Source organism: Synchiropus splendidus, chromosome 10, assembly GCF_027744825.2.
Source record: "Synchiropus splendidus isolate RoL2022-P1 chromosome 10, RoL_Sspl_1.0, whole genome shotgun sequence".
Classification (NCBI taxonomy): Eukaryota; Metazoa; Chordata; class Actinopteri; order Syngnathiformes; family Callionymidae; genus Synchiropus; species Synchiropus splendidus.
This window is the reverse complement of record NC_071343.1, coordinates 9,810,345-9,954,523: the sequence shown is the minus strand read 5'-3', so window position 1 is coordinate 9,954,523 and position 144,179 is coordinate 9,810,345. Positions and strand designations below refer to the sequence as shown.

Genomic DNA, 144,179 nt, shown 5'->3' with positions numbered 1-144,179 from the left:
ATTGAGCCACTTTATTGGTATCCCATTTTTGACAACAGACCACTCAAATTCTAAAACAAATTATTTGTGACTTAATGCAAAAGATGGTCAAGTTTCCGAACACATCTACAGCAGTACGTAGGAATGAAGTCGGGTAGCTTCTTTGATACTACTCAACTCTGATGCTGCTGATTGCTGCCTAGAAATCCAGGGCTACTCAACGTGGGTGTCGCTGAGCCCAGCACATCTGAGTGAGAGCCTGTGATGTGACGTGGTACAGTGGCAGGTTGAGTTGCTCAAACTGTTGGCCAGGTTTAACTGCCTTAGTGTTGTTCATTGGTCGGAACAGACCAATGGCTCCACACTCACCTTGACTTTCTCCTCGTACTCTCGTCTAGACTCGGACAGCAGCTCCTCCAGCTCCATCAATGAGTCCTTGAGCGTGTCCACGTGGTACATGAGGTTGTTTTTCTCATTATCCAGCTGAGCGTTGGACACCATGGCCTTCCGGTACTTCTCCTCCACCTCAGCCAAGGCATCCTGGTATGTACACACAAGACCAGAGTCACTGCATTCATAATTTGTAGATAGAACATCAGAGAGACTGTAAAGGAAGTAGAAGGCAAAACAGGCGAAAACGATACTTTGACTATGCCTGTGAAGCTTTATAAAATACTGGAAAAACTACTAGGCAGCTTCTTTTAACCTCAAACCATTCAACACAGTGTGGTCACTGTGGTCCAGAGGACATCATGCTTGTCTGGCTAATATACCTTCACTTCTTTTAGGTTCTGTGTGTATTTGGTTTCCACATCCTGAATCTGATCCTTCAGCTCATGAATCTCCTGGTGAGCGGCAGCAGAGAAGCAGCAAGATGAGAGGAGGGAGGGAAATTTGGAGAAATAAAGAAGAGTGATTATAGACTCAGACACTTCAGAAGAAAGTGAACTGATGGTGAGTACATGCTGCGTTGGCAGGACAATGGTAAGAAGTGGATTTAGAGTCAGGTTATTTGCTTAGCTCAGCAAACAAGCAACTCAGATGAGAAGGAAAAGAGTTAATCCAACTCACAAATCTGTGTACACACACAGACACGCGCACACACACAAAGGAACGTGGAATTAAACAAACAAAAGAAGACGCACACATAGTGACTCACACGCAGAAAGACTCACAGGTATACACACACCTTAATTTCTCTGATTGACGTCTCTGCGTCCACAGTGATCGCCGTCTCTCCACTTCCTCTGCGAGAGGAAGTCCCGCCCAGTGAAATGAGGGTCCCTGCTGTCAGTGCCGAAGCTGCCCGAGATCCCTGAGCACAGACAGCACTCCCTTTATAATCTCACCGCTGCAGCAGGCCTCCATGCTCTGGTGTCAGAGACTGAGAAACTCACCTTCTCCAGGTAGTCCCGGTCATCCACCTGTGGAGATGGACAACAACAGTGAGGAGAAACGTCAAGCTTGCACGGACGGAGAGGAAAACATGAAACGTTTAAAGTCATTGCAGTTCAAGTCACTTCAACAGGCTGAAATAGAAAGACGACAACGGTGACCAATATCAAACCAAACATTTCTAAAATATGTCCCGATCGAGCAGCTGAGGTCACAGCAGGTCACACTGTTGTATCTCGCTTCAAGTTGCCATAGTCAACACACTCTGACGGACAGCATACAGTTCCACCTCACTCACGTCGGGGAAGTCAGGAATAGTGACGTCATCTAGGTCTCTGCTGCTTGCTGCACTTCTCAGGTAACTGGCGACTGAACCGCAGTTGTCCTGTAATGACCACCAGGGGGCGAACGACGACAAACAATCCAGTCAGAAACACCAGTCAATGAAAGCGTTTCTAAAGCGTTCCATTCACTTTTAATTACTTGTACGCCATATATGTGCCCATTATAATATTTTTTTAGGTTGACTGCCCAAACACAAAGCTCAAGATACTGTGAGAAGGTAAACAAAGGCAGATCGAATAGGATCACAGTGCAAATGTTTTTTTTTTTTTTTTTTTTTTTTTTTTACAAAATTTGTTTCAGTTTCAGTCATTTCCACGAATTTTCCAGCTTTTCATGAGTATATAACCCATGTGGAGCAGCAACTGCTGGGTTCATGGTCATTGGTAAGGACATTGATATTACGAAATTGAAGGTGACGATATGACACAAAACCGAACCAGAGCCATTTGTCTTCAACAGTTGTTGTCATAACAAAGCAGGAGTAACAACTACAGAAAAATACTACCACAACATTTTGCCTATAGAATGGTCATCATCACCCGGTACTGGCTCAACAAGCCTCCATCACAACAATAGCATAGAAACTCCTGAGACTGCTTCCGATAAGAAAGGACAGCAAAACTTGGAGACCATTCTTAAACATCAGCTTCTCACCACTGGGCTGGCACGGGCTGAACTGGCCCTACTGGAGGCTCTGGAGCTGGTCCCACGGTAGCTACTGTATTCTAGAGGCTGCAAGGAAACGACACCATCAGCTAAGAGGGATGCACTAAAATATGTATTGCATGCTTATAGGCCATCGGCTACACCTGAAACCAACAACAGCACAAACACAACCATATTAAAACCACCACTAGTGCAGGCAGACAAACTCAATCCAATAATACTAAGAGACAATTCCATAGTGTGTTAGTGTTTGCTTTTTATTTACATAACATAAAGTTAGGAATGACTAAATGTATGTTATTTGCAAATGTTTTACTCAATATCTGCTAGCAAGGTTAAACTTAAGATCAGCCGTGCAGACTCTTTCAATAAATTGCCAAAAATCTTTGTAACAAAACAAAGTTCCATGACGACAGACCATGTTGTCTAGTTTCAATAATTAAAATCCGACACAAACCTTCTTCTGGTGGGAAAAAAGTATTTAATAAGATCTGAATATCAAGAAAATTACAGAAGACATGACGCATTCCAGCAGGACCCTTTGCCATACAAAAGTTGTCATTTGCAAATATACGTAAGACTTTCCTAAAATGACATTTTATAGGTTTTCAAAGATGTTCAACAGATTTTTCACTGCATCTGTAAAAAATATTCCAATTATATTCCAAATATCCAATTATATGCTTAGATATTCTTAGAGAGATCAGTAAAATGAAATTGGTAGACAACAGTATATGATACAAGTATTACTAGTACTGTTATAATTTATTGTTATCATTACATACATCATTTTATCATGGCTAATATTTCTTATTATTGTTATACTTGTAAGTATATGACTAAATATAAGCAATAAGAATTTAAAACACCTCTCAAATCGTGTTAATAAAGTAGCCTGTCTTTTTGTCTTCCATATACAAGAAGCTAATTGTACGGAAAAAAAAAAAAGGGATTGTCAACATTGTACGATAACTTGTTTATTAGACATCTTTTGTTAGCTTAACAAGCCGGAACTTTGACTAGGATCATGCTGCTAATTACCCAAAACACACAACAACAAGTACTTAACAGAAACTGATGTTGTGTGAGTGAGTGAGTCATTAAAAATATCAAACCATGCTATTATCTTAAACACACACTGGTCAAATAACTTGACGGCACACCCAAAGGCGACAACACACTCTGTAACAGCCTTACGTGAGAAGTGGAACCAATGACACGGCGAGACCCACTACAGAGGCTCTCTTCATACAGTGAATTCTGGACAGTCAAGACAAGTCACATTACTCGAAGAATTATGCTCAAAAAGCCATGGCCATAAAAAGTTCTGGAAGACTCTAGTGGAAAAAAGTTGGTGTTCAACAAATGTGATCCGAGTCCGGTGTATTTCACATCATGAACCGCAGATGTGCACAAGATATCACTTACACTCTCCAGCAAGTGAGATTACATGGGGTAAAGTCTCTCAACAATAGCCACAATCATGACAAGAACATGGAGGTTGACCCAAAGCTGCAGCGTTGTATGTTAACAGTTAGGCTCATCCATCAGGAAGTGGGGTATTGAACAGAGTAATGTACGAAGCCTGTCGGCGAAAACCAACACTGACAGAGATATGTGGGGGCAAGTTGTAGCCCCAAAGTGTTGCCAAGTTGTGAGTGTTCAACAAGTTGTAAAAGAGTGCATGAGTTCATCACAAGACCTGCGTTTCATGAGCGCCATTGGATTCCTGCAACAATCATAGCCCCCAACTGCTTATTATAATAATGATATCTGGGTGCAACATTCACTCTAGATTAGATTTCTGTGATTGAGTATTTGAAGTAACCCTCCTGAAGTTCGAGCCAACATGCGTTCCCTGGGGACAGACGAGCCTGGTAGTATCAGGTGCCCAGAAGAACACTGCGGTGATAATTACGGGTGTCAGTTACTGCTGAGTGGAGGCTAAAGAGGTGAAGGGTCAGTATGAAAGAAAAATGGAGCAACCCCTGCTGCTGGCTGAGCTGACTTAGTGACTTGTAGAACTGCAACAAAGGACCTGATGCTGAAACTGTGATGCAGAAACGGCCAGTTTCACATACAGACCTGGTAACCATTGAAAGATGAACCTGGGTTTCTGGAAGAAGAAAGACCATTGAGGCTGTACAAGTCAGAGGACGCATACGATGCCTGCAGGGAGTGAGATGAACCAGAAGAAAAAAGAGAGATGCATAAAAATATAATCCTTCACTTTTTTACTATTGATGTGAGACCCAAAAGTATATGATATTGCATCAAAAAAAGTTATTTTATTACACACAGATAATATGTACTCTGTTATCTGAGCACTAGAAATGATAGAAATGGCCGTAAGGTATTTTAATCGAAGAAAAAACATGGATAGTTTCCCAGAACTAGCAATTACAATAGCTGGGCCCTGTTGGGCCAACGCTTGTGGTATCAGCAGCCAGTGATTACAATATCATCCCTCCTTACATCGTAACGGTATCTTCATGTGTAATACCTGCAATCACCATGCCAAACCCTGAGGCAGTTTTTTCAGTAACCTTAACAGCAGACTTGTGAGCTTGAACACTGATCTTTGATAAGAATGTGTCACAACCACACAGGAAAGTAAGCAGAATCCAAAATGAGAGTTAGTCCATTTCCACTCAGGGGTACTGACCTCAATTCATTGATACTGCAAACAAACTACACAAAACTATACTACAGCAAAAAAAAAAAAACTATAGAAACTAAGCACAACAAATTCAGTGACTTTTGAAATTCGAATCCTATTTCTTGACATTTCTTGGCACAAAAATCAAACCACAGGCTGGTTGTCAGCTTTCAATCCATGAGCATAAGTTTCACACCACAGCAAGTTGTTAGACAAACTTTTACCAGAGCAGCAGCACCCATTGACGGCAGGTCTAATTTGGAGGAACGGTATGACCGGCTTTCGTCACTCAGTCTGGAGCTCTGAGAGATGAGGAACAGAGGAAGGACCATAATACGAACCCATGTTTAGTTATCACACCAAACTAGCCAGAAAAACTGTTATCTGCTTCAACCGAAAGGATTTTTTATGTGTACAAGTTCGGCCAATTGTTTCCAGTCAGATATATATGCACTACTCTTCAGCCTGTAACACAGGCTACTGTAGTTGCTTGCAACCTTCAAAGATAGAATCATTCCACACTCTAAAAGGAAAACAAGCAGAGACTGACCCTGCTGGAAAGAACACTGTACCCATCATCATAGCCGTTCTTCTGTTTGGAAGAAAAAAGGAGTGAGAGGAATGCTCTGATGGAATCTTGTTTCTGTTTGCGATAAGCTCAGATACATACGTCTCTGTCTTTGTGTTTGTGTTTCTTCTTTTTCTTTGACTTCTTGTGAGAGTGAGTGGATGAGGCCTTGTTGGAGAGGAAGACAGAGAGGAGGGAGGGCTGGATGTTGGTTCTGTTACATGAAGTGGCCAAAGAAACTGCATGCTCTTCACATGAAGCTTGAAAAAGATCACACTTTCAGGTGTTGATAGGTGCGGCTTAGGATCATTTTTGCTACACAAACTCACAGATGCATGCAAGGGATCATCTTGTTAGTTTATCAAATGGAACACTGTGTCACATTATACACAATCGATCCACTTTTATTTTACACAAGTGGTGAGACAGGTGGACAATGGATGTCTCCTTGAGAATGACGGTGGAATGATCCTCCTACAACTGACTAAAGCTCCTAACATGTTGACTGACTGACTCTTTCATTCACATTCACAGATGATGTGGCGCAAAGTGCTTTTCAAATATAGAGAAGCCAAAAGAGGCAGGAAGCAAGCAAAACACCAGTGGGTTCCCAACATCTCTTCAAGTCCTGCAAAAACGAGCGCATGTTGCTCTCGACTGCTGAACTTTCAGAGCATGAAAAACTGCTTCTAAAACAAGGAGAAGTATCAAGCAAGGAGGACATGAAAGACAGAGAAAATGATTAAGGACCTGTTAAAGAAACAGGAAGTGCTGTCTGCTTTTGGTGGTGCTAGTAAATATCATATTGAAGTCAATGAGAGATCATTTAAACTTCACTCATAAAAGTGATGACAATTGCAACACTGAAGACATTCGTAACCGCCTAAAAAAGTTCCAGTGGCTTCTAACTCAGGATCAAATATCAAAAATAAGAGACTTTGTCACTGTTATGGTTATTACCAGCAAACCACTACTTATAAAAGCCAACAAATTCAGACGCATTACTCAACACACAACATGCTGTGAAGTTAATTCACACAACAAATGCATTCGGCGTCACTCTCACCCCTCCATAGAGAGAGTCAAGATCCGACTGTCAACAGAGACACACCGAGAACACCTTTTTCAAAATGATTTTCATCACACCAGTGTCAGACAAGCGCATGGCATAAACCAACCACGTGAAAAGGGGGAAAAAAAAGTCGACGCCGTTTGATACTGACCCTGACGCTTCCTCGGCTCCCTACGGACATCCGCTCATCTTCATCGGAGAGCTGTGTGAGAGACAGGCAGTTAGGACGGAAATCTGAAGGTTACATCATCAGCGAAGGTGGACAGCAGGGCTGCGGGCGTCCTGGAGGAACTGAATCATGAGTACAAGTTTTAATAAAATACATAATCCTCTTATATATATATTGCAGCAGACGAGACATGACTGATTAAAAAAATGACAACACTACAAAACCTCAATTTTGATCGCTATTTTTGGGATTCAGTCGAATTTAAGCTCTGTGTTGTGATGCTATTGAGTTGTCCACTGGGGCTATGAAAAATGGTCCCTGAACAGCAAGCAGTCATATGACCTGCTCAACCACTGACAAGGTGCTATGTCACTAGGTGTGACTCCAACTACAGGAAAATACTGCAATAAACAAGGGGCTAACTGGCTTAAAATCCCTCCCACCTTGCTTGCATCTGACAATAATTGAATTCTTCCGACTGTTTGGAAGTAAACAACATCAATATTTACAGTATTTGAGAGAAGCAAAATGCAGACTATAGAGTCTAAAGATGTGTTATGAATGAAGCTACTAACGTGATAATTGTTAGCTGTTGCAACATCTAGTTGACGCTGAAGTCACAAACATCCTTTTTAAAAATGTTTTCATACAGTTATTAAAAATAGATCAAGTAAAACATGCATTGAACCTCAAACAATGATTGAATGAAAATTTTTTTCAAACCATGAAGTGAATTAAAGAGGCAAGAAGGAGATATGGCAGATGAAGAATGAACAGAGGGAGGACTACGAACCGTGTGCATCTGTGAGGGGCGTGAGTATCGCTCACTGTCCTCCTGGATGGATAGGAAGGGGAAGGAGGATGACAATGAGAGAGGAGATGAAGATCAGCAGAGATCATGGAGACAGACGATGGGTGAAGCAGAAGTTTCACGGGAAAGAGCCGAGCATAATCTTGTCCTCAACAGATGTCTTCAAAAACCTCTGCGGAACTATTCGTGCTGCAGTTCGAACAACAGGTATTGACCAGATGTCACCACCGAATCCCAGTACCCGTATGAATCTCCGTCCAACTCACGGTGTCTCATCAAAATAAACATTTGATTTCTGCGCTCAAAATGAGGCTTTCATCTTGTCATTGAAGTACTTTAAAACACCAACTTCTCACTTTAATAGGCAATGGCTTTAATCCTCTTTTCAACATAAACTTCAACCTGTTCAGAGATTAACCAAAACTGATAAAATGTAGATTTTTTTGTTTCATGATATTACAGCTATCTCAAGACAAGATTTGTGTTAACAAATTTTAAACTGGAGGAGACATTTTAAACCCTTAAGAATGATAGTGTGTGCAGAGCATCGGATCAGATACTTATAGACAGGACGAAGATCCATCTGACAGACTGATCGGTCACTGGTGCCTCTGGGGCATTGGTGAATAAAAAGAGTGCAACACACACATGCCATGGTCATAACTGGAAATTTAGCATTCTGTGTTACTACAAAAGATAAGTAATGTTCATGCGATTTTCACTCAATAGCTCCAAACACGTCCAAGTGTTAGGAAGGGTCAAAGTCTGTGATACTGGTGAGATTGGACCTCTTATATAATTCTGCTGCAGGGCAAAATGTCATGCAGTTGTGCACCAGCAGGGCAGATGGTCACACTGGCCGTGTGCCAAGTTGGCAAACAGTTCCTCCGTATAAGTGGATTATCATTAATAGAGCAGCTTTAATTCAGCAAAATCCCACATATAGTAAAGGTTTACAGGGAATTAACTGATATTCTTAAAGGCGCTGCAGCAGAATCTCACAAACCGAGCCAAACCCGAACATGCGATTATTGTCACTATACCATCCATTGCTCAATATCTCCCCATTTGCCGTCCGATCTGTCGTCTACTTTGGTGTTCAAGCCGTAGTACTTCTAATGAGAGAGGGGAAATAGAAGCTCAGGGGGAAACACAAGCACATGATTCCAAAAATGAAGTCATGTGCCACATGGAGAGAATGAAAAAGAAAGATGAAGCCTACCTTCTGCACCTGAAAGATCTGTAGAGCCGAGAGGCAGAGGAAGAGAGCGAAGAAAGGAAAACAGATTAGAATTAACAGTCGAACAAACAGATTACAAGATGAATACTCACACAGAGGAGGCTGATAACAAGTCAAGAAAACTCTTGACATCGACAAGTGAGCACAAATATAAACCATAGAGTTAACACACAAGGAAACTGGAAAGGAACGGGGACAGTGCACACCTCCGCCAAACCACTGAATTCCAGTCACACATTTTTTTAACCCATCATTATGACATTACATAGTTCACCGATAAAATATGCGCAGTGCAAGTAGCTCAACTGAATGTAAGCAACAAGCTGAGCTTCAACAACATGCGAAAGAAGAGCCCGTGCAGCAGGGAATAAATGAGAAAACCTCATTAACGTCAACACAAGAGTCACCTTAAAACACTGCAACAATACACAAAAAAACCTGAACTGATTCAAACCTTTGCTGCGTGATGATCGCAAACAATCCACAAAAAAAACAGAAAACAACTCAGGAAACAATGACAAAATAATGAAATAGGAAGAAACACAAGAAATGCCAACAAATTACCATAACAACCGAAAAGGCTTTTGTCACTGTGGATTAGAAAAACTGCTTTTAAAAACAGCTTAATACTGAAAATCCACCACCACATTTACATGTCACAACAAGAAAAAAAATAAAAAATAAATATATATATATATATATATATATCACAAAAGTGAAAGTATGAAAAACCCAAAAGCAAAAAAAAACAAGAACACAACAAATGTGGTGGGTTGATCAACTGTCCCACAAATTACTGCCGATAAACTACAGGTACACAGATTACAATGATACACTTTTTTTTTTGGCCGATACCAATTACTGATTTTTTCCCAACAGGCCGATTCCGATTTTTTCAGATGTTTTTTCTTCTTTTCTCCTCAACATCACACAAAAACGTCACACCAAATTAATTAACCATTAACATGATGATAAAGTATATAGAAAGAAAAAGAAAGAAAGAAAGAAAAATAGATGAAACCAATCTTGTGCTTGCTAGACCTCTGACTCTGAGGTGACAGACAAGAGGGTTCACGCTGTCCATTCCGCTGTTGAACAAATGTGTCCGGAGAGGTGACACAAGACAGGGGGAACTCAAGCAAGCAAACATACGTGGCACTCCATCGAGTCAGCAAGTTCATTTTTAATTAGGTAGTTGTTAAACACCAAACATCTCTAGTGATACTTCATTCATAAAAACTGCCAGGTGATTACTTGAATTGTTCATCAATTGTGACAAATACAACATAGCAATCCATCATCTGCTCGAGTTGCATACAACAGACCCAGTTGAGGTGGAGTTTGGTACAGCTGTAAGGATACCGCCAGATGGCTAACTTTCTTAGGTGCATCTACAGGCAGCTGGGAGGAGAGGAGGACCAAGTCTCACAGTAAGGCTTCACTGAATCATTCAAAAGTTGGCCTGCAACACTTTTTGCCTTTGTGGGTTCTTTCAAGGAGCTCATCCAAAAACTGCCAGCAGACACACCCACACTCTCTTCCCAAAGCATCAGTCTAAGACTTAAATCCAGATTTACTGCTGCTCTCTCTTGTGTGTTTGCCCAAAACATGGATTTGCCATTTTATCTACTGCAGACAGCTCATTTTCACTCCACACTCTTGGTTTCAAAACCATGACGCCGAAAACTGGAGAAGCCAGGAAAAACACATTTCACCTGGCAGACTCTGGTATTCACAAGTGCTTTCCGGACCAACTCACTGGTTCCTTCTCTTTCACAACAGAAGTGCATAAGTCATCAGACACAAACCAGAAAAGAATTTGTGAAACTACAGAACATCAGTGATGACTGCCAGTTTAGGACGGAGAGATGATTGTGACACTTATCCGAGACGTCAGAGGAGAGTGTTGTTTATCGTGTATAATAATGTATATTTTTGCCGGCTTTGTTACCTATAGATCAGTACAATGAAAGAGCCGACTGATGAACGTGGCTGAGGGGCAGGACCCTTTCAAATTAGAGATAAAATAAAGAGCCTACAAAACAGTGCAACAAGTACTCCAATGTCTTTTCCTAACATACATTTGGTATATGCATCAACAACACATCACAAAACCCTCCTATCTATAACACACTGAATAAACGTGGTCAAAGACAAACAAGCCAACAGACATACAAACAAACAAAATCAAGGCTAGGCAACAGACATAAACACACACCAACACATTTACACAAATAAGTAAGAGGAAAAATGAACAACCAGAAGAGGAAGTAAATCAAGACCAGACTAAAACCCCAAACTATTTTCACATCTATGGCGGTCATGAAAACACCTGAACATAGTAAGGAAAATGAATGGAAGGACAAGACCTCTGCCTACTGAAACTTTTTTGACTATGATTGTAAAGTAAACATAATAAATAGATGAACGATCATCATAGCTGCTCTTTCACTCTGATTCCATGTCTGGACGAGCAATTAGCGAGCTAGCCAGGTCGCGTCATAAACCCATTCATCCAAACCAGTTACACAATCCCCCGAGGAAATCTTCAACTTACCATGCTCCATCTCTTAGCTGGGGGGGTTGCAGGGCGCCTGGTGAGAGTGGCCCGCAGCCCCCTCCCTGGCAACTGGTGCCCAGCCGTGGTGCTGTTGTCAGGACAGCAGGTTGGACGGCATTCTTCACAAGTGAGCAGGTAAGACCATGGAAGCGCTTGTCAATCACGATCGGAGAAATAAAACCAATATTCCAGCTTAACTCCAGAGTTCGGTGGCAAGGAAGATGCAAAATCGGAGGCTACAAAGAGGTACCACTCCCGCGGAGCACATGTCTCATGTCAACATCTGCGACTACGATGGAGTCTGGACAGAGCAGTCAACCTGCTAAGCCACTTTGAAACCCGGTTAAGGGATTTAAAAGACCCACACACACACAAACACACACACATACACACTGGCTGGCCTCAGCTTAACAATGAGACATAATCCACTGTGTGTGACCGTGGTTGGTTGGAGGAAGAAAAAAAACAGTGTAGACCTGTGGGAAAGTCACTTGCTGGACTTTAATGTTCATCAATAGTTCATTAAAGTCACAACACTCTGAGGTGCCCAAATTCCAAATCAGATCATCAAACATTTTGTTACACAGATTCCTTAATCTTAAGGAAGTGTGAGCAGGAACATGAACATTTCAACAGGTTATCTGTCTACTACATACCGCAAATGTGTCCCAACTCCCAATTAAATCCGAGCTGTCTGAAGGGAAACTTGATTTGATTTCAATTTAGAGTTGGTCAACAGAACAACTATTAAGTAGGTATGACAAGTGTGTGTTTCTTTGTAACTTTGGAAACAAAAATGTGATCAAGAACTGAAAAAACACTGTCTCAAGTCATGTAGACGGGGCCAAACTTGCTGCTATAACCAACTGGGAATTGGGACCTTAAGAAGACTGAGGAATGAAGTCAGAGTTGTGACTAGACAAGGTCCTAATTGTGAACAAAGGCACTAATGTGTACCGAGAAAGGTCTCATTGCTCAGCAACGCTATGAATTAAATGTGTTAGAAACAGAACAACCAATGAGCTAATACTTCCGGAAATACATACAGAAACTCCTGATTCAACACTCAACACTGAACTGGGACCTCGGTCTCCATTACAGATAAGCAGCAAGACAGACCTCGGCCTCAAGCAATATTTGGACCGACTGTTCTGGGACTGATATATCTACACAACAAGTTGACGTACAAGATCTCATGAATGTCTGTGGTGCCTGTCCATCTTTAACCGGTGCTGCTCAGGAGGACTGCAGGTGATGAACTCTTCACTCTACTGACCCTTGACCCACAAGATCAGAGTCTGAGCTTAACAGCGATCACAGATTCAAAACAAACACAACCCAGACTGTCACCCTCCCTTTAAAAACACCTGAGAGGTTTTCGGAATCCACAAACTGAGCACAACTAGAACTAAAAAATTCAAATCCACAAAACTGTTATACTGCTTTGCTTTTTTAGGAACAGCAGTGGTGAAGCATTTAGAAATAGAATGGGTATCAGCCTGCAAATATTCCACATCTAATCCAATCAGCTTAAACCTCTGTGTCATAGAGCAAAGAGCTTTGGCAGTGCAGCCTAAACTTCAGTTCCACTAAAGCAGCAAGTGGCAACCTCATCATCAAAAAAGTCCGACACCGGTGAGCTATGACACCAAAGTCAGCTTATGACGGAGCCAAGTTGGAACTTCAGCAACTCCACAATACCATCCACAAACAAATAGTACAAGTACACAAAAGGTGATAAAAAAATCTGAAGTGACTGCAAAAACTTTAGTGAATCAGGAAAATCCATCAGACTTTAGATTGGGATCCGGGACCTTCAGGAACTCAATTCTACTGAATTGATAAGAGGAATCAGTGTGTCAGGGATCTTAGTGTATCAAGGAACTAGACATAAAAGCATAAAAGATGAAGAAATACAGTAAAGCTCCAAGACCAGTAATAGTGCATAGATGTTTAGGTAGTCCTTGATACTGGCCCAGGTACGCTGCCAAACAGACCTGTAGTTGCTGTCACTATTAGGTGTCGTCAAAAAATTAATATTACCAAGTCGAGTGAATCCAATTTTACCAGTGAATCCACTGAACACCAGTTAAAAGTGATCGCAAGAAGAGAAGCATTACCTCTTTCTGTTGCCTTTCCAGCTCCTTCATGCGGATCTCTCGGGCCTCTGCCCTTGCTGCCCTCTTGGCTGCGAGCCTGGCCTCGGCCTGAGGGGGAAATAAAGAATAAATAAACAAAACAGCAGTTGTGCGGGTTTAAAACTGTGACACATCCTAATAACAGACAGTTCAGTTCCTTGACATGGGAAATGACGTGTGACACACAGCTGAGATATAAATATAGGACTGTGGGAATCAACTTTTGTGGATTTTATTTTTTTAGACTTCAATGTGTGCACTAAATATGAGCATGTATTTTTGTGTTTGTATTTGAAGGCTTTGCCTTTGCCACACTCAGCATTCACAGTCAAGCCTTCTCCTTAAAAGGATCCTTCAGAGCACTAAGTGTGTGTGTGTGAGTGTGTGTGTGCACATGTGTGTGTAAGCATTTCCTTCCTCTAACTTGTGGTGGACACTGCACCCTCCCCCCCAATTGCGCTAATGTTTCCCTTCAGTCACTATGACCACATCAGAAGCAGGAAGTAGAGAGACACGCCTGCTGAATCAAACTGCAGGCCTGTAAACAAATGACCGTTATTGCTAACAACCATCTCACCCAGATGTCTGCTACCATCTCCAGTCAGAGTGACTTTATTCCCACACGTGCATATTTTATTTGTGGCCACAGTGAATTTGGTGAGCCAGTTATCTCTACCATCTTATCCTGAGCAACAGCACATGTTTTGACTTTTCAACTTTGTTTTATGTTTGTTCGTTGAGAAATACTTTTGGAGGGAGTCAGTTATTTTTATTGCTCTGTCGACACAACATGTTGCTACCCAATGCCCTCATCTTAGCACCTCCAACCACACAGTCTGATCTTTATTGTCATGTCATGACAGACTTCAGGTCGAGCCAAAACAAATCAACAAACTCAAAGCTGCAGAAATGTGTCATTATCGCCAATATCTTCATGTCAACTTCGCTCTGCCCACTTGGTTGTTGAATAAGCCTAAGCCTACCTTGATCCATTGTTTCCCAAAATGGGCATGTTGATATGATGGGAAGGTGAATAACTAGAGCATGATACAGAGGGGGAGGGGGGGCACACCAAGAGCTTGGTGATAGTTAACAGCACCACCACACAGAAACCAGGAAGAAAAGCTGTTTTTCCAAGTCAAGTTGAGGAAAAAAAATGACTCAGAGTACAATCATGCAAAACACTTTCATGGACCGATTGTTATATTAACTTGAAATCAGAGTAGCAAATGCTGATTAAAATATGACTCAGGTTGAGCGGAGTCATGAACGTCTCAAGTAAGTATGAGTTTTCACATAACATGTGACAGATATTTACAGCAGCTGTTTAATATCTGCTCAGTGTCAGTTTTAACTGAATACATTTGCAAAATGTTGAATTTCACTGATTGAATACTGAATATAAAAGAAATACTAGCTATAAGAATGAAAAGCATAAAGGGTCCCCAAAGCCTGTTAAAAAAAGCCAAGTCCTGAATCATGTTTTTCATACTTCTGTTTGCCAGGAGCGGCAGCAGAGAACACAAATTCAGAACAGATTCAGAACAGCAGGCAAGTTAACACATCAGTCGATAATGCTCTTTTGCCCCTGCAGTGACTTGTGAGGAAAATTAGTTTTCTTCCTCCACCACCACTATAACCTATGACAGCAAAACCAATCGCTGTTAATAAAAATTGATTATTATGATCACTGTTCTCCTATCTTACAGTATATTATTAAGACAAGCAATGAGTTCGAAAAATGATCTTACACGACTCCAAATGTTTCAAAATAATAAATAAATAAATACAGTTTTTTCCTTGTTGTCTTTTTCCTCAATTGAAATTTCTTGCCCATATATTTGTGCATACTTATGCATCCCAAAAAAATCTTCCCATTACAGAAATATTGCTGATATTTTGAATTAGTCTTTTTGAAATGTTATGTTACATCTTTTCATACATATGATGAAAGTACTGCACGTTGCAGCACTTTTTGGCATAATTTGTTATGTTTTAAAGTTTTAAAGCTTTCATTGGTTTCTTTTTTTTGCCAGTATATTTGAAAATGTTCATGTCCTTAATACAATCACATACAGGGGTTGACAAAATAATGGAAACACCTTAAGGCTAAAAAAGCTTTAAGGTGTTTACATTATTTTGTCCAACCCCTGTACTTAACAATAATAGATTTGTTTTACAATTGTCTTCTCCTGAAATATATCTCCATTTATGGAATATAGGAGTACAAAGACACATCATCATCATAATACTATTAAAAACATTTACTAATAGAAATGCACAGTTTTCTACGTAGTGTCGCTAAAGTTCACCCATGTGATTTGTCAATATTGTCTATAAGTGCTTGAGTGTGATAAGAGTAAGAGTGTGATAAGAGTAACTCCTTCTCTTCATATTGAGCCAATAGTGGCAGCAGCTAGTCGGGTTGGATGTTTCCTTCAATTGTGAATTGAACAAGAGATAAAGTCATAGTGTGACTGTATTTACGACACTAGTCAACACGGTTCACAATAGCTGCAACACTTGATTTATTATACATTTCAGCCTTTTTTTTACCGTGAATGGCAACTGCAGATGTGAAAATAGGAATTGTACATACAAACAAATTTAATTACAGTGTGATCCTCACACATGTATCAGATAAAAAACATTGCATATAAATATGGAAACATATCTATCTATCTATCTATCTATCTATCTATCTATCTATCTATCTATCTATCTATCTATCTATATATATATATATATATATATATATATATATATATATATATATATATATATATATATATATATATATATATATGCTGATTATATATACGCCACATTTCTGAATAATAATAATAATAATAATAATAATAATAATAATGCAGAGTGAGTAGTGGAACATGAATAGTGAACAAAGTAAGTTGTACTCGATGTAAAGAGAAACCTATCCCCAAGTACATAGGAGAAATGGGCCGAGATAATGACCTGCACATCATTTCTTCCTCTATTTATAATGACCTACATCCAGATGCTCTAGTTCATGCCATTTTTACCCTCTGTGATGTCACAAGCCCATCGGCAGCTTACAGCAGAAAAATGTATGTTTTTGTGTGGGCACCTATATATAATGTCAGGGATATCTTACCATCATGGTGGTAAAAATAATATGACATCTTCAGTGATTTTATTTTTTAAATCTTAGTTTGTAGTGACAGGTAACAATCAGTCAAAGGCACTCTTCCTTCTGGCTTATTGGCATACAAAGTAAAAATAACAATTATGAGTATTATTATTGTGTTGTAGCCATGTGCAGTTATGAGTGAAAGCAACATTCCCTTGGGTTATTAGAGGCCAAAGATATTTCAGGAAATATTGCGCACGAGAATTGAGATTGGCTATCTTATCTCCGAAGGTTGGAAAACTTTAGTTGGACCTTTGTCAACATGATGTGACAGAAACCAGGTCTAGGAATGTCATCATCTCTCCGGTGGGCCCGATTCCCACACTCACTACTTACTGACAATGTTTTTTTATTTTTATTTTATTGTGAAGGACAAAGCAAGCTCACAGAAATAACTGCTCTCTTGGCTAGACAAAGGTTTGACTCATCTGAAAATGAAGTGGAGACTGTTTCCAGGCGCAGTTATTGCTCAAGCGCCAGAAAAAAGGCATCAAATGGTTGAATGCTGCATTTCAAGACAAAATCGACTCAATAATGTAGTTATTCATGAGGACTTAAGTGAAAGGAAATGAGAAAATACAAGTCAATTTTGGCCCGGACAAGGGAGAACAGATCTCAACCCACAAGAAAACAATAGACAAGTATCATATTGTTTTTGTATGTATTCATGCAAAAACTCATTACAAGAGCTGCTGTAGAGAATCTGAATTTTCTGAATGTGGCTATGCAGCAGGCAGGGACGGGCCTTCTGCGATTCACTATCAAAACAAGTAGCAGATCGACTTGGGGTCATGTGACTGCAAGCGTTTAACGTTGTTGTTTACTAATGTCTAATCGGTAATCATGCATCAAAGATTTGAGGTAAACCGGTAACATTATTTATTTGACTATTACCAGGTGCAGTCGACTTAACCAAACCTTTGTTGAACCACAAAACCATATGTAATTAATATAAAAATAATAATAATACATTTAAAAAAGACAGCTTCACATTTTTAAGTAAGCATTTGTACGAGCATAACATGACTTGCAGACATCACAAGGTCAGTTTGCTTCCTCAAGGTCTTTCTACAGGCAGCCATAGATAGTGTTTCCACAGCACTGACTTCACTGTGATTTTACGGGTAGCAGACTTTAAAGGCTTTTAACAGTTTCAAGTTTACAGTAGTAGCTTTGCAGGACTGTTGTAAAGGAACGAGCAGACACCTTAACAAACACATCCTCCTGCTGCCCAGAAGCTTCTCAGCTCTCCCGTTCTGCTCTGTCCTGACCCAGCACCAGACAAATCCAGCTCCTGGCCGGAGCACTTAAAGCCCTGTGATCTTCAAATATTGATTGATTATTTTTCTGATTTAGAATGCAACAACAAAACAATTGACTCCTCAATTCAATTTGTTAGTAAGAATAAAAAATAAAAATACATATTTCTTTCAATTTCAAATCCAGAGGTCTCAAAGGGCGTGTTTTGTTGTGCCATTTTCATCAGTTGTGCCATTTTCGTCAGTTTTATTGATTCCATTATACACAAATGAAATCCAACCTCTGCTTCGGTTTTGATACAGTAAATCATTTTGTGTTTAATTTGATGACTCGGACAAGTAGAAAAGTACATTTAAACAGTAGCGCTTCTTTGAAAAAAATAAATAGGCTGTTCATATTCATACTTTTTTAAGTAGAAAGTGGAGGATATTAATTGCAATAGTTACAACTTCAGATGTCTTGCCAGCAAACTGAATGTGTTTATACTGAATTTGGAAAAAGAATTTCGTCAGAAGAAGGCTTATCCTCCAAGCTCAACATGACGGTCACTCGTTATTAGTTTGTAACTGAAGATGGACTGCTGCTGCTCTCCACATGTTTCTAATAGTGAGAGGCTCAGTTTTGTGATGCTGTAAGAGGAACATGCACCAGGAAAATTCAGCTTCAGCTTGAGGCGGTTTGTGTTGCGACCACGCATCACAAGGGCAAGTAAATAATACTATTGAGGAAGTTAGATCATCTAGCTTGCAGGTACAACACAGAAAAAGTTTCGCTTGCAAAGATGATTCAAACAACAGTATTTAACTGGAGGGGATGTATTTTCTGAAGAAGCTGACCAAAACAGTTTGGCAAAGACAACTTAATTTCCTGATACACTTCAAGGCCTAGTTAACGTTGCATTTCCGTGCTCAGGATTCTATTTATTTATTCGGTTTTATTACTGGGACATCAAACTTCACATGGATAGTCCAAGCCAAAGAATGTGGATCAAACAACAAAGGAATCTCAACAGAATGCAATGTATAACAAGGAACTGTTTTGACTGTTGCAGGCTAATATTAGTAAAAAGGAAAAAAATGTCAAATTGCACCATGCAGCAGTTTTGTTTTTCTCTCAACACTTTCCCATGTTTCACTGAATTTCCATTTGACAGTTCTTTAAATCACAATTAGGATTTGATATACTGTACAGAACCTGAGGTAGAAATAGTTTTGCAGGAGGACAACCTGAATCTTCAAAGTGATTGATCTCCAAACCACTATTTTAGAGCAGAAGGCCACATTCCACAGCCGGACCAACACACAGGTTTTACGATCCACTGTAAAGAGATAATGGTCCTATGTGAACGACCCCAGCGGCAGTTAAGGAGCGTCTCCCACGTACAGTTACTTTTATGAGAAGCCAAACACAACCCAAAAATAACAAACTGCTCCCTCATGATCATATGGAGGCATTGAATTTAAACATTAAATTCACAGCAATCTGGTTTGATCATGTCGCCAATCTGTGTAGCTGATGAAGCATCAATGTTCAGTATAGTCAAGTCTCATCTGCAACACAAGCTAGGAACGTAAAACAGGAAATCCTTTGATGCTGACTCAGTAATTTTAAGTGCTCAATGTTTTTTTTAAAATCATGGAATGCAAATGCTACACTATATGTGTAGGTGACATGATGACAAAATCAATTCAAATGAACAGGTCAGCCATGAAGAGCGAATAGCCCCCGACACTCACAGAGATGTTGGTTGGCAGCTGTGAATGGTCAGCCCTATTTAGAGGAACCTTGAGGAAATACACCCCTCTGTGACGTATCTGTCATGAAAACAGTCTGTAAGAGGCCTTTGTCCTGCAGCATGCCACCGAGAAGATGTGGAAGAGATGAATTTGAGAATTTCCGACACTGCTCGTCATAAAGTGCCCAGGTTTGACCTCCCTGGTTGACCTTTCTTCCCCATTTAACTTCTCAAAAACACACTGCTGGTGTGCAAACAGGAAAGGGGGTGTGATAACAATCTGCATTAGCAGTGCGTGTAATGATGTCATCGAGAGGAAGCAGACACACACAGACTTCACTTCCTTCTAAGGAGACGTGAGTCAGCCAGTGAGTTGCACACATACATACACACTCTCTCTCTCCATGGGCAAATAAATGTGAATTTAAGCACTTTGTGGTTGAAAGGGTGTTCACAGGAAACACCGGTCCACACCAGTCAGACGCCGCGTGCCAAGGTTTCATTTCAGAACACCATCAGAACATTTCTGAGAAGTGCGACTGGCTTCATCCTCACACATCGCTTCATCGTCATTATCATGTCGATTTCCCATGACAATGCAAAAGCCGTCTGAACTGAAGATCAACTTCGCCATGACGGCGGGATTTCTGGCCAGACGTGTAAGAATGAAAAGGGGGATTGCGCGGTGGGCTTGTTCTTCTGCGCCAGACTAATCCTCATAAAGCTCTCTTCAACGCCTCACTGAGCTTTTGAGAAGCAACACACAACCTGTCAGTTTAATCTAGAGTGTAAACAGTTTCCTCAGAGCAACAGAACATCAGCAGCTTCCTGAAGATGAAGGCAGACAATCGAGGTGTTGACAACACTAATCCAGTGATGGATCTTAAATCAAGAGGTTCGGTCTCTACGTCATGCCAATCAGATGTAAGATTATGACCAGCTGGCTAATATAGCGGGAGTTTGCTACAAAAAAAAATCCATGCTTTGTAGTTTTCAAGCTCAGTGTGCAGTGATTTGAGGGTTCATACACCTGTAGTTATTTTAAATGACTTCTCCACAACTCTTCTTGACCAATGCGACAATAACAGGCCAAGTTATGTGTGAAGCAACTCAAGACTCGGAAAAAGTACCGTATACCTCATATCTGGTCTGACATTTTACAATCGCAATTTCAATACATAAATCTTAAAAAGAATCTCCTCAAATTTAGAGCTGAAAATCCAAATACTTGTCCCAACACATGATAGTACCAGGGATTTACGTGAAAAAAGCCTCAGCGCTAGATTTAAAATATTGCCTCAAGTTGCCATCCTGACTCCATAACTTAAAATCTGTTTTTCCACATCATTTTAAAAAGCAAAATAAATTCCAACTACAGGCTATAAATGGGTGAACAGTGAAATTGTATTTAGCTATTGAGTCTGCTACATGATGATGTCGGCAAATGTGTACATGAACAAAGTTTCTGAACTATTGAAAACCAAATTTCTACTTGAGAAAACTAAACAAGGATTTAGAAATTGCACAGTTAAAGCATATTTTAGAGTATTTCTACCAGCAGACAGTGGAGCCAAATAGGCTGCAATCAGCCATTATTAAACTTTGAATTTGTGATAATTATTTTATTTATTTAATTTTTAAAGCCTATGTGGATTTCCCATTTTTTCCTGTTGAATCATGAAACAGACACTGCATAACAGAAGCTGTTTATATTAGGAAACAATCAAACACAAAACTAAACACATATGGGTCTCCGCCGTGGATATTCTACAAAAATAAATAATTAATCAAGGTACGTTATTTGGGGAATTTGATGAATCAGTAACAGCCGTTTGCCTTTGTTGGTTAAAAAGTGACCGATTAAAGGGTGGGCGATGGAAACATTGAAGCTACCAGGGCGAACAGGGCAGCAGATTTCACCATACAGAGTCAACAATACTTCCTCACCAGCAGCTAAGATAAATAATTCTATGTTCTAGGGGTATATACCCCTAGAACACGTGTCAAAATCCAATCTTGCTCATATAGTATTTCTATGTGGCCTGTGGGATGGCTGGCCCAAAATATTACTCATGTCAAATGACTAACAAGTAAACAGATAAAATTGATGAAGAAAGACAGGTCAATGCATGTGCTTCAATTACAGTGCATTTTGTGTTACATACGTTCGGTCTAAGCAGACAAACAACGACAAACAAATGGACAATCATGTGAGTTTGAGCCACGTTTAAAGGCAAACTCATCTCACCATCCGAATCCAATTTCTTGTTAGGATATTCTGTCACTAAGGGATCGCATCTAACACCCAGACCTTCAGGTTTTCTATATTCCCTCCACTCTGCCACAGCACATCAATAAGGGAAGAATGAAGCGAGACCTTCATTGTGTTATATATCAGCGTGATAGCTAAACACCTGTAAAAATGTAGAATCATAAGAGAACTCAGCAACTACAATCCCAAGGCGGCTCCATTATTCTCTCCGTAGTTGGTAAAACAATGGCTGTATTCTAAAAGATTAAGTGTGACCTCCAGCTGAAGGTCACTCTCACAGCTGTAGGTAGTGTTTGGATTAAAAGTGATTCCACAGTGGAAAGGCAACAATTCCTTTGAGAGGAGATCAACCAGTACCAACATTCTTTCCTTGTGTGGGGTCCAAAATTGGAACTGAAACAGCTGAATAAGACGCGCTTGACCCAAGATTATTTTGATTTTGACTGAATTTTTTTTACATGCAAAAATTAAAATGAAAAACTAGTCATTTATTGAATGACACGAAGAGATAAAAGGCGGCAACATGGTGGTCTGTGACAGGTATGCTAGTAAATACAACAATCCTTCAGTTAGTGTAAACATGTGAAGGACTTCAGACAAAAAACTCTAAAAATAAACATGGCTTAAAGAAAAGTAGCTGCAGAACTATGTCAGACCTAGGCAAAATGTGGCCTGGGGGAAGATGCAGCCCTCATGAGGGCAGAGTAAAAATATTCTTGTACCTCACCTGTATTGTTTCCATTCATGGTTCAACTCTAAATATGACAATATATAATAATGTTTAATGTGCTGTTTTGAAAATGTTTTGTTCTCTAATGATTTACAGTATGTGTCAATATTACGTATACAAAAACACTTTTGTTCAATCAATATAACTTTGACTTATTTTGACTTTTGTTTCTCGTCATATCATGGCTTTTTTTCATCCTCACTTCTTTCTTTTGACTAGACATCTCCTCACAACAGTCACAGTATGTAACATGGGCCGATCCACGAAAACACAGCCAGGTGGTCATAATGGTATGGCTCTATGAGTAGATGTGAGATTACAAATGACTTATAAGAGGATGAATGATGTAGAAAGTAAAGGTTTGGTTGCTAGCATTTTCATTACTAACCTAACCTGGTGAACTACAACCATTTATTATTTATAAAGGATTAACTTTTTTTTGTCACTGTGGCAACTTGATGCTGTAAATAAAGCCACAATATTTAACCTCACAGATTAAAAATAAAGCTAGCTTTATGATATCGAAAATGAATATGACCTGAAACGGCCCAACCCCTCTTTCACCCAAGTGCTGCCTGGCTAGTGGGGCAAGTTGGTGAGCTCCCATATCCCACCACCCCCTCCTCCAGAGACCCTCTCTCAGTGAGCGCAGCAACAGCTGATCTTTCAGGACGATCTATTTTTAAAGCTCTTTTGCAGAACAGGCCAACTCATCAGGGCTGACATACCATCCTGTCAGGAGAGTGCCAGCAAGGGACTTGACCCTTCTGCCGCTTAAAGGCACAGACTTTCTCCACGCTGCGCAGATGTCTCCCTATAACTGGCCACAATTACTGTGTTTAGACTTGATGGTTTTAAGGCCAGCGGTGCAGTTGTGACGTCTGCTCTGCCGCTGGAAACTGGTGACAGGAATGTGTAGATCAACGAGTGCAGGGTAGCAGGCAGGAGACCATAGTTTTCAGCTGCTTTCGGTTCTGCTGATAAATGATGACTGATCTCTCGCAGGCGGGTCGAATGCAAATTTACTCAAACATCCGGGTTGTATTGCCCCACAGCAAACTCCCAACTGAAGAAACTGCCACAACGATTGTATGCGTTTGTGCAGCAAGAGACAACACAACCATTTTGTCATTTTTGTTGCCACAAAAGCAGAGACAAAACTGTCTGAGTAATGTCACTGTTGTGACTGTAAGTAGGAACACGACAGCTAGCAAGGAGGAGGCATTTTGAGGCAGCAATATCAGACTGTGCACTGCGATACTGAGAAGCTCATTTTACAGAAGAGGTTCAGAGTCAATGTGTTGGATCAAATGAGGTTCTCCCCAGTTCTTTAGCAGCATAAGTGCCTTCTAACACAGGGATTTCACCCCCTATGGTGGGTGTTTTCAGCTTGCTTCGTCAACATGTCCGCGCTCCCTCACCGTTAGGCGAACAGGAATCTGAATTTTAGGGTAGGCTGGAAAGGACTGCACACCCCCAACACTGGGAAAAATCCTGGAGTGAACCCTGGCACTGATCCTATGCCGTGACCATCCTGGAGTGTTTATAACTTTTTTTGATAAAAGTAAGCAAGTAAACTTTCAGATTAAAGTTTAAAGATTTAGTGAGGACACACATCTACCCCCCAAAAAACAATAAATAAATAAATAATAAGGCGACACAATGCATCAGAGAGGAAAGTTCACTGAATTTGAGACAATAATATTTTTGTTTTTAATCAAAAATTCAAAAAAATGCATTCAAGTGTTATTTGTTATCAGCTTGTTCCGGTGTTTCCACTTTGTTTCAATACGTTTATTCACTGCAGATTTCATTGTTCTTCTGATGGCCTGACGGCTCTCATGTAAGTTGAGGCGGTGCGCTTCACTTGTAGCACATGTAGCGGTAACCTTGAGAAGAAGAGGAGATCTGTAAATTTGGTTCCCTCCACCAAAGCGTTAACACCTCTCAGCATAAAAAAAATGTGTACAAAATAACTGAATGTCAAACGTGTTCTAAAAAACTGTTAAAACAGTTCCCTTTCACTGCAAAGAGCTGCCAATCATGGAACGGAACACAGCCAATCGGGAAGCGATCCGACAGAGAAACAAGGAAGCAAAATAAGGTGTTTTGAGATTAAATTGATGGCAATAAAAACACTTTTTTTTTAAATTAAGTCCCTTAATAAGTCCGGGCGGAGCACTTTAGTACTGGATGGAGCAAACACAATCCTGTAATTTAGTTATGATACAACAAAAAAACAATGGATAAAACCACCATCACCCAATGCACTTTCACGTTGTGACTTATGTTATTCGTCTCCATCTTCTTTAACCACGTGTGAGCTTGCAAACTTTCTAGCTAGGAGGAGGTGATTCTCGATCGGCGGTGAGGCAGAATCTTCATGCGTGTGCCGTCAACAATCAATGGAAAACGTTTGTGTTGGATCTGACGGATATAAAAAATGCTTAGAATATGTGTGCCCCTCTTTAGCTTGCATGATGAACCAAAGGATCTAAACCTGGACTACGTTAAGGTGTTGACTTTAGTCACCAGTCTGATATAATTCATGCTAAATGGTAACATACATGCTCAACTGAGCTATGAAATGGAACATCCAGTCAGCACAGAGAAATTCTAATGTCTCTGCTGTAGTCGGACCGAACTGCTTACATTCATTTTAGCAGTCTGGTCCTCACAAAAGCAACAGTTTGATTTTCTGTCGTTTTGTCCTGTTGATGAGGTGGACACACGATTAGCAAGTTTCTGTCACACGAAGTAAACGCAGTAAAGTAGGAAAATAGACTTGGAATTCCTTAAGTCGACTGGATTGTTGGGTGCTAGTTTGAGTGGCCACGTCCCCACCTTCTGTGTACCAGAGAATTCACAATCCTATTCTACTTTATGCCCATTGAAGACACCCAGAACTTTTAAACCAAGTAGCATCAACTTCACTATTACCAAGTTCTAATTCAGTGGTTAAACAATGATCAATTCTTCAAAGTTTATTTACATCTGGTCGCTGCAATAACAGGAACGGGATAATAAAGGACTTGATCAGCACCAAACACAATTGAACTGTGATATTAAGGGATTGTGAATCAGGAAGTGAACCTGTCTCAACTTGAACAACCTGGTTGAATCACAGAATGTCACAGCAGGTTCTCACACGAAACTGAGCTAAATGTTTTCTGCTTACATGACCTAAATATGTGCTTCTTTTCAGAAGTGGCAACACTTTGTGGTAACAGTGGGTTTCATTTCAGTCAAACCTAGTGCTGCATCCAGGTGATTTACAGAAGACTTATGGTTGACTTATGTGTCTCGAACTTACAGTCACAAGCAAAAGAATTTAGGTTACAAAGTACTATACTTAAATGTGTTGTTGGATATGTAGTTGACAAAATATCCATAAAAAATGTTTTTTGATCCTCATGGAGTGAATGGAAAGTTCATATTGTTTCATCAATTCCAACTGAACAGTTTTAATTTCACCACCATAACATTATTTTGACAAAAATATTTGATACTGGCCTTCTCCACAGTAAAAATTCCAAAAAACACTTTGATTTTGTCCTGTCCTGTCTTCACCTAGTAGCGTTAAACCAGACTCTAATTCGATTGGAGGGAAGTTTAGGGATCTCTGTCACCTCAATTCAACTCAGTTGCTCAATAACTGTGAGGAAATACAAACACTATCCTGATAATGTGAATACCAACAGTCATTAAATGTAATGAGACATGAAGATGTCAGTTGAATCTTATTATATCTGATGAACAGGTTTTTCAGACTCAAATACAAAACTGCTGATGATCATAGTTATACAGTTTTAAGGCGATCACAGTTGTTTACTTTATATACATTTGATTAACCAAACAAACTAGTAAAGGACATTGACTTCAATATATTCATATATGATTTACTCCTATGCAACTGCGTAGTTCATTAGAAATGTGGGCATAAATGTGGGAGAATAGTTGAACTATGTGTACCAGGAATCCTGTATTTCTACTTCTTTATGGAGGTAGACTTTTGTTTCAACTGTAAATTAATACCTACTACAATATACTACACAGCTATCCCATTCAGGACTTAAAATAAAATAGGCATAGGATTAACACAGACAAACAACAGCCAGGTATAAGGTTTAAGAGCCAGATATTTCCGAGACTTTTCTACAACTTACAAAGCGTTATCACTTTCGCAAGGCCTGGAATGAAATGTGGATTTCTACACTCCAGTGGTTTCCCAAGTCAGACTCAAGAGTCCTTTACAGTCATTTTATTTCAGGAAAATTGAGTTAAAAATAGCAACAAGACGGACATGTGTCACTGGGTCATATGTTGCGACTATTTTGAGGATACAATGTGGGTCTACGGGGGGTACGAGGTGAGGCCGTCCGGACTTTGTTAACCCGCTTCAGATGAGCGAACTCACCTCTCTCGCGATGAGATTTAAAGCATCGTCCTCCGCCGTAGACCTCTCCTTGTTGGTGGTTCGTTTCCTCCCGGCCCCCTGAGTCCCCATTTCTCAGTCGCCCAGTTCGTGTCTCACATCAGCGGGTAATCCACACTGTGCCCAGCAGCGCTCATGTGTCGTCAAAGTGACCGGTTCTGGTCCAGCATCCGTTCGAGCTTCTTCCTGTGTTTGTGCGACGACCGCAGTTCAAAACCGCACGTGCGTCTCCGTTGCGTTTACGGGCAAATTTCAGACTCTGGAAGAATCGAGGTTTCCGGGCAAATTCCCTCACAAAACTAAAATATTCCACAAAATTGATGAATGAACAATGTTTGGCTTCGGAGGTGAAAACAACGTGAGGCTTCTCTCCGCTGTGCTGTACATGAATGAAACGGCCACCTGACGGATTCTCTGCAACAGACTGTCAAACTTCAAAGTCTGTACTCGATCGTGCTGCCTTCAAATCCCGTCGGAAGTTATGCTTCCAATAAAAGGTATGACACATTAAAGAAGACAGAATACTACTCACGGAAATAATAATAATGATAACAATAAAAGAAAAGTCGACATTTTGCTCTTCACTTTTATAATATTTGTACCGTAACATATATATTGAAAAAATATTTCGAGGTGATACAAACTAATACGGATACACTCGTAGTGATGATATATCGTAGTGTTAAATTCAAAGGCGAAATAAATACAAGCCACATAAAACATTCCAACACAAATAATCCCAGCACATAGCAATATTTTTTTTTTCTGAATTCGGTGTGCAATAAGTTTTCCATACAACCCTTGAATGCAGCATGATCATCCTGGCCAGGTTCGGGTTTCATGAACAGACACAGACAGAAAACACCGCTGGACTCGTTTACACGCAACTATTTTTAATGATGATGAACGGGGTGATCTATAAAGGGACATGGAATTATCCTGGCGTTATTTGTGCATCATCATTAGTTTTCATGTCACATGTGAGTTGAGGCTTAAACCGTGTAATTAAATGAATACAGATGTCTTGTTTACGTCGCTATTTTTGACCCACACTTACTTTCTTATCCCCTTTAACATCAAATCGTATACATTCCAGGATATAAACAGCAGAATGGAGCTGGAGCTCAAAAGGTGGAAGCGGGATGTTGCTATCTAGCGGTTGTTTAGGAAACTGCACTGTAACTAGAGAACAGGACCATTGCCTTCTACATCTTATTTCTTATTGATTCTGTTAACTCTGTGATTAAATATAATATTTAGATAACATTTCCCCGCGACAATGAATAGTAAATCTTTATTGTCATTTGAAAGAGACAAGTGTCGTAAAACAAGACAGAAAACAAATAAATGGAGCTGAGATTTCAATCTTACACTTTTTACATATTATTCACTAGTGTGTTCAATATCCAATATTTTAGATGTCATTGTGTAAGTACAGTAAAATTAAATATGCTTTAATCATTAGAGTTGAAAGGACAGATGTGACAATAAAGCAATTAATTAAGCGTCTCAACTAATAATAATAATATAATTCTGATTTGTTTATTGGGATTTGAAGTTGACTTATTTCATTAAATCTGTTTTGAAACAAAAAAAACAACAAACAAACAAACAAAAAACACCAATTACAAATCACGAGCTAACAGAGCTAACGGCTAACAGGACGTCTCACTTCAAAACTTTTACACTCGTAAACGATCAAAAGTCTGCGACGTTGTTTCAAAGTTGGCTAAAAAGAAACTGCAGAAGCACAATTGCGTTTTGGTCGAGGGTTGCCTTTGGTGGTTTGCCTCAGGATTTTTTTTCAGTGAATGAGGTGAGCCATGGAGAAAAAAAAAGTTGAAAAACATTATTATTGTGTTTGGAGGATGATGTCTAAACCAAGCCATTCTATTTTTAGGATTGGCCTTTATCCACTAGGTGGCAGTAGATGATAATCGCTGATCATTTCTCACCACTTTACAAGGGTGGTTTTGGCGCCGAACAATTCCCAAAGCTCCCATCACCTTCCCTCTCACAAATATGTTCTTTTCTTTGTTTTTATGGGACTCCAAGGGATTCAATTGTCGTGCGTCCTCCACATAAACAAGTCTCCCCTCCAGACGACTGATTGAAAACATCTGTCAGGTCAGAGCAGACAGTTCTTTAAAATGACTTTTTATGGCTCGGATTGAAACCCAAACTGCTGTAAGAGAAATAATCTTGACTCCGGAATCCATCTGCTGAGACGAAAGAAACAATCATACTGGGGCAACATATGGGAGCCGACCAAAGAGTCCTGTTGTGGGAGTAAATCAAAAACACGTCTGTGCAAATCGAATTATTTAAAAGAAACACTTGGGAATGTTAAAGCTCTGCTGAGACCATGCTGGAGTTTATGAGTTATAACTTAGTCTCTTAAGCGCCTTTGACAGATGGAACATCTTGCTTTTATGAATACACGCCATGGAGTCTCATTTGGACATCAAAGTACCTCAAACCAAATCTCCCATGCGATTGTGAAACAGCAGCCATTCACACGATGTAAAGATTTGGCATCTAATGTAATTCTAAATGGATGCCACCAACAACATGCAGTCATAATAGCTCATGATCTTCATGAAGCAGTCTTCTTGTGAGGGCCCAGTGGGTGGAGCAGCGGCGGCAAGAAGGAAACATAGTCACATCTGAACAAAGGAACTCTTGGAAGCACTAGCAGCTGTCAATTAAGTATTAGAATAATGAAAGATTTGTGTGCAAACTTTGACTGAAAATGCGCTTTATTTCTTTTACAGGTGAAAGCGGAAGCAACATGCAGAGCGGGTCTTGGAGATCACCACCAGGGGACGCACTGACAAGACTTGCAAAAAATGTTGTCATTCCAGAGGCACATTCTACACCAGCGGCTGGTCTCTTGTTAGCCCAGAAAAGACCCAGACAGAGGTTCTGCTTCACAAATCTCCGTCCAAACTGGCCCAAAAGTCACGATGCCACGGTTGGAGTACCAGGACAGGTTGATGTGTGAATCTGAAACAAGATGTTTTCGGGAGTGAAATCATGTAAGAGTCAAGACAATGGTGCATGTTCCATACTACTGATGGGTTGGTGAGGCTTCATGAAACAGTGTCTTTATTTTCAGAGGTCAGTAGGTGGCGCTCATGGTTTAAAAATGAAGAGAGGTTTAATTGAAATCGTAGTATAAAGTCAATGATTTTAGAGCAGAGAGTGCCATCTAGTGGGCTCTGAAAATGAGGACACTGTTTCATGAAGCCTCACTGAGGTCGCACAAATCCAACCACCTCTAGTCAAATGAAACTGCTTCACAACGCAAACTTGACCCCCGCATTGACTGCTTTTCACGACCATCAACTTGAACTCAACATCGCCATGACGACACAGAGGACCGTCCAGACTCTCATTCTGGCTCCACCATAACAACAAACACAAGTCAGACTTTTGTGACTACAACTGTCTACGTAGCACAAGAGTTGCAATGGTGAGAGCCCTGGTGAAGAGCTCCATCTCCCACAATAGACTTTGAGTCGCTCTTCTGTGCATAGTTGTCTTTTTTTTTTTCAGTTACAATTCTGTTTTCTCACCAATATACCAAAAACATAATTTGAAAAACATAATAGATCAAATGAATTCCTGTGAACATAATAACAAAAAGAAAAACTGTTTAAAAAAATAATTCCAACATACCTGATCAATGCAGCTGCAACTGTCATATATTCGCTCCATTAAATTCCAGGTCTGTGTTGCAGCTTCACTGAAACTGGGTTTGCAGTGTACCTTCGCATAGAACATGGTGCATAGGTTTCCTCTGGGCACTCCGGTTTCCTCCCACAGTCACGAAACATGACTTGGACAGACTGGTTTTAGCCGAAACAGGCCCCGGACCGGTAACTTGTCTGGGATAAACCATGGAATGGCTGAGTAGAACATCTGTATCGATATTATTTAACTGGTGTAGAAAAGCATTCACATGACCTCAGCCAGGGAAAACCAAACTGAAAATGTGTACAGCCACAAGAGGAAGCTGGGGTTTCTGGGGAAAAAGGTAGAGATGAACTGGCGAGGCGTCTTGAAACACTGACCAAAGCCCACTAGATGGCACTCTTTACTCTAACATCTTTGGCTAGAAACAACTATTTCAATGAAGTGTCACAAATTTTCAGACAGAGCGCCACCTACTGAGCCTTGTGTGTTTCATGAAGTTTCATCAGCCCATCACTAGACAAAGGTGCATGAACCATCTGAAGGGACTCAAATTCAACCCGTTCCTTGCGAAGCAAACTCATTCAGCCGACATGTGCATCTTTATTCTACTGTTCAGGAAACAAACACACAAGCATGGTCTTCCTCCAGAGGACTTCAGTGGAGAGACAACGTAAAAAATATACATCAACAATCTTAATATGTGATATAAAAGATAAATGCTCAGCTACTGTTACAATTCTAAGTTTTGTTAGTACGACACACTTAAATACAGCAAACATTTCTCGCAAAAATTGACAATTCATGGGACAGCGACAGTGAGGTAAATGAATAAATTAATACTGTTGTTTATGGAATGATTTTCCGAGGAATGAAGTGAGAGCATTTAGTAAAATATGAAAATAGAGATTGACTAAAATAAGATTAAAGGCTAAGATTATTTATGAACCTAGATTTCGTTACCGCAGCTCTTATTTATAAATGATTAACACAAAATATATTTTTAAAACTCAACTGACATCTGTATCTGATACATATAACTCAAAAATAATATCAGCCGATGTAAAGTAAAAATGAGATATAAAATGTTTTTGAGTAAAAGTTTAATAGACCTAAAATATATGTATATAAAAGTCAAGAGTAAAAAGATGAATCACTGAACTAAATCCATATTGCTAAAATGTGATTTAATTCTGTTTTTAATAAAGTGGGATGACTTTCAAAAATCCTTTCAATCTTCTTTTGGCAAAACTGTAATTAAATTCATTCATATAAATAAACATCAAAACGTATTGTGTGGAATAAAGTCATCATTCAAATATACATGTTTTTTAAAATATTGTGTTCTCATTTATTTCCCTGTTATACAGTTTCCAGAATTTTTTTTATACTGGAAGCAAAGTAGAAGACCTGAAGAAGATAGTATAGAAGCAAAAGCAGTTCAAGCTAACAAATCAGATCTTTTGATATACTCAGATATATATATTTATTTATTTCTTATTGTGTCAGGCAGGTGATTTAAATGGTAAAACTGTTGTTGGCTGCTTCCTTGCTGTCCTGCTTGCTGTTATATCTTCGCAAGACAGAACAACCTCTGTGTCCAACTCTTCTCTGTCGTTTCTCTATCGTCTGTCATTCTCGACTCTCAGTAGTTTTCTGCAACAGGAGAAGAACACAAATGATATGCTCTTTCAATACATACCTGTACACACAACATTGAAGGCGAACTTTAAAGGCAAACTTTAAAGAGCAAAAATATTTGACATGAATATCTTACAAAAATGAAATAAATAAATAAAACGAAAAGAAAAAGAAACACTTACATTTTTAAATTTAGTGGAATATAATACATTGAAAGCATAAACAGAAGCTCCATTCTGACTCATTCTAAGTACTCTATATAATACACGCACGGATGTTAACTTCCAATGCCCCAGTGTCACTACACTGCCTGGACAGGACCATAAACAACCTTAAATTGTTGTTTACAAGATCATCCACCATCAAATCTGATTAGGTTTGGACCTGAGTCGTTGGGTTGGACTCCTTCGTGCCTCGACCCATAATAGAAGTCAGTGTTCGACTGGTTCCCTGGTGATGAGGTTAAGATGTTTTGGGTCAGACGCCAGGCTCAGGATTAAACTGTGAGGACTTACTTGTGGGAAAGCTCGGAGAAACTCTCCTGGTCTGGACCTTCGTGGCCGACTGGAGAACATGAGAGAAAGAGGACGGAACGTCAACATTTCTTGCTTTTCTCTCGCCAAAAGCTTAAAAAAAACCAAACTGAAATATCATTATTACCCTCCTCATTCTGTCGACTTGCATCCCGGCAGCGTTCAGAGCAGCGATCCTGCTTTCAATCAGAGAAACCTGCAGACGACAAGTGCATTGATTTTAGGGATCAATAATTCAAATGACTAAAATATGATGTCATACTTCTGTGTTGCACGTCACCTGACTCTGCGTGTTCTGGACGTCCGCAGCCGCCTGTGCGATCTTGTCACCCAGCTGCACCAGCAGAGCAGTAGAGCCTCTGAAGGAATTCTTGGCTCCTTCCTCCAGGGGGAGATGTTTATCCAGGCTGTCAGTCGAACGGCTCGACTGCAAACATGATGCATCAGTCTATGATTCTGGAATAACATTTTAAAAAAGCTGAGGCGATTCATTGAGGTTAGCGCCCCCTTATAGTTCAAATACCAACCTTCTGACAGTCGTCCAGTCTGGACACCACGATGGAGGCTCTTGATTCAGGTCTGGAGAAGATCCGGTCCGAATGGACGTCCCCCTCCGGGCTCCTCACCGAGGGGACGTCCTGTGAGGAGACGGACCTGATGAAGACGTCCTCGTCTTCGTCTGAGGACAGACTGTGGTCGCTGATGTTGTCGGTCAGTTGGTGAAGCTTCTGCCGGAGCTGCTGCTCCTCCAGGTCTACATCCTCCCACTGAGGAAGCGGAGACTCGCTGTGAGGAGTCTTCGTCTGCCAGAACCAAGACGTGGACTTCAGACAAATTGATTCAAACATTGTAATTTTAGTCAAGAATTATTCATTCTGTTATCTAAATATTTATGTATCGTGTATAATGTGTATCATACATGTCATACTTTTGATCCAGTTTATAATCTTAAACTTACTTTTTTTTTTTAAATATATAACTTTTTGTCCGGTTTATTTTCTTAAAATAAAATATTTTTCAAGACACTGCACTTGTTGGACGGGACTGACTTGGTCGTAGATGGGGTTCATCTTCTGCTCCAGGCGGTTCAGGAACGTCTCAATAGCCGACATGCGTCTGTCCAACTCGGTGATCTGAAGACAGGGCAAGGCGAATGGTTAGTGACAGCAGTGCACTTCATGTGTGTGTTGGAGGAAATTGCGGGAAGAAAAATGAGTGAAAACAGAGTCGAAAAACAATCTGACTGATAACAATGCTAATTGAATTACATGTTCCCATATGGGACAAGAGAACGGATGATGCTCTCTGTCACCTGATATCAGCGACCTCACACCAAAAACAAATAAAGATCTAAAAATTCAATCTTCTGTGAACAAGCTGAAGTTCAGAAATATACTAATGTTAATAATGATGAAGCCATTGTTCTGTTCTTAGTCTGTTGAATAACTTAAGAAAAACAAACTTCAAATAAATAATCATTTAAAAAAAGAACAATTTCAAATGGATCTCTATAGGAGGAAAGATAACAGGCATTGTGAGGCTTCATGTAACATTGTCCTCATTTCAGAGCACCACCAACTGAGGTCTGAAAACAAAGACTGTTTCATGAAGCCTCACCATCACTAGTTACTATCATCATTTTGTTTGCAGCCCTGTTCATCTAACTGTAGTTTGGATTTGACTCTGGTTTAGCTGTTTGCAGCAGGTTGACGCTAACTTCGGATTCAGATTTCAACAGCCATTTAAATGAAAGTTCACATAATTTTACAACAGCCTCAAGGTTTTTCTTCTCTTGCGTGATGTTTGATTTTTAAAAACGAAAAATGAAATGGAGCTGCGACGCTGTACCGAAGATGATTTCTGCTTCCACTCAAACCGTAAGATGCTAACAGATTGACTGAGACACATAGCAAACAATGTGACTCATGCCGTCACCTGACTTCAATCCATCGCTCACTGTCCACTTGAAACATGAAAAACATTGGTCCTTTGGATCCCACAAACATCTGAGCATGTATTTGTAAATATGAGGAGGTGGATCATGAAGAAAATATATTTGGACGTTTGTCACAGACGTCATGACTCGTTTCTTCTGTTGATGCTTCACTGGTCAAATTCAGCGAGAGGTGAGAAGATAACGCAAAGAGGACAATCTCCTGCCTTTGAAAATAAAGTTTTGATCTCAGATTTATGCAACATTTAGGTTTGTCTGCATCATCTCCACAAGCGAACCAGAGATTCGTGCCAGCTAAACAGAACTGTGAAGACGTCGATGTGGCCACATCCAGCAGCTGCGGTGACATCAGTGACTGGTCTGGTTCCGATCACCAGATGTCTATGGTTATCAACAGAGAGATGCTGAGCTGTCGGGATTTTGGCCGACAAGACGTTTCGGTGTTGGATCCAAGCACTCACTAATCAGCCAAAACATTATGACCAGCTGTTTAATAGTCTGAAACTCTCTGTCCAGGACAATTCTTGTCACACTGTTCCTAGCTTCTCCCCAAATCACATGAGAATCTGAGATGAATGTAATATTTCAAAATACATATACAGCTCTTCACCTCTGTGTATTAATAGCGTGTGTACCATTTGACAGTAGTAGATGCCTTTCATCTGCATGATCAAGAAGATGTTTTGACACTCGGGTTGATGTCATCAATTGTAAATCTAGGCTTTATTCATAATATCCAAGAGACAGTACTGCTGCATTTGTTAAATATTCAACTGCTCCTCAAGTCTTTCTAAAATACAAGACAACTTTAGGTAGATGGTCAGAACCTCACAGTCTTTTCTGGCTTGTGAATGGGTGGTGAAGCTTCATGAAACAGTAAACAATGATATGATATGATCCTTCAGTCATGTGGTTTCATTAAAATTGGAGTTTGAGGTCCAAGATTTCACAGCAAACAGCGCCATCTCGAGGTCTCCAAAAAAAGTGGACACTGTTTCATGAAGCCTCACCAGCCCATCACAATAAGTGGCTCTTCTTTATGCATTTCCAAATCAAAGACTGACCTGCACTGTTTGCACAGGGGAGGTCCGGCTCTCCTGGTTCCAGAAACTAGAGTGAGACTGGTAACTCGGGTACAGCTGTCCGAGGTCGTCCTCATCCTCCTCAGTGTCGTCGGTTCCCGGGATGAAGCTGCTGTAGCCGCCTCTGAGTCCGCTGACACTTCCACTGCCACACGACGAATAGCTGAGCTGCGAGATGGACCGAGACGCGACCGTCCGGTTTTCCAAATACGTGGTGTCATCTAAAACAGCCAGTTAACAAAAACCTCCATCACTGGCATGAAAACCGAAATGATGTACCAGCCTCAGAAACAAACTTCATAGTGATGGGCTGATGAGGCTTCATGAAACCTCATTTTCAGAGCCCACTAGATTGCACTCTCTGCTCTAAAATCTTCAGATTTGAGCAAATATTATTGTGCAAACGCACATCATTTTAACCCGTCAGCGCCACCTACTGAGCGCTGACAATAAGGACAAAGTTTCATGAAGCCTCATCAGCCTCTCAAAGGTTACTATCATATTTTTGTTGTCATGATTATGGCCACCTGCGATCCTTCACGGTTTATGCATCTGCAGCAGGTTTCAGTCCTGACAGTGATGCACATTAAATATGAAGCAACATAATTCCTTTAGGAGGGAAAACAAACTTCCTGAGCTGCTTTTTTATTGAGCAGGATCCAGAGGAAGCAGCGTTCCCAGTTTTCTTCGTGTCTTTCCTCACCTTGTGGAGTCAGTCCAAGTTCAACTCCCACATCTGTGCTGAAGTTCAGGCTCTTGCGTTGCTCCTCGAGCAGCTGATGAAAAACAGACACCAGGTCAGCCTGAGAAACATGGCAGCTGACTCTGAACACTGACGTGTCTTTACTGAACACTAAAGATCTTGGCTTTCTGATAGATTTGGACTGGACAAAGTACGAATCAGGGCCGACAAAACGGTTGGTCATTGTTGATTTGACAACCTGAGAGGCTTGGACTCATGTAGACGTCACCACTTAGATTAGAATGAGGAGCCACAGCAGCACATTGGACACTGGAATGGTATCAATACAACGCCACCAACACCTATTAAAGAGCTTCATACAAAGCCATATTGTTTTGGAACTAAATACATTTTCTCTGATCAGGCAGGTCCTCTAAAACTCAGGTACTAGTTTTGATAACTTAACTCACTCAAAACATCACACTTGTGTTCCGTATCTTTGGCACCAACAGTCTTTGTGTGGTCTTGATATTTCTGTGGGTATAACCTCCGATTTGTCTTTACCGCTTCAGTACAGACTGAAACAGCAAAACAAAGATGAAATACTATCAAGAGCCTAACCCATCTTCACTTCTACTCAGAATTGCTGATAGTTTTAATGTAAGATTCTATAGCTGTTGCTTTCAATTCGCATGATTTGTGACAGACATGGTTAGCCAGTTTGATTCCATGAGTCATGAGTCCGGCTGGTCCCGGTTTCTTTCTTCCTCTCAAGCCCTAATGTGAGCATCCTGTTCACAAGCTGACAGGGTGAATTTGAGCTGTATTTTCGGACTTGTTAACATCTGGACACCGGTTCTGTTGTGGCCAAACAACAAATAACCACGCAATAAATATAACACGATGTTCTTCCAAACCACAGGAACCAGACTCAGAAGACACGAAGAGAAGTGGATCTTCCCTATTAGCATGATGGTCAGCTCCAGATACGATGTGTTAGAGGGTTAGTTGAGATCGAGGTCCTTCACTAACATTGCTCAGTTTGATTGTTCATATTGTGGATATTTTAAGTTCATCGACAGTCTGTAGTTTTGCTCTCACAAGTCCAATTTCTGTTTCATTCTGAATTTGCACCCTATATAGACTGTTCTCTGAAGACAGAAATGAAGATAGAAATGATGGCTATTATTTAGAAACAGAGCCAACCAATCAAGGCGCAGGTAATACCACGGGTCAAACTCAAGGCCCGAGGGCCAAATCCGGTGCACCAAGCAATCTTCTGTGGACCGCAAGCACTTTAGACACCTTAACTTTGCTCAAAATCAAATTCCCTCCAGGCACATTGGTATTGTCACTGACTGAGATCACATTGTTCAGATTGTTTTTGAGCAAGTGGAGATTATAAACATCAGTCTGGGATCTTTCAAAGAAAACAAAAATGGAATCAGATGGGAGGCAATTCAATGAAATCAGGGAAAGCTTGTGTGTGTGCTTCGAGGAGGAAAAAGCAGTGTCTGTTGTCTTATGAGGCAGAGTGGGCGGTGAACCACTGCTTTGCACTAACACGAGCCTCAATTGTGCATTTTTTCTTTCTTCAAAAATCAATTCTCACTAAAACAATAGTTTCACATCAAAATAAAAAGCGTTTCAACTGTTTATGTCACTCATTTTGTGTGTTCTTGACATGGACATCATTAACTTGACAGTTTTATTCATGTAAAAAGAGATCATTGGTGTTTTAGTACGCGTCAAAATCATGTACCCACTTCAGTGGCGGGAGCGATGTGTGATGTCACATAGGCTTATCCTTTAACATCTCCTTTTGCAATGACTGCAGGTAACACTTTAGACATGGAAGACCACACCAGCTTTAGGGGCCTGATACAAATTCCTCAATAAATTTGGTTTCAAAATTCACAACACGTCAAAAAGCTTCAAGTACTTCCATGTAGAAACACCTATGTGGTAATATCAAGAGCAGATTTTTTTCCCCATACATGGTCACACAGCTTGATTTCATTTATTCTGACACTGTTTCCATTCTATCAACTGTAAACCAATAGTGATGGCACTCACCTGACTGGGATGTGCCCTCGGACCAATGGAGTAGTCACCATCCAGATCAAAGTCAAACGGGTCGACGGTGAGACGCCTTTTGATTTTTTTCTTCTTAAAAAAAAACAAACAAAAAAAGCAACAAATATATAAGTGCAATTGAGTATGCTTGCGTGTATCAGCATTGCATCCGCAGCACCAGCAGAGGGCGCACTGTCACAATGAGGTGCTACCTATCTGCCCAGAAACACCACTTGCATTATTGTGTCCTGCTCATTTTGATGTTCTCTTTATGAAAAACATAAAAGGATACCCATGAAAGCCAAGTCTGAACTCGCCCGACCAACCTCCCGCCATCAGCTTAAAGGCCTCAACAAACGTAAACAATTTCAGTCTCAGGATGAATTCCAGGTGAATTACAGCCTCATGTGTGAGAGCTTTCTCTCCTCTCTTCCAGGTCTGCTTTGTGCGACAGGCTGGTATTCGCCCACAATCCTCAGCAGATGGTGCAGGTTCAGCTGCTTAACCTTTAACCAGACATTCCAGAGAGCAGAACACGTCTGTTAGACAGCGCATCCCGACTTGTGGACTCAACTTATCCTGTTAAATCACCATTGTTTATGTGTTTGTGGAACATCTACCGGTTCTTATGTGGTGGGGAATATTTGTGATCAGCAAAAAGACTCTTGAGGGAAAAGCGTTAAACTTGGAATATGACTCAAACTAAAACTCAAATTGAGAATTAGGATGCATCGTGTCGGGATCAATAAGGAACAAAGTGCTGCTCACCCCTGTACAGCGCGGCGACTCAGCTACCTCCACGCTGCTCTCCTCGTACCCGCCTGCAGACATGAACATGAGAAGCGAAAGCGTCAGTGGAACTAATGCGGAGAAATGATTGAAGAACCAAAAAAATGAGCCAAAACTGATTCCATCTCACACCAGAGCTCCTCAATCTTTCTTCCTGGAAACTAGTGATGGGCTGGTGAGGCTTCATTAAACAGGCTCCTCATTTTCAGAGGTCAGTAGGTGGCGCTCTCGGGTTACAAATGGTGTGACGTTTCATTGAAATAGTTGTTCAAATCCAAAGAGTTTGGAGCAGAGAGTGCCATCTAGTGGGCTGTAAAAACAAGGACACTGTTTCATGAAGCCTCACAAGCACATACCTTCCTTTGACTTCATTGAATTGAGTACAGGAGGATAGTCATACTATTGGCAAAAAATAAGAAAATTCTATGCATATATATGTGGACGGTGACTTATTTCTCATGAGAATTTAGCTGTCCTTCAGAGTACACAGACTCTGTTAACCGAGAGAGCAATGAACAATGACATTTTTGCTGGCTACAGTAGTAGAAGAGCTTACTGTGAATCTCAGCGATGCTCTGCACGTCGTATTCTTGCAGTTCTGATCGAGAAAAACAAGAAATATCGGTTAGTGTAAGTGAAATAAAATCATGGAAAGTTCAAATCAAGGAAATGGGAATGTTGTAATCACAGAAGCCAATGTACAGTCTTCACTTCCTGGTACCCTTGCACTCAGATACTTAACCTGTTGATAGCCAAAAAATTCAGTGGGAACAGAACACAGTATTCCACAGAGATTGACAAAGGCAGTTGACAGAGCTTCAGTGCATCATTCAGCGAAATATTGTCATGTGAAAAGTGGGTTGTGGTGAAGACAATTTTATGATGCAGAAAACATAACAAACAAACCAAAAAAATTGAGCCAACAATTGAAACATTTTTGCACAGAACGCAGGAAACACATTTTCAGAGGCCAGTAGATGACGGCGCAACACTGTTTCATGATACCTCGTCTACACATCACTATACACAAAGGGTAGCAACATGTAATAGTGATGAGCCTTTTTGTCATCGTTTTATCAGCCAATTCACACAGTTCTCTCACACAAAGTAACCTCAGAGTGTAAAAAAATCCAGCCACCCATGGCGATTTGGTCAGTTTCTCTGATGGAACTATCATCAGGAAATTAGATTATCCCTTGCAAAAACTGTTCATTGTGAATAAATACAACCCAGTGAGACACAAGCTTTTGAGACCATCTGTGGTCTGTTTATCGGGGCTCACCAACAGTGAGAGGAGCTGCTGAAGTTGGAATCTGGAAACATGTTGGGAAGGATCCCGAGTGTGTGCATGAGCATAGGAGTGTGTATCGCAGTGGGTCTTGGACGAAGCTGAAGCACATGATCATGTTAAATTGCCTCAGTACCCTCCGAGCTTTGGTGTCCCAGTAGACCTCGGCAGAGCTCGTACAGTAACAATAGCTCAGAGTCCTGCCAGTGGAATCAAACCCATGTGGTCACATGAAAGCCGGTATGCAAGTCTCAGAACCGTTTCAAAGTCGAGTCATCTGTTTTCAGCTCAGTTTCATAACACCATCAGACTTCTCGCTGTTCTCACTCGCGTCTAGCTCTTTTTTCCCTTCACATATTTAAGGTTCTCATCACGAGGTCTACACGTCTAGTTTCTCAGTTCGCATCTGAAAGCCTTCAGGCCGAGGAAGCGTCAGGATTCCAGCTGTTCCTCCAGACCTCAAACACCGTGACCTCACTCGGAAAGCTGCTGGATTTGATCATTCACTCCCTGTTTCAGTCGCCGCGGGAGGAGGCCTCCGGGCTGCTCCAGTTGATCACCAGTGAAGAAGTGAAAATCAGCAAAAACTGGCTTCATGTAGGATCTGCCTGACTATACTAAGCTTTCAGGATTTAACAATTAAACATAATAGCGGCGTGTTTCACGTGCGCTATCACAAGTGGAGCAGATGAAGGACACAAGTAAGCTAGTTTCAGCTGGTGTTTTTGTCTGATGACAGGATATATTTACTGCAGCAGTTCAAAACATAGCAGGTTTAACTTGGCAAACATTTAATGGCAGTCTTAAATTACAAAAAAAAAGGATACCGAAGCAACAAAAAATGAACTACTCTTAAACACTGGATTCACATTTGGGTCAAAATTAGGGGGCTTTCACACTACACTCCAAGGCCTACTGGCCATTTTACCCTGCCACTGAGCCACCTCTAACTGCACCTATAATGATGATGATTCATATTTTCAGTCCTTCTTATATTATAAATATTACAATTTTAGGTAAAACACGCCACAAATATGTTTTCAGTGAATTGGGTAGAGCTGTATTTTAAGATTTTTAAATTTCGGGGTAGTGATGGGCTGGTGAGGCTTCATGCAACAGAGCTCAGTAGGTGGTGATCCTTGGCTCAAAAATGACGTGAGGTTTCACTGTAACGGTTGTTCAAAACTTAAAGAGTTTAGAGCAGACAGTGCCATCTAGTGGGCTTTAAAAAGGAGGACACTGTTTCATGACGCCTCATCAGCCCATCACTAGCTGCAGCAGAACTAGTTAGTTGCATAAATGCCTTCCAGGCTTGGTGTGTGTCAAAGTCACAGTTGTAGGATTCCCCACACGTCGATAACATAGCTTGAACAGAGCTCAAAATGTTGATATGCCAATGTCCATTGTCACTCATTGCCATGAACTGCTTTTGCTTCGGACAGATGACAGCACACCACAAGTTTTTTGGGAGGCCACACGAAAGATACACAGGATACACACGACCCCACTGACTGTCAAGATAACATCATTGTCGTAAGATGTGACCCGAATGTCAGCAAGCCAAAGCTGCTATTCATATCATTAAAATAATTGTTCTACACTGACTCGAAAGATCGAACGCTGTTTTTCCATGAGCAGCCTTTGAAAACAGGAAAAAAAAAGTATATTTAAGAGCAAGATCTTCATTTTGGTTTTGATGAAACCTCAAGTCCCTCCCCTCCATACACACCCTGACATCAACACCAGGCCCGATCAGGACTGTCTCCAGGCATGACGGCAGCTGTGAGGAGTCTGAATGGGGGAAAACAGGAAAGACCAAATGGACATTGATGAGTTCTGACAGATTTGGCCGCCCGCTACCATCGGAAACTTTGTCCGTGTGACTCAGAGTCACAAGAATGAAGAGGCTTGCTGGGAAATAAGAGGGCGGCAGAACTTTCAGGAGATTCTGCGGCATGGCCAGTGGGGAGAATCGAGAGGGCGCTGAAGCATCCACGTCGAAATCTACTGAAAATCTACTGAGTTGCATTACAGATTTATTTATGCACTATATAGTATATGCCTAGTTATATCCATTAAGCAAATTAGAAAAAAAATAAAAGGCATAATAAAATAAATAAATAACAGAAAATTACAATTGCATCCGAGATGACTTGGTAATGCATGTGTTTTACCATTATCTATTGCCATGATAAGTATATTTATAGTGCAAAAAAAACACAGATAGACTTATAATAAAGCTATTCATGCACCTTAACAAATATAAAATATTTTTAATTTCTTGGATGATGATCCAATTTAGGTCATATCTCCACTTTTAAAGGAAAAAAAAAGTACACTGACCCAAATGACTTCCCTCAGGGTGACTTCACTTTCCTCAGTAATAAAGGTGAGAAGCTTGGCAGAGGGGGTGGTTTGGCCATGGCCAACAGGGAAGACGCCCAGGTTCAGGCCTTGTGATGGAGGAGGCTCCAGGAGGAGAGGAAAGTCTGGGCCGACTGCAACTAACAAGATCTCTGCAGTGTGTTCACATCTTCTTCTAATCCCTCAATAACTATTTTACGACAAAGCTTTAACAGCAAATGACAAATCAATTGGTTTCATTCGTATTTCCCAACCAACGTCAACAAAAATAACCCAACAACCCTAATAAGAAACAAAAGCCATGTGTTTATAGTTTAGTGTAGTGATGGACATGGACGAGTCACGCACATAACCACACAAACCTGAGCTGGAGACAAACCTGCTGGACACTATTATACAAAAGACAAGAATATTATTTAAAGGGATGACATAAGAGGAGGGGAAACTACGAAAACGTGAGTTAAATTTGAAGAATAGAGAGAAGAATAGCTTTATCAATCACATTCATCAACTCCCTCTGACCTGAGAACCTTTCCAATATCACTGGTGTCAGAACTTCAATGCTCTTAAGTACTTTCACTTCATGACTTGCATGCTTACTTACATAGAGTGAACAGAAACAACTGTGATGGGGTGAGTATGAATCTGTCAACGCTGAATATAAATGATGAACCATCAATTATCTCAGTTCTACTGAACCATGAGTAGTGATGAGGTTATGAGGCTTCATGAAACAATGTCCTCATTGTCAGAACCCACTAGATGTCACTCTTTGCTCTAAACCCTTTGGCTTTGAACAGCTATTTCAATGAAACTTAACATCATTTTAAACCGAAAGTTCCACTAAGTGAATTTTGAAAATGTGGACACTGTTTCATGAAGTCTCACAAGCCCATTATTTTTTATTTTTTATGAGTTTTCCACCTCACAAGTGAAGACTTTGGATCTTCTCTTTCTTTTGTCTTTGTTTGTATTAGATATTTTGTCACAGTTCACATGACTTTATCAATAGTGAAGTCCACTTCAATGATATCAACAAAATAGAAAAACAATACTGTATTTATATAAACCTTATTTATCATCAGTGTGTTGTGATAGCATTTGCACAGATAAAAGTGAAAAAAGTTATGTATGGAATGTAATATTTTTTTCAGCGTTGGCACCAATTCCTAAAGAAACGAAAAGCAGGAGTCACACCTGCCACCTCATGGCGGCAGCTAAACTAAACTGCTGTCTTTAACCACCCACTTTACCATCTTGAGTTATGGTTTAATGCATTAGTCTATGCCACTCATGATCTCAATGGGAAAGTGCTTTGGCCACAGCATTCTTCTCAGCATGACATGGCAGCAACAACAAAATGATTGAAAAGTTGCGACTTCTTCTGCTAAAACAACCATTTGTGTGGAGGATGTGAGTCATGCGAGGTCACATGAAGAGAAGCTTCATAAAGAGGATGGAAAACTCGTGGCAGCTGAAATAATAATGCTACAGAATTCAGAAATCAATTTTCAGTTTTTTCACTACCAAGCAGCTTGTGACACTAGTGGCATAGTATTTCTACAACATGGGAGTCAAACATGAGCTGAATTATGCAACTTCATCATCTGCAGAACAAATTAAATTTTATATATAAGATCCAATACATTTACTCTGTAATCCCTCTGTGTAGTGGACATCATGACAGGCTCAGAGTTTAGCTGCAAATGGTGTGGTGGTGGTTATTAAATCAAAGTGTAAGTATAGATCAGAGGAAAGTAGAACTAAGTTGATTTGCAATTTGTTCAGCAATTGACTATTATACATCCATAAAATGTAAACATGAATATAAATATAAACTATTTAAATGGATAAGAATGAATACTTTTAGTTTTCATGTTGTCATGTTTTGTTTCCAGTGTTGTTTCCTTTTCCATCTCTTTCTTCAGCTTCACAGCAGCGCAACTGGACCCCATTCTGCGGATCAGACTCCGCTGATTTCTACACCTGGGTTCCAGTCTGCGCTGCCAGATGGTTGCTTCCCGTCCTCACGGTAAACTCTCTCTCGATCTTCCGCTCTCTCGTACTCCTGTATATATTCCAAATTCCGTGCGTGATTAATCTTCTTTCTACTGCCTCCTGAGTTTGTTGTCCTTGCTCAACTTTCTGTTTCTCGCTTCTCGCCATTTGATTGTGTGAGGTCTTTGTATCACGTTTGTAACTCAGCTTTTGAGTTTTGGGTTCTCGTGTAATTGTTGATAAACCTTGTTAAAACTACTCTCACTCTTCTGAGCCTTCTGTCAGTCCTCAACAATTCAGCAACTGGGTATGATCTAGACAGCCATGATACATGTCCATTGTTTAACCATCAGACCCGTGAATGAAAAGCTCCTCTGTCTATCTGACTTGCTCAGCTGAAGCAGCTTTCAGGGTTGGATTGTTGGCTCATCACGTCACACGCCCGCTGAAGTTCGAATCACATCCCACCCACACCTCATGCAGTCAAGTACAAAAGCAAAACTAGACGAAACTGAAGCCTGTCTTCATTCCTTCGTAGTAACTCACCGACAAGGTCATCCTGGGAGCAGCTGCTTCCACCACTAAGTCTTTTGAAGAGCGAGCGCATCACCTTGGCGCTGCCGAAGCGCTTGAATCGAGACCGGACATTTGCGTGGTACCACTCCAAAGTACCGATCTTCAGAACCCTGTCAGGGGAATCAGAACACAGTTATAACAGAACCTGACGTATAGTCATGAAGAACATTGCTGCCAGCTGCTCGTGTAATACATGCACAAATTCTCAGTGTGATTTATTCCAGACTCTTTTAGACTCAAGGAAAGGTCTTTTCGGGCCGCTGTGCTCGTGCCAGTAATAGTTCTATAATTACATTCTGAGCATGAAGATGACGCCCGGTTGAATTTTATGTCAGACCATCGGCGGTATTGAGGTGTCAGCTGTCAAAAAAGGACTTGACAAGCAGCCTGACGTTGTGGTCAGGATGATGAGTGAAGTGCAGTGTCTGAATAAAATTCTCTGGGAACCCTCTAACGCATGGTTGAAACCTCTGGCCAGAACATGTGTGAAGCATTACTGGAAGTTCCACACTCCTTAGTGGGTCATCAGCGTCAGGATTCACTCCCCGTTTGTACTATAAACACTGTAAATTGTCCATTTTATTGTTTTAAGAAACATTAGTGCAATTAATACAAGTAACGTCAAGTATATTTGACATTTCTTATGAGCATTTCAAATAAGCAGGATTCAAGAATTGAATATCAAGAGACTGATCACAAGATCGGTACTGTAGATGGATGTATTAATGGATTTTTGGAAGAAAAGATTCATGTGTGGATGCTTTGATGGTTAACTACATGGGTGTGTGGATGGATGGATGAGTAGATGTGGGGGTGGATGGATGGATAAGTGGGTTGATAGATGGATGGATGGATGGGTGGATGGTGTAAATGGATGGATAAGTGCATAGATGGATGATGGAATGAATGATGGATGGTTAGATGGATGGATGGACGGCCTGGTGGGTGGGGTAAATGGATGGATAACTGGGTAGATGGATGGATGGGAGGATGGCTTGATGGACGGATGCTGCATGGATGTGAGGATGGTTGGATGAATGGATGAATAGATCGGTGCGGTGCATAGATGAGTGGGCCAGTAGATGGATGGATGGATGGATGGATGGATGGACGACTACATAGGTGTGTGGCTGGATGAGTTGAAGATGAGAACGAGACAATGAAAATTTCTTGGATGTTACATGGACGCATGGCAGAATGTACCTGGCCATGTGGCAGGGGTCGCACACCCATCCCTGCTCCTTCTTGTTGTAGCGAGTGCAGGACTTGCAGACCAGCAGCTGACAGTCCAGACACTGCCGCTTGCTGCTGAGCAGGAACTTGAAAGGCTGAAGGCAGCGGATGCAGTGCGTCTCGCTCAGGCTGCTCTGGTTCCCCAGCAGCTCCCTCTTGGTGTCCTCCTTCTCGATCCTGGTCTTCAGCTCTCTGCAAAAAGGGAAACAGGGTTTGATTTACCTTCACCACGGAACATGACCAACAGCTTCTTTCCAGTATCGAGATAAACAAACCATTTCACAAGCCATATCACGTCGCTCATCTCAAACATGAGCAAGCGCTTTGTTTGTGAATCTGACGTAGTTTTCTAAACTGCTTCACTGCAGTTTATGTTCTGACAACTGAGAAAACGACCGGAGGTTTACTTTGGCTTTTATTGATGGACAAAAGGGGAGATTTTGGTAGCTTTGTTACGATGGACGTCGCGTCTTGTTAGAGGGAGAGTCATTCCAGACTCTATTGGGGCCAGCAGCGGGGCACATCATGCTTTATTATCACAGAATTTTATGTTTATTTGTCAGGAACGGAGTGCGGTGTTCAACTTCATATTCAAAGTGGGCCTTAGTGCGCACACAACCCATTTGCAAGGACTCAAAGCAAGACGAAAACTAGCTTCAAGAGAAGAGGTCAGTCCATCAACACGAACTGAGAAGAACTTCAAAAGGTCATAAAACTCCGCCTGCAGAGGACCAAACCACAGGCCAGGCAGGAAACAGAGAGGAAACAAAGTGACCTTAAAGTGGATCTAATTATCTCTGACCGCTTGAAGCATGGCGCGCCCAACAGTTGGCCTTTACAGAGGAGCGTGGTCAGAGACGCTGCTGACAGGTTGAACAAAAAAGGCAGGAGGGACCCACCGACCTCTCGGAGGCAACCAAAGGTCTTCAGAAGCCTTTTGACATTCAGCTTGAACTGCCAAGTTTATTGAGAGAAGACAGCCATGACAGTTACCGAAGGTACCTGGGCCCTGTAGCCTCCTATTGTGCTCCTTCAAATTACAGTTTGAAGGCCCCAGATGGTCCCATTGGTCCTTGTGTGTAAACACTCTTAAGCAATAGGAATTTGATTTGACCTCGAAAAGAAGAAGATATTATATTATAATGCATTATATTATATTATAATTTATTGTATTATATTATGCATACAAAAGGGTAGTGAGGCCAGCAATGTTGCATGGTTTGGAAACAGTGGCACTGAGGAAAAGACAGGAGGCAGAGCTGGAGGTAGCAGAGATGAAGATGCTGAGCTTCTCTCTGGGAGTGAGAGCAGGATGGATAGGATCAGGAAGCAGTAGATCAGAGGGACAGCACGTGTCAGGTGTTTAGGAGACAAAGTCAGAGAGGCTAGATGGAGATGGTATGGACATCTACAGAGGAGAGAGAGAGCCAGTACATTGGTAGGAAGGTGTTGAGGTTGGAACTGCCAGGCAGAAGGTGGAGAGGAAGGACAAAGAGGAGAGTTATGGAGGTGGTGAAGGAGGACATGAGATTTGTAGGTTTGTAGGAGAGAAGAGGAAGCAGAGGACAGGGTGAGATGGAAGAAGATGATCCACTGTGGCCACCACTGAAGGGAGAAGCCGAAAGAAAAAGAAGATATGATATGATATATGATATATGATATATGATATGATCAAAGATATTAAAGATACACAACAAACACCAAAGACGTCCACAAAGCATTGGCAAAAAAAAGTGAAGTCACAAGATATCAAACAACACAAGACTAATAAATAATAATCATAACTAATAAATAAGTACCCATAAGATATGAACAAATATCAACAAAATAAATAAAATATAGTAAAGATAAGCTGAGAACTCTTATGCAAGGACTGTGCGAAACCATGTGACCGATTGATCTCACTTCATCCCAGAATAACCTGAATATATGATATGTTTTTGTGCAATGACAATAAAGAAAGTCTGTCTAAGTCTAAGTGGACAGAAAGGAACATTGAAACGTGCAAGATAGTGGATCAGCCGGACACTGAAGGCGCTGCCCAGTGCTGTCAGTGTGTCCTGTAGAGGGGGTGAGACAGGTTGGTCATCATGGATATGAGCTCGGCCACAGTCCTCCTGTCTCCAGGCTCCTGCACCGAGTCTAGAGAGAAGTCCAGGACTGAGCTGGCTCTCTTCTCCAGCCTGTCCCTGTCTGTAATGCTGCAGCCCAGACTTGTAATAATCGTCAACTCAGGTATCGAAAAAGTTGTCACGGTGGAGAAGAACTATGAAGGGACCACGTAAACAGTACGACGACTAAAGTAAGTAAGTACAACTCAAGCACAAGTTAATAAGAACTGGAGCTAGTGATGGGCTAAGCATCATGAACCAGGGCCCCCATTTATCATCTCCGTTTTATAATGTCTTAAAGAAAGTTTGCATTGTTTTTCAACCCACAGTGCCACCTACTGGGCTCTGAACATCAGGACCCTGCATCATGACGTGTCATCAGTTGTGTCGTGAAACAAAGGTCTACCTCAACTCAAGCCACTGGGATGTGGGTTCCGGGTGGGCCAGACCAGATCAGGTGCAGGCCTCAGGGTTGCGAGTATCTCTAAGAGGACCTCGGTGCCAAAACACTTTGGTCTTTGAACAGCACACTGGAACATCAGGTGGTTTCCGTCCAACACATTTGCTGCAGAGATCTTTTGTTTCTGTAAAGTCAGCCACTTTTGCTAAACACTTCGTGAGAAGAAAGAGAAACAGAATTGATCCATTTGGAGAGTATTTTCACTGTTTTATTTTATTTTTTCAACTTTGAACAAAGTTGGCAGCGCTGACAGCGATTCACCCAAGTGAATCATTGTCCTGATCAGGTATAACATCATCACGATCTGATCACAATCTGCTGAGAACACAACTCTTATGCAAGGACTGTGCGAAACCATGTGACCGATTGATCTCACTACATCCCAGAATAACCTGAATCCCATCTGTCGTCGCTCAGAACGTCCCAGCTGAGCCGTATTTAGAGAAGAAATCTGTTTTTTTTATTGTGAGAAACATCACGCGGGGTCAGGGTGGGGAAGTGGAACAAAGAGTTTCAGAATAAAAGGCAGATGTGGGATTGTTGTTTGAAAGTTGTGTATTTCCAGCTGTGAGCGATAATGGCAGCCATGACAACAAATGACTTCAAGGTCTTCGACGGCTGCCAATGACAGTGTTCTCTTGACTAACCCTGATTGTAATTTTGGTCCTTAAAGAACACTTGTCGAGATTGTTTCAATATTCTCGGCTACAGACCAATTGGGTCTTTGCTCATTGAACAGAAACATTATGACCAGAAGATCGTCATGACGATGGGGCTGTGACTGAGAAACTAGCTCAGATTAACTCTATATAAGCTGCAAAACAAGTTTGGGGTTTGGTTGCATGTCAGTTAAAGCAGCTGTCATGTTCACGTTCAATAGTCCAGACATGACCCATAGGAAAGTTCTTCTTTCACTCACTTCAAGGGATAAGTTCCAAATATCCAAACAAAGCCATCCTACAGTGACATCATGTTCAAAGGTCTGGATAAGCGAGCGGCCTCAGTCCAAGCTCCTCATTTCCCCTTTGAAGAAGCTATTATTGCAACAAAATCTGGCACACATATGGACAAAATAAAGCCTGTGGGGCCTCGTCGGTATGTGGAACTCTGCTGCAAACCTCTAAAGAAAGACGTTAATATAAGATATGACCACAGAGAGAATAAGAATCGAAAGGCTTTCAAGGAGCTTTAACAACATCAGTGCCACCTCCTTTGAAAACAGCAACTCAGGACCATCATTTATAGCGTTCCTCTAGCTTTGCCGGTCTCTTAATCTGGTGTTTGTGTCACAATCCTCAGCAGCAGTTTGATTTGAGTATGTAGAAAGACATTTTGCGTAAGGGGAAAACTTTTACTGCCCCACACAAAATTTCTTACAAGCTCACTAAATGACGTTTTATGCGCGTCTATGCTGCACTCCAAGAAGGCGCCCGGGTTTTCTTTTCAGACCCGCTCGACATGTGTGCCAAAAATGCATACAAGTGGATCAGTATGTTCAACCCCTCCAGTTTCTCTCTCTGATCTGAACCAGTTTTTTGTTAGCGCTTGTGTATTCTGTGAGGGAAAGGTCTATAATGGAACATAAAGTAGCATTGGCGGCATACTTCACCACTAATGGCGTGGCACAGATTTCACCCAAACGCTAAAGAAAATAAAGCAAACTATTGAAGTCAGCCGGCAAACCAAAACAACCGGTATGTGGTCCAGTATGATGTGTTTGATCGTTTTCTCGCAAGTTGAGCTAGCAGAAATGCCATGTTTCGTTTCTCTTGTTATTTCCTGTGTCATTTCCTTCTCTTTCTTCAGCTTCACAGCAGCGCAGCTGGATCCCATTCCGCTGATCAGACTCCACTGATTTCTACACCTGGGTTCCAGTCTGTGCTGCCAGGTGGCTGCTCCGCGTCCTCTGGTAAAGTTCCCCTTGAGATCTAGTTCTTAAACGTTCTTAGCAAACTTTCGATTTGTGCGTGCCTTTTCTTCTTCTTCCTCAGTTTTCTTCAAGTTCATTTTCTATCTCTTTATAACAGCGTTGTTGCTTTGTGTGAGAGTTTTTTACTCGCATTTTGTTGTCTTGTTGGCTTTTTCTTCCTTGCGTGTGTGTTTGAGCTTTCCATCACCGAGCGTTTTTCATTGTTTGGGCCTCGTGTTTATCCGAGTGCGGTTTTGGTTGTCCCTGTGAATTGGCTTGATAGTAATTCACCTCTTTCCTGTTTCTGGTTTTTCCCCAACCTTGAGCGTTTCCCTTGCTCCGCGTTTTGGTGGCGACGTCTTTAGTTTCTTGTTTCCTGTCTGTGCCCTGTTATTTGCTTGTTTGTTTATTAAAATTGTTCAATGTAACCTTGTCTGTTTGAATCCTCTATGAGCCAGCTGCAATTTACCACTTTGGTCTGTTCACCTGAACAAATCATGACAGGAAAAAGCCAACAAGACATTATGCACAGCACAATTCGTGTAGTGAAATGTACCAAGGAGGAAAGTAGGTTTCTGATTGTTAAATTGACTTTTTTTTTCTTTCCAAAAGAATGAAAATTCCTCTTGTGTGCTCAGAATCTCAATCTGCCCACAGATTAAGATGCAAAAACACCCTTCTATTTTTTTTTTTTAAATTCCAAATGGGGAGAACCAAGGCACTGAAACTCCATTCCTATCTTCACTCACAGTTAACAAGCATTCGACCACACCAATATGAGCGAAGCTCTTCAACATTTTTCTAAACTAAATCCAGACAAGACTGAGTTGCTGAGTGCTGTCCTTATCAAGACAAGTGCTGTGGTTCGCAGACAGAAAAGAGTGACGGTCGACACACAACTCTTCTTGACTGCACTCACTCTTGTGGATTTATGCTCTCAACATTAGGAGGGTATGTTGTTGAGTTGCTGTTTCCTCATTGAGAGGACCGTCTAGCTGAAGGATTATTTTCTTGATCACCAACTGGTGGACTAGCATCCGCACTGACATCGGTCTCGACCTCACAAAGTAAAAAAAAAAAAAAATGTTGGCAAATGCAGCCGTGCTAAACCATCCACCAGATCTGAACCCGTCCACAGTGTCCTTCAATTCAAAAGACAAATGTGTTTTGCAAAAGCTCAACAGCACAAATCCGTCTCAGCGCTTCTCATGAGCTTTGAACGAGGAATAAACCTCATCATCCTAGTCACGATCATGACCTTCATTTAACACATTAAAAAAAACCTGTATTTACACTAAATGCCGTCCCAACTCTAAGTTCATCATACAAACACATCGGACATAAATCATGGTTTATGGCCTCCTGGAGGATTTTCCTTAACAACCCTTGAGGAGCTGACGCGCCTTGCCAAAGGGCAGCGGAAATCTCCCCAGCCCCCCTTTGTGAGCCTCCTTCCGCTGGTTGATCTCTACATCAGTGGCTGTAGCTGAGGGACATGTGAGCAGTAAGGCAGCGAGTTATTGAGCAAATGACTGAATCATCTGTTGGCCAGCGAAACAGGTCTCTGAACCAAACAAATGATTCAAGGACCGGATCCAACTGTAGACTCACTGCAGCTTGTCAACACTTTGTCTTTCACAAATGTAGTGATAAAAACACAAATTAGTATTGTGACTCCACAGAGTGCTTTGTAAAATAAATAACAAATCAAGCAAGTCATTCACTCCCACTGTAATGAGAGCGGAATAAACATCAAAGGTTGAGAGAAAAACGTGTCTTTTCAAACTTAGACGTCTTCACTGAAATGACCACGAGGGCTTCCACATGTTGTCTCTCCTCGGGTGTCACATACTGATGTTTGTCAAGTGGACCTTTTGCGCCATATTGACTCTCATCGCTGCTTTGTTAAAGTTGCAACTTGGTGGACAGTATATAGCGCCTCATGTGACCATGGGTACTTGTTAGTGAGTGTTAAAGTGAGTGAAGCGCAAGTGACATGTCAACCCATCCTCACTCCCATGGTGTAATATACTGACAATGGACTTTTGCGTCCTATACTGACGCCTTCAGCGTTGCATGTTGACTCATGAGGTTTTCAATTGAACACAAAATTGCACGACATATCCGCTGTCCTGTATTGGACGTTACTTATAGTACCATACTTGGCAACGTGCTACTCAAAGCCTGTCAAACAGCTGGGCGTTACAGTCACGGTGGAGGAAAATGGCAATAGACATTACCCCACCAATTGCTGAAGGGTGCCTTCGGCGTCAGCATGGGACGCAAAACCCCACTTTCCCAGCGTTGATATACACACCATGGGAGTGAGGATGTGTTGGACATGTACCAAGTGACATGAAGCGACCACCATCCTGTGGCTTAATCCTAACTCCAATCACCGCCGTCTTACATCGATGGATCGTGCTGTCTACGGTATTTGCCGAAACAACACAGATGGATGATGATGATGATGATTTCCTTTAGCTTGCTTGTTTATTTATTCCTCAGTTAGTTTAAGTAAGAATGACGACTTTTTGAAACTCTGAAGCAACAAGGCTCATTCTCTAATCGTGAAAGATGGAGCATGAACCATTGCAAATGGACTGAACGTGGACTTAAGAAACCATAGACATTGATAAAACCTTCACTAAGTTTGGATCCAAAAAGGTGCAAGGATTGCTGCGAGAATGAGGTTTTACTGGCGTAAGGTTAATTTGTTTCTCACCCAAGTCTGTCCTCTTCCTTCTTCCTCAAGTCAAAGTCTCGCTGAACCACCTCCCACACATGTTTGGCCTCGTCGTCCGTCAACTTGGACAGATCCAGCTTCGGCCCTGGTGTGGCTCCAGGCATGATCGATGAAAGACAAGACGGGAGAAGCGAGCAGCAAGTCTGGACGAACCTGTGGTCACAGACACCAGGTCACGAGAGTCGCCACACTTGTTTTGCTGAGAATCGATTCTGCTGTGGAGAGAAGTCACTGTGCCGATGTGTGACTTGGAGGGGAATTGATTTTCATGCTCAGATAGGAAGTCTTCTCTGTGAGGTTTAACTGAACTTTGAACTCTAAGGGGGAGACCTCATCATCACACAAAGACTCACTGGTATGTCTGCCTATGTTACACAACATGAAGCATTGAAAAGTGTTACATGACCAAAATCCAAAATTTTACGTGGCCTCGGTCACATGTCGTCCTTTGATGGTCTTGTCCAGTTGCAAATAAATCAAAGTCAAAGTAGAAAACCAAATGTAAGAGTGTGGTCATTTGTTCTGCATGATTTGGAGATATATATATATATATATATATATATATATATATATATATATAGAGAGAGAGAGAGAGAGAGAGAGAGAGAGAAAGAGAGAGAGAGATTATTTCTTAAATGAATTTTCAATATTTGAAAATGTGATTTTATGAAATGTTTAATTCACGTTAAAAGCAATTTAATTTTTTTGTAATACATTTTCATAATTTTACAATTTAAACAATGGTAAGGACAAATAATATGTATCCAGTGGTGCACTTCAGACTGTATTTTACAAAGTCAAATACTCTGTTTGCGGGTAGATTTATTATTATTTTTTTTTTACTTTGAAAATGTCAAAACAAATCTGCAAAACACACTGAGCTGCAATTATGATCAGGTCAGGTCAGGTCAGAGTCTTCAAGAGGCAGAGTCAGAACATCTCTGGTTAGAGATCGAACCCTGTGAGATTCCGACTCCACACTGCGGACTTTTCAGCCAAAAAAATCTCACATGCTCACATTTTTTTTTAACAGTGAGCTGGATTATGAAGTGAACGGATGATTGCACACACACACACACACACACACACACACACACACACACACACAGAGACACGGTCAGTGAGAAGTGATGGAATGCTGCAGGACCTAACATCATTATCTTGTTTTGCAGTGACTCAGGAAAGACCTTAAGTGGTGAAAATAAGTACACGAGACCAACTCAGAAGTTAATAACCACCACATTTGCTCACATCTCTTTCGTCTGTTGTATTAAATATGACCCTTTTTTTTCTTTTAACTTAATATACTCATTATTTATATCCAGTTATTATTGTATTTATTGAAAATGTAACATATATATATGTTACATAAACAAACACAATAATTGGTTTTATTTGGCCTTATTTATATGATGTAAAAGAAAATGTTGAATTCATAATTTAATAATGACATAACACAACTTGTTTGACTTTATGTTTCAGTGTATTCTATTTTGGCTATTTTAAAATTTTCATTCTTTCACAATCCATTCCAAATGTCATTTTAATTTACTAGTTTATTTCTGAATGCATTCTTTGCTTCAGCTGTTTGGTTAGTTATGAATATCAATATTTCAATTCACGTATGTATTTCTATCCATTGCATCTGTTCTTGACTAAATTAGATATGAAATATAAAATAACACACATTGTAAACATATTGGTGGATCATGCATGTACATGGGAAACATACAAATAATAACAGAGTGAGAATGTTACATTCTAGAATGAAATATGATCAGAAAGACAGCAAGCATCACACATGCATTTGTAACAGATGGAGCCGTACCTTGTTGAACTCTTCGGCTGGAGGAGAGCGATTTGTCTGGAGAGACGTGGACTGACACTAACCAGCAGCCAGAAGCCCCGGTCACATGTCCAGTTAACAAGTTAGACGCAGCAGCAACTGACCCCTCTCCTTCTCCGGCACTTGACTCCCTGATGTAAACAATCCAAGCGGTGACAAAAACAAGACAATAAACGTGAAATTTCCCTCTCTGGTGTCAGATATTAGGAGCTGGACAGAGTCCAGGTCTGCAGTGGTCATGAGGTTCGCAGTAAGTTCAGCTTCAAATCACATGTGCTGGATTTCACATGCGGGTGGTCAAGAGTGGAGTGCAGGGTCCCAAAGTGAAAACAAAACATGAGACGGGATACAGCGACGCTCAAAACATTGATTTAGCGAACGCTCCAAAAGTTACAACCTCCTTGCATCTTGGACAATGAGCTCTTTTACAGATTTCCATATGACGGTCAACCGTCCACTAGGTCAGGGGTCGACAACCCGTGGCTCTAGACTGTAGCCCACCCCTAGTGGCTCCCTGGTGCGTTTTCAAATACGTCAAGATAAAAGATATATATATTTTTTGTTTTAATGCTGTAAAAATAAAACAATTTCCCACACAGCCTGCGACACACGTTTCAGAGCGGCATCTCGCACATGGCTGTTGTAAACAAGGGAGTGTGTCATTGACAATGGATTGCCATGGGAAAAAGAGAAAGATACAGAGGATTCACAGAAGAATGGACTGGATCATTTGCTTTGATCCAACAGCAGAGTGGCCACGTGGTGGGTCGTTCTCGACCAGGATGTGCTGCAGGGAAAATAAACATTTACTCATGAATGCTTTGATGATAGTAGGCTAGCTAGTACTTTTTTTTTCTTTATGGCACCGACCAAACTGTCTCAGGAGAATCAAACGTTGCTCCGTCATTGGGCACCAAGTTTCGGTACCTGAAGGCTTTCGAGGCTTTGTCACTGATGGTTTCTCTGACTGGTAATACTAAACAATTCACCATGAAAAAAAGAAATAGAATCCAGCTCATGTCCACAGGTGAGTTGTAACAAGTATGCTACAGGCTTCTGAATTTAGAATCATTTTATATCATATCCCACCACCCCACACATCTCAGTACCACAAAACAATGTTGTTTAACTTTGCCAGTGTGATAAGGTGCAGCATCAGTACTGTATAAGTACTATGACCTCCATCCATGAAAACGTGTTCATGTTTACTCTGTGCACTTCAACATCAAGATGAAAGAAGAAAAAAATAAACTCCTGCTTCTCTCATTTTGAAATATCAATAAGAACTCCTCTTATCTCCCGACTCCCCAACTGCTCCATGACGCATGTTGTCGACTACCACGATGAAACAATCCAGGTTCAAACGGAATGCAATGAATAATAACTATAATTTGTCCACTTGTGATTTCTACTTTCCTCAATATCTTATTCAATTTGAATTGTACAAGACGTTCAGAGGCAGCTTTATGGGCTTCAATAATGAATGGATGGATTTGGAACAAAATCTCGGCAGGATATGAACTATTTCTTCTTCCAGTCGTGAATTTTTATGTTGTAAAAGAAACCAAATGCAAATTAAATCCAAACCGCCTGTGATGTAGGCGACGGCAGTAAAACAACAGACAGTGTCTTGAGGAATCTGCTTGCAGCATTTAACATTCGCACTTTGTTTCTGGTTAGTGGTTCGTGCTGTAACCTCACAGCTCGAAGGACATTGGATTGATTCAGCTTCCTCCTGGGTTCTCTTTTATCCCTGTGCTTGGATCCCTGCACACACTCTGGTTTCCTCCCACAGAGATGATGATTGATGACTAAATTGTCCGTAGGCATGAGTGTGTGTGCATGGATGTCTGTGTGGGCCCTTTATTGGACCAGTGACCAGACCGGGGTGTTGCCTCCTCCAACAGTGAGCTCGTATGGCAACAACAACATCTCCCATGGATTGCACTTTCTCCAGTTGCCTTAACCAAATTTGCCATTGTTGTCTCACCATATGACGACTCTGACTGTGACTCATGTGAGAGAAAACTAGTCTGCAACTTCTAGTGAGCCCTTGTGGCCAACACCACAAATAAAGAGAATGTTTCCAGACATTTTGGAAACTCCCTGGTGGATACCATTCACAGTTTTGTCAACGTCTGTTGCTCCGAACCAACAAAGCACACGGCGAACTCCTCCACAGATTTTGATTTGGAAATGAACTTCAGTTGCATCCTGCCCTGATTCCAAACAATGTTTTTATTGTCTAGAACTGCTGACTGAGGTTTCCACATCTGGCAACCCCCCCTAACCCCTCCTCATTTAATTTGCCGTCATCAACTTTAGCCTCCTTTGAAATCCGGCTCTGAAGTCCTGGAGCCCGGTGAGAGCAATTCACTTCTTATAAATGTTGAGTCTCTAACACTCAGCAGTTTCTCCTTCCCAGCTCTCAACATAAACCATGTGATCCGTCCTGCAATCCAATTGTCTTGTTTGTGAGGACGCTCAGCCGTCATCCTCCCGTGGAAGGACACAAAAGGGCGTCTGTTTGCACTGACGTGACAGTTAAAATCCTCGGTATGATGCTTCAATTTGAATATTGTTGATGGCAATATGGGCACTTATTTAACTAACAAACTGTAACATTATGACATTGGCATCCAAACAGCAGTGACTGGACGCCTGTGGTCTGCAGCAGCATAAATATTCATTTCTGTTCCTTCAAGTCGATGAAAATCTTTTTGCTGATCGCACCAAACCAAGGTTTGGGGGCAGTGTAATATTCAAGGTAACCCAGTTCAAAACCAAAGATGCTCTTGTTGCTGGTATTATACTGTAGATAGAGATCTAACAAAATGATTCTGCCATGTTTACAGTTGGATGCAACGTTTTCCCTTTACACACTGAAGACCAACCAAATCTGGATTGAGAGTAGGTGCTGTCGGTAAATCTGCAGTTTTCCAGCCAGCAGAGTTCACATATCTCAACTTGGCATTTGTAATCTACATTATTGTGTTGTATCATGTAGTATGTTGGTGGAATACACTGTTATGAGGTGATGATGCATTGTGTCGTTGGCACTCACCTTATTACTTGGAAGTTACTGCAGACTGTTTCCCGAGTGGACAGGGTCCCGTGGGGAGTCTAGAGTTTAACTGACTTACTATATGCTGACGTTTTTTTGTTTTCCATAAGCAAAAGGGGACTTTTATTTTTGAGGTATGGACTTTCAATGAAGTTTTCTAATAAATGAAATATATCAAAACACACTCCACAAATCTACAAGAGTTTTGCTGAAAATTAAATTTTTTAAATCTGTCTTCTCTAATGGCTGCAGCACCGTTTCAGAGCTTAGTCACACTTTTCCAATCCTCCCACATCATCAACAGTCTGAGCAACTCTCATACTGCTGACGGTGCATGAATCAACATTTGTGTTTGTGGGCTCAAAGAAAGAGCGGGTTTTATGAGTCAAACACTTCCATTTAAGTTTGGAGTGGGTCATCCAAGTATCAGCAATATTCCAGGAGTCCTGCGACCAATGTGTGGCATAGGACCTTGCGACATTTGGAACCCACTCGGAACACACAGGCACAGTTACCAGTCCACACACTTCATTCCACAGACCAGTAAGGGAGTATCACAAGCCTCCTGCTTGCCAAGCTGCAACCAGGCCAGGTCTCTCTGTTTTCTCCTGCTGCTATCCGACACCAATCCCGAACAATCTCCTTAACCTGTTGCACTCATGCGCCTTCTGGATGACGTGCTTCACCATGACCCCTCCCCGAGAACATCCACCATTCCCTCACACAGCCTACGACCTCCTTAGCCATTTTCCGTCCGTAGTTTAGCAGTAGCTGACATTTACCCTTTACCCTTCTTAGCGCTTTGAACAACTGTATATTGAGGTCACCCAAAAAAAGAACTCACCTACCACTGCTGATCTGATCAGGGAGGAAAATAAAACTCCACAAACCAGATTAGCACTGATGGCATCTGCACCAACCGTCATTTCATTGACCACAAGTGGTGACGCCAGCAGGGGGAGACTGACACCACCAGTCTCAAGGGACCGCCAGACACCTTCTGTTTTTCAAGTGGCAAAATAATAAAGGGAGCCAGAGTTGCTAAACATTTGCCCATCTCTGCATTGAAAAAAAAAAAAAAAAGGTTTACGTCCAAGAACGTGATTAGAATGTGGCAGATGTGAATGAAATCGAGTCATATTTGATCTAAACATAAAGAAAGTTGGCTGGAAAAGCGAGGTCAACTTCCCATTCAAAGCTTCTTTGTGAGTGTTTTTTTATGTGAACCAGACAGCCAGCAGTTTCATGGGATTCCCCACTTTTAAGACTGGTTGCTTTATGCCCTGAAAATTTCCTCCCACAGAAATTTCCTTGTTCATTTTTTTAATTTTTTTTGCTAATGCATGAACGGCATTTGGAACGAATGATAAAGACTTGTTATAGGAATGTTTTTTGCCATTCTTTTCACAGTAGGAAAGAATGTGTTGCTTCAGTTGGGGAGTTCAGATTATAGACAACACATTTTCCTCAGTTTCCGTTATGGTTCCGAAAAAAAGAATTATGACGCTCTCTGACTTGCCGTTGTTCCATCATCTTTCTTCTTCTCCTGTCAGGGAGTGCCACCACAAGTCAGTCCTCCTTTATCACGTCTGTAAACCTCAATGGTCTTCGTCCTTTCCTTCTTTGTCTGGCACGTCCATTTCAGACATTCTTCATCACACATATCTCACATGTGACCAAAACCACCTGAGTCCGTTCTTCCTTCAGCCGTCTAAACATCGTGAAATAAAGTTGTATGTATGTGGTGGCAACTACGTCCAGCAGAGGGCTCTGTTACGCAGAACGGCTGAGCAATGACTCCTAACTCTGAGTCTCTTGAGTCCCACACATGGGAGTTTGCCTGTGTGGCTGGAGCAGATTCTCAGGGAATGTTAATCAGTTTTCCTGACAAGGCCACACGTGGCAGCAATCAGACTCTGTCAAATTATATCGATCATCCGCCGCTCAAATAGAAAAAAAAAATACATGGAAAATGAAATGATAAATCATTGGATACTTGCAGAACAAACAGGAAATACTGTCTGTTTTCATGTGGTGCGATGCGTGAAACACAGTGAAACGAAACTATGACTGATCGTGGACAAAAATATCCATTTGTTTTCCGCTCCTGAGTGATAAAAACCTCAATTTGAACACAAACCAAAATCAAAAAGACAATTGTTATTTACATTTTCTGCCTTCTGTTTCCTTTTTTTTTTTTCACCGAATGATTTGTCTGCTTTCCAAGTTACTACATAGCAGAGGGCGATGCACTGTGATAACAGGGAAAAGGATTCAAACAATGGATTAAATGCATTCCATTGACAATAGCAGGACTACATCAGCAAGATTCCTACAGATTCCTTAAGAACATCTTTGCTCCCTATGTTTGCAAAAGTTTAGTTCACATATGAGGAAGCAGCTGTACAAGTTTGCAAAACCTAAACATTCAGGATGAGTAAGTGAACTTCATGGATTCCTACTGCTCACCCTTGAGTGTTTGTTATCAGTTCCTGCTCCAGTGGCGTTGACCTAAACGCTGCTGTGACTTCCACAGCTCCTGGATGGTGCTGGTCTCATCTGCTGGCTCAGAGTCAGGAGCCCCATGGGTCTGCATTGTGTCTTCTCCAGCAGACTGAAAGCTCACAAGGCCGCTCTCTGTTTTTCTTGTCGGATAAACTACTCGTGCGTACAGAGCTTTCGTGTAAGTGGACTGCTGATCTGTTTATATGTCCGAGCCAAATCCGTCGCTCTGAGCGTCAGCGTCTCCTAAACCTTACAGAATTTTAATAATAGCAACATCAGTCTGGTATATGAAGCGAGACATAAACAGTCCAAAGGACAAACGGGAGACGCACTTGGTCTTCACATAGCGATGTCTGTGAGCGTTGGTTGCTTTTTCAGATACAGACACTGAAGAAGGGAGACCTCCCAGCTGCTTCACTTCTGCGTTCTCTGACTGAGAGATAAAAGGAAGCCAACTGAATGGACTTTCAATATAAACAATAACTTCTTTCGTAACTGTCTTAATCCCTGAATGTATTTACAGGGTCCTCTACAGGGCTTAGGTCCCCCCTATGTTGGGATTGTGACTCCCTGTGCTGCGAGTTTTCAACTTTCTTTTGTCAACATGTAGTGAAATATGACCAGGAATACAAGTCGCCCGACACTGTCAGTCGAGCAGGAGTCCACCTCTTAAGATAGACCTTAGAAGGACCTTAAGGAGGACCATGAAGCAAGTACAATGCAGTTTTAAACATTTGATAAACCGATGTGTGTTGCTTCTATGAAGGTGCTGAGATTGTAGGTTTGAATAGGAACATACGAAAAATCAAAACATGGCAGCAACATGATTCATGTGTGTGATGACTCAAATGTTCCAGAGTCACTTGTTTATCCGACAGAATCCTGACCAAAACATCAAGGGAAGATTAAGACAGTGATCAAAAGAGGCTGAGACTGTGCCAAGAGACAAAAGATGGGATGAATTATGACTGATAGAAATATTTTATTCCCAAAATATCAACATTTAACACAAGCCATCACCATTTAATTTGTGGCAACGCAGGCAGAGTTAAACCAGAATAAAAAGTCTGGATGGGCTGGTCAAAACTGGTGAGATGTGAGATTGAGAAAAATACTTTGATTTAACACCACCTTTACTCATGTAAATTAGCGCAAGAGAAGACTGTAGTGCAAAGTGGTCTAGCTCACAGAAAAGGCTCCCAGGAGGAAGGTCTTCATGGCAGTGATGAAAACATATGTAGGTTTGGAATGTGCAATCTCAAACATCTGGCTCACACAATGAAGCACCAAGTTGTGTGGAAACATCGTAGACGCAGAAGAACCAATGAGCTGCAGTTTCAGCTCTGAGTGAAACAGAACATTAGAAGTGCAGAAGCGAAGAGAGGAGCAGCGACGAGAATGTTTGACAAGTGGCTGACGGACGAGCGCTCCAGCCAGAACAGAGCGTGTGCTGCTACGTGGACTGTATATAAACGTCACATAAACATTTCTAAAACATGAAACATTCACCGCAAATCCTCAAAAAAACAAATGTATTAACTTTTAAGAGACGCCAACGTGCAGAAACTCTTTCATCGAGATTATTATAATTTGGGGAAAACAGTTTGAACCACTAGTTACTAACAAATGACTTCATGTGCTTTGGTTTAGATTACAGGAGGTGGGTGAACATCAATTTTGGAACTGGTCATTTTAGCTCATTAACATGTAAACGGAGGAACGCATTTGTTGGTTCTACAGCATACAACAAATAACTTCTCAATGACCCCACTGGGGTTTTAAAAATGTCAGTCTCAGGACACAAATCATGTGGATGACCAATTGGAGCAACTTAGAAACAGTGGAATATCATTTTTGCAGCATTTACAAATAGGATTTGAACGGTTTAATAATAGCTTCATTACGAAAACGCACTTGCAGCAGTAACCGCTTCCATTTGGCTTTGATTGACACATACAAAACAGGAGTCAAAACCAAACTTAAAACTATTCAAAATGACCTCAAATTGAGGCTTATATAGATATGCTTGAATACGCACGCACGCACGCACGCACGCACGCACGCACGCACGCACGCACGCACGCACACACACACACACACACACACACACACACACACACACACACACAAAAGCTGTTAAGATTCATTCACACAGATGCGAAAAAGTGGTTGAGTCAGTGGGGCGTTCTCGAGCGAACAGAGTGAAGTCAGAGTTGGAAAACTTGAATTTGTCTTCAAAGTGCACGTTGAAGCATTTTTCGTTCCTCCACTGTGACTTCACATCTGTGTCCAAGAAAAAAAGCTAAAATAAACATGTAGGACCATTAATCCAAAAGCCCTATGGCCCCTCCCACTATTTACAATGAGCCTCTCTCGTGGCGTCCCGCGGTCCCTTGACCTGGGGGCCTTTATCACATTGTTCCATGTCATTACATGCGTTCAACTAAAGATGGGGAGGCTACATATAAACAGACAACACTGACACACCTGCAGACAACAACTGGTCTGAGGGATGGAACACGCCTCCAAGCAGTCGCCTCTACGCTGGATTTGAACTCCAGACCTCCCTCCCTCCCTGCTGTGAGGTTGCTGCACTATCCACAAAGGCATCATGCTGTCAATATACTGTGTTTGAGTACTCAGCTAACACTTTTTTGAGTAATAAATACTGTGTATGGAGGTGCAGAGTATGAGCAGGGAAAGCAATGACAACACCCCTACAAGGCAGAGCTGATTATTTATTGGGCATGCAACAGGGGGACAGCGATTTTGGGGCATTTCCATAAGCAGTTACCTGTGAATTATGACAACAGAGCAGCTGTTGTAAATGAACTTGGTGAAAAGCAGAAATAACAACTGTAAATCTCATCAGCACAAACCGTTCCCAGATGTCAAAAATGCCGACTCATTCATCCAAATCGCGGAAATTATAACTCTTTTTAGGTAAATAAAGACCAGAGGCGGAAAAAGGCGACAGGACTGTGACTCAGTGCTAGAACATCCTCAGGCCATTCAAGGACAACAGAAGCCACCACGTTTCCACGTCGGCGTATTTGAATTCATGTACGGAACTGGTGATATTGTGCTGTCGCCGTGGCGACTGACCGAAGCATTAATAGATTCCAGCTGTTCATTAAAGTCAGCGTGGTGGGTTCAATGGCAGCCATTGTTTGGGGGATCGGTGAGTCAGTGGAGCTCTGGGGGCGGCTGCTGGCAGCACGGAAGGGAGATGTGATACACCAGAAGCTGAAGTACGGAAAGAGAGCCGGCGCTCTTTTGTGGGGACCAGCAGGAGCCAAAGAAACCAGAGCTCCCGTCGGATCTTTGACTGTGGCTTCTCCTCAACTTCCAAGATGAAGAAATTGTCGTCATTTTGGTGAAGGTTGAGGATTTACCTCCCACCGTGATGTCACAGCTCCGAGGTTCTGATTCCACTGGTTTGCTTGATGGGGTAGTGAGGCCTCGGGGCGAGAGACTGAGAACGGCACAGGCAGGTCGCCAGGTCATCACTGGGCCAATGCATTGAACAAAATACATTTGTTTACATTTTATTCTTCAGCCATTCTTGCAGGTAAGAATGACTCATGATGGTGATGTAAGTTTCCAGATGGTAATTTGTTTCTAAATGGTTTGAGGATAGAGTGTGACACAAGGTCCTCTTCTTCTACACTCCCAGCTATTTACGGTCGGTCTTACAATAGAGCACATACGGCAGTTTGGTTCAGATTAGATACTTGCTGCATGAGTAGCCACATCTGAATGGGATCGTATTGTAAGATTTAATCACAATATATCAGTTCAGATTGTGGAAAAAGTGCCCATGTAACTGTGATACACAACCACTGTCACACACTCTGACCAATGGCCAATATGGAATAGAACTTGGAATAAAACAGAATGGCCCCCAAAGCATTACCGCAGGAAGAGACATTTCCACATCCCCAAACAATTCACATATAATATTACACCACAAAACTGAGCAAAATACAAATACAGATTGTGCAGCAACCACTTTGAAGCATCAGCTGTCACTTATGTAGTAGGGACATCTACTACTGCTCATTTAAAACTGAAACAGACGAAGCCGTGGTCCAAACCAAAATCATCTTCAACACAATGTCTGCTAATGGCATTCTTTGAATTTAAACAGAAAGTATCAGTGACGTTTTTAAGTTTTGAAGGCTAATTTTAGCAAGAAGCTCCTCTGTGGTTGGTCCTCCTCCAACACTGACTCACAACGCAGGACACACTCTGGGTTTCTTCTTCAAGACATTTATATAAGTGCAAAGTTTGATGACACATCTTTGAAGGTCATGTTATTGTCATGCTCTTCGGGGCAGCAAAAATGACTTCGTGGGCCGGATTTGGCTCTCAGAACAGGAGTTTGACACTGTATGTCCAGCATACAGCAGGAAAAGAAAATTACAAAACCATATTTTATTCTATGTAACAAACTCTCACTGAGTAACGCTGGCGTAGGTGGTGTGGGAACGAGGCGTGGTCAGGCTTTTTCATGGATGTCATGGAGGTCTAGCAGCGATGGGAAAAATGAAGAGGAGGAATATTCCACCACAACCTTCCAAACCCGAAGTCCATGTGGAAAAATGTGCTCATCACGTGACCGCCATGTTTCGCAGCAAGATGGAGAAAAAGGCAGATTTGATGCTTTAGCTGCACTGGTACACAACGTTTGCCCTCGAGAACATAAACGTCAGCACAGATGTGTGTTGGTGTTTCAGCTTAAATGCAATCATAACACAACAAACAACAGCACATGAATGTGTTTGTGGTGATGAGGACCTGGCATGAGGCAGTCATTACCGCAGCTCCAGTTTAATGTGCACACGGAGCAGAGCACAGACGCAAACCACTAAAATTCAAACAGTATTTTAGGGCTCTTTTAATCTCTTGGCTCAAATGATTAATTTAATCCAGTAACAGACTGGTAGATGTAGATGCCTTTAAGCATCTGGCTGGTTTTCACACGCAAACGGTAATATGTGTGAAAGTAACAGCATCATTTCTTACTCAGACTGAAGAAAACATTATGGCCACCTGTTTGATATAATATAAGTCCTTATTTAATGGCTCTTTTTATGACAGCATGGCTGGTTTATTGCACCCCAAGACTACCCTGGAGAACAGCAGTCAGGACCCTGGGGTTCACTTCTGCACGGCAGAGCGAGCGACTATATCCTGGATGCCCCAGAGGCAGTCGATTACTTCGGTAGGCGAGGTAGAGACAGCTCAGCTGTATATCATATGTCCAGGAGGACGGAGCACTCTCTCTTTCAACATTCCGTCACATTCATCTGTCTGTCTCGTGTGAATGTGCGATGCCCCACTTTTAAACATGTTAGGCATTATCCAAAAAAACATATATGAAACCTGCAAAACAAAGCCAAAGAACATTTCCACAAGTTCCAGAGCAAAATAAGTAATTAAAGTTGTGAAGGAAAAGGAAATAACATATTTGGAATAAAAAAAAGAAAAAAATATATGCTTAAAAAAAAACCCTTCAATTTAAAAACACTATAAAAAATACAGTGTAAAATAATAAAATAAATAAGCATATAAAAAAAATGTAAAAGCCATTCACAAAAAAATATCAAAGGAGAAATAAATACCCTCATATAGCAGCAAAATAAGTAGGTGATCGGCCAAGCAAGTCAAACACAACAATGAAGTGATCCACAACTTACACGAAATGCATCATGGAGGTTACATGAACATGACAGATTTTCAACAGGTTTTTAAGGGAATCATTTCAGAGAGCAACGTCACAGCTGGACATATGAAGACACGGACAGCTGCTGATCGGAGAGAGATTCACTTAAATGTTATTATTGACACCAATTCAGTAAAAGCGAAAACTTTCCCACCTGCTATTTTGTTTTTCTATCGCTTTATTGGCTGATGTCGTGATATATTTTTATTGACTTTTTTTCTTTTTCTTTTTTTCCTCTTGCTAAGGGCTCCGCCGCAGTTTGAAAAAATCCTGGCTGAAACCCTGATCTATTTCCAAAGTTGGTTTAGTGTAGCACAGTAATTTGATTGTGTGATGTTTTTCGTGAAGTCGAAATGTTTGCACACAGTTTATTTTGTCTCATCAAGTTATCCACCTCAAATGCTCCGGCGAAGCTCCAATGTCTGAGCTTTCTGAAGTGAGCAGCCACAGATGCTTAAAGAAAAAAAAATCCTTCAGAACGAATGAGTGTGTCAACCTCCAAGTCTCCAAAGCAGACAGCTGCCGCCAGGGCACGTCAGTCGGGAATTTATGATCTTTTAAAAACAAAAGCGAGATTGGAAGAGATTTGATCAGATAATGGAGACCTTTGTCTTCTGGCTCAGAAGACAGAAGGGTAAAAGATTGAAATCACCACTGTTAGGAGTCAATGATACATAATATCATTCACTATGTCTTTACAAATGTCAATGTAAACATCTGCATAACAAAGACCTATGTGAGGACCTTGAGGAAAATAATTTCAATTTGGGAAAGACAGGATCGATCTTGACGTTGGTAAGAGGCGGCAGATCAACTCTCATCTGGTCAGCGTGACAATCTCGACTGTTGTGAAACTGAACATTTATGATGGAAGTCAGAGGGACACTGGGATCAGGGGAAGATGTGCAGCAGCTGTTGCTCTCATCTGTGGAGCAGATTTCAGAATTCCTAGTCGGCCAAAACATTTCTTCATCTTTTTATTTCGTTCTGACCGGCTGTGCGGTTTGTCAGTTTCCAACTTGGAGGCAGGGTAAAAGTTTGAACAAACCAAGAAACTGAGTGAGTGTTGGTAAAATCAAAAGACTTGCATTCTTCAGCACCGCCATCATTTTTGAAGCGCAACCTTTTCATGTTGAGTCCGTGAGGCTTTTACTTTGAAATGTTGAAACAAAAAACGTGAAAATCTAGTTTATGTGCCCCACAAACAAAAACAAAAGTCCACATTTCAATGCTGGTTTCTTTGGTACCCAGTGGCTACATTAAGTTGTCCAACTAAATATGTTTAAGTTGGATGTCAGAGGTCACAAACTAAAAGTCATCTTCCGTCCATCGATATTAGTGGATTGAAATGCAGCAACGTGCAGCATTTGCTATGCCGCTAGCAGTGAAGTTAGAACGCTCTACTTACTGCAAGATTTCACCAACAACCTGAGAACAATGGTATAAATAAAGGATAATAACATTATATGCAGTAGCAGGAAGCATCACAAAGGAATAGTTATAGTCATGGAATGAAAATCCAAGTGTAAAAAAAACCATCAATATATTTCGCACTCCCATTGCGAAATATATTGATGTTGGAGAGGTGGAGTTGTGCATCCTATACTGACACCAATGGAAGCCTCTGAGCGACTCACTGTGTTATTACATGTACAACGAAAAGAGCGACATCCCATGGCTTACCTGACACCAACCTCTGTCTTTCTTTTACGTGACACACTGGCCATGGCGTCAGGATCTGCAGAGGAAGCCCAATCCTACTGCAATGCGTGAACATGAAACACTGAAGGCTGCCTTCGGTTTCAGCATAGGACTGAAAAGTCCACTTTCCAAACATCAATAAATTACGCCATGGGAGGGAGGATTTGTTGCAGCCACATCCATTCCACACATCTGTCCTGTTTAACACTTTCACCCCGTCTTTTGTTGCGTAACCTCTTCCACCGAATGCCAGAATGTCAGATTTTCTAGCTGCTATCCAGCCAACATGTCCAAGTTTGGGCCGCTATCTGCTAGAATTCCAGCCTGTGACCTGGAAAGTAATGGCCCACCGGTGAACAATTACATGTAAGCGATAGCATGGTGTGCATCTGTGTGTGGTTTTCATGTTTGATGGTATCTAGGCAACTAATCTCAGACAAAGAGCCAAAAAGACAGTAAAGTATTTTACAGCCAATTTCCTCTGCAGAGACGATCCCATGTTCCGACGTCTGCCAGCTGTCGTGACACTGCAGAATCATCTCCGATCCTTCGAAAGTTCCATCCAGCCATCTCCAGAGACTTCACTGTAGTTTGCCGACAACGCAGAAGGAGCCACAAGTATGTTTCAAGGGTGTTGAAACAAACACCGTTCTTATGTGTAGCTCAAGTTTGAGACTCAAACTACCACATCCAACCTTCAGATCCCAAAGCAGACAGCATCTAAGGCTGTGTCCCATCTCTCACCCCAACACTAGCACTTAACATTAGCACTTGGTTTTCAGTGCCCTCCACTACTTCATAGTGACAGCGAAGTGAAGTAATTGACGTCCATCAAAATGGACGTCACGCGTGAAGACAATGTGTCATTGTCTGCCGTGCTGCGTTTTGTTTCCTGCCAATCCAGTGTTGGAGACGTTGTGGAAATGCCAGCTCCAACGTTTATGCAACCTCATGCATCGGTGCCGATAATCTCACCTGGTTTGGTGAACCAACAGAGAAGAAATGGGCGGAGCCGAAGCCAGGTTCGCCGCTGTGTTGCGGTGATAGATCTGTTAGCGGTATGACGATGTTAGAGTTAGCCTGGAGGCTAGCCGACTGTTGTTTGTTAAGTACAAATTAAAACATACTGTTGTGCATACATGTTGTATTGTTCATGTTGTCGGACACAGTAGACCATTTGGGTCGCTAACGTGCGACACAAGAGACGAATAGAGGTAAACAAACGGAAGAGTAGCCCTGGTTACGAAAATGTCCCTGTTGTCCTATCCAACATTGTTTTTAAATAAAGTACTTTGGTATCCTGGAAATCTATCCTACTTCATATTCCCACTTGGTTTCAAGTCTGCTCCAGAGCTCCCTCAGTTTGAAAGGATCATTTCAAGTGGTGAATGGCGACACACTACACTTACACGTGAACGCGCAAAACCAAGTGTTAAGGTCAAAAACGAGTGTTGGGACACAGCCTAATTCGTCCTTCATCCACAATCCTCAGTTTTTGCACTGAAACTACCAGTAGGAAAAATGTCCTATAACATGTGAGGATTTATCTGTGCTAGAGAATACAGTCATTTCCTGCATCCATGGGGGGTGAAACACTTCCTCCACAAATGTCTTATACTGTAATGGATAGAATACACTCAATAAATATGAAAACAAACATTTCATATGTACAATCCTACAAATAATGTGGAGCACTGAAACTGTCAAAAGTATTACTAACTCATCTCCAGAACTAAGCTCCAGAATAACCAGACTGTTTTTCTTTTTTTTTTCGCCAAAGATTGGTCGACACAAGTCCATGAAATCTCCACTGACTGCTAATTTATGATGTTAGTAATAAATACATTCACATGGGGTCCAGGTTCAATCCATTTCCATAACCTCTCTGACAAACTGCTGACAAGACAGGCTTGAACTCATTAGAACTTTAAGAGCTTTAAGTTTCTGTTTCCTCACTCAACCCCGCCCGCCCTCATGAACCTCTCCTCTTTCCATTCAGAGGTTTCCAGACCACACTCATCTGTGAGTAATTGACTTTTAACACCTGCACTCGCACACACACACACACACACGCTCGCTCACGTTTGAGACAATGTTCATTTCCTCGCCTTGACACAGACCATGACAGCAGTTTAGCTAACCTCAGCCCTGAACTTGAACCTGATTTAACCTTGCTCTTCACCTTCAAACGTGGTGATCGGTGAAGTGGGTGAGTTTTCTCTGTGATGGAAATGACACTTCTAACTGGAGAGAAATATTTATTGTTTAGGGTGTATGACATCAGACAGGAGACGACACTAGAGTGTACGCAAGTTTCCACTCAGACGAGGGAGAAAATGGCAGATTAAAAACCCTTTCGCATGTCACTCACTAGATCCACATGGCAAAATATAAAACTCACTTCCTGTTGCCGGAGCGAAATGTTTTCGAATGAGGAGTTCATGCCGTATTTATGATCTTTGAGCAGATGTTGAAAAGACTGGACTTTTTTCCTCCACATGCGCTGCTGTGGAAGTTAAGGTCACTCACCAGACTTAGCGACTTAAGGCTGTCTACTCAGATGTGTGGGATTCTACTACTCAAAATAGGCTCCTGTTAAGTTTGTGGTAAGAAAAAGGCCTCTGATAGAAGGGAGTATGAATAATTCAAGTCTGCAAGTTTGGCAACTAAGTGGTGAAGCATGATAAAAAATAAAAAAAAAATTAAAAATAGTAATAATAATAATTGTTGGAGTCATTCTGTGTGTTATGCACAGTGGATGAGTGGTTTACAATGTGAAGTTTGTCTTCCAGGAGTGTCTATTGGTTGGTGTGACTGCTCTTATCATTGGCTGAAGAAGGCGAAGTGACGTGTGCGTGTTGACGTTAGAAGTGTTATGGAAGCCAGAGAAGCATACTAGTTTTTGACCGTGCTATTGCTGTTTTGTTTGGAATAGTGCGCAGTTATTGTCACGGTCACAGTTGTCACGGAGAAGGATCTCAATAAAACCCGTCAAAAGGAACAGCTGTGGATACACTTCTTGTATAGTAAGACATGCACCAACTACATGTTTGACTTCCATGTTGAAGTGTGTATTGGAAAAGAAAAGACAGAACCACACTTACAATAATAATAATAATCACAATTATAATTCGGCTTTACACATCATCAAAATGAGAAACCACTTCAACGTGAATGAGATGTTTGCATTTCTGTTGGCTGCAGAGTTGAGCTGATCAAATTGTAATAGTAGAATTTTCACCACCCATGTTCTCCTCATTTTGGGGTCTTTGGAGATTGTGTGGAAACTGAAATTTCACCCGGGGCAACTCGACTTAGGATGCCGGAAATGGAGTGACTGGCAGTAGCAGACTCTACTGTGTCAGCTGAGGCTTTCACGTGCATCTCCAGCGTTTGACAGACGGGTATTCATCCAGCAACAGAGACTGCTGAGGTGGCATCTTCTTTGCTCTAGAATTAATCGCACTCACACAACAGTGCAGCACATACCGACCCCAGCTGGCCAGGGTGAGTACTGAGAAAGGAGCACAGCTCCTGGAGCGGTGAGGTCTAAAGGGGTACAGGGGTGGTGAATTGGATTTTTGGCCCCTTGAGTTATATTTACTCATTTATTTAAAACAACTCAGAAAATCCTTCAGTGAAGATGGACTGGTCGACGGTGCACATGGTGTCAGTCAAGTTTGTATTGTCACAGTCAGTTTCCTGAGATATTTGTCAGCTGGCAAATATCTTTCTTATTCTGCAGGTGAATGTAGTCAAGGCGGGGAGCAGCTCTTGTCAAGGGGGAGGTGATGGAAGCCCCACACTAGTGGATGTTAAATGAAAACACTATGAATTGTCCAGCTTCTTTTTGACTTGACAGCAATCTCACTTGAAAAACAGATGTCTGACTCCAACAGAATCTAAGTACAACTACAATACAAAAATAACTACATTAGCCCATAACACCGACTACAAGTTAAAGGTCTCTTCCAGTTGCCTAGCTTCAAAAGGAAGCTCATTCCTTCCGACTCAGGAAATGGAGGATATTGAGTCACAGGCGGCAGCAGGTGATCCGTCTTGGGTGAAGACACTTCCAGAATAGAGTCCAGAGAGTCCAAGCAGTTTCAGGCCAAGTTCAGCCGAGGTTAATTTGAAGATAAACTTCCTATTTACTTGGACTCGGCAGCTACCAGATGTTCCCACCACTCCCCGTGGGATGATGACAGCACAATATTCCATCATCATGTGAAGTCAGTTATACCCAACTGAATAAAAGTGTCACGTTGTCGCACGCAGCTTAAAAGTAAAATAACAGACAAAAAGCCTGTTGAACAGGAGTCCCATGATTTGGTGAGTCACTGGGCTCCTCTCAGGAAAAGTGGAAAGTACAGCACATCGAACATGCTCATTAAAGTATATAGGAGCTGTATTTCTTTGTAGTACTTCAGGGAGTTTATGGCTTTGAAGGATCATAGTGCAATAGAACGCCATCATTATGGTATGGGTATCGACCTCTGTCATTCATTTTCGACCGTTTCAAACTGCATTTTGGCTTCAGTGTTTGGGTGTATATCACGTGTTTCTGTGCTACGCGGAGCTTTGTTTGGATCAGATGTGTTTGTGTCCTCTTTGATTGGTGTTCAGGCTTTGTAAACTGTAATTCCGATGGTTTAAAAACACAACAGAGGAGATCCAGGGCATTCCTGGGCAAGCGCAGAGATGATATCCTACCATGTGCTGCTACTCAGCAGGGCCTGTTTCTATTGCATTATTAAAATAGGATTATTGTGATCACTGACCACAGATACATACAGGGAGGAGCCTGACTATGGCTGCTACCTTTGACTCAGGAGACACCACTGTGGTGAATGACCCATGATCAAGGATGGTTCAACGGCGTCACCGTCCTGGAGTTGCCATCATGGTCTACATCAGGGATTCTCAACCGTAGGGCCGGGGCCCATGGTTGGGCCACGAGTGCCTCGAAGAGGGCCACTAAAAGTTGTTTTTATTTTACACCTTTGGGCTGTGAGGGCCACGAGACGCTCAGTTTTAATACATTAGCCACGTATGGTGACAGTAGTGTGTCAGTGAATTGACCTGACAGCTGCAAATCTGTGATAGTTAACAGCTATGGAGAAGTTCTTGAAAAGAAAAAAAATGATAAAGAAAGTGATGGCACCCACTAACCAGTAAAAGCTGTTCATGAAAGAACCTGTTGAAGCAGTTTTGAAATGGCGATACTTTTATTTACACTTCACTTATATCTTCTTTGGAGTCAAAACGAAATATATTATTAAAATATATTTTATGATATTTAGACATGGTTTTATTACATTTATTTTATTCAGAATTTTATTTAGTTTTTCTTTTTTCGTTTGCATCAAGGGTATTTTTTCCTTTTTGGAAATTTGATGAATATGACTTGCATCTGGTTCTGCTGCTGGTTGGACTTTTCGATGACAAATAAATATCTTTGCGATGATCAAATTTTTGGTTTGTTTTCGTGTGGGTAAATTAAATATGGTTATTAATCACAAATTAAATCATCGAATAGAAAATAAAAGTGGTTCAGAATCTCTTAATGTTTTACTTCCTAATGGGAGACAAATGGGCATCTCGTGACGAAACCTCACAGTCAGCTTGAGGTTATCCAGCACCACACTTCCTCCTCAGCAGACGGATCTCTGGCTTTCATTCACCTTCTATTTGCACTTCTGAACTTAAGACAGGCCCCAAATGAATATTTGTCAAACTTCAAACATTGGTCCTGAACTCCGACCTTTGAACCTGTCACACAAGCTCTTGCTCCAGCAGAGCTTTTTTAGTTGAACAATCCATTCTCAGGCCTGTACTGAAGCACCTCACCAGTGTAAGCTCATCAGTAAACCCACCACTGGGAGGGAACATGGGCTAGATGATCGCTCAAGACGCTTAGTGGCATTTATTCATTTTATCCAGTTACAGAAGCAGTGTTTGGATCAACACACAACAATTTTCCCTTCGTCCATTTGTATTAACATTCAAACCAAACCAAGAACAGCATTATCAAATAGATGAAGTTATTTTAACATAATAAAACTACAACAATACATCATAAAACATAACAAAAACTACAGTTTTGAGGTGTTTCCTGGTTCAAGAATGCCTGAATTGGAACACCATAATTCTCAAACACTTGCTGCTTAACTGTCCGTTTATCAAAAGTCCCTCTGTTCAAGATGTTATAGCAACTATAAATAGGTTTCTGAGCAAATGTCAGCTGAGGTTAAACCCATCCCCACCCATCTATTTTGCCTCTTAGATGATGGAACTACCTGTTGTGAGGATTTTCCTGTAACCCGCATGTGAACAGTTTGTTCCGAAACGTCTTAATGAATAGCAGCGAGTCTGAAAGCGCTACTTGTGTGAAAATGAATCATGTGCTTTTATATTCGAATTAAATAAACTCTGACTGACGGCTGACGGTTTTCAGGAGGCTGAATGACACTTGTTTTCGCACAGAAACCTTCAGTGCTGACAGTCGCGCCACGCCCAGAACTGAGCCCAGGATCAACCATGAAGCGAGAACAAATCTGCAGTTTATTTCTGGATTATTTGTGACTTTCCTTTTTCATTACAAATTTTCTACGCTGCCACACTCTTATTGAAATGTTTGGGAAAGTGTTTCTTTCAACGATGGTGAAGAAGATTTTTTTTAATTTCTATTACCTCTTTGATCAACTTTTCCTGTTTTTCAATCCCTTTATTGTCGTGATGTATCATTTAATACGCCTGCTAAGGAGATTTTGTGATCGTCTGTGTTATATCTGTCATTTACCCAAAAACCCAAAGAGTTCGTAAATAATTTAATAATAAAACTCTTCAGATCTAGCATCACTGGTGGTGTAGTAGTTTGGTTTGGGCACATTCACCTCCATTGCTTATATATATAAATATACAACAGAGCATCTTAAAAACACCACCACAAGAGGGCTGTTTAAAAATGTAAACAATACAGGGACATATTTTCACTGCTAGCATGGACTAACCATTAAACGCAAAGCAGATGACAAATAAACAAGTAAGGTGACCCAAGCGATGACGCAAAAATATGCTGACTCCGATCTTTCCCAAAAGAGAGGCGCTGCACTAACCAATAGCGCTGGTCCATTTTTCACCTTTCAAAGTCAAACTTTGAACACAGGATTTTTTTTCAATGTTGAGATTTTCCTCATTATTTTGTGTAGTACTTGTGGAATTGTTACAAACTGAGAGACTCGGGTGGAAGTTGAGGAGAAGCTTGACAGAAGTGGAGGAATAAAGGAGAACAAAAGTGAACTCTTGCAAGACAGAATACTTGTGTGTGAATGAGAGAGGGGCAGGAGGAACTTGGAAGATGATGGAGAAGAGGTAATACCTTCAATAAGTTCAACTAACATTCAGGTATACAGCAAACGATGTGAAGAAGAGAGTGCAGCCATGGTGGAATGGCTGGAGACGACTAACCTGTGATGCACAGTGCTTAGATAAATGGCTTAGAGACAGTAAATCCAACAAGTTTTAGACAATTTATAACATGCAAAACTCCAAAACTGAACAATAGACAAACAGGGACTATGTTTAAAAAAAAAAGGCCTGTCAGTTGGGTGAAGGCAGAGCTTGGCAAAATATTTCAGACGGAACATGAAAGCTGAAGTCAACAGACTCGCTGTCGTGACATCAGCAGAATACCTGGCCAACAGATGTCACCTCTGACCAGACACTGGTCTGCACACAGTTAGCAGATCAAATTGTATTGAGGTTGTTCTTTCCAATCTATGAATAAAATGCTTGGACCTTCTCACTTCCTCCATCGATTTACAAAAACATAGTGCTGTTAGTGTTGTAAACAGAGACTCGGCGAGTCATTATGAAGGCTTTGTAATGAGATAAAGTCAAATCTGATTCTCATTTTCCTTCCTAAAGAGTCCACAGTTGTTGCCTAGCCACGCCACAACACAGCAGTTGCGGAAACATGGCAGGGTGAGTAATGGTCTTGAGACGACAGAACATGGACTCAACAGCTCGCTCTTGTAAGCACTTCCAGATGGGGCACTTGGAATCTGCAAAATTCTGAATTTGGTGTATTAGGAACCATCAGTCACTTTAAGTGGAGTTTCTGCTCAACTGCCTGTAAAGATATGATTTGCTAATATATATACTTTTTTTTTCAAAAGCAGAGAATCTTGCAGTGTGGAAACAATCTGTTTCAGCTGAAAAAAAAAAGTCCTCCCACGTTTGCTCCAACTCTTTAGAAGAGTTGAACAAAATGTGCCGTTCTATCTTGATTCAATATGCTCTGGATTCCTCCAGAGAATCGGGGGAAATGGGAAGGAGCATCCAAATACAGAGGCAGAGTCCTCCCAGTCAAGAGTCTCAGCCTTTGTAATGTTTATACGGCTGGAGGACTGCTCCATATTCAAGTAACTTGAACTTGAGTAACATACAGATACAAATCTCCACTTCAAGGATTCACAAGGGTGGAATTCACTGCTGGTGAATAAACAGCATAAGAAGAGAATTTTGAACTTGCTATATGAGGAGCTGTATCACTTTTATATAATAGCTATCAACAATGACAAGCAACATGTCTCCCACAAAGACAAGGTTCATCAAGGCACAGGGAGGACGAGTCCACTCTTGGAGTGATTCCCTGTTCATGCACATGGAAATGGAGTCAGCTGTGTCCGTAATACGTCGAGTAGGTCATTCATCCACATGGCTCCTGTGGCATCACTCACTGATCACAAATCATCGGATGCTTTTTGAAATGCTCCCAGAGTGAATAGCTCTCAAAAGGGAGGCTCTACAGAGAAGCCACTTATGTTCTATATTTTGATCAAACAAGTGTTTTCTCAAATTATAGGGATTTTTCTATTGGATGTTGATGCGGTGCATAGCAAAGGATCACAACCTTTTTGCTATTCCACACTTACAGTATGTCTCCGTTTCCACGTGCAGATATGCTAATGTAGCTTCTTTGCTTCGTTCTGCAGCAGCAACAGCGCCCTCAGGCCTGGAATATGTACTGCATTGTCCTTGGCTTCAATGGATTCATGTGATTGGATAGTAAAATACAGTGGTACCTCGGTTCTCGACCACATTCTGTTCCAGACGGCCGTTCAAGAAGCGATTTGTTTGAAATCTGAATCGATTTTTCGCATTACAATGAATGGAAAAAGAAATAATGTGTTCCAAGCCTTAAAATAGTCTTTTGTAGGAGTGAATGTAGAGTGTGTGCTGCAGGTGGCTGTTCCTCTATGTGTGTGGCCGCTGCATGTGGGAGGGGTTGCCGAGTGAGTGACGTCTCTCCAGAAGTGAAGAGGTGCCCGGTGCGTGTCCAGCTCTGAATGTGCGCTTCTGTGCAGTTTGGCTGTGACAAAGTCATAAACCAAGTAACTTTGCTCTGTCCCGGACTCGCCTCATCCCTGTCCCAGCTCCAGCCCACAACAGGACATCAAACCCTGGAGTGTGTGTGGAGAGCGAGCACCTCCCCTGTGACACTACCACGGTCCAGTACAGAGACAGGAAAGGTTCTACACCTCAATCTGAAGAAAAAACAGTCAGTAAATGTAGCTAACGGGACACGTCCGCATACAGAGGCTGCGTTATACACAATAACAAAGCGCGTTGTGGGTCAGCTGATCGGTCCGCGCACGTTATGTTTTTTCCCGCTTTTTTCGGGGGCGTTTGAGTTCTGGATTTTCGTTTGAAATCCAAAGCAAAAAAATCTCTTCGAAAACCGAGGTACCAGTGTATGTCTCTCCGTTTGGATCGAGCACCATTTTGGTTGTGTGGATGAACAGTTGTGCCCAATGCGTACCAAATACAAGTTCGGACTGGCAGTCAGTGATAAAACCATGGTGCAGGAAATCCCACTCCTTAGGCAAGGTTTACTTGTTTAGCTAAAAGTACCTGCTAAATGACATGTAAAATGATGATTAAAAAAAGTCTGATGCTCAAATGCCTGATCATCATCACTGCGCTGAACAATAATTCCTCTCCTAATTCTGGGCCTAAAACATTACATTCCAATTTTGTTGGGTCATAATCCAGCTCAACCAATACAGGCGCAAAAAAATAGTTGACAACAAATCCTCATACGTCAGTCAAACATAAGTGACTGTTCACGACTCAAAGCCAAGACTTAGATGAACGAATCTGAAGTATCATTTTCACAGAGCTACATTTTCCTTGACTTCATCCCCGGTCACACCGATCGCCTTCACAACCTTCTTCACCTCTTCCATGAACCTCAGTGTCCAAACCATTTCAGTGCTACACCACAACACTATGTACGGTGTATTTAAATACTGTTTCACTAAGACGTTTTATTACAGGCAATTCATCATTGGATTAAATTCAGATTAGGTTAATCCACACACTCCAGTCACACCTCGAATGGTCTGTGTGATATACAGTAACAGCGGTCGGAAAAACTGTTTACTACAAAATGTGCAGTAAAATTGCAGCGAGCCTGTAAAGCACCATGTGGGATATAAAAATATCTTTATGTACGTTAAAGTTGAGCCGTCTAATCCGCGGCCTGGCGGCGTGAACTCAACTGAATAACAGATGACATCAGCATCTGCTTTTTGTCCTGTAACATACAGCCATAGGAAGAAGTGGATTTATGGCAGATTCATGCCACGGAAAAACACATCCTCAGTGCAAAGGTACATCCACGATGAGACCATGTACAGTAAATCATATGACCTCCTGTTCAGAGCCTGCTCAGGAAGTGTCATGAAGGTACTGCAGCGCATCTTGAAGGTCAGTTATGAGACGTCGAGGGCTTCAGTGGGAAAAGACGACGCAGGTGACAGATCATTGGGAAGTGGAGGCTGCAGCCATTTGTTCTTTCCGACAGAGCGACTGTGGAGTTGTGGATTAGTAGGGGGAGGTTTGTTGGACTCAAACTGGGAACACCTGGTTTTTATTACATCTTTCTCATCAAATTCCCACTCAACATCCCACTGGAGGAGTCTTGAAAGTTAATCAGGGAACAAATGAGCCTTTTTACTTCCACTTGCAGAAAACACACAAATTACTGACAAATGCTAAACGTATGGTGTTTTCTATGGTTGCTCAAATGCATCGGTTTTTTTTTTGTACAGTTAGTTACTTTTAGTGACTTTCCAAGACTCCCCCGCTACATTTGACCAAGTTTTTCATTTTACCAACTTATTTTATGATGACAAATGTATAGTTTTTTTTTTTTTTTTTTTTTACAAAATTCTTTGTGATGGCTGAGGTTTTTTCATCTTTGCAAAGTTAAAACTTTATTTAGTGGTTGTTTTATGGTCAACCACGCTGCCAGAATTAAGCTTTGATGTTCTTTGATTTCCTTATTGTGGTTTTAAGTTTGCTTTATTTGGTCAGATTTCCTGAGTGGTTTGGTGTGAAGTTATTTTGGAGCATATGCTTGTATTCTTGTACAATACATGACAGAGAACAATGAAACCTCAGTTCAAGAACCTCCAAGGAAATCAGTCAAAGTTATTTTAAACTTGTTTGACGCGTTCAATTAAAAGGAAATACAGTAATACATGAAGCAGAACAGTTTTGTTTGTTCTGATATTCTTCCAGAGCTTGAAGGGAAGTGGTGGTGCCAACCCAACCAATGCACACACCTCAGTGCCATCGCCAAGAACTGGCAATAGAAAGAGCAGGTCGAGGTTGAAGTACTGCTATATGGCGATTCTTTCTGGAACAAGCTGAAGAAGTAGAAGGAGCCCAACAAGGAAAGAGCTCTAGTGGTGAAGCACCTGAGTTATTGCTTTCTATTGCTATTGCTATTCAACTTCACCCTGGACAGTAAGTGGATGTATCTTGAACAGACTGGGTCCAAATAAATAGACATACATCTCCCTCTGTAGTCGATGCTGATGGACGCTCAGTGCTGCCAGAAGCACAAAAATTTTTTCCATCCCGTTATTGCATGACAATAGATGGACGTTGGCGTGGGGGCACTAGAGAGCTGGTTGTCAAGCAGAAATGAGGGTTTATTTACAGTACATGCAAAGTGATAACATCGACTCTTGTCTGTTGGTTTTGTAGATTCCTGTTGTTCACACAACACTGGCAGGGAGACTCTGACTCTGATGCTAAAATTGTGGCCAGAAACTACTTTCATAGACCACACCAAGTGTCACCAATTACAAGTTTATCACCACAAATGAGTCTTTTCTAACTCATTTTCCGAGCACTTACCACCAAGTAGCATGCAAAGTATCACGAAATAACAAGACACTGTTCTAAAAGTAGTTTGATCCCCATGGTGTTTCTGAGCTTCTATTGAGAATTGATGGCACAAGTGGTTTAGGTGGGGCGTCAGAAGGCGAGCGAGAGATGCAATACATGATGCGGTATGACGTTTGTGAACAGAAGCAAGGTTTGCTCAAAACAAAAATGATGACTGTTTGTCAAAGAGATGGGCTGGACTGCGAAAAAAAAATGAATTTTTATTGCAAAGAGAACAAGGCAGAGACAGCACTTTTCTTAAGATAGTACTTTTGACACAGTTTTTGAAACAGTAAAAATCATGAGGAAGGTCTCCTCTCTAAAATATGATTGTCTATCATGTTTCCATGTTAATGTTCCATGAGGTTTCCTGACTGGATGGAGCCAAAATAAGCCGATTTTTAGACTGACAAAACAGTGTTGTCAGGAGGGCGTGTGGGAGAGGAAGTCATGGTCAAATGCAGGAAAAGGTATAACCAGAAAATCCCTCTCCTCATTCGTGACATCACCCCCCGAAACCGCCAACTTCCAGACCAAACACGGCGATGTATCTGGTTTCCATTTACTCCTCTCTCTCCCTCCACTCACACTCTGCTACTCCCTTCCTCCCCCTGGACTTCAGAGAAAGTGGGAGGAGGAAGGAGCTGCACTCCAGAAGTGTTGGAAGTTTGTCCATCTCTGCTGTGGACTCTGCACCACAGCTCCTCTGGTTGGAGACCGGTGACTGTCTCAACCGTTCCCCTCCCCTCTCCGTCCTGCACCCTCTCATCCATCTCATCGGTGACTCTATCACTTACTGATCTGCTCATTGGAGGAATTTACCTGGAGGATAATGACCACGAGTCCACTTTGCCACAGTTTTTGATCACTCGTGCTGCAACATCAAACCCACAGGACGAACGTCTTCTGCTCAGGGTGAGTCTAAATCCTCATGTCTGCAGGTTGCATTGAACAAATCATCTAATACAGTCAGAAACTTTTGGAGAACTTGATAAGAGACTGAGGTGCAGTCAAGAGTTGCTAATGCAAGAAGCATCTATCTACTTCTAAAACCAAACACAGAACCAAAATACACACTGGATTCACAAACCAAATACTATTCGGAGCCAATGAAGATTAAGGGAGGATTTCAATGTTTTTACTTCATTCTGGTTTGCACTTTGCATGAGGTTATATAAGCACTGACTATAGGTGAGATTGACTTGTGCAGGAGTTGCATTCAGAAGTGACTTTCTTTGCTCTAAAGAGTTAAATTTGACACTCAAACACTTCTGACAGAAATGGTACTTGATGGTACAGGTGCCAAAAGTGCGCATTGCTCAAGAGTTACACAAACATGGACAGATTCAAACTGCTGTAAAATGATCAGCACACAACGTCAAAACTAAACCTTGGGCAAACACGCTGACTGGTACTTAAAACATCGATCACATGCATCCCTGATCCGTGATTGGAGGGTGTGACGCCCAGCTGGCAGACGTTATGAGATGCTCAAGAACTTTTACAGGAGAATGAGTGCTGCGCAAAATGTTCAGGTAAAACATGAACAAATAAATATCATGACTTTTTCAGACCTGACCCATAAACAAAATGCATTACCATTTTGGGTGACAAGATGACCATCTCTGAGTTGTTGTTTTTTTTCACTTTTTCACACTCCGCGGGACTGAGATCGCATTTAATAATATTCTGAACATTTCGGTTCTCAATAACCCAGGTCCACTGTCTTCAATATGTGTGCTCACATATGTTAACATTAGCACACCTAGTGGCAACACTATGTCATTGCTAGTTCTGTTCTGTGGTGACAGGATTCTACAGTACCACCAACTAAATGGGTGCGTTCTCTATACATTCATGGCAGAATATTCTTGCTGCTGACACTGGTTTCCATAAATGTATGATATGTCTCCAACACATTCATGTGGAGAGCTTCTTTAAGCAGATTTCTTTAAGGAAGTTAACAAAGAAAAAAAAACCCAGTTTGATCTTAATTTGATGATTAAAAGAACAGTATATTGAATTAAGATGAGATCAATTACGACCACTTGAAACTCACATGCTCCCAATTTCATTTTTTCATGCATCATAACAGAAGCTGTATGACTCTGTCTTTTTGATGCTTGGAATTTGGGGGAATCCAAACTGAGATGCCATAAAAGAATAATAAGATAGAGAGATGTTTCCACTGCAGAAGCAGCTCCACGCCCACCAGTGGAAACTGTGAAGGAAGCGTTTTCCACACCAACGTCCAGACCAGAGAGAACAACTTAACCAGGAATTCTGCATCAGGGAGTTATACAAGAAATAAAACTCAGGATCTCAAGTCAAGAAGGAAGATAAGAGTGAAAACTGCAGTACTTTTAAAGCCTGAAGTATCCAATGATTGTGGGAAAACCTAAATTTTTAGCAAAATGTATTCGTCCTTCAGAACGAAAAAAAACAAAAATGTAATAATATAATAATGAAATCATCATATTTCATACAAACATAATGACACAGAGGTGTAACATATTGTTAAAAATATATAAATATATATATGTAAACACACAAGGAAACTAGAGAAAAAGAAAGAATGATGTTGATTTTAAGATTTATATTTTATGTATGTCTGTATGTAAGTTATTTACATACAAATATAATTTCTATAGAAATATGTATAATGATAATAATAATAAAAATAATGATAATAACAACACGATGATGCACAGTGAAGCCCAGATCTGTCCCAGGTGGACCACTGGAACCACTTTGGTTTTGGGATGAAGGGGAAATGTGGAGTCCTGCAGAAGAAGCAGGTGTGCGTCCTTTATCTCCCTCCAAACCAGTTTCAAGTCTTTGACACTGCAGATGCAAAAGCATTCTTTCTTGCTCTCAAAACTAAAGTTGCTCTCCTGTAAGTGCAGCTCCATGCTCTGCCTTATTCTGGTGAACGTGAAACAAAACCCCGCCACAGCGAGTCCAGGTTACCTCGGGCGACACGCACTCTTATTGGCTTTGCTTTTTAACAGCACAGTTTGGAGATATAAATCAGCATGTGGACGTTTTACGGCCGTTCCACTCGCTCCGACTCTCACTCCTTCTTTTTCCATGATGCAGCGCAGATGGCTGCAGAGCTGGACCCGTTTCTAAGTTCTACAGCACCTTAAAAAAAAAAAAAAAAGGCTAAGATAATTCAAGTATAAGGGCTTCCTGGCTTCCGTCATGTTCATTGCTCCAATAAAAAAGGCCAAAACCAAACAAAGTAATTTAGGTAGACACACGTGAGATCAAGTATAACTTCAGGTCTCAAGCTTTGGTCTGAAACCTCAGTGCTGCTGGATGTGACAATGGCCACTGTGTTCGAGCACGAGAGAGAGCGCCCCCTTTAGAGTGGAGATGGAAGAGTAAAGGCAGAACTATTTTTTATCTTCACTATTAAAGAAACATTTCATACAAACATGCAACTTTTCACCAAGCAACCGCATGACCTTCACCCTTCATCGAACAAACACACATCCATTTGTCAGGATTGTCACCATTTTACCAGAAATGTCGTCACATTCCGGTGCTTCATTCTTGTCTCAGATCAATCTCAATGACGTTTCACCACTCACACACCAGACTAAGATCTATGAAGCCTTGAGCATGATGTGAGGAAATGCAGAAGAGTGCTGAATGTGAGGAAATCTTTTTGGAATGTGGCAACCCAATGAGACACAAGCTAAGGGAAGCTTGATCTCAGTACATTATGAAACTCAGGTGCACAAATAAGATAGTTGTGGATGAGAAATGATAAGAAACCCTCATATTCTCTGAGAATGATTCATGACGAGAATATTCAACTGTGAATCAGCAGCAGACGGGAGGATGTGATTTGAGGGTTTGGGGAAGGATGTGAGATAATTTCAGCGTCTGGGGAGTCGGTTGCTAAAACAAACGCCAAAATAGCATCAAGGTTCCACTTTGATGGATGAATTTGCCTCCGAGACGTGGATGTGCCTGGGTTCACACGCAGACTTCAAGGCAGAGACAAACAACGTGTCGTACAGGAGCCTGCTCAGCCGCCGCACGGGCCAAGACACGGGGTTGAGGGTCGAAGCCTCGCGCAGACGTCGTCCAGCTGCTCTGCAGAATGCAGTGATGTCGACTCATAAATGTTCGGTGCCATGTGACTCACATAACCTTGGCTTGGGGAAGGAAGGCAGCTGTTCTTCACAAAGGTCCAGATGTGGAATGCAGCGACTAACCCAGCGAGCGCTGCATCAGACCTGACGCACAGCAGGGCTTTCAGTGTCAGATTGTCTCAATTCATTCATTTGAAAACAGTGTTCCAAACGTTTCCTTGGCTGGCCGGTGTGTTCCCCAGTCAGATGGGAGATGTGAATGCTTCAGAAAGTATAGAACATGAAGGTGATATAAAGACACGTGAAACTCTAAGACGGTTATTTGGTGACGAAACAAGATGACTGGAATCATCAGAAAAAGTTTTATGTCTACTACTCTACTCTATACTCTATACTAAAATGAAAAAGTACTATTACAGAAACTACATGATAATTCAGTGCTGCACAATATGACAGTATCATAGTGAATTAAAGCAAACAAGCCTGCACTGCACTACCGTGATCCTGCACATATCCACATATCCACGACACTATACAATACTATAAACTGCCAAGCTTCACCATGATATTCAACATGGCACTACAGTATTACAGTATTCAGCAGCGAGTGATAGATAGATAGATAGATACTTTATTAAAGACAAATTCCCATTTCCAGCAGCATGACAGGTGGAAACATTAGAGCAAGTAAAAAACAACAGTACAAATAAAGATGAGAAAAAAAGTAAAATAAACAAGCAACATTAATGTTTGTCATCATGTAAATACGACAAGGGTAAAAAAACAATAGAACAATTGATAGTGGACTCGCTTTGCATTCCAGAGTAGCCTCCATCCTCATAGTTTTATTTAAACATACGTCCCTCTTTCACACAACAGCTGTTTAGTAGTTACACTACTGTACATCAAATTGCTCAATCGCGTATTCAGCCAATACCACGACTGTAATTGCGGAAATGATACGGCCCACTAACAATATGATGCTGTGACATGCCCCGAATGTTTTGCATTTAAGCGTGAGACAAAATCTGTGCCATTTATTTGCTATTATTGTTCAAGGACCTTAATGAAACCTTGACTTGAAGTACATTTGTCAGTAACTGTATATTATTATAGATAACTTTCAACAGGCCTGTAGTCCGGCTCTGCGTGGTGCTGTTCTGGTGGTTAGGTGGTTCTGGGTTTGTAGAAGCACCAATACGCAATTTTCAGACCATAAAAATGAAACATCCAACATTTGACTTGAAGACATGGTGGTGTCCGCAAATATTTATGGATTGAAGGGGAAGAGCAACTCTAGCTGTCAGTAGATCGGATTGAAAAAGAGTATTTCTTATTCTGAGACCAAAGTTCTCAGCAGGGAGCAGAGTAAAGAACCTGTTCCACGTGTGGAGAAGCTTTGAGCGTGCTCTCCTTTATATGTGAAACAAGTGGATATGAGAACCATTTAGAAGGGCTGAAACAGAAGGGTCTGTTTCCACCATAACCTGAGCTCATGAGCCTCAGTGACGACCGAAATGTGAGGGACAAATAGGGTCTGTTGATGATGAGGGGCTTTGAGGATTTTGATCATCAGTTCTGAGCGGAGTAAAGTTGCAGATACCGTAATTACAGGGCTCTTGTGGGTCTACAGCGTCAATATTTTGCTTCAGAAATGGACAACTTGTTTGTATGATGTCACCCATGTGAAGTGGCTGGTACAGTAACTCGGAGGAGCAGTCTTTGTGAGTGTCAAGTGTGTGTGGTCCTGACCATAAAGCAGTGTGAGGTCCAGCTGCGAATGAGCTTCAGACTTTTAATCGGTGCGGTAAAAACCTGCGCCGTCACTGCTCACATCACTCACATAAACATAATCTGGAGGCGTACACACTCACACACACATGCGCAAACTTGCCATCGATCTTTTTCATCTCTTCATATCAGTAAACACAGGCCTCCCTCCGGACACACATAAGAAGTTTCTGTAACATCCTCCAAAGACTCTTTCCAAAGAAAGAGGTGATTTCAATGTCCACTAGGGGGCTGCCAGGATTAATACCATAATCTCTTACAATAAATAAAATGGAAAGGTTATTTTTCATTGCCCTGCAGGATCGCGTTATAGCTAGAAATGCTTCAAATGAATCATTCATTTGAATTCATTTCCTATAGTCGCCTCCCTCCATGCTGGGTTGGCATCTTATCACAGAAGAACCAAGCCTTCTCGTGCGTCGCTGTTTTCCTCTGAGGCGGCGAAGGGAAGCCACAGTGTTGACACGCTGACCACACCTGACCGCTGCTGCAGAGTTAACCTTAAAGTGACCTGAAACGCCAGAGAACACTAACATCCGCTGCAGTCTCAGCAGGCACAGCTCTCTCTTGCATAGGAATATGAGTTCAATTTAACATAGCTCCACAATGCGAGGTAACTTAGGTAACTTATCAGCAGCAAGGAAAAAAAACAAATATGAACTAAAAACATTGCCAAGGCTCATAAAAATGGCAATAGAAACTCAGATTGCTTATAAAATGAACAATAAAAAGTAATTAAAGAATGTTTTTTAAAGTAAAAAATGTACAATCATACAAAAAGAAATGAGCAAAGTACAACACGATAAAAACGGTGACAAAAGCTAGAAAACCCATGGAAAATGGAAAAACTGAACTAGAAAATAAATGTGTAAGACATTTTGTTAAAATTCAACTCTTGAAATTTTGACTGCAGAAAAAGCTGAGCAAAAGGTTATACAAGCTCACAAAGTATTGTAGTGTTTTCATGCATTTCTTGAGCAAGTGTTCTTGTTTTTTCTTTTTTTTTAATTAATGTGAATTTAAAACAAAAAAACCCAACAAACAAACAAAAAACTCAGACATTGCAAATCGTCAAAATTACGTGGGTCATTTTGGTCAGCAGTACTACAAAGTGTGTTCATTAGAACCTATACCTGTACCTGTTTTATACTCTGGTAAAGCTGAAAAATTGAATTCATGAAAAAAAAGCATCAAAGTGGACATCACAGAAAACAAGTCTGGGACACTCCAAAAGTTTTCAGAGGTGAATATGAGCTGTGTTTTTCTGAAGTTGAATTATGGTGAAGGAAGCTTTGAGGTTTAGCAAGATTTAGCTGCAGTTACAGTTTGTGGGGAAATGAATACAAGTCTAGCAATGTGCTGAAACTACAAGCAGCTGTGAACAACTGTGGGATTTACACTGCCACGCAGAGGACATGCACGTACACTCTCACCAAACCTGTACATGAGTCTGCATTAAGAGTGTAATGTAACATTAAATACCAGGTTTCGGCAGATGTGATTATGGGTAGTTTTAGTGTGGGTCCACTATATTAACCAGACCTCCATAGTAACATTGCATTCAGTATACAAATAAAGGGAAATCAAACAACCACTACCTTTATGTAGCAGCAGGTGTCCCTCCTGCTACATAAACAGCCACTAGACGGACATCATGGCAGGGGAGGTGTGGAACAACTGAACCAACAAATTGTTTCTCTCAGTTCACGGATGAGTCCTTTGTGTTTGTGCGCGACATTTAAGGGTTTTGTGGACAGTGAACACAAAGAAAGAAAGATTGATGTAGCGCCAGCAATCATTTTTGAATCCCATTACAACACTATTGACTAAACAGTAAACACAATCGCACAGGGGGCCAAAATAATACACACTGTCCATGTCACAGACCAAACAAAATGTTTATTAAAAAAAAAGTTAAAAGGACCAAAACAATGTGATACTCTGCCCTTTTTAATCCTTAGTGGAGCCTCATTTTAGAGTAAAGCATCGCAGTGGGTTTCTCATCAAAGCATAAAGATACTGTACATTCACCTCTTTCTTCTGAAGTATTTGTTGACATCTATAATCTCTGTAATCCATACGGGTCGCAATATTGATGTGGACTGCACTTGGGTGAGGCCACATAAGATGAATTGATTGACCACATTTGGCCCCGGAGCCTTACGTTTGACTGGTGTTTGACGCGTTCTTGGGGAAATGAAAGAAAATGCTGATTTCTGTGGAAAAAATAGGGCTGGGCAGCTAGTTTTGATGGTTGCAGTGGGAATGTGGGAATGGGAAAGAATCCTTGGAATACAATTTCGGTCCGCCGCCATTCCTTGAATTTGCATTAGGAAAGGATCTCGGACTAGATACTGAAAAGTAGGCTTTCTACAACATATTTATAAGGTAGAAGTACAGCTCCAGCCATGAAGCTGTAGTCGCGATCGAAGGCTGATTTTGGTCTCCCTAATATTTCTTGTAAAGAATTGGACACGTCACGACAAACTATTCAATGAATAATGATGTAGTTTTTGGATAGTTCAAAAAAAGGATGCTGGAGTAATGACGTGCAGAAGAAAATACTAGGGACCAGAAAGAAATTACAAAAAAACAGTCCGACAAAAGATGCGAATCCCAACTGAGGTGCTTGAATATGAATTCATGCGGAGCTTGACCTTTTTAAACAAAGGACATTATGCAAGTGACATTAATAAGAAGGTGAGGAATTCAACTAATTCATGAAACATTATTGCAGCCAAGGTTAAATGAAAAAGACAAATACCTCACACTCGCAGCCAAGTTTGAGACATGAACTCAAATTTCCTGTGACACCTCTTGCCATAACAATCGGGGAATTTAGACGATTTAGAAGCATTAGACCTTCACTGTGAGAGTGAACTTTCCATCCCTAGAGCCATCGAAAGAAGTCATTATTCAGTGAGCTGGAAAACTCTGTCCTAAAGCAAAACAGCTCTGATGAATGTAACTCAGTGGAGGAACTGTTGAAACAGGTGGTTTTGCTCATGGTACAGTCTGCCGCCGTCAGGCGATGGACTGAAGGCGAACCACAGCCCACTACAGAACAGGTTCTCTTTGTGCTTAAGCTCATTCTTCCTGCTCAGAGTACTTGGTACATTTAAATAATGCAACATGACTTTAGTTCGGCTCTAAACAATGTTCAAGAAGTTGCTCTTACCGCTCATAATTTAGCTTGTATTTCTCAATAACCAATAGCTTTTACACGTAGGTAGCAGGCAGAAGCTAAAATCTTAATTTGACTTTTGCACGTGCAAACAACGGGAACATTTAAAATAGAAATAAAAAAACAGCATGATGTTGACACAAATAGTTGTTATTCCACTTCTGGCCTTGCAATGTAACCCCACATAATCTGTTGTTGCATAGTTCAGCTGTCCTTACTTTCATTTACAAGCCTTCACACTAGGTATCCATCCATCTAAATGGTCTGTAATCTGAAGAGAGAATACCATTTTAACATACAACATCTGACTTACGACCTGCTCGACTTATGTCCACCTGTACTTACGACCACGGCCAGCAGATGCTTATTTTTTTTGTCTGGCACCGCAGCAAGTAGCAGCCCGGCAACGCGTACAACAGTTACGGCAGCACAGTGTCATAGCATCTCACTCTCACACAGCGATCTATCACTACAGTAGCAGCTATAACCCTCGCATCGGCTATTTTGTATGGCATTCGACATACATCCAATCTAACTTACGTTGTCGTCCCGGTCGTGAATCAGATGTTACTTGTATTCTGGAAAAAGCAACCAACACTTGAGTTTCAGATTAGAACTTAACTGTAACAAAAAAAGTCTGATGGTCATGTTGGCAATCTTTCGTAACTAGTCAGGACCATTCCAACATTGGTTATGGCTAGGAACTGAACACTGACAGCAATGCCAGAACACACATCTACAGAGGCACGAGACATTTGGGTGCGCTGGTGCTCAAGTCAGAAGAAAAGGCACGAGTCACAAAAATTATTATGATTTTTGTTGTTGTTGTTGTTCTTGGGTCAGTTCATTTGGGTTTACAGAAATTTTAATCTTAATCTTAAGGGGTCTATCTGAGTGTGTCCAGGTCAACACTATTATAAATATTCAGCAGTTGTTGGTAGTCTCCATGTTTTTAGCATAAGAGTAACCACATTTTTCTTTTATTTTCACAGGTTTTCTTTCCCTCTGTGGAAAATGAAGGGGCATCGGTTGCTACCGCTATGCGCCCTTCTGGGGCTCCTCTTTGTTGGACTTCCAAAAATTGATGCTCAGGATGGTAAGTACGATGTTATTTTCAGTTGAGTAAATGATCTGATCAATGGTCTGATCATTTTCTTGTGAATGAAAATACCAACCCCATAGTACTGTTTGACAATGAGATGAAACATCTTTTCAGTGGTCTACAAAAACCACCTTTTCTCTTTTGAAGATTGCACACATGGGTTGCCAGCCGATATATACTTTCTAGTGGATTCATCATGGAGTATGGGCAAAGAGAACTTTGAGCATGTCAGACAGTTTCTGTACAGCACAATACAAGCTCTGCACCACGTCTCAGAGGGAAAGTTTCAGTTTGCCCTGGTGCAATACAATAGCAAGCCAGGGACTGAATTCCAGCTCAACAGCTACCCGACCACACAGGGAGTCCTGGCGCACGTCAAGGCTATGTCTTATCGCGGTGGGGGCACTAGGACCGGCCTGGGATTGAGTTACCTGATCCAGAAACACCTGAATTCAGCCTCGGGCAGCCGGGCAAGTGACGGAGTGGCTCAAGTGGTGGTGGTTCTGACAGACGGGCGCTCCCAGGATGACGTGGCCGAGCCGTCTCAGGTGCTGCAGATGGCAGGCGTGGAAGTGTTTGCAGTCGGAGTTCAGGACGCTGTGGACTGGGAGCTCAGGGAAATGGCTAGCCAGCCCCATGAGACTCACGTTTTTAGCGTAGACTCTTTTTTGACTTTGTGGGACATTGTCCAAGATTTGGTAGTGGGGATTTGCGGCGCAGTGACCCAGTCAGGGGGGTCTCCCGTGGCTCACGAGGCCCCCGTGGTTCGAAGAGGGACAGGTAATGAAATGGGACCAGCGTCACTACCATACTAATATATCCACATGTGCAGGACGACGCTGTCGCACATGTGACCTGATTTTATTATTAACACAAACATGTTATTAACATGCACCATCTTTCACTGTTCACTTGCAAGTATAACATCACCCTTTCTCCAGTTCACAATTAATGAAAACTTCCAGAAGAATCTGCATGTGATTGTGACACAAACTGCTTTTTTTTTTTTTTTTTTTTTGACAACCCAGGCACCATTCTTCTCCCATCACTTAAGAAAACATCTACATGAAAACCATTCCACTTCATCTGTAAATGAACCAAAACAGTACACAGACGCAGAATTTCCATTAAAACCTGACCTTTTCAAGCGTGACAGGTCGGTTCGGCGACCCATACTTTGCATCCATTAGGATGGGATGTACAATTTTCGGTTTGGGGCATAAGAGGAGTTCAGACAGTGTCCACGATCTGTTGAATCTGTCTTGAATTGCAAGTTGCATTGGCATTAGATATGTTGTCAACAAAACAGGTTTCATGCCACGTAACCTAAGTCACACAGATTCCCTCATGATAAGTTCAAGAACTTCCACTTAGAGGTAGTGATAAAGTTAACTTGCAGGTCTGAACTCACACATCGAGCGTCGTCTCCCGTATGTAACCGAGTCATGATCATTCTGCCAGTTGAAAGAAGACACAATGTTGGTCAGGATTGATATTGAGCAACTTGAAGTAAGGCCAATATGACCAAGCCCACTGGCAAAGAAACCTTGCGGACAGACATCAATATAACGGCTTTTACAAGACGCAAGGAGTAATGTTCAAGTATGTAAGTTCAATGGCATCATAATTCCTACACTGTAGATTCATGTCCCATTATTGTGAGACACCGCTCAACTCGTCTGTGAAAACAACCATTACATACTATATTGGGATGTTTTTGAACGATTCCATCACCATGGTTGCACCTTTACCAGTCACACATCTTTTCATGTCTAACCTTCCATTGTTTCCCACATTTCTTGCACATGAATGTTTGTCTTGATTAGCCACAGTGTCTATCTTGATCAAATATGTACAAAATGTTTATTTATTTATTTATTTTTTAATTAATTTTTTTTTTTTAATTAAAACAGTGATGAACCTGTCTGGACTGATCTTTAACTCATAGATGATGTTCTTTAAGATGAAAAGAACATGGACATAATTTGTACGCGATAATCCAAAGATATTGAAGAACGTCTTTTGGGTTAAAATGAGGATCCAAAGGTTCATGACTGGTCACTGTATCTGAGGTCTATAACAAGAGTCTGCATGATGTGGCTAAACTCAAGGAGCTTGAGCTTTAAGTTGGTAGGGATGGAAGGGAATAGAGACTAGTTTACACATTTAGACTTCGACTTCGACTTTCTTTATTGTCATTGCACAAAAACATATCACTATATTATGGCAACGAAATTTCGGTCTGAGGCCTTTGGCTTCCAAAAACAAAACTATACGTCCAAAAATTAATAAATATAAATACTAGTCAGGAAGATGTACAAATAAACAAAAAAAAATGTATATTTCAAAACAAAATAGTTTATTTGTATTCACCTGAGCATCTAATGCAGAAAACCCTAAAACTTTATATTTTAGTATAAAGCCTAACAGTTATATTTGGCACATAAGTTCACATAAATTAAAATGGTTTGTATCTTAACCACTAAAATTACTGCTAATATTGCAGATATTATAAACAGTTTAAATAGGTTTTTATAGACAAATTGGCAGTGAAAGGCTTTGTATTAGTTGCTGATCATTGCGATGATGTCATTGGTGCTTTTCTTTCTCTGTTTAAATCTCTGGCAGAATAAATAACAGTCGCCTCACATCATAGTTTGACTGTTTCTTGGTTGCACTAGGAAAGCGCAATATTCAAATCCCAAATAAGCTCAGCTCATTGGTTCAGCCAACATGCAGTATAATGTGTTTTTCAATGTTATTGATATGTTCACTTGTGAATGACACATGTTGATATTCTAGCACTTGTAGTTGTCCCTGTCTCACTGTGTTAACACTTTCACGAGTTCCATTTTGTTGTGTTTTCTCTCTCTCTCTCTCTCTCCTTAAAGCACAAGAGTCTGCCGACCTAGTTCTCTTAATTGACGGATCACAGAACGTTGGACCAGCAAACTTCCCATACGTGCGTGATTTGGCTTTGAGAATCATTGAGGGCCTGGATGTGGGCCGGGATTCTGTCCGCGTGGCCTTAGCCTTGTATGCCAACGGCCCAGAAATCAAGTTCTATCTTAATAGCTATGACAGCAAAGCAACAGTCCTCGAAGCTGTCAAAGGACTCGCCTACCCAGGTGGCCAGGAATCTAACCTGGGCATGGCCTTGGAGGAAGTGGCCACGAGCCTCTTCAGTCAGACAGCTGGCGGCAGGGCAGATGAGGGTGTGCCCCAGATGCTGCTGGTCATCAGTGCTGGGCCATCCACTGACGATACTGGGGCTGGTGACCGGGCCGTTAAAAAGGCTGGCATTATCACGTTTGGCTTTGGAATTGGTGATTCATCCACTAGTGAACTGGAGACTGTTGCCACGGACAAATCGTTTGTCGTAAACGCTGCTGATTTCAGGTCAGCAGCGAGCGTGACTGACCGGCTGCTGCCTTATCTTAATGGGGTGGTCCAGCGAACCATTATAATTCAGACAGAGTTCACAGAAGGTATGTAACATCTCAACACATGATAGCAAAGGATCATGGTTTTGGTTCCCGTACCCGAGTCACAATTACTGAGTACATTTGCCAGATACAAACAGACGGTAAGCAAGAGGACACGGCAGTCCTCAAGGAGAATGACATCTTATTGCATTCGCTCAAACCAGTGTGGTAAAAACGAAATGAAATGAAACCACGAGAGAACCTTTCACGAATAATCTGTTACGATGTCAAAACAAAGCATCTTTTCAAGAGTAAAGGCTTCACCTGAGCCACAAACCACCTTAGATCTGGAGAATATTGACTTTCAGAACTAGGACAACTCCTTATGGCGCAAACAACTTTATGAACATTGACAAAGAAAATTCACGAAATGTAAATGTACTTTCATCATTCATCCATCAGGATGAATCCATGAAATTAAATACAACCAGAATTTTCTTCCCTTCCATAAAAACGGTATGTGGGTTTTACTCATACCAACTATTCAGAATATCACATTATCTGACAACTATTAGACTTTTTCATTTAAAAAATCTATTTATCTTAACTCAATTGTCAGTATCTCTGAAATCCATATCTGCTGTCACTGATATTATTTTCCTCTTCCCGTTAGTTCTGGAAGTCGGAAAACGGGACATCATTTTCCTCATTGATAGCACAATGGGCGGAGCAATCATCAACTCTGTGCGAGAGTTCATCAAGAGGTTCGTCGATGTGATGCCCATCGGTCCAGATGCCGTCCAAGTGGGTGTTGCCATGTTCAGCAATGCACCGAGACTGGAAATAGATCTGAACTCTTACGGATCCAGAGAGGCGTTGAGCTCAGCTCTGGGAAGGATCAAGCCTCGTCCAGGGCAGACAATAAACATCGGAGCTGCCCTTGAGTTTGTGCGCTCCAACATGATTCGACCAGAGAAAGGCAGCCGACTTCAACAGGGAGTGCCACAACTGGTGCTCCTCATGACCAGCAAGAAGTCCAGCGACAGTGTGGCTGAGCCTGCCAGGGACCTGCTGCAAATGGGCGTGTTGACTTTGGCCGCCGGTTCGAAGGCAGCTGATGAAAATGAGCTGAGGCAAATCGCCTTCAATGATCGGTTGATGTTCATGCTGAAGGACTTTCGCATGCTGCTCCGCAACCCAAAGATCGTCACTGATGCACTTTCTACTCTGGCTGGGGTGGTAGTGACGGAAGTACCCACTGAACCAGGTAGAAATTTGTTCACTCGTGGATATGCTGAGTACTAAAGTGGAATTAATTTATATTTATAGTTGGTAAACAAACTGCATCTGTTCCTTCAGATGGCAGCTTTGGTCTGCTAGCTCTTCAGCGTGTGAGACAGCTGGCTGCTAGTCAAAATAAACAAATAAATGAATACAAATAAAAAATTTTTACCATGATTCTGTAATGGATGAAATAACTTTACATCTAGCAAACTTAATATTTTCAATAGATTATTGAAGACACCAAGACAGAAGAAAATTCAACTTATAATGTAGAAAATGCTGAAGGAAAACTGGCAAGATCTTGATGCCTAGTAACTATCCGTTTCTTTTCAAATACTTGTCCAAGTCAGAGATCATGTATAAAAGCATATTTAGGACACTGCTGGGTAACAAGATCTCTGATGATTGAGTTTGACAGTTTTTTTTGTTTTTGCTGTCTTTCTCCAGTTGTGGAAATTACCACAGTGCAGACACAAAAGGTGGTCCGCGATATTGTCTTCCTTGTGGATGGATCAGGCTACATTGGCTCCGGCAACTTCCCCTATGTTCGAGATTTTATCATCAACGTGGTCAACCAGCTCGAAATACGCCCGGACCGCGTCCAGGTTGGACTGTTGCAGTTTGGCGAACGTCCCAAAGTTGAGTTTTACCTGGACAGATATCGCACCAAGGAAGAAATCGTTGACAGAGTCTCTCAGCTTCAGCTGATCGGAGGCTCAATTTTGAATACTGGTGCTGCCATGCGATACGCCCTCTCCAACATGTTCAGTTCATCAACGGGCTCGCGCAGGAGGCAGAAAGTCCAGCAAGTACTGGTCCTGGTCACCGGAGGTCCGGCACAGGATTCACTCAAAGAGATTTCCGACAAACTGGCTATGGAAGGCGTTCTGACCTTCACTGTGAGCTCCGGCCAAGCAGATGCTCAAACCCTGAGGACAGTTGCCTTTGTGCCTGACTTGGCGTACCATGAGCCAAGCTTCTCTTATCTACCAGCACTGGCTGAACAAATCATGCCCAAGTTGATAACAGTTGTGGGCGACACTGACATCTCACTCATTCCAGAGGAGCCTGGTGAGTCAGACTTTTATACTATCCTGATTAAAGAATGCATATACTCAAACGCTTGCCCTTTTCCCTCCAGTTGCAATTCCTGGAACTGAAAGGGACGTCGCCTTCCTTGTTGACGGCACTGACAGTGTCAGAGGAGATTTCACCTACATCCGTGATTTCATTCTAAAAGTAATTGAACCACTTGACATTGGAAGTGAAAAAGTTCGCATTTCCGTGGTTCAACACAGTGAGCGGCCATCACCAAATTTCTACCTTAACACCTATCAAACCAAAGACGAGGTGATCAGAGCCGTGAATGGAATGACGCTGGCTGGAGGCCGGAGTCTGAACACAGGATCCGCGCTGAAGTTCATGAAGGACACCATCTTGTCTGAGAGACATGGCAGCAGAGTGGCAAGGAATGTCCCTCAGTTTTTGATCGTTTTAACTGGAGGAAGATCCAGGGATAATGTTAAGGAACCAGCAGGTGCTCTGAAAACGGAAGGAGTTGTTCCTTTTGGTGTTGGTGTTAAGGATGCCGACCCGAAGCAAATTGAGGAAATATCCCACAACCCTTCCTTTGCCTTCAAAGTCAAGGAATTCAGCGAACTCAGCAGCGTGCCTCAAAAGCTCAACAACTACGTGAGACTTCCAAAGGAGGAACTGGTCACCGTGCTACGAGAAGGTAGGAAAACCTCTATGTGAACACTACTTGACAATCAGAATATCTCGAACATTTGTGTTGTTTCACACTAGATACTGGTGCCATAAAAAGGGATATTGTATTCCTACTGGATGGTTCTGATAATACAAGAAATGAGTTTGAGGGGGTGAAGTTCTTTGTTAGGAGCATTGTCAACAGTCTCCCAGTAAGCCAGAGTCAAGACAGAGTGTCTGTTGTCCAGTTCGCTGACCAACCTGCCGTTCACTTTTACCTGAACTCCCACAAAACTAAGCCTGATATCATGAATGGCATTGACAACATACAACACCAAGGAGGGAGTTTGCTGAATGTTGGCAAAGCTCTACAATACGTGAGACACAATGTCTTCACGTCCTCCACGGGAAGTAGAAGACTGGACGGTGTGCCACAGATCCTAGTCCTTGTCTGCAGCAAACCATCCAATGATGACGTGAGAGGTCCAGCATTTGCTCTGAGGGAGCATGGAATTACAACCATCAGTGTTGGAGTTGGCGATAAAACTGATATAGAAGCCACTGCCTCTAAACCTGAGCTCACGTTCAAGGTTGCAGACTTCTCAATGTTGTCTTCAATTCAGTCGGATCTTTCCACTTCATTGAACAAAAATGGAGACAATGAGAAAGCAGTGAAGGCCTTGTCTGATTTAACAGGTAAGCATTGTTAATATGATCCGTCTCCACTCCACAAATGAGGACCTACACAACACTGGCATAGTAACTGTATAGCCATTCAGTGTCGTTTTGGATGAGTTGAAAACCTTATATGTATTAGTGCATCTGTTCAGATTATTGTTTCTTCCCTTGGTTACCACAATTTCAATATTTCTCATGTTGACAACCCTCAGTTCAGTTTGTGCACCTAAAGACTCAGTCTTCTTCATGTCCTTTATGTCTCAGTTACGGACACAGGGACCACAAAGAAAGACGTTGTTTTCATTTTTGATGGGACTGACAACCTGAAAGACGGGTTACCAGTAATCCGCGAGTTCATTAGAAGAACGGCAGACGGGCTGGATATTGATGACGATAAGGTTCGAGTTGCTGTTGTGCAGTACAGCGATGACATCACAGTACACTTCTACCTCAACTCTCACAGTTCCAGAAGAGGTGTGATGAATGGTATCAGAAGTATCCGTCACAAAGGAGGACGACATCGAAACACTGGAGCAGCGCTACAGTTTGTGCATGAGCGAGTGTTTGCTGGTGACTCTGGAGGCAGGCGCTTTGAGGGAGTACCTCAAGTACTGTTTTTATTGACCGGAGGCAAATCCGCCGATGACGTCTCAGGACCAGTTTCTGAACTGAGAAGCATGGGTGTCGTTTTGTTGGCTATTGGTTTAAAGGGTGCTAAACGGAATGAGCTGGAGAAAATGGCTTTCTCACCTGGACACATCTTCAACATTCCTGTATTTGGTGACCTTCTCGTCATTCAGCCAGAGATAGCTGCTCGAATTGACAAAGAAATAAGAGTTGAGACGTCTTCTATGGGTAAGATATGTGGCCAAACTTGCAGGCTTCTTAGAGGTTCAGTTGTTTCAATCCTTGGGTACTAAACATAATGAAACTGCATCTTCTTCAGAAGAGGTCTGAGATCAGTTTCATGTTTCCAGACTGCCAAATGGCTGCAGGCAACTAGCCAGGTTGCTGGTCTCCCTTTCCGGTTCTATTGTCCTTTGTCCAGTAGTTCACTTAGTTGTTGGTGATTTAGTTTTGCCTTAACATCAGAAAATGCTCTTCATTCAACTCTTCCTTGAGACAATGACCTCATTTTCTTTGAAAGAAACCTTTGGCTCTTGAGTGCAGTGGTGCGCACGTTCTTTGCTGACGTTTCATACCCCATTCTTCCTGTTTCTTCTGCTTTGAATGACTTCTCTCTGAATATGAAAGTATCAATTGTCATTTCAATGGCAGCAATATTCAGTAACAATTTTTCCATTCCTTTGTAGTTGATTCACACAATCTCCAAAGGGACTTTGTGTTCTTACTTGATGGGTCTGATGACACAAGTGATACCTTCCCATCCATGAAGCGTCTTATCCAAAGACTAGTTGAGACATTCAATGTTGACGGGAAGAAGGACCAAGTCTCTGTTATCCAATACAGCAACAACGCACAAACACATTTCAGCCTGGACACCTACAAAGACACAAAGAGTGTCCTGACCGCTGTGCAGAAATTGATTTATAAAGGTGGCAGACCCAGAAATACAGGGGCCGCCATCGACTATGTGAAAACAATTGGATTCGATGAATCCTCAGGGAGTCGTCACAAAGAAGGCATCCCTCAGATCATGATCTTACTGAGTGGCGGACGTTCCAACGATGATGTTTTAAGCGCTGCTACTGCGCTCAGGCAGAGTGGAATTGTGGCATTCGGTGTTGGTACAATGGAGGCGGACATACTGGAACTCCAGATGATCTCAAATGTGCCCTCCTATGCATTCTCTTTCCGTGACTTTGATGACACTGGGAGCCTGTACCAACAGCTAGTTTCATTTCTGAAAAGAATGCCGCAGCAACCAAGACAGCCGCCACCCGAGTCCTTGGGTAAGACTATCTGTTCATTTGATTCTCTTTGTCTACAATTAATACAAGTCAGTAATGAAGCTCTGACATGTCTCACTCCATCTGCAGATCAAAAACACACCACTAAACACGACGTCGTGTTTTTGCTTGACTCCTCTGATCGCATGCAAAATCAGCACCAGGCCATGATTGGGTTTGTCGAGAGGCTGGTGGAGAAGCTTAATGTCCATCAGGACAATGATCGAGTTTCAGTGGTGCAATACAGCGAGGAACCCGCAATAGAATTTCTATTGAACGCATACAGATCAAAGCAGAATGTCCTCAACGCGCTGAGGAATTTGCAGCACAGAGGTGGAAAACACCTGAAAACTGGGGAAGCGCTCAAGTACACCAGAGAGAATGTTTTCACACCTTCCTCGGGAAGCAGGATCCAAGAGGGTGTCCCCCAGATTCTGGTTGTGCTAACTGGGGAAAGATCCAGAGACGATGTCAGAAATTCTGCGCAAAACTTGCGAGAGATGGGGGTTGATGCATATGTGGTGGGGACAAAAACTGCAGATGCAGTGGAATTGCAGTCAATATCACGCAAGGCCAACCAGGCTTTTATTGCTGCAGATTTCAGTAAAACAGCACCATTTGAAAACCAAATACTCTCGTTGATAAAACAAGGCCAATCTTCCGGTGAAGCACTGGACACAGCATCCTATGGTAAGACTATTCTGCAATGCAACTTCGCCAACAAGTTCAGTATACCTGTACTTGCACACTAACTAGTACTAATAAAGTCCTTGTTGTCCTTGTTGTCTCAACCACTATGTAGTTACAGACATCAGCGGCAGAGATATTGTTTTTTTGCTGGATGGTGCAGATGATTCTGGACAAAGATTCAAAGATATCAAAGACTTTGTGAAAAGAGTTGCCACAAAGCTGACCATCACTGCAAATAGAGATCATGTCGCTGTGGTACAATACAGCAACACAGCACATACTGATTTTGGCTTAAGTCGCCACACATCAAAAGAGGAGGTGCTGAAGGCAGTAGACCGTCTGAACCACAAGGGTGGCTCTCCTCAGAACATTGGAGCTGCACTTCAATATGTGAAGAACAATGTATTTACCTCTGAGTCAGGAAGCAGAATCCTCCAACGGGTGCCTCAAATCCTCGTTGTCCTGAGTGGTGGCCGATCTGGAGATGACATTAAGGTCCCCGTTAGGATGCTTAAAGATGTTGGTGTGGTTTTAATAGCCATTGGAACAACTGATTCTGACACATTAGAACTGCAGACAATGTCTCACGAGCCGGAATTCGCGTTGTCAGTCACGGATTATGGGGCGCTGTCATCGAAAGAGGAGGATGTGATGTCATTAGTACAAAAAGTGTCCTTAAATGTTGAGCAAAATTCTCCATCCAACAATTTTGGTAAGAGTGTCACCACTTATTTTTAAGTTGGAAAATATTCTTGTGACCACTTTTGTCAAGTTTTGTTTTACTTTTTATGTCCACCAGACTTGCAGAAAAAAGATGTAGTATTTTTGATTGATGGATCATTTGACTCCAGAAGTGGCTTTGAAGCCATTCGAGGCTTCCTGGAGAAAATGGTTGATAATTTACTTCTCGACGAAAACAAAGACAGGGTGGCTGTTGTGCAATACAGTCGTGATGCCACTGTCAATTTCTATCTGAACTCCTACTCCTCCAAGAGTGATGTGCTCGGTTCAATCAGAACAATGAGGCATAAGATGGGAAGGCCGCTGAACATCGGGAAAGCACTGGAGTTTGTCAGAGACAACGTCTTTACCGCAACAGTTGGAGGCAGACGTGAAGGGTCAGTCCCTCAGTATCTCTTTGTGTTCAGTGGTGGCAGATCTGGGGATGATGTCAGAGGAGCGGCACAATCGCTCAAAGATCAAGGAATCAAGGCATTCACTATTGGAACAAAGAATGCAGATACGCTGGAAATGCAAACTATCTCTTTCACTCCAGCAAGGCACTTCTATGTCCCAAACTTCAATGATCTGCAAAGCCTACAACCATCAGTGGAAGCTATGCTGGGGAGTGCTGAGGAAACTATAGATTTTATACCAACTATCGGTAAGATTAAGACCAGAAGATTTTTCAACGAGATGCATTTAAATTTCACAACTGAATATATAACTTTTTTTATTTAGATCCAACAACAGTGACCGTCTTTGATGTCAAAGTGGCTGATATTGTGTTTTTACTTGACGCATCTGATGATATGCAAGAGAAGGAAGGAAGAATTTTAAATTTTATCAAAGAGTTTGTAAAGCAAATTGAAATTGGGAACAACAAAGCGCAAGTTGCTTTGATCCAATACAGCACGGACATATCTGCTGATTTCCTGCTGAACACATACACATTGAAGGAGGATATGTTAAGTCACCTCAGCAACGTGCACATGAAAGGAGGCCCAGGACCTTATACAGGTGGAGCACTTGATTATGTGCACGACAATGTGTTTACCCCTTCATCCGGGAGCAGAGCCTTGCAAGGAGCTCCTCAGATTCTGATTGTATTGAGTGGCAAACAGTCACGAGACACAGTCTCAGGGTCACTGGAACGTCTAAGAAAATCTGGAATTGTAGTTTACAGTGTTGGAATAAATGATGCGGACAGACTGGAGGTGGCTGAATTAGCTCACAGTCCTGACACCGAATATCATATCCAGGAGACATCCGATTTCTCTCTTGTAAGACAGAAGTTGCTCTCTGATATTTCTTCCCGGAGATGGTCTGTTGACCCTGTCGTAGGTGAGTGTGTTTACTTCAAAACATTCAGATTTGTCATTCAGATTAAAGCGTTGAACTATTCCTTTCTGTAACATTTAGGTTCAGGGCTCAAAGAGAAAAGAGATATTGTTTTTCTTGTCGACGGATCTGATGATGTGAGAAGGAAGTTCAGCGCTGTAAAAGCCTTTGTTGCAAAATTGGTTGAAAGCCTCGACACAGACCAAGGAAATGACCAAGTAGCTGTTGTGCAATACAGCAATGAGCCTGAACTTAATTTCAATCTAAATGCCTATAAAAAGAAACAAGAAATAATCCATCATATTTCAAACCTGAAACCAAAAGGCGGACGACCTCAATATATAGGAGCAGCCCTACAGTTTGTGAAAGACAGGGTCTTGGTTTCCAGCGCTGGGGGTCGACAACACCAAGAGGTGAAGCAGATACTGGTCCTATTGGCTGGTGGGAGATCAAGGGACTCCCCACGAGGCCCCGCAAACATGCTGAAGTCGTCTGGGGTACAGACATTTGTTATTGGAACAAGAATGTCCAATTCAGCTGAGATGCAGTTGATTTCCAATGACCCCAACAATGTTTACCCAGTTCCGGACTTTGCAAATCTGCATCAAATAGAAGAGAGTTTGATTGGTAAACTAAGGCCAAAGAGAGTCCTGGAAAAACCCAACACAGGTAAGAATGCAAATACAGTTTTACTGTTGAACGTAAAATAACCGAAGCGGTACAATTCTTTTAAGGTTATATTTGTGAAAACATGATCTGTTTTATAGACTACAATGACAACATTTCTTATGTCGTGTGTGGCAGTTGAAAGACCCACAACAGGAAAAGACATTGTCTTCTTGTTGGATGGCTCAGACGGTACAAAAGGAAGCTTCCCTGCACTGCAAACGTTTGTTCGAAAAATGGTAGAGACACTCAGTATAGACGACAGCAGTGACCGTGTGTCAGTTGTTCAGTACAGCAAAGAGCCAACAGTTGAATTCCTTCTGAACACTTATTCCACAAAAAGGGAGATCCTTGATCGCATGGAGGGATTGAGACACAGAGGAGGAAGACCCCTCAACACTGGCACTGCTCTCCAATACCTGAGGGAGAATGTCTTCACAACCCCTGCTGGAAGCAGGCGCCTGGAAGGGGTCGCACAGGTCCTCGTAATACTGACTGACGGAAGATCATCAGACAGTGTCAATGCATCTGCAGCAGCTCTGAAAGACCTGGGGGTCTTAACGTTTGCAATCGGAGCAATGAACTCTGACTTTAAAGAACTACAATATATATCATATGATCCAAGTTATGCAATATCTCTGCCTGAATTTAACGAACTTCAAAGTGTACAAGAGAAAATTCAATCCAAAATAGAAGCCCTAATTGTGGACGAGAGCCCTGAAACAACATCTTCAACAGGTATGTCATTTTTGTTACCAGAAATGAGCCTAAATATGAGAAAACAAACATAAGATGACAAAAATAATGATAATAAAAAGTATTTAAAGTGAGATAACAAGATCTGCAGAGTACCTATGGTGCCATGCCACCATGCCCAATACATTGTTGCAGAATGGTGATGAAAGTAGAAAGTGAAAAAAGGTATTCTTTCTTTCTGTGAAACTTCAGCTGATATTCAAGGAAGGGACATTGTTTTCCTTTTGGATGGTTCTGATGAAGCAAGGAATGGCTTCCCTGCCATGCAAAATTTTGTCGAGAGAATGGTTGAGAAACTTCAAGTTGGAGAGAATGAGGACCGGGTCTCCGTGGTCCAATACAGCAGAGATGCGCAGGTGCATTTCTACCTGAACACATTCTCCACAACAGAGGATGTTGCAGATTCTGTGAGGGCACTGAGACACAAAGGAGGCAGATCCCTGAACACTGGTGCCGCTTTGCAATTTGTCAAGGACAATGTGTTCACAGAATCCTCTGGAAGTAGACAACTGCGAGGGGTTCCACAGATTCTGATCCTAGTAAATGGTGGACGTTCATCTGACAATGTGGATACTCCAGCCTCAAATCTGAGACAACAGGGCATTTATGTGATTGGCATTGGGACACAGAGGTCTGACAGCAGAGAGTTGGAGAAAGTGTCATTTGATCCAAGATACGCTCTGTCAGTTGCCGACTTTGCTGACCTCCCAAACATACAAGAGCAACTCTCTTCAGTAATAAGCACAATGCCAATGGAAGCAGCACCAGCTAAACCAACAGAAACCGGTAAGAAATGTTCTTCATTGCAGTTTGAGTAAGATGAATTAAACACTGCCTGGTTGCATTGTGAATACGTTCTCGTCAGATAGGTAATGTCCATGACATAGTCAAGTGTGATAGTGAAAATGTCATGACATATCTCGGTTAAAGCATTTGGACAGCCAGGATGGTTTGGAATGAAGGAATTACATGTCATATCAATCTTTGTTTTGTAGTCGACAAAAGGTTCACCGGAAGGGATGTTGTCTTCTTGCTGGATGGCTCAGACAATACTCGCGGCAGATTCCCTGCCATGCGAGACTTTGTTCAAAGAGTCGTAGAGACCCTCAGAGTCGATGACAAAAAGGACCGTGTGTCCGTAGTTCAGTACAGCAGAGAGCCGACTGTAAATTTCTATCTGAACACGTACACATCAAAAGGTGACATCCTCAACACGGTCAGAAGTCTGAGCCACAAAGGCGGAAAACCACTGAACACTGGAGTCGCTCTGCAGTACCTAAAGGACTCTGTCTTTGTACCCTCTGCTGGGAGCAGACGCCTTGAAGGGGTCGCACAGGTTCTTGTACTCCTGAGTGGTGGAAGGTCTTCTGACAATGTGGAAGCACCAGCCTTTGCTCTGAAAGAGCTTGGTGTCAAGACCTTTGCCATTGGAAGCAGGAACGCTGATACTGAGGAAATTCGAAAGATGTCCTCTGATCCCAGTACTGCTTTAATTGTATCCGACTTCAATGAACTGCCTCGGGTACAACAGCAACTCCAGTCCTCACTCGAGGCTTCAACTGATGCCGTGACCCCAAAACCACCCGGTACGTTGAAATGCACTCAAATTAAAAAGTGAGACTGACATGGTACTCAAACTGTTCGGTCAGCAACATCAACTTAAAGTCTGCTGGATTGTCAGTTAACTGTGCAGCTATTTATGACACTGTACTGTCTCTCTTTATGTGAAACTTCAGCTGATATTCAAGGAAGGGACATTGTTTTCCTCTTGGACGGTTCTGATGAAGCAAGGAATGGCTTCCCTGCCATGCAAAATTTTGTTGAGAGAATGGTTGAGAAACTTCAAGTTGGAGAGAATGAGGACCGGGTCTCCGTGGTCCAATACAGCAGAGATGCACAGGTGCATTTCTACCTGAACACATTCTCCACAACAGAGGATGTTGCAGATTCTGTGAGGGCACTGAGACACAAAGGAGGCAGATCCCTGAACACTGGTGCCGCTTTGCAATTTGTCAAGGACAATGTGTTCACAGAATCCTCTGGAAGTAGACAACTGCGAGGGGTTCCACAGATTCTGATCCTAGTAAATGGTGGACGTTCATCTGACAATGTGGATACTCCAGCCTCAAATCTGAGACAACAGGGCATTTATGTGATTGGCATTGGGACACAGAGGTCTGACAGCAGAGAGTTGGAGAAAGTGTCATTTGATCCAAGATACGCTCTGTCAGTTGCCGACTTTGCTGACCTCCCAAACATACAAGAGCAACTTTCTTCAGTAATAAGCACAATGCCAATGGAAGCAGCACCAGCTAAACCAACAGAAACCGGTAAGAAATTTTCTTCATTGAAGCTTGAGGAAGATGAACCAAACACTGCCTGGTTGCAGTGTGAATACGTTCTCGTCAGATAGGTAATGTCCATGACATAGTCAAGTGTGATAGTGAAAATGTCATGACATATCTCGGTTAAAGCATTTGGACAGCCAGGATGGTTTGGAATGAAGGAATTACATGTCATATCAATCTTTGTTTTGTAGTCGACAAAAGGTTCACCGGAAGGGATGTTGTCTTCTTGCTGGATGGCTCAGACAATACTCGCGGCAGATTCCCTGCCATGCGAGACTTTGTTCAAAGAGTCGTAGAGACCCTCAGAGTCGATGACAAAAAGGACCGTGTGTCCGTAGTTCAGTACAGCAGAGAGCCGACTGTAAATTTCTATCTGAACACGTACACATCAAAAGGTGACATCCTCAACACGGTCAGAAGTCTGAGCCACAAAGGCGGAAAACCACTGAACACTGGAGCCGCTCTGCAGTACCTAAAGGACTCTGTCTTTGTACCCTCTGCTGGGAGCAGACGCCTTGAAGGGGTCGCACAGGTTCTTGTACTCCTGAGTGGTGGAAGGTCTTCTGACAATGTGGAAGCACCAGCCTTTGCTCTGAAAGAGCTTGGTGTCAAGACCTTTGCCATTGGAAGCAGGAACGCTGATACTGAGGAAATTCGAAAGATGTCCTCTGATCCCAGTACTGCTTTAATTGTATCCGACTTCAATGAACTGCCTCGGGTACAACAGCAACTCCAGTCCTCACTCGAGGCTTCAACTGATGGCGTGACCGCAACACCACCCGTCCCACCCGGTACGTTGAAATGCACTCAAATTGAAAAGTGAGACTGACATGGTACTCAAACTGTTGCGTCAGTAACATCAACTTAAAGTCTGCTGGATTGTCAGTTAACTGTGCAGCTATTTATGACACTGTACTGTCTCTCTTTCTGTGAAACTTTAGCTGATATTCAAGGAAGGGACATTGTTTTCCTTTTGGATGGTTCTGATGAAGCAAGGAATGGCTTCCCTGCCATGCAAAATTTTGTCGAGAGAATGGTTAAGAAACTTCAAGTTGGAGAGAATGAGGACCGGGTCTCCGTGGTCCAATACAGCAGAGATGCACAGGTGCATTTCTACCTGAACACATTCTCCACAACAGAGGATGTTGCAGATTCTGTGAGGGCACTGAGACACAAAGGAGGCAGATCCCTGAACACTGGTGCCGCTTTGCAATTTGTCAAGGACAATGTGTTCACAGAATCCTCAGGAAGTAGACAACGGCGAGGGGTTCCACAAATTCTGATCCTAGTAAATGGTGGACGTTCATCTGACAATGTGGATACTCCAGCCTCAAATCTGAAACAACAGGGCATTTATGTGATTGGCATTGGGACACAGAGGTCTGACAGCAGAGAGTTGGAGAAAGTGTCATTTGATCCAAGATACGCTCTGTCAGTTGCCGACTTCGCTGACCTCCCAAACATACAAGAGCAACTCTCTTCAGTAATAAGCACAATGCCAATGGAAGCAGCACCAGCTAAACCAACAGAAACCGGTAAGAAATGTTCTTTATTGCAGTTTGAGTAAGATAAACCAAACACTGCCTGGTTGCATTGTGAATACGTTCTCGTCAGATAGGTAATGTCCATGACATAGTCAAGTGTGATAGTGAAAATGTCATGACATATCTCGGTTAAAGCATTTGGACAGCCAGGATGGTTTGGAATGAAGGAATTACATGTCATATCAATTTTTGTTTTGTAGTCGACAAAAGGTTCACCGGAAGGGATGTTGTCTTCTTGCTGGATGGCTCAGACAATACTCGCGGCAGATTCCCTGCCATGCGAGACTTTGTTCAAAGAGTCGTAGAGACCCTCAGAGTCGATGACAAAAAGGACCGTGTGTCCGTAGTTCAGTACAGCAGAGAGCCGACTGTAAATTTCTATCTGAACACGTACACATCAAAAGGTGACATCCTCAACACGGTCAGAAGTCTGAGCCACAAAGGCGGAAAACCACTGAACACTGGAGCCGCTCTGCAGTACCTAAAGGACTCTGTCTTTGTACCCTCTGCTGGGAGCAGACGCCTTGAAGGGGTCGCACAGGTTCTTGTACTCCTGAGTGGTGGAAGGTCTTCTGACAATGTGGAAGCACCAGCCTTTGCTCTGAAAGAGCTTGGTGTCAAGACCTTTGCCATTGGAAGCAGGAACGCTGATACTGAGGAAATTCGAAAGATGTCCTCTGATCCCAGTACTGCTTTAATTGTATCCGACTTCAATGAACTGCCTCGGGTACAACAGCAACTCCAGTCCTCACTCGAGGCTTCAACTGATGCCGTGACCCCAAAACCACCCGGTACGTTGAAATGCACTCAAATTAAAAAGTGAGACTGACATGGTACTCAAACTGTTCGGTCAGCAACATCAACTTAAAGTCTGCTGGATTGTCAGTTAACTGTGCAGCTATTTATGACACTGTACTGTCTCTCTTTATGTGAAACTTCAGCTGATATTCAAGGAAGGGACATTGTTTTCCTCTTGGACGGTTCTGATGAAGCAAGGAATGGCTTCCCTGCCATGCAAAATTTTGTTGAGAGAATGGTTGAGAAACTTCAAGTTGGAGAGAATGAGGACCGGGTCTCCGTGGTCCAATACAGCAGAGATGCACAGGTGCATTTCTACCTGAACACATTCTCCACAACAGAGGATGTTGCAGATTCTGTGAGGGCACTGAGACACAAAGGAGGCAGATCCCTGAACACTGGTGCCGCTTTGCAATTTGTCAAGGACAATGTATTCACAGAATCCTCTGGAAGTAGACAACTGCGAGGGGTTCCACAGATTCTGATCCTAGTAAATGGTGGACGTTCATCTGACAATGTGGATACTCCAGCCTCAAATCTGAGACAACAGGGCATTTATGTGATTGGCATTGGGACACAGAGGTCTGACAGCAGAGAGTTGGAGAAAGTGTCATTTGATCCAAGATACGCTCTGTCAGTTGCCGACTTTGCTGACCTCCCAAACATACAAGAGCAACTTTCTTCAGTAATAAGCACAATGCCAATGGAAGCAGCACCAGCTAAACCAACAGAAACCGGTAAGAAATTTTCTTCATTGAAGTTTGAGGAAGATGAACCAAACACTGCCTGGTTGCAGTGTGAATACGTTCTCGTCAGATAGGTAATGTCCATGACATAGTCAAGTGTGATAGTGAAAATGTCATGACATATCTCGGTTAAAGCATTTGGACAGCCAGGATGGTTTGGAATGAAGGAATTACATGTCATATCAATCTTTGTTTTGTAGTCGACAAAAGGTTCACCGGAAGGGATGTTGTCTTCTTGCTGGATGGCTCAGACAATACTCGCGGCAGATTCCCTGCCATGCGAGACTTTGTTCAAAGAGTCGTAGAGACCCTCAGAGTCGATGACAAAAAGGACCGTGTGTCCGTAGTTCAGTACAGCAGAGAGCCGACTGTAAATTTCTATCTGAACACGTACACATCAAAAGGTGACATCCTCAACACGGTCAGAAGTCTGAGCCACAAAGGCGGAAAACCACTGAACACTGGAGCCGCTCTGCAGTACCTAAAGGACTCTGTCTTTGTACCCTCTGCTGGGAGCAGACGCCTTGAAGGGGTCGCACAGGTTCTTGTACTCCTGAGTGGTGGAAGGTCTTCTGACAATGTGGAAGCACCAGCCTTTGCTCTGAAAGAGCTTGGTGTCAAGACCTTTGCCATTGGAAGCAGGAACGCTGATACTGAGGAAATTCGAAAGATGTCCTCTGATCCCAGTACTGCTTTAATTGTATCCGACTTCAATGAACTGCCTCGGGTACAACAGCAACTCCAGTCCTCACTCGAGGCTTCAACTGATGCCGTGACCCCAAAACCACCCGGTACGTTGAAATGCACTCAAATTGAAAAGTGAGACTGACATGGTACTCAAACTATTGCGTCAGTAACATCAACTTAAAGTCTGCTGGATTGTCAGTTAACTGTGCAGCTATTTATGACACTGTACTGTCTCTCTTTCTGTGAAACTTTAGCTGATATTCAAGGAAGGGACATTGTTTTCCTTTTGGATGGTTCTGATGAAGCAAGGAATGGCTTCCCTGCCATGCAAAATTTTGTTGAGAGAATGGTTGAGAAACTTCAAGTTGGAGAGAATGAGGACCGTGTCTCCGTGGTCCAATACAGCAGAGATACGCAGGTGCATTTCTACCTGAACACATTCTCCACAACAGAGGATGTTGCAGATTCTGTGAGGGCACTGAGACACAAAGGAGGCAGATCCCTGAACACTGGTGCCGCTTTGCAATTTGTCAAGGACAATGTGTTCACAGAATCCTCTGGAAGTAGACAACGGCGAGGGGTTCCACAGATTCTGATTCTAGTAAATGGTGGACGTTCATCTGACAATGTGGATACTCCAGCCTCAAATCTGAAACAACAGGGCATTTATGTGATTGGCATTGGGACACAGAGGTCTGACAGCAGAGAGTTGGAGAAAGTGTCATTTGATCCAAGATACGCTCTGTCAGTTGCCGACTTTGCTGACCTCCCAAACATACAAGAGCAACTCTCTTCAGTAATAAGCACAATGCCAATGGAAGCAGCACCAGCTAAACCAACAGAAACCGGTAAGAAATGTTCTTCATTGCAGTTTGAGTAAGATGAACCAAACACTGCCTGGTTGCATTGTGAATACGTTCTCGTCAGATAGGTAATGTCCATGACATAGTCAAGTGTGATAGTGAAAATGTCATGACATATCTCGGTTAAAGCATTTGGACAGCCAGGATGGTTTGGAATGAAGGAATTACATGTCATATCAATCTTTGTTTTGTAGTCGACAAAAGGTTCACCGGAAGGGATGTTGTCTTCTTGCTGGATGGCTCAGACAATACTCGCGGCAGATTCCCTGCCATGCGAGACTTTGTTCAAAGAGTCGTAGAGACCCTCAGAGTTGATGACAAAAAGGACCGCGTGTCCGTGGTTCAGTACAGCAGAGAGCCGACTGTAAATTTCTATCTGAACACGTACACATCAAAAGGTGACATCCTCAACACGGTCAGAAGTCTGAGCCACAAAGGCGGAAAACCACTGAACACTGGAGCCGCTCTGCAGTACCTAAAGGACTCTGTCTTTGTACCCTCTGCTGGGAGCAGACGCCTTGAAGGGGTCGCACAGGTTCTTGTACTCCTGAGTGGTGGAAGGTCTTCTGACAATGTGGAAGCACCAGCCTTTGCTCTGAAAGAGCTTGGTGTCAAGACCTTTGCCATTGGAAGCAGGAACGCTGATACTGAGGAAATTCGAAAGATATCCTCTGATCCCAGTACTGCTTTAATTGTATCCGACTTCAATGAACTGCCTCGGGTACAACAGCAACTCCAGTCCTCACTCGAGGCTTCAACTGATGCCGTGACCCCAAAACCACCCGGTACGTTGAAATTCACTGAAATTGAAAAGTGAGGCGACATGGTACTCAAACTGTTCAATCAACTTAAAGTCTGCTGGATTGTCAGTTAACTGTGCAGCTATTTATGACACTGTACTGTCTCTCTTTATGTGAAACTTTAGCTGATATTCAAGGAAGGGACATTGTTTTCCTTTTGGATGGTTCTGATGAAGCAAGGAATGGCTTCCCTGCCATGCAAAATTTTGTTGAGAGAATGGTTGAGAAACTTCAAGTTGGAGAGAATGAGGACCGGGTCTCCGTGGTCCAATACAGCAGAGATACGCAGGTGCATTTCTACCTGAACACATTCTCCACAACAGAGGATGTTGCAGATTCTGTGAGGGCACTGAGACACAAAGGAGGCAGATCCCTGAACACTGGTGCCGCTTTGCAATTTGTCAAGGACAATGTATTCACAGAATCCTCTGGAAGTAGACAACTGCAAGGGGTTCCACAGATTCTGATCCTTGTAAATGGTGGACGTTCATCTGACAATGTGGATACTCCAGCCTCAAATCTGAAACAACAGGGCATTTATGTGATTGGCATTGGGACACAGAGGTCTGACAGCAGAGAGTTGGAGAAAGTGTCATTTGATCCAAGATACGCTCTGTCAGTTGCCAACTTTGCTGACCTCCCAAACATACAAGAGCAACTCTCTTCAGTAATAAGCACAATGCCAATGGAAGCAGCACCAGCTAAACCAACAGAAACCGGTAAGAAATGTTCTTCATTGCAGTTTGAGTAAGATGAACCAAACACTGCCTGGTTGCAGTGTGAATACGTTCTCGTCAGATAGGTAATGTCCATGACATAGTCAAGTGTGATAGTAAAAATGTCATGACATATCTCGGTTAAAGCATTTGGACAGCCAGGATGGTTTGGAATGAAGGAATTACATGTCATATCAATCTTTGTTTTGTAGTCGACAAAAGGTTCACCAGAAGGGATGTTGTCTTCTTGCTGGATGGCTCAGACAATACTCGCGGCAGATTCCCTGCCATGCGAGACTTTGTTCAAAGAGTCGTAGAGACCCTCAGAGTTGATGACAAAAAGGACCGCGTGTCCGTGGTTCAGTACAGCAGAGAGCCGACTGTAAATTTCTATCTGAACACGTACACATCAAAAGGTGACATCCTCAACACGGTCAGAAGTCTGAGCCACAAAGGCGGAAAACCACTGAACACTGGAGCCGCTCTGCAGTACCTAAAGGACTCTGTCTTTGTACCCTCTGCTGGGAGCAGACGCCTTGAAGGGGTCGCACAGGTTCTTGTACTCCTGAGTGGTGGAAGGTCTTCTGACAATGTGGAAGCACCAGCCTTTGCTCTGAAAGAGCTTGGTGTCAAGACCTTTGCCATTGGAAGCAGGAACGCTGATACTGAGGAAATTCGAAAGATATCCTCTGATCCCAGTACTGCTTTAATTGTATCCGACTTCAATGAACTGCCTCGGGTACAACAGCAACTCCAGTCCTCACTCGAGGCTTCAACTGATGCCGTGACCCCAAAACCACCCGGTACGTTGAAATTCACTGAAATTGAAAAGTGAGGCGACATGGTACTCAAACTGTTCAATCAACTTAAAGTCTGCTGGATTGTCAGTTAACTGTGCAGCTATTTATGACACTGTACTGTCTCTCTTTATGTGAAACTTTAGCTGATATTCAAGGAAGGGACATTGTTTTCCTTTTGGATGGTTCTGATGAAGCAAGGAATGGCTTCCCTGCCATGCAAAATTTTGTTGAGAGAATGGTTGAGAAACTTCAAGTTGGAGAGAATGAGGACCGGGTCTCCGTGGTCCAATACAGCAGAGATACGCAGGTGCATTTCTACCTGAACACATTCTCCACAACAGAGGATGTTGCAGATTCTGTGAGGGCACTGAGACACAAAGGAGGCAGATCCCTGAACACTGGTGCCGCTTTGCAATTTGTCAAGGACAATGTATTCACAGAATCCTCTGGAAGTAGACAACTGCAAGGGGTTCCACAGATTCTGATCCTTGTAAATGGTGGACGTTCATCTGACAATGTGGATACTCCAGCCTCAAATCTGAAACAACAGGGCATTTATGTGATTGGCATTGGGACACAGAGGTCTGACAGCAGAGAGTTGGAGAAAGTGTCATTTGATCCAAGATACGCTCTGTCAGTTGCCGACTTTGCTGACCTCCCAAACATACAAGAGCAACTCTCTTCAGTAATAAGCACAATGCCAATGGAAGCAGCACCAGCTAAACCAACAGAATCCGGTAAGAAATTTTCTTCATTGCAGTTTGAGGAAGATGAACCAAACACTGCCTGGTTGCAGTGTGAATACGTTCTCGTCAGATAGGTAATGTCCATGACATAGTCAAGTGTGATAGTGAAAATGTCATGACATATCTCGGTTAAAGCATTTGGACAGCCAGGATGGTTTGGAATGAAGGAATTACATGTCATATCAATCTTTGTTTTGTAGTCGACAAAAGGTTCACCGGAAGGGATGTTGTCTTCTTGCTGGATGGCTCAGACAATACTCGCGGCAGATTCCCTGCCATGCGAGACTTTGTTCAAAGAGTCGTAGAGACCCTCAGAGTCGATGACAAAAAGGACCGTGTGTCCGTAGTTCAGTACAGCAGAGAGCCGACTGTAAATTTCTATCTGAACACGTACACATCAAAAGGTGACATCCTCAACACGGTCAGAAGTCTGAGCCACAAAGGCGGAAAACCACTGAACACTGGAGCCGCTCTGCAGTACCTAAAGGACTCTGTCTTTGTACCCTCTGCTGGAAGCAGACGCCTTGAAGGGGTCGCACAGGTTCTTGTACTCCTGAGTGGTGGAAGGTCTTCTGACAATGTGGAAGCACCAGCCTTTGCTCTGAAAGAGCTTGGTGTCAAGACCTTTGCCATTGGAAGCAGGAACGCTGATACTGAGGAAATTCGAAAGATGTCCTCTGATCCCAGTACTGCTTTAATTGTATCAGACTTCAATGAACTGCCTCGGGTACAACAGCAACTCCAGTCCTCACTCGAGGCTTCAACTGATGCCGTGACCCCAAAACCACCCGGTACGTTGAAATTCACTGAAATTGAAAAGTGAGGCGACATGGTACTCAAACTGTTCAATCAACTTAAAGTCTGCTGGATTGTCAGTTAACTGTGCAGCTATTTATGACACTGTACTGTCTCTCTTTATGTGAAACTTTAGCTGATATTCAAGGAAGGGACATTGTTTTCCTTTTGGATGGTTCTGATGAAGCAAGGAATGGCTTCCCTGCCATGCAAAATTTTGTTGAGAGAATGGTTGAGAAACTTCAAGTTGGAGAGAATGAGGACCGGGTCTCCGTGGTCCAATACAGCAGAGATACGCAGGTGCATTTCTACCTGAACACATTCTCCACAACAGAGGATGTTGCAGATTCTGTGAGGGCACTGAGACACAAAGGAGGCAGATCCCTGAACACTGGTGCTGCTTTGCAATTTGTCAAGGACAATGTATTCACAGAATCCTCTGGAAGTAGACAACTGCAAGGGGTTCCACAGATTCTGATCCTAGTAAATGGTGGACGTTCATCTGACAATGTGGATACTCCAGCCTCAAATCTGAGACAACAGGGCATTTATGTGATTGGCATTGGGACACAGAGGTCTGACAGCAGAGAGTTGGAGAAAGTGTCATTTGATCCAAGATACGCTCTGTCAGTTGCCGACTTTGCTGACCTCCCAAACATACAAGAGCAACTCTCTTCAGTAATAAGCACAATGCCAATGGAAGCAGCACCAGCTAAACCAACAGAATCCGGTAAGAAATTTTCTTCATTGCAGTTTGAGTAAGATGAACCAAACACTGCCTGGTTGCAGTGTGAATACGTTCTCGTCAGATAGGTAATGTCCATGACATAGTCAAGTGTGATAGTGAAAATGTCATGACATATCTCGGTTAAAGCATTTGGACAGCCAGGATGGTTTGGAATGTAGGAATTACATGTCATATCAATCTTTGTTTTGTAGTCGACAAAAGGTTCACCGGAAGGGATGTTGTCTTCTTGCTGGATGGCTCAGACAATACTCGCGGCAGATTCCCTGCCATGCGAGACTTTGTTCAAAGAGTCGTAGAGACCCTCAGAGTCGATGACAAAAAGGACCGTGTGTCCGTAGTTCAGTACAGCAGAGAGCCGACTGTAAATTTCTATCTGAACACGTACACATCAAAAGGTGACATCCTCAACACGGTCAGAAGTCTGAGCCACAAAGGCGGAAAACCACTGAACACTGGAGCCGCTCTGCAGTACCTAAAGGACTCTGTCTTTGTACCCTCTGCTGGGAGCAGACGCCTTGAAGGGGTCGCACAGGTTCTTGTACTCCTGAGTGGTGGAAGGTCTTCTGACAATGTGGAAGCACCAGCCTTTGCTCTGAAAGAGCTTGGTGTCAAGACCTTTGCCATTGGAAGCAGGAACGCTGATACTGAGGAAATTCGAAAGATGTCCTCTGATCCCAGTACTGCTTTAATTGTATCCGACTTCAATGAACTGCCTCGGGTACAACAGCAACTCCAGTCCTCACTCGAGGCTTCAACTGATGCCGTGACCCCAAAACCACCCGGTACGTTGAAATTCACTGAAATTGAAAAGTGAGGCGACATGGTACTCAAACTGTTCAATCAACTTAAAGTCTGCTGGATTGTCAGTTAACTGTGCAGCTATTTATGACACTGTACTGTCTCTCTTTCTGTGAAACTTTAGCTGATATTCAAGGAAGGGACATTGTTTTCCTTTTGGATGGTTCTGATGAAGCAAGGAATGGCTTCCCTGCCATGCAAAATTTTGTCGAGAGAATGGTTGAGAAACTTCAAGTTGGAGAGAATGAGGACCGGGTCTCCGTGGTCCAATACAGCAGAGATGCGCAGGTGCATTTCTACCTGAACACATTCTCCACAACAGAGGATGTTGCAGATTCTGTGAGGGCACAGAGACACAAAGGAGGCAGATCCCTGAACACTGGTGCCGCTTTGCAATTTGTCAAGGACAATGTATTCACAGAATCCTCTGGAAGTAGACAACTGCAAGGGGTTCCACAGATTCTGATCCTAGTAAATGGTGGACGTTCATCTGACAATGTGGATACTCCAGCCTCAAATCTGAGACAACAGGGCATTTATGTGATTGGCATTGGGACACAGAGGTCTGACAGCAGAGAGTTGGAGAAAGTGTCATTTGATCCAAGATACGCTCTGTCAGTTGCCGACTTTGCTGACCTCCCAAACATACAAGAGCAACTCTCTTCAGTAATAAGCACAATGCCAATGGAAGCAGCACCAGCTAAACCAACAGAATCCGGTAAGAAATTTTCTTCATTGCAGTTTGAGTAAGATGAACCAAACACTGCCTGGTTGCAGTGTGAATACGTTCTCGTCAGATAGGTAATGTCCATGACATAGTCAAGTGTGATAGTGAAAATGTCATGACATATCTCGGTTAAAGCATTTGGACAGCCAGGATGGTTTGGAATGTAGGAATTACATGTCATATCAATCTTTGTTTTGTAGTCGACAAAAGGTTCACCGGAAGGGATGTTGTCTTCTTGCTGGATGGCTCAGACAATACTCGCGGCAGATTCCCTGCCATGCGAGACTTTGTTCAAAGAGTCGTAGAGACCCTCAGAGTCGATGACAAAAAGGACCGTGTGTCCGTAGTTCAGTACAGCAGAGAGCCGACTGTAAATTTCTATCTGAACACGTACACATCAAAAGGTGACATCCTCAACACGGTCAGAAGTCTGAGCCACAAAGGCGGAAAACCACTGAACACTGGAGCCGCTCTGCAGTACCTAAAGGACTCTGTCTTTGTACCCTCTGCTGGGAGCAGACGCCTTGAAGGGGTCGCACAGGTTCTTGTACTCCTGAGTGGTGGAAGGTCTTCTGACAATGTGGAAGCACCAGCCTTTGCTCTGAAAGAGCTTGGTGTCAAGACCTTTGCCATTGGAAGCAGGAACGCTGATACTGAGGAAATTCGAAAGATGTCCTCTGATCCCAGTACTGCTTTAATTGTATCCGACTTCAATGAACTGCCTCGGGTACAACAGCAACTCCAGTCCTCACTCGAGGCTTCAACTGATGCCGTGACCCCAAAACCACCCGGTACGTTGAAATTCACTGAAATTGAAAAGTGAGGCGACATGGTACTCAAACTGTTCAATCAACTTAAAGTCTGCTGGATTGTCAGTTAACTGTGCAGCTATTTATGACACTGTACTGTCTCTCTTTCTGTGAAACTTTAGCTGATATTCAAGGAAGGGACATTGTTTTCCTTTTGGATGGTTCTGATGAAGCAAGGAATGGCTTCCCTGCCATGCAAAATTTTGTCGAGAGAATGGTTGAGAAACTTCAAGTTGGAGAGAATGAGGACCGGGTCTCCGTGGTCCAATACAGCAGAGATGCGCAGGTGCATTTCTACCTGAACACATTCTCCACAACAGAGGATGTTGCAGATTCTGTGAGGGCACAGAGACACAAAGGAGGCAGATCCCTGAACACTGGTGCCGCTTTGCAATTTGTCAAGGACAATGTATTCACAGAATCCTCTGGAAGTAGACAACTGCAAGGGGTTCCACAGATTCTGATCCTAGTAAATGGTGGACGTTCATCTGACAATGTGGATACTCCAGCCTCAAATCTGAGACAACAGGGCATTTATGTGATTGGCATTGGGACACAGAGGTCTGACAGCAGAGAGTTGGAGAAAGTGTCATTTGATCCAAGATACGCTCTGTCAGTTGCCGACTTTGCTGACCTCCCAAACATACAAGAGCAACTCTCTTCAGTAATAAGCACAATGCCAATGGAAGCAGCACCAGCTAAACCAACAGAATCCGGTAAGAAATTTTCTTCATTGCAGTTTGAGTAAGATGAACCAAACACTGCCTGGTTGCATTGTGAATACGTTCTCGTCAGATAGGTAATGTCCATGACATAGTCAAGTGTGATAGTGAAAATGTCATGACATATCTCGGTTAAAGCATTTGGACAGCCAGGATGGTTTGGAATGAAGGAATTACATGTCATATCAATCTTTGCTTTGTAGTCGACAAAAGGTTCACCGGAAGGGATGTTGTCTTCTTGCTGGATGGCTCAGACAATACTCGCGGCAGATTCCCTGCCATGCGAGACTTTGTTCAAAGAGTCGTAGAGACCCTCAGAGTCGATGACAAAAAGGACCGTGTGTCCGTAGTTCAGTACAGCAGAGAGCCGACTGTAAATTTCTATCTGAACACGTACACATCAAAAGGTGACATCCTCAACACGGTCAGAAGTCTGAGCCACAAAGGCGGAAAACCATTGAACACTGGAGCCGCTCTGCAGTACCTAAAGGACTCTGTCTTTGTACCCTCTGCTGGAAGCAGACGCCTTGAAGGGGTCGCACAGGTTCTTGTACTCCTGAGTGGTGGAAGGTCTTCTGACAATGTGGAAGCACCAGCCTTTGCTCTGAAAGAGCTTGGTGTCAAGACCTTTGCCATTGGAAGCAGGAACGCTGATACTGAGGAAATTCGAAAGATGTCCTCTGATCCCAGTACTGCTTTAATTGTATCCGACTTCAATGAACTGCCTCGGGTACAACAGCAACTCCAGTCCTCACTCGAGGCTTCAACTGATGATGTGACCCCAAAACCACCCGGTACGTTGAAATGCACTCAAACTAAAAAGTGAGACTGACATGGTACTCAAACTGTTCGGTCAGCAACATCAACTTAATGTCTGCTGGATTGTCAGTTAACTGTGCAGCTATTTATGACACTGTACTGTCTGTCTTTCTGTGAAACTTTAGCTGATATTCAAGGAAGGGACATTGTTTTCCTTTTGGACGGTTCTGATGAAGCAAGGAATGGCTTCCCTGCCATGCAAATTTTTGTCGAGAGAATGGTTGAGAAACTTCAAGTTGGAGAGAATGAGGACCGGGTCTCCGTGGTCCAATACAGCAGAGATGCGCAGGTGCATTTCTACCTGAACACATTCTCCACAACAGAGGATGTTGCAGATTCTGTGAGGGCACTGAGACACAAAGGAGGCAGATCCCTGAACACTGGTGCCGCTTTGCAATTTGTCAAGGACAATGTGTTCACAGAATCCTCTGGAAGTAGACAACGGCGAGGGGTTCCACAGATTCTGATCCTAGTAAATGGTGGACGTTCATCTGACAATGTGGATACTCCAGCCTCAAATCTGAGACAACAGGGCATTTATGTGATTGGCATTGGGACACAGAGGTCTGACAGCAGAGAGTTGGAGAAAGTGTCATTTGATCCAAGATACGCTCTGTCAGTTGCCGACTTTGCTGACCTCCCAAACATACAAGAGCAACTCTCTTCAGTAATAAGCACAATGCCAATGGAAGCAGCACCAGCTAAACCAACAGAAACCGGTAAGAAATGTTCTTCATTGCAGTTTGAGGAAGATGAACCAAACACTGCCTGGTTGCATTGTGAATACGTTCTCGTCAGATAGGTAATGTCCATGACATAGTCAAGTGTGATAGTGAAAATGTCATGACATATCTCGGTTAAAGCATTTGGACAGCCAGGATGGTTTGGAATGAAGGAATTACATGTCATATCAATCTTTGCTTTGTAGTCGACAAAAGGTTCACCGGAAGGGATGTTGTCTTCTTGCTGGATGGCTCAGACAATACGCGCGGCAGATTCCCTGCCATGCGAGACTTTGTTCAAAGAGTCGTAGAGACCCTCAGAGTTGATGACAAAAAGGACCGCGTGTCCGTGGTTCAGTACAGCAGAGAGCCGACTGTAAATTTCTATCTGAACACGTACACATCAAAAGGTGACATCCTCAACACGGTCAGAAGTCTGAGCCACAAAGGCGGAAAACCACTGAACACTGGAGCCGCTCTGCAGTACCTAAAGGACTCTGTCTTTGTACCCTCTGCTGGGAGCAGACGCCTTGAAGGGGTCGCACAGGTTCTTGTACTCCTGAGTGGTGGAAGGTCTTCTGACAATGTGGAAGCACCAGCCTTTGCTCTGAAAGAGCTTGGTGTCAAGACCTTTGCCATTGGAAGCAGGAACGCTGATACTGAGGAAATTCGAAAGATGTCCTCTGATCCCAGTACTGCTTTAATTGTATCCGACTTCAATGAACTGCCTCGGGTACAACAGCAACTCCAGTCCTCACTCGAGGCTTCAACTGATGCCGTGACCCCAAAACCACCCGGTACGTTGAAATTCACTGAAATTGAAAAGTGAGGCGACATGGTACTCAAACTGTTCAATCAACTTAAAGTCTGCTGGATTGTCAGTTAACTGTGCAGCTATTTATGACACTGTACTGTCTCTCTTTATGTGAAACTTTAGCTGATATTCAAGGAAGGGACATTGTTTTCCTTTTGGATGGTTCTGATGAAGCAAGGAATGGCTTCCCGGCCATGCAAAATTTTGTTGAGAGAATGGTTGAGAAACTTCAAGTTGGAGAGAATGAGGACCGGGTCTCCGTGGTCCAATACAGCAGAGATGCGCAGGTGTATTTCTACCTGAACACATTCTCCACAACAGAGGATGTTGCAGATTCTGTGAGGGCACTGAGACACAAAGGAGGCAGATCCCTGAACACTGGTGCCGCTTTGCAATTTGTCAAGGACAATGTATTCACAGAATCCTCTGGAAGTAGACAACTGCGAGGGGTTCCACAGATTCTGATCCTAGTAAATGGTAGACGTTCATCTGACAATGTGGATACTCCAGCCTCAAATCTGAGACAACAGGGCATTTATGTGATTGGCATTGGGACACAGAGGTCAAACAGCAGAGAGTTGGAGAAAGTGTCATTTGATCCAAGATACGCTCTGTCAGTTGCCGACTTTGCTGACCTCCCAAACATACAAGAGCAACTCTCTTCAGTAATAAGCACAATGCCAATGGAAGCAGCTCCAATCACTCCACGTGTACCTGGTAAATATGAATGGTTTCACCAAATATTTACTGTCTTATATTTTAACTCACAAACCCACACTTACATAAATAGAGTAAAGAACATATAGTAAAGAAAGAAAATATTAAAGTTTCTGTCTTGAAACACAAATGTATCTCTCTTTTAAATAATTGTGAAGATTCAAGATACTACCTTTTAAGTGTCATACAATACTCATATCGCATTTATAAAATAACCATGATGAAAAACTCAAATGTAGTAGTTTTGGATCATGAGATCTCACTGTTGCACTTATCCAACCGTTCTCACTTTCTTTCTCCTCCTTCCTTTTTTTTTAGTTGAGAACCAGGGTCCACGGAGGGACGTTGTTTTCCTCGTCGATGGCTCGGACGGTGTTGGACGGGAGTTCCCCATCATCAGGGAGTTCATCTACAAGGTTGTGGAGAATTTGAATGTCGGCGAAAATAAAATACGCATTGGTGTGGTCCAGTACGGTGACTCGCCCAACCCAGACATGTACCTCAACGCTCAAACAACCAAAGAAGGAACTTTGTCGGCCATTCAGGGTCTAAAACAGCGAGGAGGAAGACGGCGTAACCTGGGTCAAGCCTTACAGTTTGTCAATCAGAATGTTTTCACTGCAGCAAGAGGCAGCAGGAAGCAAGAAGGTGTCCCACAGTTTTTAATAGTCGTCTCCAGTGGGTCTTCATCAGACGACATTCGCCAGGCTGCTTCTTCCCTCAAGCGATCTCGAATCCTTCCATTCAGCATTGGAACCAGGGAGATTGACCCCAGGGAACTGCAGGTGGTGTCATATGTGCCTAACTTCGCTTATAGGGTGGATGACCTTCCAGGCCTCTACACCATCCAAGACAATCTCATCAACACTGTTACGACGCTGTCTGATGATGACATCAGCCGCTTGCGTCCGGAGTACCCGGACTATGAGGGTAATGGATTATTCCGCGTACAACTTAACCGTTGATGATTTGTCACTGATTAAATCAGCTTCTCTATTTCCTCTACTCCAGTTGTCATCACCACCGTCTCAGGTGGAGAGAAGAGAGACGTCGTATTTTTGATCGATGGCTCCACCGCAACACGCAGTGAATTTCCCGCTATTCGTGAAATGATCAAGAGAGTAGTGGAGAAGTTAGATGTTGGTGTGGACACCGTCAGAATTTCAGTTGTTCAGTACAGCGATGACACAAAGGTGGAGTTTCGCCTGAATGATCTGTCCACAAAAGAGGAGGTACGCCAGGCTGTTGAAAGGCTGAGAAGCATGGGCGGGCGCCGTCTTAACACAGGATACGCCCTCGAGTGGGTCTCCAAAAACATCTACCAGAGGTCAGCAGGAAGCCGCATCGAAGAAGGTGTTCCTCAGTTCCTTATTTTAGTCACGGGAGGAAGGTCCGCAGATGACGTTTCCAGCCCAGCCGATCAACTCAAGAAAAGCAATGTTGCCCCACTTGCCATTGGCTCAAGAAACGCAGACGCTGATGAGCTGAGAAAGATCTCCTTGAAGCCTGAACTTGCTTACACAGTAGAGAATTTCCAGCAGCTTCCACGAGTGGAACAAAAGCTGCTCGATTCAGTCAAAACCATCACCACTGCTGACATCATTGGCAGCTATGTTCCAGTAACCACTGTGGATGTTGGTGAGAACCTTTTTTTTTATCATTAGATATTTCAAAATGTAGAAAACTTCAAGATCACTTCACTTTGCTCACAACACAGTTTCACATCTGGTGGGTAAAAAATTATTTGGTTCCCCTGTGGAACGCTGCAGTACCCTTTGCACAGAACTCTATGATTTTAAATGCCTCAATCATCAGAAACCACGCCCACTCTGCTGTGATTGGACAGTAGGAAATGCCTCCAGCATTAACAACACGAGTTTGTTGCGGAACTGTTACAACTCCACTTCACTATCCACTAGTAAAATTAAAATCCTTTTCACCGGAAGCCCCACTTCGTTCTTGTCAGACCAATGAGTGACGTCCTGTCCACATGGTTTCTTTGCTTATTTTTAAATGAACGTACATCTGCTTTGGTGGACAGGATTTTGAAACACAAGTCATAAAAGTCTGATCAGGAGGCCTCTTGTCCATCACTGACATGTTACTGATAGAACCAATACAAAGTGATGCACAAGCCACGACGCAGCTGGGATGATAACAACAACAACAAACATGGAGGAATCCCTGAACAAAAGCAAACAAAAGCATTTGTTGTTAATTCATCACAAATTCTCAAATTAATTCGATTTTTTTTTTTAATCGAATCCCACCTCTAGTTATATCAAATTCTAAATGACCACTAGATTATCAACTCCAAACCTGGGTGTATTTCTTCATCGAGAAATATCTAGATAAAACTACACAAATCTGATTTTTTTTTCCACTCTTTTTTCTTTGCAGCAGTCCAGAATCTTGGGAGAAAGGACATCATATTCCTCATTGATGGTTCTGACACAACTGGCACCGCAGGTCTCGCTCACATCCGAGACTTCATCCTCAACGTGATCGCACAATTGGACGTGCAGCCAGATCAGGTCCGTGTGGCTCTGGTGCAGTACTCTGACCGGGTCAAAACAGAGTTCTCCCTCAATACCCACAACGACAAGCCGTCCGTTGTTGCTGCCATCAAAAGGCTCCGTCAAATCGGAGGCCGGTCGTCAGATTTGGGCGACGCCATTAACTATGTTATCAATAATGAGTTAAAGCCCGGCGCTGGAGCCCGCCTGTCCGACGCCTCCCAGCACCTTGTCGTTCTCACTGGGGGACGTTCACCCCAAGACGTTTCGTTATATGGACCGTTACTGAAAAGTTCCAGAGTCAACTGCATCGGTATCGGGGCAGGTGGTGCAGATACAAGGCAGCTGTCTCAGATCTCCACCACCGCTGAGGACGTCCTCCAGGTTCCTTCGTTCCCTGGCTTGCCAGCGGTACGCGAGAGGTTCATCTCCAGGCTGAGGGGGGGCATTCCTTTGCAACCAACCACGGAAATTGAATATCCAAGTAGGTTCAGAAATGTACCGAAACTTGATTTTGCAAAAATGTTTTGCATGTGTTGATCTCTTTCCCTGAGCAACCTTCATAAGGCGGGCATTATCACCTCCGCCAATACCTGCAAACATAATCTCCACAATTCTGCATCTCATGATAAATTCGATAAAACACGTGGCACAAGCTGGACACATTGGACCTGCACACGTGAACATGATGAGACCATGATGGTGTGCTGCGCGCTCCAGCTCCGCGGCGTGTGACACTTGTGGAGAGTGTGGTGGACTTTGGTTCAGGATCGTAGTTTTAAACTTATTTTTAATACAGGGAATCTTTGATAATGACACTGTTCGACTCTGAGTCGATGGATCTCTCTCATAGATTCTCTGACACAGTTGCCTGCCTTGGTTCACATCAACACATGCAGGTCTCCCACTGCGCTGGGGCCTCAGCGAAACACTGTGGTGAAAATAGTTGGATATTGGCCGGACCTCCACTCCGGTATTGGCGGTGGCGTCCTCTTCCGCGTCCCCATTAGGGTTCACTGATCGTGGACACACTCTCACAGGCAGCGCTAACGCTACGACCCGGCATCAGTTAGGGACCATCAACAAATTCCAAAACGGCAGAGCAGTCTGTCAGACACGCTTCTACCAGAGACGTGAAACATTGAATTTCTCATCTCTACACTTAGTTAACTATTATATTTAAACATAAACAAATAATGATGTTAATGTCAACTAAGCTTCATCATAAAACAGTTTCAAGAGAGACATAGTGTCCAACACATGGAATAAAATGAAAATGTATTTATCGCTAACGCCGAAATTACAACATTTATCACAATAACAATTTTTGCGCATGTCGCCCATCCCTAGTTAGCATTAGTTGTTGTTTGTTTATCGTTCGACATATATTACTTTCACTTGCACATTGACCAGTGGTGCACCATATCACAGCTGCTCTGACAAAAATCCAAAGACAAAAATGTTTGGCTGATGCTATTTAGTCTTGTAGTGAGTTGAAAAAGACACAAGATAAAATCACAATGTACTGCTATATTTGCACTTAAAATAATTTGACAAACTTACAGTTTTACAGCGATTATTGGTGGTTATTTTCGATTGAAGTCATAAGAGTTGAACACATTTTCCTACCTTATTCATCATTCTCTTCTTGTTCCCAGCATCTGGACTGCCACCACCCAAAAAGGCTGACATTGTGTTTTTGGTGGACGGCTCCATCAACCTGGGAAGAGAGAACTTCAATGAAGTGATGTCATTCATTACTAATCTCATCGACCTGTTCTACAACGACCGGGACGACCTGAGGTTTGGGCTTGCACACTACGCCACTGACGTGACTGATGACTTCTACCTAAACACGTACAAGACCAAGCAGGAAATCGTCGACGCCATCAGCAGAGTTGAGTACAAAGCCGGACGTAAAATAAACACAGGGGGCGCAATTCGCCACGTACAAGATAAGCACTTCATAAAGGAACGCGGCAGCAGGAAGGACGAGGGGGCTCCTCAGATCCTCATGATCGTCACAGGAGGACGGTCGGCAGACGACGGCAAGAGCGCCGCACTTGCCCTAAAGAACACCGGCGTGCGGATCTTTGCAGTGGGAGTGGGCGACCTAGAAAGCGAGTTAGCAGGCCTTGCAAGTGAGCCCTCCACCATGGCTCGGGCGTCCACCTTCCTGGAGCTTTCAGAACTGAATGAACAAATTCTTCAGACGTTGGATGATGAGATGAATGGAAAGCTATGTGTTGGCGCTCTGGACGATTTAAGAGGTAGGACAATATCTTTTTTTTTTTTTTTCTTCCGAGCACTTGAAGATGAAAACAAGGTTGCAGCAACAGGGACAAACTTAACAGTGGGTTAGGTGGCAGTCATCGCTTGCTGAAAGAGTTCAGTTGAGAAAGTTAGATAGATTGTCCAGCATCAGTTTAGAACTGCCAAGACAAAATAATAAGAAACTCTTCAAAGGTTTAGTATTCAGGCTATTGCCCATAGAGTCTTGGAAGTTTTCCACAACCACTACTAGCCAAAAAAAGGAAGCCATGCCAAACTCTCAAGTAGACACTTGTGAAAGCCAACTGTTCTATGTTTGGTGGCATGAACAGTAAATAAGACAAAATTGTGCATAAAAGTAGCTCAGTATAAGTGTCAATTATTCATTTTTTCAAGTGTTATGATAAGAACACTTTCTGAATCTTGCTGACTTTCAAACTGTAGGTCTGTAATCACTTTCCAATGTTGAGTAAATGATTTCAAATGCAAACATACGTATCCCGAGACTGAAAATATATGTTTCAATATTAAGCTTGCGTCGTGACTAAAGTATGCTGTCAAGCTAATGTTGTTAGTTCCAGTCTTGTTTTGTTAGCTATTTTAGTTCTAGTCTTTTGGATGAAAATAGTTATGAGTTTCAGTCAAATTTCAGCCATGTCTAACTGTAGTAGTTTTTGTCTAGTTTTAGGTGAAGAAAACTCAGTAACATGTTTTTAGCCAGGGAGGAATGAGAGACAAAAGAGGGGTTACAACTACTGTATTTACCATGGGATACAAATTAATGTATGTACATCAACTACAACAACATATGAATATCTTTCAAATCTATTATTATTATTATGTCTTTTCGTTGACAACATTTAGCCAGGACTTTACTAAGATACAGCAACACACTCAAGCTACCGAACTGACGTTAGCTCAACCAAGCTAACTTGAGTGGGAGACCAGCAGCGCGAGCCAAGCTAATTCAACCCTGTCAGCAGCTCATTTGCACCATGAGTTATGCGGGAAACGTTGTGTATGTATGACAACTAGTGCGCGGCTATTAGTATCAACATATGGTGTGTAAATGGCACTTGTTGTGACTTACCTTCGAACAATTCTCACCACGGTCAGGTGCCGCTTGAGGTACGTTATTCTGTTATTCTAAACGTTGCGTTTAAAGGACGTCTGTGAATTTCGGTTTTTATGGAACGGCCGATTCATATTAATATTTTTTTCGCCACAAAAATGGTTAAAAAATTCCACAGTGCTTTATAAATATTTGTTTTCAGCTATACGCGCTATCAAAATGCAGTTTTGGTTTATTTAGAATAGACACATGTCCGAGGACAGAAGCTTCCGGTCGCCATGAAGCACACGTCGACGAGAGTACGTGTTTGACGTAATACTACGCACGCACGTCTTTATTGACAGTTTTCTTACCTCATATAAAACAGTCTCTGTTGCGCTCTTCATCGCTGGCACTTTTTAATCTCTGTCAATCCTGGTCGACATTTAAAAAGAAAACGTATGTTGAAAAAAATGTTGTCATTTCAACATTTGTATTTTTTATTGTCATGATTAAAACAGTAAGGTGTTAAAAGAAAGAAAAATCGAATCATTCAACCATTGTTTGTTCTCCAGCCTGCGACATCGAGGTCCTGGTGGGTTTTGATGTCTCGGACAAAAACATATTCAGCGTCCAGACCAATCTGCAGAGCAAGATGGAGGCCATACTGCGGAGGATAACAAAGATGGCATCCATCAGCTGCTCCTCAGGGAAGATCCCATCCGTTCAAGTGGGTCTTCTGGCCATGGACGCAACCAAAGCTGTTCAACTGGACTTCACCGACAATGCAGAGGCGCTGTTCGAGGGCTTCAAGGCTCTTCGTGACAGCGGCCCATTCGAGCTCAGTCTGAGAACCTTGTCTGCCTACAGCGACAGGTTCAAAAACAGGCAAGACAATGTCGTGAAGGTGAGTCGCAGGAGCCACGGTTGGTGCTGGTTCTTATGCAAAACTCATCCAACTTCTCACTGCTTTAGGTCATAATCCACCTGACTGATGGTATCGATGCACCATATCCTGAAATGAAAAAACGGGTTGAGCAGCTGCAGGAGTCAGGTAGATTTTCTTTTCCTCTTGTCTACTGTTTTTCACTGCCTGACTCTTAAAACCCCCTGACTCTCTCCTAGGAGTCAACAGTTTTATCATGGTCGGTCTGGAGCGGGCAAACAACTTTGAGGAGGCTCTGTCTTTGGAGTTTGGTCGGGGTTTCAGGTACACACGACCCCTGCGCCTCAACATCATCGACCTGGACTACGAACTGCATGAGGAGCTGGTGAGTGACGTTCAGACGCACATTCTTTTCCCTTCATGTATGAGCTGTTTTGTCTGATTTGTTCCCTGTTTGCTTTGTCTTTACAGGATAGCATCGCTGAGAGGGAGTGTTGCAAGGTCCCCTGCAAGTGCACCGGAACCAGGGGAGACAGAGGGGCTCCAGGAGTTGCAGGGCCAAAGGTAGAAAAAGATAAGATATTTGATTTTGAGCATGGTCAGTTTAATTTTGCTTCCCTTCTGCGGAAGAGACTTTGATTTGATACAAATAATTTATATTATTATTAAATACATATTTGTTATAAGAATCTTTACTAGTATATATGGCATCATGCATTTTCGATTTATATGCCTTATGTTTTTTTAGTTTTGTGTTAAATTCCCTGAAAAAATAAAAATAAAAAATGGGGGAAATTGTGATGAGCACTGCAATTTATTTACCAGTATTTTTCTTGGAATATATATTTTTTATTTCATCAAGCAAATCATTTTATAAAAAAACAAGAAATGAATCATTCTGTTCTTTCAGGGAGCCCCTGGAGGACTGGGCAGCCAAGGACATCCTGGAGATGAAGGTGGCCCGGTAAGTGTCAGCTGGACCAAGAGGACTCTTAAAATTCTTAAGGGGTTCAAGAAAACAACTTTTTTCTTGTCCTGATGTACTGACAGGGAGAGCGAGGGCCTCCTGGTGTGCAAGGAGTCCAGGGATTCCAAGGATGTCCCGGACGCAGAGGTGTCAAGGTAAAGCTACATAACACAGCAGAGGATTGTGCATCTAGTTATTACATTGTCAGATAAAACACAACAGCAACAGTGGCTACTGGAAAACTGAGGAACTCCTGACAGAAACAGTTTGAATCGTACAATGCACACACATAAATGCATACACATTTTTCTTCGCACAAACCAGTGTCGTACAACTTGATTTTCATGTCACTGAGTCACAGAGAACAGACATTTTAAACTGCACACATGCATGAAAACCACGACACACACATCGGAAGCCTGCACATACAACTAACTCTTATTTCCTCTTTCAGGGTTCTATAGGATATTCTGGAGAAAAGGTACGCACATTTTTTAATTTTTTAAATCACTTGTTTGTCACCGTACAAACTGACGATGGCTTTTCAGGGTGATCTTGGAGAGATTGGTCTGGATGGCATCAACGGCGAGGAGGTAATGTGAGATTTGAGGATGCGGCCGTGATTTAATGATGAAACAAGCTTTAACAGTGGGATGTTTCAGGGTAAAAGTGGAGTGGCTGGACCCCCAGGAGAACGAGGGAACCCTGGTGGAAGGGTCAGTGAAAGACTTGAATTTTTCTATACACCGTCCCTATTGTGGTTTCAATATTTATTGACTCTGTTATTTGGATCTCAAGGGCCCCAAGGGTGACAAAGGGCAGGCTGGAGACCGAGGAGACATTGGCCTCAGAGGAGATCCTGTGAGTTATTATTATCATTTCTGTGGATTATTTACTGTTTAGTCAACTGGTCAACTGTTTTTGAATTAGACAAAATACAGCATTCTTGAACCTAGTCATATTCCTACCATTAACAACGTGAGGAAGGACAATAGCTGAGAAAAAATGATGTCAATTCCATTCGATAAAAACCTGATGCTTATCATCGAACACGTTTACACGATTTTAAGCAGCAACCATAAGTTTAAAAAACATTGAAAACAAGAAGTTGGTGAAACTGTCAAAGTTTTTCAACAAAAACATGTGAAAGTTAAGGTAATAATGATTTAAAATTGCTGTGAAAAAATATTAAACAACTGTGACATAAGAAATAGTAGTGAGGTCAGAAGTGAAATTAGTGAGCCCAACGTGTATTTTAGAAACAAAACCAAAGGAAAATTACCAATAAAATTTGTTGAAATTATTACATCAATTTTCGAATAAGAAGGTAAATCTAGGTAAATTAGAATTACATAATTTAAAGTGAAAATTCCAACAAATCACAATTATGTAATTTGGAAAATGAAATCACAAGGCTTTTATGACATATTAGAATGAGATAAAGAAGGGTAAAATGGTAGCGTTTTATTTTTAAATCCATCATAATAACAAAAGAAAATAGGTTGATATTGAATGAATATGTATGACATAGAGTTGAAAATCGAGATTGAGAGTTGAAATCTATAGAAGAAGACAAAAAGAAACACACTATTTACTACTATTATGACTATTCTGACAGTTCTTTGTCTCATGCTCAATATAAGAGTTCGGCTTCGAACTCCATCCTCATGGAAAAACAAGATGTGAAAGTTGTCTTTGGCACTAGCTTCTCATTTTAACGCTCCAATTGTGGAGCCCTCAGTCAACTCTCAATAGCTAGTTGCCTCTGTGTATGTTTCATGTCTTTCTGATTCATGTTTAAAACCATATTGACAGTCTTGTCGACCTCCCACCTCTTTGTGTTTCAAAGGGATCAAGAGGAATCGACAACAACCAGTCTGGACCTAAAGGAGATGCTGGTGACGCTGGACCGCCGGTAATAGAGCGCAGTTGACCTTGCAGAATAATAGTGATTTTTAACAATTGCGGCTTGCTGAATGGTCGTGAAACACTCTCATGTGCGATGACAGGGTCAGCCTGGTGAGGATGGCAAGGCCGGAACCCCAGGAGGCCCTGGAAGAAGGGTAAGTAATGCGCAACAGTTGTGAGAGATTATCTTCAGAAGTGACAGTGATTTTTATTCTTCTCAGGGAGCTGATGGCAGGCGAGGAGCACCAGGACCAGCTGTAAGCGCAGCTCCTGCCATGTACACTCTCATTTTTTCATCATCAGATTATAACAAATGCGTTTTTGTCAGGGAGCCGCAGGGAGGCCGGGAGCCGACGGCGTGCAGGGAGAGCCGGGTATCGGAGGATCCAGAGTGAGTGTGTCTTTCCTCCTCAGAGTTTGGCAGCTAGCAAAAAACTCAGGATGAGTCACGGCGCTACCGCTACCACGGCTGCTGGCGCACTTTCAAGTGTGATGGATTGTTTTGGTTGGACTGTGACTGCAGTCTTTGTGCACATTTAAATGTGGCGGTTACTTCAGCTCTGTCGGGGGAGCTGCTGCTAAATCTGTCTGTGTTTGAAGGGACCACCGGGGCCGAACGGTGTACCAGGAGGCAACGGAGAGGAGGGTAATCCTGGGCCCAGGGTGAGTCTGTCGACCTGTTTCCACCCTTAGGCGTAAGAGGCGGTAAAATTCCGCTTTACATGACTCTAAATAAGCTATAAATCACTTGCTTTCGCTTTGAGGAAAAAATGCTTTCTGGATGCTGAGATGAAAACACAAACCAATACTTCATAAAATTGTTGGACGTCAAGACACGGACCATTCCATCTTCTTTAAAACCAACTCCAAACATTTACAGATTGCCTCACATTCACAAGTCCATTTATCTTGCTGGAGCGAGGGAGATGCAGGGAAAAGTTGAAATGGATTTCCACTTATTTTAGGCCATAACTTTGCCGCTCAAAACAGATACAACGGTCTGACAAAGTTACACAATAATGGCATTATAAATGACTTGTACTTGAGCAAGGAGACGCATCGGATCCACTACTGATCCCCCGTCCAAACACAGACGTCTTTGTCATGCTTGTTTCTATGAATGAAGAAAATGAAAAAAAGGTTTTACAACTGAGTCGAACATGGAGTGAACCATGACCTCAGTGGGGGGAGTCGAACTTATTATGAGCTGTCAAGAGTATTAAATGTATTGCCAGCATTCTTCAAATAGATTGAGGAACACACATTCACAATACAATACAATACAATATCATAATTATTTTCTTATTTACCGTCAATATTCAGTAAAGGTGATTAGACTGAACTGTGTATTTGTCATTACACGTATCTATTTCTTCTAAAAACAATCTTATATTTTAAGATTATACTATTGCTTTGCTTCATAATAGTGTTACATTTACATTTTAGTACATGTTTCTTGAACTGCATGTTTTTATTATTCTCTTTCTCTGTACTTTTTTAAATTTACTTTATTGAAACTATAGTTATTTTTATGCATGACTGTTGTTTTTATTTATTTTTTTCTGTTCTCTGACCGTCTTATATTTGCTTACTTTTTCCTCAACTGTTTCCTCTCATTTGAACTCCTCTTTTTGTCCCACAGCATTTGTACTCATCATTTTATTGACAGTTTTTTTCATTATTATTATTATTCAGCTGCCGATTACTACTTTCTTATTGTTGCATCTGAACCTCCACCAACACGGTTTGGATTTGATGTGTCAAAACAGGTGTTGCTGTGAGTCTAACGGTTTTCGTTCTCCAGGGTCCCGGAGGTCGCCCAGGCTCCGCCGGAGAAAAAGGCAGACGTGGACCTCTTGGCCGAAAGGTACATAGTAAATCCCATGTTGCGTAAAAAGCCTTTCTGTAAACAAAAACCACTGAGCTCTTCTTACTGGACACACACACATGTATTCTATTTACATGAACACAAAAGAATTTTAGAGCCATAAATGTCCCTCAGGAGATTTACGGCATGAACATCATCTGATTCCAGTTAAACGTATGGAAGCTCAGTTTAGGACTTGATTGTTTATATATCTGTTCTCTGCATGCAGGGAGAACCGGGAGATCCTGGACCCAAAGGAGTGGTGGGACCCCCCGGGCCTCGGGGAGAAGCTGTAAGAACCACAACTACACAAAGTCTTAGCAAACTTCAGAGCGAAGAGAAAAGCTAACGTCAATTCTTATTTATGGCCATAATCTCGACGGGACGGCTCCAAACTAATGAATCCCTCCCCTGCACTGCTGGAGAGGACATATAAGCTCTTTCATAAATTATTTGGGGAGTTCATTTGTGTGTCATTTCGGATTGCAGGGCGAAGATGGGAGAGACGGTTTTGGCATCCCTGGACCTGAAGGAAGAAAGGTGAGTGACTTCCACAGAAACACTTGAAGAAAGCAGTGGGCTGCTCTGCTGCTGGAGGACCCCAAGGTGCGGAGGACATTGGCAGATTCAACTTGGAAATATAATAACAACGAAATGAAAATATGCAGGGAATACAAACTTAGTTTTGTTCCAAACAAAAAAGAGGAAGTTGCTCATCCACTGAAGCTGCTAGTTCAGCTGTGCATCCTGCTTCAGTTGCAGAAACGGACTCTGTCAGAAGACTCTTGTTTGGAATTCATCACCTCATGCGCAGTCACATTCAGGGCGCTTTCACACTGCGGGTTCTGTCTCGAGACAAAGCACTTTCAGCTCAGAAGTCCGAGATGTGAACACAAGCCGCGGATTGGATCCTCGCTGGAGACTTGCACTTTGTCTCGGGAAACTCTCAGCGGGTGGAGAGCTTCTTGTCTCAGGCAACACGACACTAGATGCCGGACTCCACACAAACATGATAAATGCTGAGCAGTAAAGGGTCTGATCACTGTCTAGGTGGACAACATCATTCAAAAACAACTTCGCAAAATCCCAGAACACTGAGGTGTGCAGAGGTGAAAAGCCCCTAAAACGCATCCCAGACACAGCGAGACGATCAGGAGTGTAGGTGGACGCTGCTCTGGTCAATGATCGGCATAAACCACCTCTCTTAATTCAAACAGAACTTTATTCTGGTTCATTCAGGTCACCTCATAACAATGTGTTTTCAGGCATTCATTTATTTATTCTGCAGCACCTCTAGCTGCTGTAAGCAACTCAGTTCCAGGGGTGGATGAAGAGCAAAAAACTGTTGAGCACAATTTAAAATAAGCAAAGAAAAAGTGACTCTGGTCAAAGAGAAAGTGCCCCCCGACCACTTACACTTCGGTAAAAGTAAGCTCTCTGGGTTTTACAAGCGCTGTTGACAGTTAAACAACGTGCTTTTGCTCGCAGGGTGACGTGGGCTTCCCCGGCTACCCTGGACCAAAGGTAATGACACACTTCACCTTTATTTGACAGCCACTGTTGAACTTTGCACATCATTTTGTGATCTCTATGCTTTCATCCACGCAGGGAGCAGCTGGTGACCCTGGCTCCAAAGGAGGACCTGGACCTCAGGGCAATCAGGGACAAAGGGTAAGATGGTGGACGCCGGCGCAGTGGCGCCACAAGTTTGTACGGCTCGACAAGAATTATGGACATGAGTTTGAGCGACTCAAGGAGAAGGTTGATCTGAGTGGAGGTTATCACTTCTAGACTGGAGTCAGAGAGTAGCTGAGACTCTGATGTGGTTCCTCAACACGGAGCCCTCAGAATGTCCCACATTTTTCTCCCTTCAGTGGAATTCACCATTGTCGCTATAAATGAATCCCAAAACTATATACATCTGTTTCGGAGTCCTGTGGTAATGATACGATGATAAATAACTGATAGAAAAACCAAATGCACTTGGTCACTTGGTTGCTATAACAAAACACTAACAGACTCACTGGAAACATCCAAAGTAAAAAGCCAGAAACCTGATTGCATATTTTGGATCCTTCTCTGACACATTCTTGGCTGCCGGGGAGTCGAACTTACCCCGCGCGTTTATGGGACAATGATGGTGGTAACCGTTGGGGAGGACAAAGAGGGAGTTAAAGGCCTGCTGTTTCTTTTCAGGGAGTCTCCGGGAACGCCGGCACACCGGGTCAGAAGGGAGAAGTCGGACACGCCGGAACTTACGTGAGCACAAAAGCCGCATCAGCAATTTGATAGGATTTACTGTCTCTCTTGGTATTTAGACTTTTTGTTTAGTTTCAAACATTTCAGGATCACTGAGAGGAAAATAATCTGGCGGTTAATCCATCTGAACTGTGTGTGTTTTCACTCCGCAGGGCCAGAAAGGGCCGAGAGGACCAGGCGTCGTGGTAAGTGCACATTCATCAAACTGCCTGGAGCGATGAGCAGGTTTCATCGTCTGGTCTCCGCATGTCGGTCAATATTCTGTCTTCCCTCCTCAGCAATGCGACTTGGTCAAGAAGATCAGAGACAACTGCCGTAAGTTTATTTCGTACACATTAGACCGTGCGTTTCTGTGCGTCCAAGTTTTCTCATCAATCTCTTCCACTCTATTTTTCCTTGTAGCATGCTGTTACGGTAAGTCAGTTTAAGATTCCATATTTTATATAGCGAATTATTTCTTTATTATACCTTCTTTTTCGTCTCTGTTGGAACTATCTTCTCTGTAACATTCACTGTCCTGCTGTACGGCGACCAGGTCAGCAGGAATGTCCTCGCTACCCGACCGAGCTTGCCTTCGCTCTGGACGTCTCCAGTGACATCAGCCGTCCTTTCTTCAACAACATGCGTGACACAGTCCTGCGCCTGGTCCGCGACATCACCATCACCGAGAGCAACTGTCCCCGCGGAGCACGGGTCGCTCTGACCCTGTACAACAGCGAGGTGACGACGGAGGTCCGCTTCAGCGACACCATGAAGAAGAAGGATCTGCTGCAACGGCTGGATGGTCTACAGATGCTGCAGACCAATAAGAAACGCAGCTTAGACACAGCCATGAAGTTCGTGGCCCAGAATACCTTCAAGAGGGTTCGGAGCGGCTTCCTCATGAGGAAGGTTGCCGTTTTCTTCGTTGGCGGATCTGTCGGCAACACACAGACAATATCCAACGCGGCTTTACGTCTCCACGATGCAGGAATAGCTACTCTGTTGCTGGTGAACAGGGAGGACCGAGCACTCAGCCGAGCACTGCAGGTAACTGTAGGTCAAGGTGTTTTCTGTCAAATTGAACACCAGTTCCGTACAAGCCTGACTTCTTTAAGGCTTCCCTCAGACAGAAATTATTAAAGGTTGTGTCGGCAAACCTAAAAAGAACAGTTTGCACAATCTGCAGTCTGAATTCAAACTCTCTTTTTTCAACTCATCCGCACGCCCATCATTTATTCACGTTAGTAAAGTGGACTTTTGCGCCCTCTACTGACGCCAAACGCAGCCTTCCGCGTTGCATGTTGGCACATAGGCATTTCAATGGCTTACGAAACGTTTTGCTTCCCATATAGGGGACAGTAAAGACAGCACTTGGGGGAGATGCTCAAATACTCTACACACTGACTTGCAATGATGTCAATTGCTATTTATAATCCCTCATGTGGCTCTCCTTACTCACGGTGGCGTCGTCAACTGAAACAGATGACTATTTGAGGGTCTTTAAATAGCCATTGACACGTCAATATGTGAAGAATTATTGGAGCTCCAACCTCCATCTTTCTTTTATGTGGCGCTTCAGTATAGGACGCAACAGTCCCAACGTTGCGCCATGGGAGTGAGGATGGGTGGCTTTCTTCAGCCTCTTCACCGAAGCAACGCCTCCAGAGCTGCAAATGGCAGCTACGACAATAATTTCTAGACCAATAAAAATGACTGAATAGTGTGAGGACAATATTGTGCTTTCCATAGTGGGCGAAAAATATGAATCTTTGTGTTTGGGAATTTTATTCATTGGTTACATCAGGGTACGATAAAGATGTTTTGAAATATTGTCTAAAATGTAACAGTAAAAAATCTTAAGTGGCTTTTTGAAAATAAGAAAAAAAAACAGCTTTTCCATGACCGACTTCACATTTGTTTGTTTTTGGAGAAGACTTTTGATTTTATTTCCAGACATCAATATGACAGTGTGACTAATTCACCACCGTGAACACCCACTAGTGAACTGATGTCATGGTGAACGCCCAATAAGTGCATCCCAAGTGACTTCAGCCCAGCATTGACAGCGTAGCGTTCGTGTCCCTCCAGCGTCACATGATCTCAGAGGAGGATGGGATTCCTTAGTAGATTGTACTGCTGGTTCATCGTATAACAGATTGTGTGTTGATTTTGATCAGTTTGACTTCCTGACATCAGCTCTGCTGGTTGTAATGTTTTGTTATATCTGTTCATCAGGTGAATAACACTGGTCTGGCCCAGGTCCTTGTCCTTCCAAATCCAGGAAGTGCTCAGTACAATTCAGTCATCCAGAAGGTGATGAGCTGCCACGTGTGTTTCGGTAGGTTTGAAGACTTTTCATGGCATGAGGTTTAACATTGTTCCAGCTCGATCCACAGAGTCATGTGCAGCAGTGATTCTCAACCATAGGGCCGGGACCCATGGTTGGGCGGCAGGCGCCTCCTGGAGGGCCACAAAAAGATGTTTGTTTTACACCTTTGGGCCATGAGGGACGGAAGACGCTCAGTTTTAATACATTAGCCACGTATGGTGGCAGTTGTGTGTCATTGTATTGACTTGGCAGGTGCAAATCTGTGATAGTTACCAACTATAGAGAACTTGGAAAATGCTGAAGAAAATGACTTTTTTTTCTTCAGTAAATGTGATGAATATGACTTGCACCTGGTTCTGCTGAAGGTTGGATTTTCGATGACAAATACATTTGTTGTTTGTTTACGTGTAAGTAGATTAAATATGGTTATTGAACTCAAATGAAATGAAGAGTAATGAAACAGTTCTAGTACTTGAATGGACTACAGGCCCATTTGTTTTGGAAGAGGTGGGTTAAGAACCCTTGAGGTACAGTACAGTACAGTACAGTACAGTACAGTACAGTACAGTACAACCCATTGAGCGAAAGCAGAGCAGTATATTCCCACAAGCTACTTGACAGTGAAATCTGTTTTCCCCTTCACAGAAATCTGCTTACCAGACCCAACATGCGAGTACATTCCACCATCTGCTGGTCGTGACAGAAGATCTTTCATCACAGACGTGGACATCGACATGGCCTTCATCATCGACAGCTCTGAGTCCACATACTCCAACTTCTTCACGGAGATTAAACGCTACATCGCGAGCATAGTGGAGAACCTTCAAGTGTCGACCAGCCCCTTGACATCCCTCCATCACGCCAGGGTGTCTGTCATCCAGCAAGCTCCTTACCAGTTCCTCCACAACCAAAGTGGCTCTCCCATCCAGGTGGACATCGGCCTGACTGAGCATCACTCTGCTGAAAATATTGTCAAGTTCCTCCTGGAGAAGACACCACAGTTAGAGGGCGGACGTGCGTTGGCCGCTGCCATAGAAGCCACGGCCGATCGGGTGTTCGAGCAGGCGCCTCTGCAACGTCCAAGGAAGGTCATCATGCTTTTCGTGACTGGACGCGTGGCCGAGGATGAGCATCAGCTGGTGCACATTGCGACCGATGTCAAATGCCGAGGATACTTCATCGTCATCATCGGCGTTGGCCTGGACCTGAGAGCAGAGGACATGCGGGTTTTGTCGCGCATGGCCAGCGAGCCTTCGGACGTCTTCTTCAAGAGGGTGGAGAGCATCGCTCACTTCTACGACAGACATTTCCAGAACTTCGGCCAGCTGTTGCCGAAATACATCAGCAGTAAGTTGAAGAAAAGTCCATCAACGTTGTAGCAGCTTAAACAACTTCTTTGTATCCTCCAGTTGAAAACGCCTTCTACATGTCGCCTGAGGTTTCCAGAAACTGCTCGTGGTTCCAGAGCGACCAGCCACTCAAAAACCCTTTTAAGTTGTCAAACCAGCCGCGGTAAACTCTTGTCTCCTCAATCTGCTTATTGTGAGGAAGCAAGTTCTCATTCTTCATTGTGGTTTCAGGAAACACCAGAAGCATCACGAGATTCACCAGAATGTTCACCTCCCGAAGCACAAAGGTGAGGCCCTTCATTGTGTGTCGAGTTTTGACTCACTTTAATGTCCGGTGTGCCATTATTCCGCCCTCAGACTCCGACGAGCTCCACGTCTTCAACGTCACCTCCAACAGCGTGAAGCTGCGATGGAACAGCGGCGACCCCAAACTCTTTGTCTACTTCGAGGTGGCGGTGACCCGGCTGAAGGACCACCACCTCGTTTTGAAGACCAACGTGTCCAGCACAGAGATCACACTGGACAACCTGGAAAGCATTGAGTCCTATCACGCCGTGGTCTCAGCCCACACCGCGGATGGGCAGATCACCTCCACTCACAAGGGGATCTTCACCACCAGTAAGTTTGATCCCCGGGAAACACGGTACTGTATGTGTCACACAACAAGGGAGGAAGGTTACACATTAGATGAGGCAGCAACGAATAGCTTATATATTGTTAATAACCAATAGTTATGGTGTAGTTATGGTGTACACACACACACCCTAATATGTTTCCTAATCTATAGCGTTGCAAATAAAACTTTTTCATGTATTTTGGGGAAGATTATTTGTACCAAATAAACTGACTAAAAATAGAGATTAAACAACTGAAAATATTCATTGAACTTCTAAACATTTGAATATATGCAACATGATGTCATAACTCTTTTAAAATTTAGGCAGTTTATTTAGGCTCTTTATTTAATTTTCAATCTGAATTGAAGAGGAAAACATAATGAGAATTAATATACAATTTAAAGATTTCACAAAGTTTCCATCATGTATAACAAGTCATAATATTGGGATGGGATGTCTAAACTGTGGGGGGGAAGAAGCCAACGTTACTAAATAAAACACAGTGTTGACATTGAATTATGATTTATTACCGGTAAAAGATCATGTTACTGTTTGTGTTATTAAACCTGATCTCCTTGATGACTCTCATTCGATTCCAAATCACAGAAGCAGCCGAACACAAAGCCGTCAAAACCATCAACATCAGCGAGGGTATCACACCACCTCTGGACAAACCTGCCACAGGTGAGTGAGTCTCAGGATGTAAATGGATGTGTTCAAGGCGACCTGTGTGACTCGATGAGCGTGAAAAGCAATATAATGTACAGTATCAGTAAACATGTTTGAGCTGCTACTGGCTCCTTATTTCCACTGTCACCTCCTGGTCTGCCTGAAGTGTCCAGAGACAAGACACTAGGAAGACCAGGAAGGACGGGAACAAATATATCAGGGGAACATGTGGAGACCTTGGAGACAAAGTAAAGGAAGTCAACTCGTTCTGACCTGTGGAGATGTTGTACGATGAACATTGTAGGAAGAGGTATCAGGTAAAAGAAGAAGAAGAGGAAGTCAACCATTGTGGCACAATGACGTGATGGAGGGCATGAGGAGGATAGGTGTGACCTCGGACACTGATTTTTTTTTTTTCCACCTTTTTTCGTTCCTTGTTGATGCAACTATTATATATGTGTTTTGTCCTCTCCACAGAGCCAGAGCCTGAGGCTGAAGTGAAGGAGATGGAGAAAGTTAAAATCCCCCCTCCTGCTGGTAAGATTAGAACTTTGCCGGAACTATAAATAAGCAATTTTAAATTCATATTTGATTGGAATTTGTAGTATTTGTTGGTTTGTACTGTTCACAGTCTCGCAGTCCAGTTACTCAATTCTTATTAGACAGAGCACCATATCCATACCTCCACATCTTTGAGGCTCTAGTGGTATCGATCGGTTGAAAAGTTCTTCAATGTTCTTTCTTCGTGGCATTTCAATGCCGACCACAACCCAGATTTTCCCCCTCGCAGTGGACTCGCTGAAACACCCGCCGTTATTACATAATTTACTTTCCGACACTGCGGCCCACTGTATTCAACAAAACCCTCTTTGTATCTGAGGCGCAGACCTCCTCTGCAAGTCCCGATGATCTCAACCACGGAACAAGTCCAAGCCAAACCAAGCAGGAGAAGAAGCGTGTGCTTTTGTTGCTGCTGAGAAAACCAACGGAGAGCTTTGCTCACAAGCTAGTTGTCGCTAAGTGTAGGATTAAATAGCTCATGAAAAGGAATCAGCTGCACCAGGTGCTTTTCATCTCAGAGCTCAGGCATCCCAGAATTCCTCTCCCCGTGAATCATGCTAATTCAGATGACGTCTCTGTCTGGTGATGTTTTTTTTTTTTAATCACAACCGACTTGCTCTTCTCTCTCAGCTGCCACGGCACCCGTGAACATCTGTAAACTGCCCAAAGAAGAAGGGCCGTGTGCCAAATTCGTCCTCAAGTGGCACTTTGATGCTTCCACCAAGAGCTGCACACGCTTCTGGTTCGGAGGCTGCGGTGGAAACAGGAATCGCTTTGACACTCATGAGCAGTGTGTAAAGGCTTGTGGAAAACCAGGTAGGCGTTTTTCCATATGGAGTTTTGGACCTGTAGGAGTCACGACATTGGGGTGTTTTGCTAGTGTAAACACGAGACGCAATACAAGCTAAATAAAAAAGAACAAAGTATTTGTAGTACTGATCACAAGCTACTGTCCTGGGAGGAAAAAAGACAAAAGTAATTCAGCTCTTGTGACATTACAACTGGGAATAAATAAATAAATACATTCCTTTACACTTAGTGTAGCGCCTCTTCTCTTTGAAGTCAGGCTGTGTTCATGACTCATGGCGACGGCTCTGACCGCTCTAAATAATCGATCATATATCATCTATAGAAAATACTTGAGTCAATAATTACCTCCACCAATCTTGGAGGTTCTGTATTTGGGAACTCTAAAACTAAAACTTCATCATCTGGTCTTGGCCTTGTTCTTGACGCTGCCTCGTGTCAGGTGGTCTTGACTATATCACTACTGAGAACACCTCTGGAGGATCTATTGGATCCAAAGACGGTGGTATCCAAATCGAGTTTTCTTGCTTTTATTTCCACAGTAGATAAACACTGACTATCCTGTCTCTCCCATGTGCCATGTTTACTGTCCACCAACTTCTGACCCGGCCCCCAGCAGACTTACCGAGGTAGCGGAGGGTTGATCGATCGCAAGAGAACAGCGACCTCTAGGGTGCAAGGAGGGCAAGCTACATTTGCCATGCACACGTGAATGAATATGTCTACCCACTAATGCTTCCGTGTGTGTGTGTGTTCCAGGTGCCACCAGACGTGGCGTCATCACTACCATCAGAACATAGGACGTTCCCAAGCGCCATGGCCGCCTCTCACCGGCAAAAATGGCCGTACTGTAAAGTTGCAATACCAAAGCAAAGATGGCTGCACTGGATTCCACTGCGGACTTCATCCCTCAACTTCTTGAAGTTCTCACGACGAAATAAAGAAAGCAACACGACTTGCTGCATGATTTGAGTTTTGTTTTTACCGACTGGTGCTACATAGTCTTGTTTGATTTTTTAGCTGTTGCCCATTCCATGTCGGGAAATCACAATCCTCTAAAACATCGAGTTTTGATCCTGTTTATGTCTTAGTCATACAGTTTTATGATGTCATTCGAAGTATATTTGAGTATCTTGGACGTAGATTTCAGCTACATGACTCACGGCAGTTTTTTTGGTTCTATCGATTCACTTTGTTTTCCTCACCTCGTGGAATCCTTTCATCCGTAAGCCACAGCAACGTAACACGAAGTGCACTTCTGGATCGCACAGTCAAGTTCCAGCTTTAAAAACATGGAATGTAATTGTCAAGCTATTTTATTTTTGTTTCACTGAAATTTGGGATTCATGTGGGTGCAGGGGGAAATAAAGACGAACAAGACTTTCTAATAAACATGAGCAACGGATTCTTTTCTTTCTTCATTTGCACTGTCTAGCGGGTTTTGCCGGCCTTCAGACACTCTGTGTAGAGCTACTGTTCCAGCGAGCTCCTGCTCCGGTTGTGAAATGTCTAATAACCCGAACAGAGACGTTAAATTCTCGACAGCTGCAGTTGGTGTCTCACAGTTTCCAGCATGACTCACAGCAGCTCGGAGTTTTCAGCCAAAGGAAACTCCAGCACGCTTGCCACC

General features: G+C 42.4%; 4 protein-coding genes across 33 annotated transcripts in view; 2 read left to right on the top strand and 2 right to left on the bottom strand.

Moving 5' to 3' along the window:
- The window catches only part of lrrfip1a (leucine rich repeat (in FLII) interacting protein 1a), a 36,542-nt gene extending 8,464 nt beyond the window's left edge, over nucleotides 1–28,078 (bottom strand). Inside the window, exons 1-14 of one of the 25 annotated variants that reach the window (XM_053876454.1) lie at nucleotides 27,186–28,078; nucleotides 13,585–13,671; nucleotides 8,887–8,904; nucleotides 8,708–8,779; nucleotides 7,647–7,688; nucleotides 6,836–6,886; nucleotides 4,471–4,554; nucleotides 3,583–3,645; nucleotides 2,374–2,451; nucleotides 1,673–1,759; nucleotides 1,377–1,403; nucleotides 1,169–1,294; nucleotides 753–824; nucleotides 349–519 (exon numbers count right to left, since the gene is read on the bottom strand). In XM_053876454.1, the coding sequence (XP_053732429.1) occupies nucleotides 349–519; nucleotides 753–824; nucleotides 1,169–1,294; nucleotides 1,377–1,403; nucleotides 1,673–1,759; nucleotides 2,374–2,451; nucleotides 3,583–3,645; nucleotides 4,471–4,554; nucleotides 6,836–6,886; nucleotides 7,647–7,688; nucleotides 8,708–8,779; nucleotides 8,887–8,904; nucleotides 13,585–13,671; nucleotides 27,186–27,275 (1,068 nt within the window). In that variant the 5' untranslated portion in view covers nucleotides 27,276–28,078. Of the gene's footprint in view, nucleotides 1–348; nucleotides 520–752; nucleotides 825–1,168; nucleotides 1,295–1,376; nucleotides 1,404–1,672; nucleotides 1,760–2,373; nucleotides 2,452–3,582; nucleotides 3,646–4,470; nucleotides 4,555–5,268; nucleotides 6,794–6,835; nucleotides 6,887–7,646; nucleotides 7,689–8,707; nucleotides 8,780–8,886; nucleotides 8,905–11,461; nucleotides 13,127–13,584; nucleotides 13,672–27,185 lie in introns of those variants that run through there. The other 24 variants (XM_053876453.1, XM_053876435.1, XM_053876429.1 and 21 more) reach the window with 24 other exon arrangements.
- A 4,493-nt stretch (nucleotides 28,079–32,571) lies between these two features.
- Nucleotides 32,572–126,937, bottom strand: mlphb (melanophilin b). 4 transcript variants are annotated; one of them, XM_053877277.1, is made up of 19 exons: nucleotides 126,656–126,937; nucleotides 101,719–101,786; nucleotides 100,061–100,211; nucleotides 99,459–99,949; nucleotides 56,170–56,318; nucleotides 54,321–54,494; nucleotides 47,086–47,307; nucleotides 45,853–45,992; nucleotides 40,213–40,254; nucleotides 39,636–39,688; nucleotides 38,868–38,960; nucleotides 36,813–36,885; nucleotides 36,092–36,330; nucleotides 34,123–34,206; nucleotides 33,601–33,876; nucleotides 33,354–33,500; nucleotides 33,201–33,269; nucleotides 33,056–33,104; nucleotides 32,572–32,990 (listed from the first exon to the last, which is right to left on the bottom strand). In XM_053877277.1, exons 6-19 carry the CDS (start codon nucleotides 54,443–54,445, stop codon nucleotides 32,893–32,895), a joined length of 1,710 nt encoding a protein of 569 aa, XP_053733252.1. In that variant the 5' UTR covers nucleotides 54,446–54,494; nucleotides 56,170–56,318; nucleotides 99,459–99,949; nucleotides 100,061–100,211; nucleotides 101,719–101,786; nucleotides 126,656–126,937; the 3' UTR covers nucleotides 32,572–32,892. The 4 variants fall into 4 exon arrangements, with proteins under 4 accessions (XP_053733252.1, XP_053733253.1, XP_053733254.1 ...); XM_053877278.1 differs by having other exon boundaries at nucleotides 100,089–100,211; XM_053877279.1 differs by lacking the exon at nucleotides 100,061–100,211.
- On the top strand, nucleotides 82,072–95,602 carry LOC128765979 (collagen alpha-3(VI) chain). Its single transcript, XM_053877281.1, has 4 exons — nucleotides 82,072–82,346; nucleotides 91,505–91,608; nucleotides 91,762–92,394; nucleotides 94,506–95,602. The coding sequence occupies exons 2-4, from the start codon at nucleotides 91,527–91,529 to the stop codon at nucleotides 95,108–95,110; spliced, it is 1,320 nt and encodes a 439-aa protein (XP_053733256.1). The 5' UTR covers nucleotides 82,072–82,346; nucleotides 91,505–91,526; the 3' UTR covers nucleotides 95,111–95,602.
- col6a3 (collagen, type VI, alpha 3) lies at nucleotides 98,095–143,946 on the top strand. Of its 3 annotated transcripts, XM_053877274.1 has the most exons (70): nucleotides 98,095–98,726; nucleotides 98,973–99,563; nucleotides 100,022–100,621; nucleotides 100,709–101,308; nucleotides 101,421–102,020; nucleotides 102,108–102,692; nucleotides 102,770–103,372; nucleotides 103,451–104,038; nucleotides 104,174–104,773; nucleotides 104,984–105,577; nucleotides 105,787–106,377; nucleotides 106,528–107,121; nucleotides 107,331–107,930; nucleotides 108,081–108,674; nucleotides 108,884–109,474; nucleotides 109,625–110,218; nucleotides 110,428–111,018; nucleotides 111,169–111,762; nucleotides 111,972–112,562; nucleotides 112,703–113,296; nucleotides 113,506–114,096; nucleotides 114,237–114,830; nucleotides 115,040–115,630; nucleotides 115,771–116,364; nucleotides 116,574–117,164; nucleotides 117,305–117,898; nucleotides 118,108–118,698; nucleotides 118,839–119,432; nucleotides 119,642–120,232; nucleotides 120,383–120,976; nucleotides 121,186–121,776; nucleotides 121,917–122,510; nucleotides 122,829–123,440; nucleotides 123,522–124,148; nucleotides 124,911–125,510; nucleotides 126,685–127,296; nucleotides 128,924–129,255; nucleotides 129,324–129,402; nucleotides 129,474–129,619; nucleotides 129,706–129,798; nucleotides 130,145–130,198; nucleotides 130,285–130,356; nucleotides 130,656–130,682; nucleotides 130,750–130,794; nucleotides 130,864–130,917; nucleotides 131,000–131,062; nucleotides 132,051–132,116; nucleotides 132,211–132,264; nucleotides 132,331–132,366; nucleotides 132,438–132,500; nucleotides 132,710–132,772; nucleotides 133,914–133,976; nucleotides 134,206–134,268; nucleotides 134,466–134,516; nucleotides 135,465–135,500; nucleotides 135,585–135,647; nucleotides 136,173–136,235; nucleotides 136,388–136,420; nucleotides 136,514–136,550; nucleotides 136,638–136,649; nucleotides 136,771–137,264; nucleotides 138,453–138,555; nucleotides 139,192–139,893; nucleotides 139,956–140,058; nucleotides 140,127–140,182; nucleotides 140,253–140,513; nucleotides 141,119–141,196; nucleotides 141,659–141,718; nucleotides 142,373–142,558; nucleotides 143,309–143,946. In XM_053877274.1, the coding sequence occupies exons 1-70, from the start codon at nucleotides 98,339–98,341 to the stop codon at nucleotides 143,347–143,349; spliced, it is 24,996 nt and encodes an 8,331-aa protein (XP_053733249.1). In that variant the 5' UTR covers nucleotides 98,095–98,338; the 3' UTR covers nucleotides 143,350–143,946. The 3 variants fall into 3 exon arrangements, with proteins under 3 accessions (XP_053733249.1, XP_053733248.1, XP_053733250.1); XM_053877273.1 differs by having other exon boundaries at nucleotides 100,022–101,308; XM_053877275.1 differs by lacking the exon at nucleotides 111,972–112,562 and having other exon boundaries at nucleotides 100,022–101,308.
- Nucleotides 143,947–144,179: the final 233 nt, after the last annotated feature.

Excerpts from the sequence above, each read along its gene's own strand:
- mlphb (XM_053877277.1), bottom strand. The coding sequence starts at position 54,445 with ATGCCTGGAGCCACACCAGGGCCGAAGCTGGATCTGTCCAAGTTGACG. Across the intron at positions 39,689-40,212 it reads GAGCATCGCTGAGATTCACA|GCGGGTACGAGGAGAGCAGC; the intron begins GTAAGCTCTTCT and ends TCATGTCTGCAG. Across the intron at positions 32,991-33,055 it reads TTCTCCGAGCTTTCCCACAA|GGAACCAGTCGAACACTGAC; the intron begins GTAAGTCCTCAC and ends CCTCATCACCAG.
- LOC128765979 (XM_053877281.1), top strand. The coding sequence starts at position 91,527 with ATGAAGGGGCATCGGTTGCTACCGCTATGCGCCCTTCTGGGGCTCCTC. Across the intron at positions 91,609-91,761 it reads AAAAATTGATGCTCAGGATG|ATTGCACACATGGGTTGCCA; the intron begins GTAAGTACGATG and ends TCTCTTTTGAAG. Across the intron at positions 92,395-94,505 it reads CGTGGTTCGAAGAGGGACAG|CACAAGAGTCTGCCGACCTA; the intron begins GTAATGAAATGG and ends CTCTCCTTAAAG.
- col6a3 (XM_053877273.1), top strand. The coding sequence starts at position 98,339 with ATGAATGGCATTGACAACATACAACACCAAGGAGGGAGTTTGCTGAAT. Across the intron at positions 123,441-123,521 it reads GGAGTACCCGGACTATGAGG|TTGTCATCACCACCGTCTCA; the intron begins GTAATGGATTAT and ends CCTCTACTCCAG. Across the intron at positions 140,059-140,126 it reads AAGTTGTCAAACCAGCCGCG|GAAACACCAGAAGCATCACG; the intron begins GTAAACTCTTGT and ends TTGTGGTTTCAG.